The 121,925-nt window shown below is 46.5% G+C and overlaps 4 protein-coding genes across 9 annotated transcripts; 3 read left to right on the forward strand and 1 right to left on the reverse strand.

Annotated features, from left to right (window-relative positions):
* The first annotated feature begins 9,385 nt into the window (after positions 1–9,385).
* On the forward strand, positions 9,386–61,665 carry STEAP3 (STEAP3 metalloreductase). Of its 5 annotated transcripts, XM_075001009.1 has the most exons (8): positions 9,386–9,728; positions 9,968–10,155; positions 35,586–36,077; positions 37,151–37,678; positions 40,489–40,653; positions 48,839–49,059; positions 54,923–55,715; positions 61,418–61,665. In XM_075001009.1, the coding sequence occupies exons 3-7, from the start codon at positions 35,595–35,597 to the stop codon at positions 55,296–55,298; spliced, it is 1,773 nt and encodes a 590-aa protein (XP_074857110.1). In that variant the 5' UTR covers positions 9,386–9,728; positions 9,968–10,155; positions 35,586–35,594; the 3' UTR covers positions 55,299–55,715; positions 61,418–61,665. The 5 variants fall into 5 exon arrangements, with proteins under 5 accessions (XP_074857110.1, XP_074857109.1, XP_074857108.1 ...); XM_075001008.1 differs by lacking the exons at positions 9,386–9,728; positions 9,968–10,155 and adding an exon at positions 17,238–17,434 and having other exon boundaries at positions 61,397–61,665; XM_075001007.1 differs by lacking the exons at positions 9,386–9,728; positions 9,968–10,155 and adding an exon at positions 17,238–17,434.
* On the reverse strand, positions 56,340–78,790 carry C8H2orf76 (chromosome 8 C2orf76 homolog). Of its 2 annotated transcripts, none has more exons than XM_075001012.1 (6): positions 78,561–78,790; positions 68,047–68,199; positions 66,955–67,005; positions 63,571–63,608; positions 63,353–63,434; positions 56,340–56,529 (listed from the first exon to the last, which is right to left on the reverse strand). In XM_075001012.1, exons 1-6 carry the CDS (start codon positions 78,706–78,708, stop codon positions 56,453–56,455), a joined length of 549 nt encoding a protein of 182 aa, XP_074857113.1. In that variant the 5' UTR covers positions 78,709–78,790; the 3' UTR covers positions 56,340–56,452. The 2 variants fall into 2 exon arrangements, with proteins under 2 accessions (XP_074857113.1, XP_074857114.1); XM_075001013.1 differs by lacking the exon at positions 78,561–78,790 and adding an exon at positions 78,450–78,470.
* A 54-nt stretch (positions 78,791–78,844) lies between these two features.
* On the forward strand, positions 78,845–86,503 carry DBI (diazepam binding inhibitor, acyl-CoA binding protein). The gene is made up of 4 exons (XM_075000911.1): positions 78,845–78,987; positions 80,332–80,449; positions 83,275–83,337; positions 86,315–86,503. Exons 1-4 carry the CDS (start codon positions 78,979–78,981, stop codon positions 86,386–86,388), a joined length of 264 nt encoding a protein of 87 aa, XP_074857012.1. The 5' UTR covers positions 78,845–78,978; the 3' UTR covers positions 86,389–86,503.
* Positions 86,504–107,748: 21,245 nt separating this feature from the next.
* Positions 107,749–117,684, forward strand: TMEM37 (transmembrane protein 37). The gene is made up of 2 exons (XM_075001778.1): positions 107,749–108,072; positions 113,480–117,684. The coding sequence occupies exons 1-2, from the start codon at positions 108,052–108,054 to the stop codon at positions 114,050–114,052; spliced, it is 594 nt and encodes a 197-aa protein (XP_074857879.1). The 5' UTR covers positions 107,749–108,051; the 3' UTR covers positions 114,053–117,684.
* The last annotated feature ends 4,241 nt before the right edge of the window (positions 117,685–121,925 follow it).

Here is a 121,925-nt window from a genome sequence, read left to right on the forward strand (position 1 = left end):
AAATTTCAAGTGATCAGCATAAACTGATTGGATGTTCCAATTTTATTGGGACTTTACCAGTGATTAGAGGTTTTGTCCTATATAGAACCTATTACCCCAGCCCATTATTGACCTCCCATCCAGTGTTCCCTGTAATCTCTGCACTTGTGCAGCCACTCAGGAGAAAATCTAATGCCACCCAGTGGATTAGCAGAGCACCTACGTTTTTTGTTTCTACTGGTGGTGCACATTTGCACATGCCTCAGGACACATAAAATTATTCTGCACATAGAAGGAAAAGATTAGAGGGAACATTGCCTCTAGCTTGAGTTTTCATGCTTGCTATCCAATCACCATAGCTCAGTGTTTCAAGTACCATGTAAGGAAAGCCCTCATATTCCTAAAACTAAACTGAATCCTTATGAAGAGAACTGTTTACAGAGATGCTGTGGCTGCAGCTAGCATTCCAGCCATGTGCACAGGGAGCAACTTTCTAGTGCCACCTCCGAACTCTTCCCTCCTGCACCCTGTGCTCCTCCCTCTAAGTTCCCTTAATTTTGTTGCCCTACCTTTTACAATTCTAATATATCTTTTTTGAGATGGAGTAACCAGAACTTCATGCAGTATTCAAGGTGTGGACAGATCACAAATTTATATAGTGGCATTATGATATTTTCTGTCTTATTGTCTGTCACTTTCTTAAGGGTCCCCAACCATCTGTTAGGGTGGTTGGTTTGTTTGCTTTACTGTGGCTATACATCTGACTCAGGAGGACCCAGAGCTCTTCTGCATTTATACAAATGTAGATGAACTGAAAAGAGGAGCGAGCCAGAGAAGCACCTAGTTCCGAGATGTGCATGTCTCACCTGCATCTCTGTGGTTAGGCACACGGCCCCTCCACACACATATTGTAAGATTCTGTAGCTAAAGGGTGTCAGCATATAACTGGGTAGTAGACACTGTCTGCCGTATGCTGCCCTTGAGACCCCATGGATTTTTGACAGGAAATACAGTAGTCCCTCGAGTTATGCAAGGGTTGAGTTCCCACACACCATCACGTAACTCACATTTCGCGTAAGTCGAGGGACGGGTTTTTTTCACCAACGGAACGCACGTTCTGCAGCCGGGGAAGCAGCACTTGGAGCTCCTTTGGAAAGGTAAGTCCTGGGGCGGGGGGGGCAGTTGGGGAGGGTTAAGCCTGGTGGTGGATTGGGGCCATGGCAGTGGGGCAGAAAGGTTAAGCCTGGGTGGGTTAGGGCTGCAGGGAGGGCAGGGGGTGGAGTTGAGCCAGAGCTGTGTGGCTCTGCGGTGGGCTTGAGGGTGTGCGGGGGTAAGCTGGAGCGGGGTGGTGAGCCAGAGCCGTACGGGAGGGTGTGTGAGCCAGGCCGCCAGGGGTTGAACCAGGGCAAGGAGTGTTCAACCAGGGCTATGCGGAGCAGGAGAGGGTTAAACCGGGGCCATGCGGGACCAGGGCTTTGAACCAGGGCCGGGGGAGCAGGATTTTTAATCGCACTTAACTCACATTAATGCGAGTTAAGTGCAACTCAAAATCACGCATTTTGAGGGGTTACTGCACGTGCAGAATGTGAAGCTGCTTCAGTGGCATTGTCCCTAATTTTCAAAGATGTAAGCGAGTTCAGAGCCTGGATCCCTGTCTACCAGACAGGTTATTGCTCATTTATAAATTCCTCCAAAAAGAGGTTCATAGTGGAAACTCTGCTAGCTGCTTAGTTACAGTGGCACTTGCGGGAGCTATTATGATGAGGAGCTTTGGCTGCGCTGAAAATCAAAGTGATTCCCATTCCCTTCTTTAATTAATACAGGCTTTTTTTAAATCTGTGAAAGTGGAGATGAATTAATATTATGCTCTGGGCAAAGTGCCACCACTCCAAAGCAATCCCTGGCACAGTCAGCCTTTCTGTTTCCAAGGCACTTGAGAAATTCCCTGTAACTACAAACACAAGTTGGCAGTTTTTGGTGCCTTCTGCCTCTGAGCATTTGCAAAAAAACAACCGAGAATAGTATTTATCAAAGAGCAACAAGCCTCAAATAAAACCACCAGTTTAACATCTGAGTATTCTGTACTGAGCATCATAAGGGACTGTGGAAACATAGAAGATGTGGCAAGAAGAACTAAACCTGTAATTATTTAAGAGGGAAGAATGTGTGTTAAGTACGCAAGTAAAGTAAGGAGGTGATGCAGGACTACCGCAGGAGGTCTATAAGATTTCAGCGTAGCCATACCAGGCCTCGGGCTTATGGAGACATGACATAAGTAGGTGACTGAAGAAATATCCTGTGCTAGCAAAGTCACAAGATTACTTCAAAGAATGTGTCAGTAGGTGATGTTCAGGAAAATATAGCACAGTGTACCTGGCTAGACCACAGCGCCCCTGACTGTAACACCATGGCAAGTTTCACTCTCACTGCAGGTTACTATGGGAACATGTTTACATAGGGGCTAATGAGAATCATCTTGGCAGTCACTCGATTACGAGGACATCTTCATGTCACCCTCCTATTTGTGAGTCCATTGATGGCTGATCAACCCAATTCTGAAGCCATAGGTCTTATCAAATAAATTCTCATTTATCAAACGAGAATAAGGGGAACTACTCTTATTTAATAAATATTAATTTTAATTTTATTAATATTAATGTGAGTACGGGGAATTAAGATGGCAACCTGAGAAAATCCAAATGTATGGGGTGTAGAAGTATAGGTAAGGGAGAGAGAGTTGGAACCCCCATCCATGTCCATAAGGTAGTCGTAACACAGGATAATAGGGTTCCCTGGTAGGGAATGGGTGAGAAGGCCCCAAGGGAGGACCCCAGCAAGGATCATGCCTCTATCAATGGCTACTTGTTGAGAGAGTCACCAGATGCTATGGAAACTCTGGGTACGTGCATAGGAATGTAAGGGTGACCATCCATCCTGTTTTCACTAGAACAGTCCCATATTTTAGGCAGGCATCCAGCCTTTTGTCAACTCACAAGGCCAAGGCCAGACAGGGTGACATTTGCTTCGACACAGAGCTGATTAGGGATAATAGTACTTTTATTAAGCTTATCTACTCCAAGTTACTGCAAATCATTCACAAGGCACACTGATAAATGAAGTACAACACGAATGTGTATATGCCTGGAGAACAGGCTATTTGGAATACTTACGTCTCTTCTGCCATGGGGAGCTCTGGTCCCAAAGTGCCTCATGTAAGGGCTGTGGCGGACATTGCTCCAGCTGGGGGAAGAGGTCCAGTGCGCTCCTGCGGCTGAGAGTCCCTGATTGAAACTCAGCTAGGGGCAGGATCGTACAGTGATTTTACCCTTAGCTGTTTACTGGGTGCATGCATGCTGGCTCATCGCCACTTCTAGTGCTCCCATGGGGCTGAGGACCAGGTTGCCCTGGTTACTGGTCTCTCCTCAGGTTCCCACTTTTAAATGCATGTTATGGCAAGCTCGTGTTTATGTTTGCAGGGTTCAAGGCTGTAACAGGCTGCAACACAGGGGTGGGAACTTGGTTGTGCCACAGGAATGGAAGTTCCCACTCTTGCTCTCTGAGGCCTGGAGGCCGCTCTTTAAGTCCTGTAGACCTGCAGACAGGTCTGTTGGTGTGTTACGTGACACCTTTTTTTAACGAAAAAGCTAATTGTCCCATATATTCCTTCCCCTGCTGAGCTGCCCTGTCCCCAAGTCAGCACAGCTGCAGCTGCAGGTAAAATCAGTCAGCAGCTGGCCGAACAGCACGTGCAGCACCCCTCCCCCCACAGGGCAGCTGCCTCTGCAGCCAGGGAGCTCTCCCATGGGGCAGCAGCACCATTGCCGGCACCCCAAGGCATGGGGCAGCCACGGAGCTCTCCTGTGGGCAGCAGCCCCATTGCTGGTGCCCAGAGGCATGGAGCAGCCAGGGAGGTCCCTGTGAGGCCACAGCCCCAATCCAGGTGCCCGGAAGGGTGAGGTAGGTGGGAGCTGCAGCTGCTTCCCCACAGCTAGGGAGCACACAAACACCCCTGCAAGGTGGCAGCCCCCACAGGACAGTCACCACTGGAACCAGGGAGCATCCCTGCAGCATTCCTGGAGCCTGGCGGCATGGGGCAGCCAGCAACCCCCCAGCTTCCACAGGGCAGCTGCCCCTGCATCCAGTGAGCTCACCCATGGGGCAGCAGCCCCATTCTGGCACCCCCTGGCTCGGGAATGTAAAATCCAGGTAAAATTTCACTGCTTTTAAAGTGAAATCCTCACTCGGTGCTCCTCATTTCAAACGCTGTAGCTGATTTTCCTTCTTTTCAGTAGGTTTAATACGAGGTTAGGAAGATGGCTGACCACGTGTTTGCCACGATACGAAGCCAGCAGAGGTTGCTATAGACAAAATCCCAAACCATTCTGGACAGTGACTGGGTCATAACCTCTTTAATGCAGCAGTGATTAGCTGTGGGGAAAAGTTACAGGTTCCCCAGTCTCGGGAGCAAGGACTAGAACCGTGGACATTCAGTTTAAAAGAAGAAGCCTAGAGCTGAAGGCAAGCGAACAGAGGCCAAACCCATCACCACCCTTCTCTCTCATGTACACTTTTACTTATGTAGACCTAGGATGATACAATTAGCTGATGAGGGCTTCATGGTCTAATCCAACACAGACAACACATACAGGCCTGGTTGGAAAGTACTTACTTTCACAGTTTGCTTACCCTGAGCAGCAAGAGAAGCCGAGCCTGACTACTGCTAATCACGTGATCAGTGTCAATGGATTGACAGTTGAGATGCCGGAGACATATAAATTTTTGCAAGAGAGAAACCGAATCCAGATGTGACCCCCCTCTAAGTTGCTTGCAACCCCCCGGGGGGTTGGGATCCAGAGTTTGAGAAATGAGGCCATAAACTAAAAGTGGTTTTCTGGTTGCTGGGTCATGTCCTGACATAAGGTTTTTGTGGGTTCAGAATTTTTTGGCTTGGAAGCTGTTGTACTGGAGCAATCCGCACTCTTACATATTAGAGTGGCTTTGCTTTCAGGTAGGCCATCTTTGGGTCACCAGCATTATGCTTCTGTGGAGAGATTCAAATGCCACCCAGTTGATTAGCAGAGTGCCTACAGCTAGGTTTTTGTTTCTACTGGTGGTGCACATTCACACAGGCCTTGATGAACATAAAAATTTATTCTGCACATGGATGGAAAAGATTAGAGGGAGCACTGGTCACCTGCAGAGTGAAACATACTTAGTTGCTTAAGTGCTTCTAAAAGAAAACTAACAGAGAGGTAGCTGTGTCAGTCTGTACTCCAACAAAACAAAGCAGCAGAAATATAGCACTTTAAAGACTAACAAAATGATTTACATGGTGATGAGCTTTCGTGGGACAGACCCACTTCATCAGGGTCCGTCCCACGAAAGCTCATCACCAAATACATCATTTTGTTAGTATTTGAAGCGCACATTTCTGCTGCTTTAAAAGAAAACTGTTATTTCCCCTTTAGCCACTAGGTGGCACTCAGCATAACAGCACCGAGTCCTACAGCACTACACAATGCTCCCACCACAGTACAAAATGTCATAGGATCATAGCAAGGTAGGGCTGGAAGGGATATCTCATCTGTTCCAGCCTCCTGCACTGAAGCAGAAGCTGGTGAGCCCAGAATCCCTGACAGGTGTTTGTCTGACCTGCTCTTAAAAATTCCGAGCAATGCAGATATTGCATTTCCCTTGGAATCGTGTCCCAGCGTTTTGCAAGACTTGTAGTCAGAAAGTTTTGCCCATAACTTCTTGTTCTACCTTCACTAGATGCAGAAAACAACTGATCCCAGACCCTTTTTCTTTCTTTATGCTGGACTCTCTCTGGCTTGTTCACATCTTTTCTAAAGGAGTGGTGGCCCAGAACAGACACAGTACTCCAGATGAGGAACTCTCGTCTTGTTCTAGTCAAAACACCCAGAAATTATATTAGCCACTTTTTTCCCTCAACTTCATCAAATCATTGACTCATATTTAGATTCCTTGAAGAGGAGCTCAGAGCAATCAGGGCTAGCAAAGAAGTAGCTGTAGGAAGAAGCCAGTTATTCTAAGAGGTCCAATAACTGATAAGCTGACAATGTACCCATTTTAGAGTCAGCTTCCTGGAAGACATTGTCAGAGATTGTCTCAGACACTGCGACCTGAGCAGCGACACACAGCTTGCCTACTCTCTGCTCCATTGCTCGACCTCAGAGCACTTTGCCCATTTCACAGCCTGGTGCAGCAGGGAAGAAGTATAACCCCCACCATACAGAAAACAAGCTTCTGTCCACAGACGGGAACTCGATGGCAAAGGAAGGAATGCATAAACCCGATCGGTGCTTCAGTCACTAGGCCACGCTGCCTCCCTTAAAGCAGGGAACTGTATTCAGGAATTCTAGCTGTGCAGCCTGATCTACCACCATAGGATGGTTCAGGGACCGGCACATTGGGTGGGGCTCTGGCAGCTGTCCCAACAGTCCTATGGACAGGACAGTCTCCCACATTGACGGGCACCTGCAGGGCCCAGGGCAGCCTTGGGGATTTCCTGGAGGGGGGCAACAGCAAGGATCACCCTCGTCCTCTCGTCCCCACACTCCCCATGGTGGTGGCAGCCCTGGAAGCAAAGCAGCACACACAGCAGCCTGCGCTGTTCCCATCCTCTCCTAGCCGGGAGAGTGAGTGGCCCCACACTCAGTACCATCCCCTGTGTGATGCAGGGCTCAGGGAAGCAAAGCACAGCAGGCTGGGGCACTCCACACACACACACAGAGCCACTGCCACGAAATGGAGCAACCCAGCTAGGAGAGGGTGCCAGAACAGTGCAGGCTGCTGTGTCACTCCACTTCCTGAGCTCCTGCTGCTGTGGAGAGCACCAGGGGACCCAGCCCCTGCTGCTGCCCTGTGCCAGGCCCCTAGTAATCTCCCAGATCACATAGCTCCTGGGATGGGTCTTTGGGGATGGGGTACAATGGGGGGTACGAGGGGGAAGATCAGGGGCAGGGCATAAGGCAACGGGGGTGTTGCCCCATCCCTCCACACCCCAGGACAACCCTGTCTACCACTGCTTGCTGTGACATTATACCTCAGTTTTCATGTCACTGACAGAGATAGGGTAATCCTGGCTTTGCAGCAGGGTTCATGTTTAGAGCCCACTCAGAGATGACAGGTGTTACTTTTTGTTTTCCTTCCATTGCATTGTTTCATGACACTCTCTACCTACTCTGGACACAAAGGGAAACTTGTTTATAACCCACCGCTGAATAATACTACAGACTGACCTTTGCGGAGCGGTGTTTACCCAAAGATCTCACTCTTCTCACCTTCACATCTCCCACCCTCAAATGCAGCTTTGTCTGGGGCAGAAAGCAGCAGCCATTTAACAAAGCAACAAACCCACGGCCTCAGAGTACCCGGACCACCAGAGAAGACAGAGCGCGCTGCAGAGGATCACAATGCAGCTACACAGGTGGAATTTGGCCAGATGCTGCAACTGACACTCGGCTCTTGTGAAAATTGCTATGAGATCTGGAAGGTGCAAGTGATCACCTTTGCATCCACTTTATTGTTCAGCTGAGCGTCCCTAACACCAGGTTCCACCATTGGACAAAAGCACCAAGAAGGAGGAATGCTGCCCGGCCATTCCCATAGCACCTGTGTTTTCCCTGTGGCCAGACTGCCTGAGTTTGAACTTGCTTCGCTAGCCACATCTGACAAAATAACAGGCCACTCAGTAGCATGGCCGCTGGCTAAGAAGACCCCTGCTGCTGCCGGTGCTGTGGGGGACATGCAGCAGGCAGGAGTGCAGAGACAGAGCAGCAGTTGTTCTCCTTGGGCTGATGTGCTGTCCCTTCCTTCGAGAAGTGGAATCGGAGACTCCAAAGGAGAGATGCAGATGCCTCAGGTGGCAAAATTGGAAGGGAGGGCCCAGGGAGCTGGAGAGGAAAACCTGCTGAGAGCCCAGCCTAGGGAATTACCAAGTAACCATGTAGATTTAACCCTGACACAAACTCCATGCCCCTGGGTAATCCATCGCAGCCGCCTTAAGCCAGTGCCTCCTCCCCATGGAACGGGCTGTGCTGTTCCTAAGGCCTCGCATCACAGGCACTTACCCCCTTCAGCCACCAAAGCACTATCCTTGAATCCACATCAGCAGTTCTGTTGGGCTGAGTTCCCGACATGCCATCTCCGGATTGGAAAGTTGTGCTAGGACTACATCCAAAGTGACAGGTTGAAAGCGAAGTCCACTGAGTTCAGTGGTGGTTGGAGCAGACCCTAAAATGCTCCTTAAAATGAAAAGGACCTGAGACATCTCCCCTTCTCTCCTCTCCACCCACTGACAATCAATTAAGAAGATTGAAAAGCCACCCCTCTCCAGCACTGAGCCTGTTCACTCAGGAGCCAGACTGCAAGGGGGAGTTTTGTACTGCCCCCTAAAGGATGCCACAGTGGGGAGGTTGAGGTGAACAGGACAATGTAGGGAAGGGGAGGAAGTGAGTGGGGGAGCAGAGGGATTGTTAGGGGAGGGGAGGCATTGAGGGGGGACCCAGGACAGTGGGGAGACAATGCAGAGTGTGTTATGGGTGCAGGGGAGGCAGGGAATGGGGGATGGATGGGGCAGGAGGGTTGCTCGTTGGGTCATCATACATTTGAGTTTTCCCACCCATGATCTCCTCTGTAGCCCTCAGGTCTCTGTTCAGGTGGATTCTGGAAATGAAACATGTCCATGAGTTTTCCTTGCCTTCAGAGCCAGGTGGCTGGAGTGGCAGCTACTCTCAGCAGCCCAGCCTGGCAAGCATTGCCACTGCCAGCAGCAGCTCAGAAGGAAGGGGGCAATACCATAGCTTGCTACACTTCCTTCTGCACTGCTGCTGCTGGCACTGACTTCAAAGTGGGCTCCCACTCTCTGGCTGCCCACCTTGGAAGGCAGAGATGCCACCAGCAGCACACAGAAGGAAGAGTGGCAATACCATGCCACTCCACCCTGCCTTTCTGCACTGCTGCTGGAAGCAGTGCTGCCATCCGAGCTGGGCTTCTCACCAGAGGCCATAGCCCTGCAGCCGTGCCACCACCAGCCGCAGTGCAGAAGGACAGGTGGCAATAACGTACCATGCCAGTCCTTTCTCATACTTTACACGGCCTGCTTTACGTGCACCATCACAATTATACATCTGACAAATATGGGGCTACAAGATGCTTCCTTGGGGTGTAAAGTCTCATGCTAGCTCAGCGTTTGCTGGTTCTGCCCATGCTTTCTCTTTCCCAGCTGGAGTCAGACTTAAGTCCCAGCTCTCCTCTCTGGCAATAATTAACTCACACTTTACAGATCCTACGCTTTGCCTGAATCACAGTCACATGCTTCTAGCTTCTCTTCCTCGTTCTAGGCTATTATTACTGAATCTGTGCACAGTTCTGAGAGTTAACACCAGTGTCACCAGCAAACAGTAAATTCTCTTTGAACTCAACCACATCTCTGATTCCCTTGTGGGAGAGCAAAAGGAGTGAGAAAGTTCCCTGCAGGCGATGTGAAGCCTGGAGCAGGGCCTACAAAATGAACTAGCCAGAAACCTGGAGTGGGGAAGGAACTTCAAGCAACTGGTTCTTTAGAAGAGAGCTGAAGCAGCTATGTGAAGTGGCTGACTCTGGATGAGGTGGAGGGGAGTCAGTTCTGAACAGGACTGTTGTAATATGAACCCCAGGGTAGGTCACCCAGCCCCTAGGAGCTCCTTTATGGGAAGGAGTCTGACAGAACACTTCCACTCACTCAGGTAAGAATCCTGCCTCAGGGCAGACAGGGAGACTTCTGAATTATTTGTTTGAATAAATCCAGGACCCCTCCACTAAGGGAGGTGATGGGATGAGTGAGTGTGTGGAGTATCTTTTAAAAAAGGCCTGGAAGAGGGAAAACAAAGGGCAGGGCAGAGGCACCCAGGCCACAAGAGGGGGCTGCAGGAAGGCACAGCCAATTCATTTACAATTGCAAACCAAATATGAATTCATCCCTTAGGGTGTATCTACACTACATCCAGAATCAAAGCCACTGGAAGTCAATTTGTCGCATCATTAAAGACGCAATCAGTCTATCTTGGAGCTCATTCCTATCAATGCAGGCACTCCAGCAAAACGTGAAGAGCAGCCATTGTAGACGGTGGAACAGCTCCCATCCACCTTGCTATGTGGAAGACACCACAGTAGGTATGTTGATGTCCACACGATTTGCATAGCTGGAGTAGACTGATGCTAAAGGTAAGTGCAGACAAGGCCTTGGAAATGTGGCCAGATTCTGCAAAATGCTTGTGGGAAATGGTATTGTGGGTATTGCCTGACCAATCTGATTAGCTTCAATCATGAGGTAACTGGCTTTGTGGACATGGGAAAGTTAATGGATGTGATCTGCCTTGACTTTGGCACAGCTTTTGATACAGTTTCACACAATATTCTTGCCCATAAGTTAAGGAAGTATGGATTGGATACATGGACTGTAAGGTGGATAGAAAGCTGGTTAGATGGTCAGGCCTAATGAGTAGTGATCAATGGCTCAATGTCTGGTTCGCGGTCAGTTTCAAGTGGAGTGCCTCAGGGGTCAGTTCTGGGGCCAGTACTGTTCAATATCTTTGTTAATGACCTGAATGAGGGGATGGATTGCACCTTCAGCAAATTTGTGGATGACACTAAGATAGGGGGAGAGGTAGATACATTGGAGGGTAGGGATAGGGTCCAGAGTAACCTCGATAAACTGGAGGATTAGGCCAAAAGAAATCTGATAAGTTCAACCAAAACAAGTGCAGAGTCCAGCACTTGGGACAGAGGAATCCCAAGCATTGTTAAAGGCTGGGGACTGACTGATTAAGTAGCAGTACAGCAGAAAAGGATCTGGGGATTACAGTGGATGAGAGGCTGGATATGAGTCAACAATGCGTCCGCGTAGCCAAGAAGGCTAATGGCATGTTGGCGTGCATTAGGAGAATCATTTCCAACAGCTCTAGAGAAGTTATTATTCCTCTCTATTTGGCATTGGTGAGGCCACATCTGGAGTATTGCGTCCAGTTCTGGGCCTCCATTATAGAAAGGATGTGGATGCATTGTAGCGGGTCCAACAGAGGGCAATATAAATTATTAGGGGGGCTGGAGCACATGACTTATGAAGAGAGGCTGAGGGATCTAGGCTTATTTAGTTTGCAGAAGAGGAGAGTGAGGGGTGGTTTGATAGCACCCTTCAACTTCCTGAAGGGGAGCTCTAAAGGGGATGGAAAGAGGCTATTTTCAGTGGTGACACGTGGCGGAACAACGAGCAATGGTCTGAAGTTACAGAGGGAGAGGTGTAGGTTGGATATTAGGAAAAACTATTTCACCAGGAGAGTAGTGAAGTGCTGGAATGTGCTATCTAGAGAGGTGGTGGAATCTCTATCCCAAGAGGTTTTTAAGTCCCGGTTCGACAAAGTCCTGGCCGGGATGATTTAGTTAGGGTTGATCCTGCTTTAGGCAGGGGCCTGGACTCAATGACCTCCTGAGATCCCTTCCAGCCCTAGGATTCTATGATTCTATGATTCCATGTATATTGTGTCCCAATGTTTTCTATAGCCAGTTACCCACAGAGAGACATTTACCACCTATGAACCTGTAAACTCAACCTGAGATATGAAAGTCAAGCTGTGTTCCACAGCGATGGAAGATCTCACAAGTCAAATGGTGCCCTCAGGGACACCCGTACAATCCCATTGCTATCCAAGCATCTGTACCAGTTTAACAGATAGGCCCTTTCTCGGGAATTTAGCTAACCATTCTGTTGCAGCTGCACAGGAAGGAAAGAACCAAACCTATTCTCTTGGACCCCTGGTAGGCAAACAGGTGAGTCACAAAAGTCAGCAGACCACATAAAGAGCTATTCAGAAAGAGGGGGACATTTTTCTCACAGTGACTCTCCAGAGCAGAATTGCATTGTGATGTTACTTTGGAAGTTGCAGTGGAAGGAGGAATAATAAAGAGACATAGATCAGGGTGGAGTGTGTTACAATGACCTTGTTGCTCCTACTAGTAAGCGTGGTTAGGTCACTTCTAAAACGGTGAGCACAGCAGGAATGTTCTTCCAAGAGACTTTAAAATGTTCAGATAGTTTAGTAACACAAATCCCTTTAAACCATCTTGCAAGTCAGCTCCCTGAGAACACAGCTACTCCTGTTGCAACCAACGAGTTCTTTGGTCATATGCATGTGTGTGTTTTAGGGCAGTGGTGTGCAAATGTGGGGGACAGGACCCCTTGGGGGTGTGAAATTTCATGAAGGGAATGTAGTGCAATCGGCTGCTGGGTCTCAGGCTCATCCCTCTCATTAAAAAGGTTGAAATATGTTATTGTTTATATAATACAAACATATAATTCTCGGGCTGGAAGGGACCTTAGAGGGTCATCTAGTCCAGCCCCCTGCCTAAAGCAGGATCAATCCCAACTAAATCATCCCAGCCAGAACTGTGTCAAGCCTAGATTTAAAAACCTTACACCACCTGTTTTCACAGTTACATACCAATGAATAAAGCTTTTACGTTCTGCAGGCTTATTTTCTTACACAAGCCAAAAGGGTTCTTTTTTTCATATGAACATAACCAAAATTTCCATCAGTTTGGATTACATTAGACAGATTGGGAGGGTGTGGGGCTCTTAAATGCAGGGTTGAAAAGAGGGGGCAATGTAAAATGTTTGCTCACTCCTTTTTTAGGGTATGACAGAAAAAAGGACCCATGTCAGCAAGTGCCGGAGCCCGGGTCAGATGACTCAGGCTTGTCCTGCAGGGCTAAAAACAGCCATGCAGACATTGGGACGTGGACTGAATCCTGATTTCTGAAACCATGTCCAAGGGAAACATCTCAAATCCCACACACCAGCCCAAGGCTAAGCATCTACACAGCTATCTTTAGCCTGCAAGCCTGAGTCAGGTGATTCTGAGACTTACTGGTGCAGGGTTTTTTGCTGTGTAGATGTGCCCATAATATATTTTGTGGCCTTTTCTCTGGGCAAGCTTTGTTCATCCCTGTGCTACCACAGACAGCACTCTTATTTGGCTACCTTTGATGTTTGCATGAAAACAATGACGGAAAGCAAGCAGATTGCATGACGCTGGACATTTTCACTCCCTTGTAAGTGCCTCGGGTGACGTGCTTCTGAGAAGCCCAGCTGCACCGCACTTCATCTGAACCTACGGCTTTGACGCTACTGGAGGAGAGACGCCTGCCCAGATCTGCTGGGGGAGCAGCAGAGTCAGCCATGGAGACAGAGAGGAACAAAAATTGGAGAAAGGCCTCTTCTCCCTTTCCTATTCTATGTATCACACACCGCACATTTTCCAACAGGCGTTGTCTCTGTTGGTGCTGCTTGGCTCCTGCTTGCTGCCTGATGACAGACTCATTTCTCAGGAGACTATTTGCAGTCGCTGAGGGTGAGACGCTGAGTTTCTCTCTGAACTATGCAGGTTCTCTTCAGCACCAGCTTTTTGGATAATGGAACGGAGCTGGGAGTTGTTAGCAACATGTGGTTGTTTTAATACGCTCATTCTCTCCCCATCCTGGGGTAGAGCCTATTATCTTCACCCACAGCCACTCTCAGGGCTTTTAAAAGCCAGCAAGTGCATGACCACAGATAATGTGGAGAGAGGCTCACTAAACCGCACCCTCCCACTAAAACAAAACACTTGGCACTGTAAAATGCACTTGCTAAGAGAAAGCCAAGCTCTGTTCAGCCCCAATACAGGATCTGCCCTCCCCAGTACGCTAACAGGATGGCAATCTGGCTGTCTTTATTTAACATCAGCGGGGCATGTCAAACTAGACTCTGTATTGTGTAATCTGTTCCTTGGAAACAATCTCCCTTTCCCCCAAATGACTGAACAGCTAGGACCATAACTCAGCAAAATCAGAATGAACGCCATGTTAAGGCCCACGTTGTGCCCCCCAAGCTGAGCCCGTGGTCAGATGCAGGGATGAAGGGCACACCACTCTCGCACGTGCATGCTGCCTCCAGACAAAGACAGAAGACATGGCCTTGGTGCACCTGTTGAAAGACTGTGGCATGCTCTGCTCCCCTGTAGGGCAGGGGTGGGGTGGGTAGGCTGCTGGGAGTGGCTTCAGATTGGTACACTTCTGCTGTTCCCTGATTGCCAGGCTTATGATCATGCCCATGCAAAAGCACAGTGAGGCAAGGCCCTCTGTCCTCTCTTCCCATCCTCCCCCTTGCAGAGCTATGAAGGGCCAGACACCAGCGGGAAACATGGCTTTCCTCTATCCAACTGGCCTACATAGTCCCCGCTCCCGGCTCTGCAGAGTAGCAAGCAAACCAGGACTGACTGGTGAAATGAGATGGGTGACCTACCTACGCACACACCGTGCACGCCCCTCCACTCCAGCTCAGTGCTGTCGGCCCCCGAGTTTCCCATAGAGACTAGAATTCTGGCACACTCCAGGATTCCAATCTCCTCCCCCGGAGAGCACTTTGAGAATGTTTTGCCAGAGTGCAGACGGCATTTCCTTCTCACCCTCTGAGTTTCCAGTGAGAAGCTAGCACCCAGCCTAGTATTTGGTGCTTTCGTGCATCAGTCATATTACAAGAAAAAAGGGTAATAGTCCCCCCATTAGTTCACTCCAGCATCCTTCTCAGTAAATAATTTCATTGAAAGAGTGAGAAAGCACAAACCGCTTGCCAAACCCAAGTCCATCTCCTCTCGATTTTTCATCCAGAGCAATACTGTCACTCTCACCTCACATCTACTTAGCTTCTTCAGTAGCCTCTTCTGCAGGTCCTTCTCTAATGTCTTTTGGAAATCTTCATAAATGATGTCAACCAGTTCTCCTTTATCCACTACTCCACTGACACATTCAAAGAATTCTGTCGGTTAGTTAGATGGTTTTGCAGAATCCAGACTGGTTATATCCTATCACATCATAGACATCCAGATGTTTTGTTCGGTTTTTAATTATCTTTCCAATCCATTTGCCAGGTACAGCTGTAGGCTGCTGGTCTGTAATTCCCCTAATCACCCCTTGAACCAATTTTAAATATAGAGACATCATTGGCTGCTCTCCAATCTTCTAAAAGAATGGCTGCTTTTAATGACAGACTGAATATTTTTATCTGAAGCTCAGCTACTTCATGCTTAAGCACCTAAAGACTCCTGAATAGCTCATGTGAGACTGGTGATTTAATGCTTTAACTTCTCAGTTTGCTCCATTATCTCTTTTCTTGGCTCCTCAGTATCTGACAGCAGTTCATCTTTACTCCCAGAAGAGAGCAAGTCCTCCATAGGAATGGTCCCATTGGCCTCAGCAGGGGAAGCTAATGCAAAGAAATCATTAGCTTCTCAGCAATGTCCCTTATTTGCCTTAATTAGTCCATCAAAACCCAAGGGATCAATGCCCATGAATTCCTTCACAGGCTTCCTGCTTCTCATACATTTAAACACTCTTGTTACTTGTTTTTGTACCTGCAGGTATTTATTCTTTGAAATTTATTTTGTGGCACTTTTGAATTTTTACTTATTGCCTCCTGTAAAATAGAAAAAAAAAAGAGACAGATGTGCACCCACGGTCTGGCAGGGGCTTTTTACTTATGTGTTTATACAGCTGTTCTGGACTTGAGAACATCCCCAGTGAGTAGAAATCAAGGCAACATGGTAAAGTCTGGCCTAGTTCAGGGAAAAATCATTTATCATCATGAATTGTTAATAGAGAAACTTTAGTAATGAATGCAGGACTTCGATCCCTTTTTGTTTTTTAAATATCATTCCCCCTATTCCATGTGCATTATACTGTGTGTCACTATCTGCTATCAGAAAGGCCTCAAACAGATCGTGTCACATAGGTCTCAGGCTGCTAACAGCTTATGCTTTCAGGATAGGAAGTTTCAGTGCCCATCCCTGCCACTCACATTAAGTTCCAATGGGTGAAATTCTGCATGGCCATGCATGTGCTACAAGGGGGTTAGGCTTTAGATCATAATACGCAGCAGAGCATAGCTGAGCACTGCTAATCAGAAGGAAAGCTCTCCGAGGCACTGAAGCCCTTAATTAGATAAGGCCTGAGATCAACAGGGCTGTGACCAACTTTGAACAGTTTGTTCCCCAAACTTAGACTTCAGGCAAAACACGCAGGCCGGTCCCTGCTGCGAAACCTGCAGGCTAGGGACTGAAGTGGAAGCTCACGCAGGCCCCAAAGTTACACAAATCGGATTCCTTTCTGATATGGGGAAGATGGAGAGTTTGGACAGAGCAGGCAGTTCTAAAAAGTTTTGAACTCCAAACACCCAACCTTGGATCTCAGGAAAGAAGCTCTAGGTTTAAAATCTGGATGGAGTCATAGACACTCTGGTTAGTGTCCATTGCTTGTGAACACCACCTTTGTTATCATGCAAAGACTGTAATGCAATGGGGAAGTGCAGTAACTGGGAAAAGCATAACCTTCTCTTTCCTGGCCTCTGTAAAGCACATTCTGAACTGTGCGCGCACCCCACACAAAATCCCAGCACTGGCCAAGAGAAAGTGTATATGGAAGCTTTTTTGGGTTTCATATCGCAACAAGCAGAGCTGTCCCGTCTGTAAGATGGGTCTGGGCGGCCACACCTGGTCCCACACTAGTTCCCTGAATGGCTCCATGGAAAAGTACCAGGGCAGCCAAAGGGTTTACCTGTAGAGAAGCCTGGTGGGGGGCAGCAGCAAAGTCACCCCCATCTCACCCCCTGCACAGGCAGGAGCCCAAAAGGCTCCACTCTACCCCACCAGCTACCGGTGTTCGACTCCAGCACAGCAGCAGGAAGCAGAGCGCCCTGGGCACGGAGAAGGGGAGCACAGCAGCAGGGAGAGAGAGTGGCAGGGCGGGGGGGAGCAGAGGAGGCTGCTGAACCCCTTCGACTCCCACGGCCACAGTAAGTGCAGGAGGGGGGCTGACCCCTTCTGCCAGCCCACGCTGGGGCCTCAGAATACCCCACCTCGTGCTGCCCGAGTGGGGGCACTTTGCTAAGGGGCAGAGGGGGAGCGTGGGTGGGGGCTACTCTGGGCCCCGGAGAGGGGACGCCTGGTAGTGCCAGGAAGTTGCGGATGGCCGCGGACCTGCCGACTGGGGGCCACGCCTCTGGGCTTGGCCCGTACAGCGCCTGGCACAGCGGGAGCCGGGCCCCTGCCCGAAGGAGGAAGCGCCGGCGGCGGCGGCGGCGGCTGGCCCCGCAGCCGCGCCCAGGTGGAGCCAGAGTAGCAGCACGTGGGGCTGCCCCAGCCAAGCCTCCGGGAAGCGGCTCTGCCCCCACCGCGCCGCGCCGGGGGGCACCTGCTGCTCCAGGCCCCGCCAGCGCCGCCCGCCCGCAGCGAGGGCAGGCGCAGGGGGAGGGAGCGGCCGGCCTGGGAGGAGGAGGAGCTCCGCGCCGCCCTGTGTTGTACGGCCGGGAGGCGGCTCTGCCCCACGCCCCGGCCCCAAGTACGCGGCCCGGCCCGGCCCGGCGTAGGTGAGTGATCGCCCGGCGCCGGCGCCAGCGCCGTGCCTGGCTCCGCTCGGCCTGTCCCTTCCCTGCTGGCGGCGGGAAGCGGGGGAGGGGCGCGGGGCTGGGGATCGATCCCCGGCTCCCTGCGCGGCGGACGCGGGGGCCGGGGCCGCGGCCGCGCTCTGCTCCGACCGGCGGGGTGAGGGCTTCGCAGCCCGGGGCCGCTCGCTGGCAGAGCCCCTGCCGCAGTCCTGCCCGGCTGGCGGGCCAGGCGCCCATCGGGGCCAGCGCCGCCCTGCACACTGCGACCCGCTGGCACGTGGCCGGGCTCTCCCTTTCCAGGCGCCCTGCACAGCCGTGGGCCCCTGGGCGTCTCCCGGCCTGTTGTTAACCCCCCCGCCAGAAGCAGGTTCGCCGCCCCACTCCCGCCTGCTGTTAAAACTCTGCCGCACACCTGTGCCACAACTCCTGCTGCGCACCTAAGCCAGGGCCAGCGCTAGGGGTTGGGGACAGGGCACTTGTCTCCGACTCCATTGCAACGCTGCAAACTAAGCTGCTCGGGCTTCAGCCCCAGGGGGTGGGGCTCATGGCCCCGGGCTTCTGTCCCTTGAGCTTTCTGCCCTGGATCCTAGTGAGTCTAAGGCCAGTCACGCTTGCTAGACCCCTGGAAACTTGCTTCTGTCCTCCCCACCCCCTCAGCTACTGCACTCAGGGAATAAGGAGTTTATGATTTCTCTCTCTCTCAGCCTATTCTGCATACACGAGTAACTTGTATGAAAACGGAGAGACCATATTGAACTTTGCTTGCCTATTTGCACTTTAATCCGTGGATGTCTGGGGTATCATCAAGCGTCTGTGCTTTTCATGATGCATGTTACTTGTTTTTTATTTAGGATCACACAAGGGTCTGAATTTTTAAAAGGGAAACAACAACAGTCTCTCAAAATGGATCTGATTTAGAAAACAGTTAGAAGTACCTCCAGGAATTATCCGCTCTTGACTCCTAGTTTTTGTGATTTTATGGCTACATTTAGTTATACTGTCCCCCCTCCCTTAACAAAAAGATTACTGTTGCTGTGAGAATCACACACACAGAAATGGGGGTGGAAGGGAAACTAAAGTCCACACACAGGAAAAAGTTACACTGACTCTACATTAAGTGCTGTCAAATGGACTCAAAGGGAAACTGACAAACCACATAAAATATCTTTTTTGCAGCCTAACTATAGCAATCTTTGATGTGTTTAAAACATATGGTTTAAAAATAGTAGACAGATGGGTAAGTTGTAAATTGGCAGTGTCCCTTTAACCATACTTTACACTTGTCCTGTATTGTGTATACTTTTCATCCTGGAATTGCAAAGTGCTTTGCAAAGTTTACAACCTGTGTGCTGTTGATGGGGAAACACAGGACAAAAGTAAAATGACTAGACCAGGGTCACAAGTCAGTGGCAGAGCTAGGAATATAAATTCCATTTGCAGATAGAGATAATGGCAGTAATTGTATTACCACCACAGCTGGCCTGTAAAAGGAAGTATGCTTGAAGGCCACAGGGGAGGTTAGTTTTTGTTCTGTCTCAGAAATTAAGAACAGTATGTCAAGGTACATTAGAAAATTGGTGTGGGATATGTAGTCTGATTCTGGAGTGACCTGTGTAGGCTGCCTGTTCTACCTGCCACGATTACCACTTTGTTTGGAGCGCGCTGAAAGGGAAGCAAGGGAGAAATGGGTGGAGGACTAGGGTCGGTGGTTCTTAACCTGTGGTCCAGTCAGCACAGAGCTGCGGCCCTTGTAAAACAGCCATACAGGTACTACAAAATGCAGCCTGCTATGGTAAATATGTTGAAAACCACTGCTCAGGATGCTCAAGGAGAGCAGTCTTTGATTGGGGATTAGATCGGCTGAGGTTAAAATATTACGAGAAAAGGAAGGGAGAGAGAGGGCATTATTACACGTGTAAGTACAACATGTACTTACGTGGAACTCTGCTCAGGCTGATCTAGTTGCAGGCTCAGGTACATAAGCGTGAAGATTTTTCCTATTTATATCTGTGTGTATTTTCATAGGTGTATTGTTTACACAGGGCTGTCCTTGAGTAGTAATAGCCGAGCAGTAACTTGTGTAGGCACAGGAACCACAAAACCAACTGTGATTCAGAAAGCCAAAGAGGCAGGACAAGTGTGTACTTCCCATTACTTTAATGCAGCGGTTCCCAACATTTTCCAGATGGGGACCCATTTGACAATTCAGGAAGACTTGGTGAGCCAAGGCAATTCAAAACCAGGGGCGGGGGGAAGGGGCAGTGCTATAACTAGCTAATTTTGCACCTGAGGCAAGAATATAAAATTACACCCCCCCATATTTATATATTCATAGGAGTTATTTCATAGAAAAAGGGAAAATACATAAACTAATAAAATAGTAACACTACATTTATTAGTTTATTATTATAGCTGATTTGTGTTGTGGTGGGGAAAGACCCTCAACCCCAAATCACTCCCCCCCTACTCCCCCAACTTAAACCCCACACTCAGAAGCTGAAGGGGCTGGGGGGAGTCACGATTGGGCTGGGGAGGCAAGGGGGTCACACTCAGAGGCTGGGGGAGATACAAACAAAAAAATGAAAACTGACAAATCAGCTACATAGAACAAAAGGCCGGAAGGGAGGCAGGGCAAAAATTACTGATTGCAAGAGTCTATTAAGTGCTTGCCTGGGGTAGGTACGAATATCAAAGGTGTTTGTAATGCGTAATTGCTTTTCTATTACTAGAGATAGCTGCTGGATGCGGCAACATTAAGGAACTCCATATGCCTTCTTTAAGATCACTTGCAGCTCCAAGTATCAGAGGGGTAGCCATGTTAGTCTGGATCTGTAACAGCAATGAAGGGTCCTGTGGCACCTTATAGACTAACAGATAAGTTTTGAGCATGAGCTTTCGTGAGCACAGACTCACTTCATCAGATGCTGGTGTTGGAAATCAGCTCCAAGCTGCTGGCAACCCTTAACAAATCTAACAGTGACCTGTGTTTGGGTCCCGACCCATAGATTGGGAATCCCTGCTTTAATGGAACCACTCAGAGACCTGACCTCTCTGTGTAGAGTGTGGCACATAGATAAGTATCGAGGGGTAGCCGCATTAGTCTGTATCTTCAAAAACAACAAGAAGTCCTGTGGCACCTTATCGACTAACAGATACTTTGGATCATAAGCTTTTGTGGGCAAAGACCCACTTTGTCAGATGCATGAGTGGGGGTGGAGGGCATGTTTCAGAGGAAGATTTAAAGAGGGAGTCTCAGTCAAGGGGAGGGCCAGAGAACCCCCCCCCCCACACACACACACTTGCATCTGACGAAGTGGGTCTTTGCCAACGAAACCTTATGATCCAAAGTATCTGTTAGTCTATAAGGTGCCACAGGATTTCTTGTTGTTTTTCGCATAGATAAGGGATTACAGGATTGGTGCTTGTGTGTGGTGAGTTGTTGGATAAAGAGCAGGAAGTCCATGAAAGCATTTGTTATTTATAATGCAGTATTACCTAGAGGGCTGCTCCTGTCAGCTTGGTGTGGCACAAGCACATAACACTGTCCCAACAAAAGGAGCATTTAAATCTGTGTTTTTCAAATAAGAGGTGAGCGTTGCAAAGTGTCATCCTGTGGAGAGAAATAAAGCCTAAATGGGCTCCAGGGAGGAAGAAAGTAGTTTATGGTATCAAAATTCCCATCGATTTAGAGGTTTTAAAAGAATATGTAACTACTGCCCCAAGCCTTAGTTTCTTCATTTAACAAACCACATATGACAAAACCCAGGTACAGTAAAGCCAGGTCTGATATTTAATACACATGCTTGATTTCCTGTGTAACTGTAAAGGAAAACGTTGCAAATGATGACTCAAAGATACTTAGGCAGGAAGACACAGGCACCCAAAAGGAATTGGACCTTGCAATATTATAAAAAGAAGGCACCCAGAAATATCCTCAAATTCTAGTAGTAGAAGAAAAGAGATTTTTCTTCTCTCAAGCCCAGTAGGCCGATGTTACTAATGAAACCAACTTGCTGGAGATATGGAAAAGATGCTGGTTGCTATGGTGATGAAATATGACCTTCCAAGAATAAATAAGCACCAGCTTTTTACGAATCTGTTTGTCATCCTTCGTTATGACACTCACCAAACTAAACTTATAATGAAGGCAGATGCTAACAGATTTTCAGACTTACACACTACTGTGTTTCAGGGCGTGGTTACTCCTCTATCTTTACACTAGAGCTCTTGGCTTGCTGAATGGGCGTTAGTGTATCAAGTATAGACCTCAGAGCAATATTTTCAAAAGCATTGATTCACCTGGGAACTTCTGAATGTTTTAACCAAGGCCTGAGAAAATTGTGCATAAGGCACAATTCACTTTTATTATCCAGCTTCTCTTAACAGGTTTGAGAAATCTCTACCTTAAGCCTTGATCCTGCAAACCTTTCATACATGGTCACTTTTATGCATGTGAGTATTTCAGTTGAAATCACTGTACAAATAGCGGGGCACAAGACATTTCCAATATGTCCATGGCTTAAGTATCTGGACGCCAATTATTTAGTCTTGTCACCTAATAAATTATTTTTGTAGTCTTAAAAGTGCGACATTACTGCTGTTTTGTTTTGTTAGAATACAGACGAACACAGCTACCTCTCTATTACTATTGGATAGAGCTAGACATGGAAGGGAGCACTCCAATAGAGTTAACTTAAAAATAAAATTGTATTAAGGACTCAAGAAAATACCATAATAGCAGACAAATGGAACCTAAAAGCAGTAAAACACCAATTAATATGTCTTGCCAAGGGCCCTCTGAAATACAAAATACAGATTTTAAAGAGGTCTGTGACTGTCTTTTTGCCTAACAAAAAAGGATCACAGACCCTACACTAGTATGGTCCATACTCTGTCAGTCTCTGCTAACTACATGCCCCAGCAGTGCCCTGCCCTCTGACCTAAAGGAACAATATGATATAGAAGGGGCCAAATGATCAGTAAAATATTTGGACGCACTCCAGCAAAGGCTTTAAAGTTAAAATCCCACAGATCTCCCTGTCTTGGTAATTGGTCTGCCCTCTCCCTGCTGTAGCAAACGGAGATGGTAGTGAAAGCAGGAGTCTTGCAGGTCAGTCACCCACTGCTGATTAAAAAGATGAGTAGACTGCAATGCAAGTGCCCCGTTGTAGAGGCGCAGAAGCTGACTTATACGCTGAAAAATCCATTATCCATTTAATGACAGGGCAGCAATCTATCCAGTAGTTCCATACATTGGCAGTCAGATAGGTAGCAACTTTAGAGCTCATTTATCTTGGGTTCACCCGTGCCCCAAAGAACATGCAACCTCTACATTATTTTCTGCTTTTAAACCAAGTTTTCCTCCTTCCCCTAACTCAACAACGTTAGATTGAGTTTTAACTTTGTTTTCCAACAGATCTCCCTTTGAACTGTTCATTCCTTCCACGTGCCTCTGCATGGTCCAATCCTCACTTTGTAAACCAGGAGACTGGCTGCTGCGTCTGATACCCCTTATCTCTCTTCCCTAGGTTCATGCTGTTCATCCCTCCTACTCTACACACCCTTTCTTTCCTTGTTTCTGCTTGTGTGATGTCTCTCTTGCTTACTTTAGTCTCTCTCTCCCTTGACTGTAACTTCTGGAAAGCTTTAGGTCATCTGTTTGGGCAGTACAAAGAAGGTCACTAAAAAGAGAGAGTGCCTCTGATAAACTGTTGTTACGGTCATGCTGCTGTTACGGTAGCTTAGTAGTCAAAGCTTCCAATTTGAAACACCTGAACTCCCTTGCAACAGAGTCCACATCCCAGCCAAGCTGACTCAGTTTTCCCCCTTCTGGGTTTGCTGTGCTAAAGTGCTTGGAATGAGACCATAAAATCAAGGCCCTGGGTCTTCTGTGTAGGCATTAAACATCCTCAACGCACAGGGGTTTGCTATGTAAGTTCCTTGGCCAAAATGTCCACTTCCTGCACTATTGTATTGCTTTGCTGTAGCTGGTAACTGCTCTCTGCCTCAGAGTTGCCTGCATATGAGTAAGGAAAGGGTTTGGCATCTCCTTTGGCTCAGTCAAAAGGCAATACTTCTATCATTAGTCAGCTAGATGGATGCCACCTCAGCAGTAGAAAGCGAGGAAATTCTCTCTCGTGTGTGTGTGTGTGTGTGTGTGTGTGTGTCGCACGCACATGCACAAAGTGTACCAAGCCTTCCTCTTTGTGTCCATCTAGTGGCTTGGGCTCTGTGGTTTGAACCTGAGTCCCACGGTTGAAAAGACTCAGTGTCCAGAGCCTGCAATGGAAAACATGTAGTGAAATTGTTGGGTCGTGACCACATCTTGAGTGCACTACAGGGTAATGTCGCTAGGAGAGGACACCCTGTTGCACTATGTTGTCCAACTGCTAGCAGCACACAGCAACCTCATGACTAGAAAGCCGGTAAAAGTAGTGGCTTTCTGAGCGGGATTGTACCCCACAGAGAATCAGCGGCTCTGTAAGAGCAAGAGCTGCAGATCAGGTGGGAAGGAACTGGCTGCTGGTTAGCGGGCAGCCTGAAAGCTAGGACAAAAAAGTGAACAGCCGCCTGCTGCAGGCAGGGGCCCAGCAGTAACAGGAGGTTACAAAACAGCACAGCATCCTGCAAGCGGTACTTGGGTAAATGCACACGTGTGTAGCAGGAGATCCGCAGCACAGCCAGAAGTCAGTTCTTTTGAGCTCTGTAGGTAGGGATTGATTGCTTCCTAGGCAAGTGGTGGACTGGAAGGAGTATCCTTAGCACCAGGTCTGGGGAATGCCATGTGCTGTAGGAATTCCAATCTTGCAGTACACTGACCGTGCTACCAGACATGCAGGAGGCATTGATTAGCCCAGCTTTTGCACCAACGCCCCATGAAGGCAACAGCTACATTCATCATGTATTTATATATAGCACAGCCTTGCAAAACTCACCAACAATGGGATGTTTTTAACAGATGACAGGGATGGTGGGAGGAGGAGGGGGCGTTGTTCAGTTGGCGTTGGAAGGGGAGAACAATGAGGTGGTGTGTCTGGGCTGGCAAATGTACACAGCAGTATGGCAAGGCAGGTGTGGCACTGAAAGCCTGCGGGGTGTTTTTTGGACACTCGTGGAAAGAAAACACTTGCACAGACGAGAATACAATCTGTACCGAGAAAAGCCTGGGGAATGGATGTGGTACACACACAGGCAGAGTGAGTGGGACCTTAAGGGCTGTGATTCGAGAAAACTCTTTCCTTTACTCTGTTTTATTGTCAGTCCCATCCTCCACTTTCCATTGCTTCACTCCAGTTAGCTCCCATGGTTCCCTGTGTCAGTAACCCTCTTCTCCTCCTCCCTTCCATGTCACCGCATGCACTTAAGCCAGAGAGGGACAGAGATAAAGAAACAGGCAGTCCTGTAGCTGTAAGTGTCCCGATAGGATCCCAGCTCCTGAGCGAGGGCCAGGTGGTTGGCAGTCTGGTGCAAGTGTCTCAGCAAACGTTCTGCTGTAACTAACCCAAGAAGCCACATTTCTGGATGCATTTGGCATAAGGGAAGAGGTCTGGATCTCTCAACTACTGTTCTTCTGCTAGTCTAATTGTGGAGACCTCTCTGAGTAGGTGGCTCCTTCAGCCAGGGTCTGAGTTTGTGTGTGAAGAGTTCCTCTCATATTTTGGTGTTTTTGCTATAGATTGGCCAAGAAGTAATCCTGCCTTCGTTCCTGTTCATGGCCCACATCCTCCACAAGCTCGAGAAGGGGAATAATAAAATAATTCTCAGAGCTCCAAGGTGGCCCAGAAAGCACTGGTTTGCCATCCCAACTCAACCTGCAGGACCTGATTGTTGTGTCAGAGCAGAAGAGATCACTGCTTCTCACAGACGAAGGGACCTGGTTGTACCCTTTTGGAGCCCCATAAAGGAACCTGAAAACAGGGCCAAACCTGTATGAGGAAGTGTCATCAGGTCTACCATAAGGAAAAGAGGAGGAAATAATCCTTCCTTCTCAAGGTTCCTTGTACCAGTTAGTCAAGCTAGGCAGTTCGGAATAACTAGTCACTCAGAACTTGGTTCAGGCCCTCCTGTATGGAGTCTGCCATGTAGCTGTTCCAAATCAATGAAAAGGGACATCACATGCACCTGTTCTGTCTTTTTCCCACCCCCAAGTGGAATTTAATTTTGTTATGTGCATGAAGATGGAGGTGATGTGTGACAGATTACCTTCAGCTCGGTGCAGGTAACAAAATTCATGTGGCAGGTGGATAAGGGGTTTGTGGTGTGGGAGGGGGCTCTGCTGTGGGGCATGGAGTTGGGGTGTAAGGGCTCTGGCTGGGGGTAGAAGCTACAGGGTGGAGGTGGCTTCAGGAAGAGTTTGGGGTGAAGGAGAGAGGGCTCCTCCAGCTCTCTGTCCTCACAGCAGCACCTGGGCTGGGGCGGTGGATAGAACATCTCTGCACTGTGGCAGCTCTGGGGCCAGGCTGCCCCAGCTGCAGCTAGGCTGGAAGGGGCTGCCCCAGCCACAGCTGGATCAGGGCCGAGCTGTCTGGGTGAGGCAGGCTTAGCGCTGGGGATTGGGTCTCCCTGACTGCAACAGGGCTGGAGCTGCTGTCGCTGTGGCAGGATCAGCCTGGCAGAGTTTGGGTCAGACCGCACTGCCTTGGCCGCAGCAAGCTGGAGAGCAGCCTGGGTGGCAGGTGGGGTGGGTCAGCCCTCCACCAGCTGCCACAGTTTCCCGTCCTGCGTGGCCTCCCTGGGTGCCTGCACAGGGCTAAATAGGTCGTTCTGTGCCCGTGCAGCCGCACAGCTTACAGGGAACTTAGATCGCCTGCCTGTAGGTTTCAGGGGAGAAACAGCACCTCAGCTGGCATCCTCCCCTGGGGGAGAAGGCCAAGCTTATTTCCACCTCCATCACAGCCCGTCTTATTTCTCAGGGTCAGTACCTCAGCTCAAAACAACCTTCCGCAGCTAGCCTGCTCCCTGAGATCCTGGCGGGGGGCCAGCTGGGGACTGCACTGAGCCAGCAAGAGTAGGGGAGGAGGGAGGAGGTCTGATCCTGCTCCTAGAACAACTATCTGGCCCCTAAAAGCTGAGGCACAGGGACAGTTTTCTTCCCTCCATCCCTCAACTGTCTCTACCCAGACTACTTCCTTTCTTCCCATGGCACCCGCCCCCCAGGTAAGTTTGAGACCAAACCTGAAATGTAAGGATGTGCTGTTCAAGGGGCGTTTCCTCACAAGCCTCAAAGGGCTGGCCTGCCCGGTTATGGAAACCCCCAACCTAAGAGACGGCTAGCAAATACCCAGGCGCACATACTGAGTGCAGTTTTTCTGCATCTCTACTAGAAACTGCTGCCGCCGCCCCCGTTAAGCGTTCCAGGTCTGCTGTTGACGCGAGTGACTGCTGAAAACAGCCTTGCAGTCTCTGACCTCTCTAATGCTAATAATAACAGGATTCCAGTGTGTAACATGACTCTGCACACTATCAGCATGCAGGAAAGTGGAAAAGATTTTCTCATTTGCCTGAGGAAGGAGTCCGTCCTTGCATCACACCCATTAGCTGCAACAGACTGCAGGGTATTTTTTGATCCTTCTGAGAGTATTGTTCCATTCAGGCAGTCAGCCTCGTACACCAGGCCTCCACTTAGCTGCCATTCCAGCTCCTTGACAGAGGAAAAGCGCAGAAAAGGGTGAATCACCATTAAATGATAATTAGCGCATGGGAGTGGCAAAGAACCCAGAACCAGAAAAGAAAATTGTAGCAGCCACACGGGACTTGAGTACGGGACTCAAGGCTCTGGAAAATATCCACGTGGCCTCTTAGGAACAGAGAGAGAAGAATAGTCATGAAAATAGCCTTTTTATCTGCCGTTACATCTGCCATCCTGGGCATTAACATTAGAGCCCCTTGCTTCAGTTTATAGACTCTGCTACCTCACAGTCATCATTGTACCTCCTTACCAAAGCTCTTTCTGCTGCATTAACTAGAAGGTGACACTCCAGACACATGGGTCCCAAATCCTCAGATTCCACCTTTATGACACTTTTATTACAAAAGAGATGCTGGTGAGGCGTTTCATTACTACAGCAGCATGCGTGCTGCCCACAGCCAATCCACACGCCTGTAGCTTGCATTGCAGTGGAGCAGCAAAGGAAACTAAACATCTCCTCTCCTTGGTCATAAAGGAAGAGAAGTGAGACCTTTGTACATCCCGTGCCTGTACAGACTACCAGGGAATCAGTCACCTGAGCAGAACATGGGAGAGCAGTGATTCAGCCACACTCCCTTTTTAAAGAAAGCACTTTCTCAAATGATAAACTCCTGCCTATTGTTTGCCAGCTTCAGGTTTGGCTTAGTCACCAGCCTTTTTTATAGGCGGAACAAGCCAGGGTGCCTGATAATTCCCATTATAAGGCCTTGTTTTCAGGTACATAAAAAACATTGCCAGGCTTTATCTATTGGGGCTCAAATTTCCTGTGTCAGGTGTCCACTTAAGGATGAAGAAATTTGGAAAAATGTAGCCAGAAGAGTTCAGCCATATCGAAGAGCAAACACGTTCTGCCCCTACTAAAAAATGTTGTCAGCCTTTCACTAAGAAGCTCTGCAGCTCCAGTGCTTTGGAGCAGGGCCTTGAAATGTGGCAGGAGCATGGTACGGGCCAGTGCTCCCTGTGAGCTGAGCAGTGGGCAGCCACCCAGGAGAGATTCAGGTGCTGCCCAGCTGATTAGCAGAGTGCCCACAGCCGTCCATAGTGGGCAGTGTATTTTTCTGTAGGTGGTTCCCATCCACACATGCCTGGGTGCACATAAATTTATTCCACCCATGGATGGGAAAAATTAGAGGGAACAGGGGCCCCCCGTCCACACTGCTTCCTGGAGCTCCCATTGGCTGGGAGCGGTGAACTGTGGCCAATAGGAGCTGCGAACAGTCGTACCTGCAGATGCTCAGGTAAATATAGCATCTGCTGCCCCCTTCTCTGGGGCTAATTCCAGAGAATCACGCCTGGACCATGGTCCACTTATTGCCCATTACTAGACCATCACAGTATAATTCCCCAGTGAGTCCATGCATGCTGAGCATACTCCAGTCCAGGGCTGAGCAGAACTTTCCTGCAGTTCTTGGCATCTGCCGGCCAGCCCAGGTCCAAGCACAAAGAACTGAGAGCAGCTCCTTGCTTTCAGGAGGGGGAAGCCACAAGGGAAGAACAGCTGGGCTTGTGGGGCGGGGGGATTAGTTTAGAACAAGGAACCTGGTGGTAGGGATAGAGGAGACCAGGACTGCAGGCTGACCACAGGGAAGGAGAAGGAGAGACAGACGGGGAACTGGGCGAGTGGGGACTGGCACTGTCTGAGCAAGGGGGCTGGGTCTGAAAGCTAGGTGGGAAAATGGGAGATGAGGGTTGAGAGCCCATGGGTAGAGAAAAAAAAGCCTGCCCTGTGGAGTGAGTGAGGCAGGGGTCCTCTGAAAAAAAAAAAGGCGTATGATGATCTAATCAAAGCATGTATCAGAATCAGTGTTACCTCTAATTTTTTCCATCCCTGTGCAGAATAAATTTTATGTGCACCAAAGCATGTGCACCATCAGTAGACACACATGCTGCCAGCTGTGGGCATTCTTCTAATCAGCCGGGCAGCATTTGACTCTCTCCTGAGTGGCCACTCCAGTGCTCAGCTTAGAGGGAACACTGATCATCATGCATACACACATGGGGTGCAGAGAAAGTTGCATGGACAGTTTTTGGCACTGATTGGTAGTGGATGTTTTGTGCTGAGGAAAAGGGGATGTGTTATTTCTTCCCATTCCACGTATTGCTTCCCCGCTGTGGGTTGCCTTTTCACATTTTGAACTTCTTGCAGACTAGTAGAGTTCAGGATCAAGCCACTTTGTATAAAAGGCCCTTTTCTTAGCTAAATCTGTCCCAGCTCCAACAAATACATGACACCTACTGTGTTCGTGAGGGAGACTCTTTCAGGTTTGGGAACGAAACTATATGACTTCTTTTTACTTGTAACAAAACAACTGTAGGTGAGGAGGGAATGGTTTCATCTGATATTGAAAACAGTGAAAGCTAATTTCATGAGTATAAATTTTACAATCCAAATGCCTCTTTCCAAATCTGATTATCTGTTAACTCATTAGAAAATACAAAGGAAGCTAACACTAGATGTTGGTGTTTTGCAATCTGAATTAGTAGGGAAATAAAAGATCCCAATTCTGTCATTGGATCCAAGAGGCTGCAGGCAGGGATCTGCCCACACATATCTGATTGCAGGATCCGGGCAGTAGATTGGAACAGAGATCACATCTTCCAGCATTTAGCTGGCCTAATGGGCCTGACCTGGGCTTCTAGGAATTGATGTAGTGCAAATAATCTGATCGCTTAGAGGGACCATATCATGCAGCAACTATGAGATCCTTTGCACTTTGATAATGATTTGATCCAGGATCTTTTATAGTGGTTGCTCAAAGCAGAACTAAAAGAAGTAAAAGGCAAGGAACTTGTTATTGGATCTGCGTAATGAAACATTGTATCTTCTAAAACAACCCCAGGCAGCAGAGTCTGGCTCGGACTGGTGAGGCTCTGTAGCTATCTATGTGCATGTTTGATTTGGCCCAGGGGTAGATGAGACACCTGTGGCTGGAGCTCTGATGTACTTTCAAACAGCCCATTGAAAATGCCTTGCCCTTACTTCCTGTAATAGACTGGGAGGGACAAACAAATGCAGCCATTTTAGCTTAGACATTGCAGCTTGCCCTTGAAAGAAGAGGCTGAATTGAAGAGAAGTAGATGTAAGAACAGGGATCAGCAATTCTGAGAGCTGTGGGGGCCTGTGCCTGCGGAGGCTCAGAGTAAACAAACTGTCTTGCAGCCCACCAGTGGATTACCCTGATGTGTGAGAGCAATAACAAAAATCAGGCCTTAAAAGGCAAAGTGGATTTCCTTAGACCATATTGGGCATCGTTGCGTTGAAGCAAAACTTACTGAGACCACTGTGGAGTTCTTCAGAACCAGTGGTACAATTTGGCTCATCATAGAAAATGAGAAACTTACCATAAAAGCAAAATATTTTAAAACAAAGCTTTTTCACGTGAATTTTATAAAGAAGCGTGGGTTGGTTTCTTCCCACCCCCTCCAACAAATGGAACCTGTTCATAGCCAACATACCTGCAAATGCTGCAGGCGATTGTAATCTAAACATTGCCTCACACTGCTGGTGCATAGGCACTTCTATTACTAACTAATATCTACAAGCAGAAGTGAAAGCGACAGCCTATTTTTGTTGTCCAAGAAGAGGATGAAAATGTGGTTCAGGAGCTGGATTTGGACTTGAGAAACTTGGATTCCTTTCCTGGTGCTACCACAGACTCCCTGCTTCACCTTGGTTGAGTCATTTTGTCTGTGTCCTTTTGCCTATAAAATGGGGATAACATATTTAGTTTCTCTCACTCTTTGCTGTCAGACCCATTTGGACTGCAAGCGCTTTGCATCAGGGAGCCTCACCTACTACGTGTTTGTGCAGGGCTTAGCCCTGCGGGGGGCCCCAGTCTTAGTTAGGGCATGTAGGAGCTACTGTTGCAAATAATAAATGTAGAAATGCAATAGGTGCACAGCAGTCAGGGGCAGACAAATTAGATTTTCAACGGTTATTCACATCTAATGGTCTAAGTAATTATTAATAGCATAGCCAGAGGAGTTGAGTTGGCTTCTGGTAACACAGCGCCGGTCGCTGCTTCACACGTGGTTTCCACGACAAGTTTAATTTTTAATTTCTCTCCCCTCGCCTCCGGACCTTCCTCAGTAAGACACTGAGGAGGCCTTTGGGGGATCCAGAGGGCTGAGAGGAACATGGATGTTGCTGGCTCATAGGAGAGAGAACGTGGGGTAGGTTGGACACAGGAGCAGTGGACCAGCAGGGGAGTAAAAGAGGCTGCAGAAGACAAGAGCAGACATGGCTAGTTGTGTAGCAGGGACTTAGGCTAGGGGGTGTCATCGAGGACAGATAGAGTGTAGGAGTAGAGCTCTGCGGGGATACTCATCCGCGGCTGCAAAAATGAGCCGCAGTATCGGTGTCCATATCGTCAGCTGAGGACACCGGTGGCTCTAACGTGGATATCCGCAGGCTTGCAGGGTGCTACATATGAGGGTTCAGTGGGCAGCGGAAGAGATGGTATAGAAGGAGGCACAGGAGACAGGCAGAGCTGTCCCATCCGTCAGATGGTTTGGGGTAGCTGCCACAGGCGCCACTGCAGCCGCTCTGAACCATCATGTGGATGGGACGGTTTCCCATAGTGGTGTTTGGCCAGGGTGGTTTGGGGGGATTACTTGGAGGGCCTGGTGCAGGACGGCAGCAGGGGTCAGCCGCTCCCCCCTGGCAGCCAGCTTCGCTCTTCTGCCATCTCCCAGCTGGGTCCATCTCTTTCACAATGGCAGCTGGGCCTGGAGTGACATGGTGGGCAGAGCGCAGCGGGCTGGGATGTGGTCACTCCATCTCCTACCGCCACGGTGAAGTGAAGCGAGCCGGTGGGGATATGGCAACGGAGCTGAGCCAGCTGCTGGATCACATCATGTCCCACAGGTCCTATCGATGCAGAGTGGGGCCAGGGCTGCCACCCCACACTAGGTCCCCCTGGGTCATATTGCTCAGGGGAGGGGGCTTCAGAGAAGGGGTGCAGTGGGGGCAGGAGGGGATGGAGCAGGAGCAGGAAGAGGCAGGGTAGGGATGGAGCTGGGGTAGAACTTAGGGGAAAGACAGGAGTGGGGGCAGATCAGTGGCAGGAAAATGTGGGGGAGGGACCTGGAGTGCACAGGGGGGTTGCCCCAGGCCCCACACCTCATTACGGACGGCCCTGATGCAGGGAAGCACAGGAGTCCTGAAAAGGCCCTGGAGAACCTGCAGAGGGGGTGCTGGACAGAGAGCCTGGGTGAAGGTATACAGGGAGCGATGGGTGCATGTGTTGCAGGGAGCTACGGGTGCGACAGAAATCCCAGCTGCTGTTCAAGGCATCCAGTCCCAGTCCCGTCATTTCTCTGAGACGTGCCACTTGTCAGGGCAACCTGCCCACCGTAAGCACTACAAGAATTTCCTGCGAACGCGGGCGGCTGTAAGATGGGCTGCTGAGCTTGGCTAGGATCCAGAAAGAGACTTTGATTTTAGGGTACCTAGCAAATAAAAGGGACAACGTTGCAACCCACAAAGCCAAGCTAGGTGCCGAGACGCCTATACAGTGGATGTGGGCAGAGAGGCGCCTTAGGATATGACCTGCAAAAGCCAGTATGTTCGGTGCCTCAACTAGCCAATGGAAGACACCAACCATTCCTGGTAAGCGCTCTAGACCCTGGATTAGGAGTTTACAGTGGGCTCCTCCTTCCCCGGCTCCCATGTTGAATGGGACGTGATTGGGCCCTGCATGTGACTTAGGTGGCCCAGCATCTGTCTTCTCATGGCTCATGAACTGCTCTAGACAAGCTTAGGGGAGAGATGGCAGTCTGCTCGCCTAGCCAGATGCAGCAACGTGCATGTGCAGAGGCAGAAATCTAGACACATAGGGGATATTTACTGTGCAAAAACTTAAACGTCAAGTGAGCTTAGGGTCCCACAGGGATTGTTGAGAGTTTTGTGGATCACAGTGGAGCCAAAACTGGGACCTGGGCAGCTAAACCTGAAACCTAACAGTCCTAATTATGGACACAGACCTGGAACCGCTGGGCTAGGTGCTGTATGGACACAGGATACAAAGATGACCCCAGCCCCAAAGAGCTTCCCGTCATAGGCTGAAATAGCAGTGCCCAACTCCATGCTTAATTTTAGAAAACAACCTTTGTTTATTTTTAAAATATTCTCCTCTGTCTTATTTTCAAATGCTGTTTAATTAAGTGATGCTTTCATTTTTTCTTCCTTTTGAAACCAAGTCATGGGAGGCTGAGATGCTGTTTGTTATTCCGGAGCATTGCAAATGTCCTTGTTTGTTTTGAATGGCAGTTACAGGACAGAAATGTCATGCTACAAAAAGACTGTCATCCAGCACAGTTCACGATCCTTTTGGGAGTGCTATGAATGCTTTTGAGGTGCTTTAGGCTTATGATGAAACGAGTCCCTAAGGTAACCTCCGTTCCATCACCTGGAATGCTAATTTCTATTCATTTGCCTAAGAGCTAGAGAAACGTGTCTTTGTAGAGTCCCATTTTGTACATACATTTTATTATTTATAAGGGGATGGTCGTGGAATGAAGGCAGCAGAATTGGCACAGGCTTGGGTTTTACTCCTTGCTCTGCTGTTGACTCATTGAGTGCTCTTCAGCAAGTCATTTAGCCTCTGTGGGCTCAGTCTCCCCACTGGTGATAAAATTCTAGTGACTGCTGTGAGGCTGCCATCATTAGTGTTTGTACAGCTTTGCAAGTTGCTTGAGTCACAGGACTGGAAGAGACCTCAGGAGGTCATCAAGTCCAACCTTCTGCTCACAGCGGGACCGATCCCAGCTGAGGCTGGGTCTGCACTGGCTGCAGAAGATGGAACACTTAGGTTCAATCTTCCGGGGTGCCATTGGGCGCATGTCCGTAATGGTGCATTCTGGGGTCAGTGTCGACCCCGGAACTCCTTGCGGGCCACAAGGATTAAGGAGCGTCAGCGGGAGGAGCATGCCCGTCAACATTCTGCAGTGAAGACAGGGACCAATGTCGGCAGCGGCAAGATCATTTTTAGGTATGCAACTGGCATACCTGAAATTGCGTAACAGCCGTCGACATTCCCAGTAAGTGAAGACGTAGCCTAAATCAGGGCAGTGTAGTTACGCCAAACACTGAAACCTAGGTGAGACCTAAGCCCTTCCTCTGACGGGATTTTTTAATGTGGGGGTTGGGGGTGGAGCATATTTTTTATTGCTTATTCAAGGTCTGGTGCTAAAGCACTTGACTAAATTGGAACAGGCAAGTGCTGTGTAAGCTGCCTCACGCGCCTCTGCCCAGATACATTCATTGTGACTCTAGATGCCAGCTCTGAATCTGAATAACTAGGCCAAGTTGTTTGCTGCTCTTACAAAGTACCCAAACGTGGACTAGGAGGACACCCCCAACCTCAGGTCCACCTGTATTTAATGGCAGTGGGCTTGGTCTGCTTGCAAGCATAGTGCTGCATTTCCTGCTGCTGGTAAGGGAAATGTCGTGGCCCCTCTCCTCTGGGGGGCGGGTTTTGCCACGGTCTCCTCCCAGGGCACAGCACCTCAGGGCACAAAACAGCCTTGCAGGGGCCCATCCCCAGTACTGTCCTTGCGCCTCAGTTCTGTGACTGCAGCCCAGGATGTGAAGTCACGTTCCCATTGCTGGGGTTAAATTTATTCCATCTTTAGGAACTGCAGCCTGTTTCAGTTTCAGCCTCACTCCTGGCTCCCCCTCCAGGGACCGCTGAGCCAGGCAGCTCTGCCAGTCTTCTGACTGCCTCTTGGAAGGCTTTTTCTCCTCCTGCCTAGATTCGCAGTCACCCTTAAATGCAGGATCTTAAAGGCACCTTGCTATGGACAAGGTCTGGCTGGTTCCAGCTGCCTTTCTGGGCTGGAACAGGTCCAGAGCACCCTGTTAGGGTGCAAAGGGCCTCCACCCCGCCAGTCACAAGGCTGCTGCAGTTTTATAGCACCGAGAGTAAGTTTGGGGTGAGAGAGGCAGGCAGAGGACAGAGTTGGGAAGTGATCAGTGGATCTTTGACTGCACATGCTCAGAGGCCACAGCAATGAAGTCTCACAGCTACTTTGCTCCTTTAATTCATACCCACATGGTCTGGAGCTCTCTCCTCTAATAGCAGTGGCTGGTCTACAGATAGATGGTTTCATGAGCCTGCTACAGCCTTGCCTAGGAGAAATGGTTCTCTGAGCTCAAGCAGTAGCAATTTCTGCTTTTTGGATCCAAAGGATCTGAGTTCGAGCCTTGCTGCCAGTGAGCCCTGCAGAGGACACAGCTCCATGCACCTAGTTTGCAGGTTCAGGGGAATCCTTCCTGCTCGAGTATCATGGGTTCCCACACACACCCCATTTTGTTCTGGCTGCATATGTGTAGGTAGCATTTGCCACATTACCATGGGTTGTGTCTATCATATGTAGGCTGAGACTGGGAGATAAAAGGTTTGGCAAATGCTCTTTGCAGTGAACTTGTCCTTTGTGCTTTAGCTTAAAGGGATGTCACACGGAGACATGGCAAAACCGCTCCTTGCTTGCCAGAATGTGGACAGCAACCCAGACCTGGCCCCGCCTGCTGGCCGAACCATCGGGATCCTGGGAAGCGGCGACTTTGCACGCTCGTTGGCTACACGTCTGCTGTGCTCAGGTTTCAAGGTGGTGGTGGGCAGCCGCAACCCGAAGCGCTGCGGGGGCCTCTTTCCTTCTGCTGCTGAAGTAACCCTCCAGGAGGAGGCTGTCAAGAAGACGGATATTATTTTTGTGGCAGTTTTCCGGGAACATTACTCCGCGCTCTGTGACCTGACGGATGTGCTGGCTGGCAAAATACTCGTGGATGTCAGCAACAATACTGAAATTAACCACCACAAAGAATCAAATGCTGAGTACTTGGCTTCACTTTTCCCAGCTTGCACTGTCGTCAAAGGATTTAATGTGATATCTGCATGGACCTTACAGTCAGGTCCCAGAGATGGGAATAAGCAGGTATGGTTCTCTGGTACTAGCAGCCAAATCCCACAGTCCTTATTCAGGGAAAAATTTCCTGGACTTCAGAGTTTGGGATCTGTCAATGTTAGTTTAGTGCTTTACTAACTGAGAGAGATGAGCGCTAAGGGACAGAGCAGAGGATGGGGAAAAGACCAGAAATTGCCAAGATTTGATCCTAGCACTGACCGGGAAACCATTTGTGGCCTGAGACAAAGGCTATGTCTACACTAGGCAAAGTAAGTCAATCACAGATATGCAATTCTAACTACAGCTGTTGCTTAGCTAGAATTGACCTGTCTGTACTCGGCTTACTTGGGTGTCCATACTGAGCAAGGTTGACGAGAGAGTTTCCCCCGTCGACCTCCCTTACTCCTTGCATCTCATGAGGAGTACAGGGGTCTGTTGCATCCCCTGAGAGGTCAATTTCATACGTCCCCACTAGATGCATGAAATCGAACCCCAGAAGATCGACCCTGAGTGGGTCAATCTTCCAGGGTAGTCTAGATGTAGCCAAGTTCATTTTATTTCTCCTCACAGAGGTGAGCTGGGAGGAGCTGTTCATTTGTAAGGTACTGCGCCCCTGCTAAAAGCACCACAGGCAGAGTAGCTTTGTTCTTTTAAGGTGGGATGTAAGTATTTTTTAATCGAGGCCAAAACTGTACTGCCAGCCGATTTTAGTAAGTGGGAAGATGACCAAAAGTACTCAGGAGTTTCCTGACTTCCGTATCTCCTCTGTGTCATCTATCAGAGGAGGAAAAAATGGGTATTTGGCTCACAGCAACAAAATGAGGTATAACTGGCTTTGTAAAGGGCTTGTGATCTTAGGGTAGAACGGTCCATGTAGGTGCAGCATATTTTGTGTGTGTGTATTTACTGGGACTTACACACATCTAAATGAATGCCTCCTCCTGGGCTGCGTGCACTCTTGGCATCTGTTAACAACAGCGTATGAAATGGCCATGTTGCTCTTACGAATCTAGGCCCTGTTAATCCAGATTCCTTCCCAACTGTCTGCAGAATTTGCTTTACTTCTCTATTTGCCCATTAATGTCTCCTTTGGGTCCCTGCAGGTCTTGCTTTGCTGTGATAATCAAGAAGCCCGGCGTACAGTCGCTGAAATTGCTCAGGTGATGGGGTTCACCCCCGTGGACATGGGCTCCTTATCTTCGGCTTCTGAGATCGAGAATGTTCCCCTACGCCTCCTCCCCGCTTGGAAAATCCCTGTCTGTCTGGCCCTGGGTCTCTTTCTCTGTTTCTACACCTACAACTTCATCAGACACGTCTTGCACCCATACATCCGGGAACAGAAAAACAAGTTCTACAAGATGCCAGTGGAAGTGGTCAATAACTCGCTGCCCTGCGTAGCCTACGTCATGCTGTCCCTCGTTTACCTACCCGGCGTCCTGGCAGCCTCTTTCCAGCTGTACTATGGCACCAAGTATAGACGCTTTCCCGACTGGCTAGACCAGTGGCTGCAGCACAGAAAGCAGATTGGCCTCCTGAGTTTCTTTTGTGCGGCCTTGCACGCTGTGTACAGCCTCTGCTTGCCCATGCGCCGATCTCATCGGTACCAGTTAATTAACGCAGCCGTCAAGCAGGTAATACCTTCAACACCCATGGCATGGCATGACATGGCATAGTCTTTCACATCTGCCCAAACCCTGGGGAGCAGATCTAGGAGTAGTGCCATAGGTTTCGCTTTCCTGTTACCCTAATTTCCATGAGAGACCACCCCAGGGTTACACTGATGAGTATTTTATTAAATGCCGCTATTGGATTAAAGGAAAAAGGGGACCTAGCTTTCAAGCACATACCCTCCTGCGCTCATTCACTTACACAGGCAAACTCACACAGGTGAAGAGTTGCATAGGGACAGCAGAGGAGGCCGAGGCATAGCAGATCCAGTGTGTCTGCCTGCAGTCATGAATCCAGATCAGTGAGCTGATCATATGAGCCCCTTGTCAGTTTGCTTTCTTGTCAGCATAGTCTTCAGGAGCAGTCAGCACCTTCCATCCTGGGGAGAGGGGTCCAGAGCCTCCTGCCTGACCAGCCAGCCGAGACTAACTCCTGGAGAGTGGTGATGGCAAGAAGAACTCCTATAGCTACGCACCCATCATCTTATATGTTTTGGTCCATAGCTTTTTTCCTGACCCACTGCCACAGGACTCCATATGACCGTGAGTCATCAGCTAACAGCAGATGGGACCTCTTTCTCTGGTGGGTTTTTTGCAGGGCTCAGCTCCCATTATTCTCTGGCCATCAAGGTACTGCTGGCAATTGGTTGTCCAGACAGGCTGGCTTCAGGGGCTGATTCCATTTGACAGCCACATTGACACATTCCTCACTTACACAAAGGAAAGCTCACTCTAGACAAAGCAATTTCTTTTATAAAGGAAGAGCCAGGATTTCTTACAGATTTATGGTATCTATGAACAATTTCTTTTAATACTAACTTAATATAGACCTAGCAGCTGCTACAAAACAAAGCTTTCAGAAGGTTAAAGGACATACATGTGCATTATACTGGACTGAGTGGCGGTTTTGTACAGTGTCGCCAACCTTTGTATCCCACCAAATGAGACCCGTCTTGTGTGAGTTATTAGCTGTCCATATGCCCCATTCCCAGAGGTGATAGTGGGCCACTGCAGAATAACAGGTCAGCTTACAACTTATACTTACAGCTCCGATAAGCCATGGTAAGTGCCATTTCCAGCAAGAAGTTCCCAGGCTCTTGTGTCCATTTAGAGAGTCAAGCTCCCACTGCCATTGCTCCCAAGAATAACGTCAGCAGGCTCCATCTCGTGTCTTCGTGGAGTGCTGTACCCCAGGGAAGTTTGGAAGTATTGGAGGCAGAGTGGGGGTGGAAATCCTAATCCAGTGTTGGGGGTGGGCTCCCCAGGTTGTGAATATTGCTCCATCTCCCACGGCATGTTACAGGTTGAACCTCTCAAGTCCAACACCCTTGGGACATGACCAGTGCCACAGCAGAGAATTTGCTGAACCATGGGAAGTCAATATTGTATAGCAGCATTTCCAGCACTTCCACTGCTTACTGGGCTCTTAGCAGACATTTAGGGATAAGTGACAGCTAGATAACAGCACAGAACACTGAGAGCCAGGACCAGTGGCTGGAAACAAACTTTACGGGACCACAGGAAATTTGGCCACTCCCATGATAAGTGGACAGCCAGCTAAGTAGAATCATGCCAGATTACGGGTGTTGCTGGACTAGAGAGTGCTGAACTAGGAGAGGTTTAACCTGTACTTGCAGGATTGCAAGCCTGGACACACTGCTTGGGCCCATCTATGTAAGTCTGAGTTCACAGATCCTTTGTGGGGTTCCCCAGTGTTGTCCCTTTTTACCAGGCTGTCTGGGAAAGGGTAGGAGGATGGGTGGGAAATGCCAACGCACCTAGCCCACTGCTGGCATTGCTGGAATTCTCCTTTGAGAGGTCGTTGCGCTAATCCCAGTGGGCGGACCCACATGAGAGTAAACTAACTCTGCTCATGGGAAACTGCTCTTTTGGGGCGGTGTCTCTTGCTGTGCCATGCTCTTTGCTTTTTTGCGGGGGAGGTGCTCTCACTCTCACCTGTGCTTTCCATCCGTGCCATTCACAAACCAGTGCCAGACAGGATTTCTGTGCTGATTTCTCTGACACCTCCTGTTTTCCAGCCACATCCCTGCTTAGTGAATTAAGACTATTTAATGAGATAAATGGATTGTTCTAAATGTTGACCTCTGCCCTACAGTATAAATCTCATCTTGGCTTCAATTAGCTTGAGCAGTTTTCCTTGTAAGTGCACTTTAAATGAATACAATTAGGAGGCCACTTTGTATTCAAAGATCTGTACTTTTGCTCTTGCCTTTTAAACTGACTTGGCATGTTAAGTGCAGTTCTAAATGCAACTTCAGGGCTTGCTCCTGCGGGTGCAGAGTGGCTGAAAGTCCTGTGGAGGGTAATAGGAGCTGTGGAGACTCAACACCTCTTAACATCAGGCTGTGAACTGGATATAGTGGCTCATATAGGCTAGTCTGTCCTGTTCCTTCCAAATAAATTTCCTCCGGAAAAAGCATGTTGGTGGGACAGAGTGAGGGAGTTTCCACTGCTGGTGCTGTACCTGTTCTGTGGCTCAGTGACCACAGGGTTAGAACTCCACAGCTACGGCTAAACAAAGCTGAGGGAGATTTTCTGCGTGTGGTAGAGAGGCTATGACACACTCTATTAAACTGTTCTGATTCCATCCACAAGAAGACAGTGGTTCATGTACGCTAGTCAGTTTATTAAATGTATTATTCAAATTAAAGCAGAACAGAACACCCCAGGAGGCCACTTTCAGTCAATCAGATTCTTTCTGGCACTAACCGCTTCGTGTAGAAAAAGCTGCTTAATCTTCCTTGTTGTGCCAGGTCATGGAGAAGAAGATGGATGCCTGGGTAGAGGAGGAGGTCTGGAGAATGGAGATTTACATCTCTTTCGGAATAATGGCTCTGGGCCTGCTGTCATTGCTTGCCATCACTTCGCTTCCTTCCATCGCAAACTCTCTCAACTGGAGGGAATTCAGTTTCATTCAGGTACAGTCAACATTTGCCTATTCTACTTTTAAAGACACGATGAGAGCCAGATCCTCCACCACAGCATGCCACCTGCTTCCTTGTGGCAGGAGCTGAGCATGGGGCCCTGGGACGGACTCTTCCTGGCAGCCAGCAGGGCCAGCCGAGAACTGCTGCAGCTGGCAGTGGGGAGACCTAGGGGGCATGGTCCGCTGCTCCACCCAGCACGTGGGCTTTGGGTCGGTGGATACTTCACCCTCCTCTCCCCACACTGCCCAGCAAGCGCTAGAGAGCAGGGTTCCAGGGCGCGCAGTGAGGAGATGGAGTCTTGTCCTGTGACCACACTTCTGCTCAGCCTGCGGAAACAGGTCCACTCTGCAGTGCTAGGGGACTTGCCCTCTCACATAGAGGGCCGGGCGACCTAGCCTTTACTCTGCAGGCTGTCGGGTTTCTTCTTGCCCCTGTGCGGTCCTGTGGCACCTGTTACCAAGCTGGCAGGCTTTGTGCCTGTGAGTGACTCTGCGACTCTGCCACCCTTCAGTGCCTTGTCTGAAACTTCCTCTCTTTGGTTTTTCCCTTGCCACGTTTGAAGGGGTTAACTCTAATTTCTGGCAAACATTTCAGCAAAGGCTTTGCCTGCCTACAAATCCTCCTGCAGGATCTGCTGGATTGCTCCAGCCCAAACCTTGGCGCTGGTAAACCACTCTCACATTAGTCAGAAATGCAAAATACCTTTTAGCTTATTGTAGTCCACCTCCTGGCCAGGGCAGAAATGTTCCCTCCTGGGGGCTCGCCCCCCCACAGAGAGAGCTGTCAAGCGTAATGTGATGACAGCGTGGTGTGGAGCGTGCAGAGAGCATTGGGACATGCCAGGAGGAAAGTGCCATGGTAGTACAAGCGTTTGTGATTGCTGCAAGCAGAGCACCTCAATCATTCGGGCTCTAAGAGAGTGGTCCTTATGGCATTCAGCAGAGGAAGGGCATTGGGTAGACAGGCTGGCTAGGCTGCAATTGTCACCAAAGTCTTAACTCTGGGATTTATGCCTCAGATTGTCCACCCTAAGGACAATAGCGACAAAGGTATATAAGGCTTTCGGAGAGTGATGGGGTTTAGATCAAAGTCAGGATTCCCCCGTTAAGGGCTCCTGCTGAATCCCTGGTTGACAGGAAGCCCATGAGACCTGCAGCCCTGAGGAGTTAACTGCAATGTTAGAATCTTAAAAATAGAGGGAGAAGTGGAGATTTGACTCCAGCACCTGGAGACTTGTTGATGGGTCACTGCAATCTGGTTCGTGGCGCCTGGCGCCTGTGGAGCTGACTATGCTGGGAGCGCACAAAGGAACAGTGCAGCATTTCCATGACTAATGCTTGACCCTGCTATGGTGCTTTAATGAACACTAGCTCATGGAGCCTCACAGCAGCACTGTCATGATGCAGGTGTAACCCCAGAGCCACTGCGACCACTGACAAGCTGAGGGCCAGCTGGCTTAGCTCACTCTGTAGAGCACATGGCTTTAGTCCCTAAGGTTGCAGGTTCATTCCATCCTACTGACCACCTGGGTCCACTGGTCTTACCCAAGCATGTATTGCCCTGAGGGTACTGGTGGGTTAAAACAAGCAGCATGGCTGTGATTTATCCTGGGCTTTCCCACGAGCCAGCCAGGCTTTAAGGGGAATTCCTCTGACAGGGCTGTGTTCATAGGCCACCCTGCCTCTCATTGCAACAGGTCAGTTCCCTCCTTTGATCTGCATTTTCAGGGTTTGGATTGTCATAAGGGAGTCCTTCCATTGCAAACCCCACTTGCATTGGGACTCCTTTTTAAACACCCAGAGAAGTATGGCTTTTCTGGCCTTGGGATAAAGCACTTAGATACCCAGTGATGGGCTCAGTGCAAGAGCTAAAATCAAACAGAATAAGCATAAGTAAAATATCCTGACTATTTCTACAGGCCGGGGCTGCTCTGCTCTAATAGAAAGGCGACACTGGCACGTTTCAGGGTAAATGTTCCAAAGTATTCAAGCCCCATTTTCAAACAGGACTAAGGGCTGTAAGGATAACATTTTCTACAGTGCTTAGGAGCCATGGTCTAAAAAGACTCAGAACCTCAGTCCCGCTGACGTTCACTGAGACTGAGAGTCTCCTAAGTGCCTTAGATACATCTGAAAATGGGACTTGGGCACCCAAGTTCACTTTTGAAAATATCGCCTGTGGTCAAACCTTCCTCCTTCCAGAGTTGTGGACCAGGCTGCATGCAAGCTGCCTGCTCCCCTTCACCACGGCAGAGCATCTTGGGACATCTACACTTCAGTAAAAGACCTGCAGCACCATCTGCGGCTTATCTGGGTCAGCCCCCTGGGGCCCAGACTACAAAGCTGTAAAATTATGGGGACTCAGAGGCCAGGCACCAGCCTGAGCAACAAGGTCTACACTGCCCCAGCTGCTGAAGCCCTTGTCAGCTGACCCAGGCTCAGACTTGATGCATCATGTTTGTTATTGCAGTGTAGATGATGGGCACGCACATGGATTTGGAAGCCAGAAAAGCTGTCTCTTACTAGTGCATTTAATAAGTATGTGCCCTTTGGCAGCCATTCTCATTTCATTCTAACAATGTGTTAGCGTTGGTATCAAACAAATAAATAACTCCCTGTTCCAAAATAGCTCCCCAGCACTGTGATTGGCTGGCTTGGTGTATGGAAATCCTTGCTCACTACCATCTATTTCAGTAAGTGCAGGATAACAATATGACTTTGCAACAGAAGCCACTCAGCTAGCTGAAATGCAGAAAAGACAGAGGTGTTGAGATTTACTGTGGAAATAAATTATCGGAGAAACTATCTCAATCTTTTTTGAAATGCTAATTTCTCGATTTTCCAACAATCAGTTTTTGAATTATTAATTTAAGCGAATTGCCAATGCATTTCTTGATTGTTGAAGAAATAAACACAATAATAATAGATGCATTTACTATCCTTGAACACTAGGTGTAAAATTACATGTACCAATGGCATGTGTCTACCCTGCAGTATTTATTTTTTCCTGCTGAACTAATGCATGGTGGGATATAATATATTCTTGTTCATTGAGTCTACATGTAGTCACCATACAATGCAGAATGCAATCTAAGTACTTAGGGGTTATAACAAACTTGAGACTTGCATAGTTCTACACATTCAAAAAAATATACAAAATGTTTGAAAAGAGTGAGAGGTTTGAAAAGGTGCAAGTTGCGTATGTCAGTATCAAACCTGCGTTCCCATCTTGGCCTCAGCAGTGAGGTGTTTAAAATGAAATTCCAAATTAAGTACTCTTGACTTGCTCGTTTTGAGGCAAATCGAATTGGCAGAGGATCTTATGGGAGTTCTGTCTATCAGCAAAATTTTTTTTAAATTAATCTGTTCATTATTTTGTTTCAGTTCTCAGCTAGATGGTTTCAGGCCTCATTTAGTAATGTCAGCACCATATATTTCTTGTGTCTAATTTTGCCACTTTATTAAAATATATTTTTGGTGCTTAACTTAGCCATAAACTTGCTTGCACGTGCAACCTTAAAGAAAGAACACCCTGCTTGTGCTGTTGAACAATCCCAGAGGATCTGCTATTTTAAAATAAATTTTACAGTAAACTTTGCATATCTCTGCATTTCAGATTAATGGGAAGGGTATATGATATAGACATGGCATTTTTGTCTTCATAATGGTACATGTGCATAACTTAAATGGAGAAATTTTTGGTTTTCTTTTGTATTTCATTTTCCTCAGGGTGCTTCCGTTTTAAAATTGTGACTCAAATGGCACACAAGGCTTCCGTGTTCATCATTTTGGAATGGCTTTCAGATTGAAAAATGGGGGCGTGTGGGTGTCTTTGCTTCTTAACTTCCAGCCCTGCAGACGCCTCCTGGAATCTGAATGTCAGTCACAGCTGGCTTCTTTGTGGCTCAACAAGCATCAGAAATCAAGATGGGAAATTATGGGAGAGCCAGAATGGAGCCCAGCTCAATCCCCTGTTGCTCTAGCACTGCAGAGTCAATAATGGGAGTAAAAGGGAGCAAACGTATCTTGGTCAGAAAGCAAAAGAACATGGACTACAGCAGCACACAGACAAGTCTAAATGAGTTGTGTGAGACAGCTGTTAGCCATGGTCACTGCTGCCTCCTGCCTGGAAGGCTCCCAGATAATATTATGAGAGTGGTAAAAGGACCTATATACTGTAGAAGACGTGGGAAACGCACTGAGGCTGTGGCCACACTAGCCCCTCCTTTTGGAGGGGGCATGGTAATGTGGCACTTCGGCAGATGCTAATGAGGCACTTCCATGAATAGGCAGCATCTCATTAGCATAATGACGGCCACACGTGCTTCAAAAGTGTCGCTTTCAAAACACACACTGCCCATGTAGCCAGTGGGGTTTTTGAAACGACTCCCTGATTTCGAAAGCTCCTTGTTCCCAAAACCAAATGGGAAGAAGGGGTTTTGAAATCAGGGGGCCGTTTCGAAAGGCCCCTGGCTACACGGGCGGCATGTGTTTCGAAAGTGGCACTTTCGAAGCATGTGCGGCTGTAACTATGCTAATGAGGTGCTGCATATTCATGACAGTACCTCATTAGCATCTGCCAAAGTGCCACATTACCATGCCCCCTCCAAAAGCAGGGGCTAGCGTGGCCACAGCCTGACTGGGTAAGGAGATACTGGTTTTACACAGCAGTGGGTTTCAGATCCCAACATGACCCCCGCAAGCCCAAGGCAACCTGGGCAGGAAGACGGACTCTACAGGTCTCTTGTGGCTGTGTAGATGTATCTGAGGCCAGGTGTACACTAGGAGGAAAAAAAATTGATTTAAGATAACACAACGAAAATCGCGTAATTGGAGTCGGCGTATCTTAAATCAATTTTTGCTGCCGTCCTCGCCGTGGGAGGTTGATGGGAGAAACTCTCCCATTGACTTCCCTTACTCTTCATGACTGCAGGGCATGCTGGGGTTGACAGCAGTGCCCTGAGCCCTTGATATAGCAGTTCTCCCCAGGTGCACCAAATCAAATCCCAGAAGCTCAACCGCCAGCAGTAAGTACAGCCGTGCCTGTAGAGTGACTTGGTGTCTGAGCTTATGTGCATGTTTTAACCACTAGGCAATGCTGATCCCACACATGGACACATTCACGCAGTGGTTCCCAACAGGAGTTCCAAGACTGCCATGCTTGTGGTACTCGTCATCCAATATTCGCCACATTCGCCTCCCCCTCTAAATAAATGCCCTCCGCCTCCCCCAGATTCAGGCACTCCCAGCCCCTGCCAAATAAATGCCCTCCTCCTCTCCCAGAGCCAGGCACTCCCAGCTACTTCCCCTGCTCTAACTGAATGCCCTCCCTCAGAGCCCCTCAGCCTCCGTGTTCTGATTCAATGCCGGCGACTAACCAGAGCCATTGGAGCTGCTACCAGGATTGGGGCAGCCGCCAAGGCCGGCACGCACGTCTCCCCCCAAGTGCTGGGGTGCATGCGCGGAGCGAGCAGACAGCACTCGCCACCTGCAGCTCTCAGGAGGAGCCATATTTAAAGGCTCCAAGAGCTGCATGCGGCTTGAGAGCTGCAGATTGGCCACCCCCATATTCAGCACAACGCAGTGTCCTAGTCTCCACGTGGTGAGTAGCGAACGTATTGGACACCACAGCTGTAGCCAGTAGAGGGCAGTAGCACACAACACACGCATTGTCGGAGGACAAAGGGCCCATTAGGATGTGTCTACGCAGAAAAGTTATTTTAGACTAACAGCGATTATTATGAAAAAACCTTGCGAGTGTCTATACAATGCAAGTGCTATTTCAAAATAGCAGGTGGCTTATTTCAAATTTGGCAAACCTCATTCTATGAGGAGTAGTAGCTATTCCAGAATAGATATTTCAGACTAGGGGCTGTGTAGACAGGGAATAGGGGCTATTTCAAAATAAGCTATAGTGTGTCCTAAGGCGCTAATCCGAAATAGGCTCTGTTGGGTCAGGACGCTCTATTTCAAATAGCAGAGCGCTATTTCAATGCGTGGTTTGTGTGTAGATGCACTATTTTGAAATAAGTGATTCCAGGAAATCTCTTCCAGAATAGCCTATTTTGAAATAACACTGCTGTGTCGACCTAGAGCCTTACAGTCCAAGACTCCCACTCCCACTGATGGCAGGGAGAGCTGCATCAGGTTCAAATAGCACTATTGTATTATAGATGCTCCTTTGACCAGCGTTGCACTCTGAGGAATTTCTACTACAATTCTGGACTGAGTTCTGCCTTACCTAGGAATTCCTTGCCTATTAGCATTTTATTTCACATCACAAGGTTAATGCCATTTGAAGGCAGGCTGTTTTTCATTTAATACGAATTGTGCTCCTTTGTCTGCTCTTCCTCTAACTTTTGCTGCTGCTTTACTTCTACCAATAGCTGTTCAAAAAGAAACTGAAGGTGGGAAAAATAATTACCTTTGGCCTCAAGTGCCATATTCTATTGGCAAACCCTTTAGGTTTAACTCTCTGACTACTCTGCCTCATGCAAAATGCTATTGCTTCACTTTGTCCATTTATTCCTCACCATTTTAAATCTTTCCTCTGAAAGATTAGTCACAAGCTGGTAGTTCCTGCCACTTTTCCCCCAGGGATGTTGGCTGCCAGGGAGCGCTAACAGCAGATAAATGATGTATGAGCCCTGATGACTCAGTTGCTGCTCTTAGGCGCACTGTGTCTTTCAGCTGCAATCACAGCACATTCCGGCTAGTTATTCTTAATTCTCCCAATAAGATGAATCTCTCCTCATCTAGTTGGGTTGGGGCAGAGGCTTGTTATTGCTTAGACTAGGAATTTGATAAGACCGAAAGTAGGAAGGAAGGCTGGTGTATGGGATAAGGTGCTAACGGTGGCATTCCCAATACATGTTCAAGTCCTTTCTCTTCCACAGACTTCCCATAGGGCCGAGGAGAAGGTCGCAGTCTGTCAAAATCAGAAGAGTGTTGTAAGGCTGAGGTTCATGAATGCCTATAAAATGCTCAGAATGATGCGAGTCATTTAAGCACCTAGCTACGTACCGCTTACAAGGAAGTACGCTCCACAGAGCTGCTTTCTTCTCCACTTCCCAGTCACTTATAATGCCCCATTAATGACACCACAGGAGAGGTCCCTTTGGTCTGTTTTGTTGTTATGAACAAAGTCACTTTTGAGGAATCTGGTAAAACTGGTCCCTAACACTCTCAAACTAAGAGGAAACATTTTTAGAAGGAGCAATTTCCCAGCCAATTATTTGCCAAATAAGAGGATTTGATCTTTACTCTGCCCCATTATTCCTGCTGTCCCCCACCATCACCTGACATAGCTTCAGAAAGGCATTGTTTCTTGGTGTGACTAACAAGAGGTCTTGATCAAGATGGGCAGCAGGGACTAAAGATAACTCCAAAGTTCATATTTAGACTCCTCATGGGCCCTGTGACTGCAGGCTGTCCAGGCATCTTGGACAGGAGCTATTTAATATTTGCTTTGACTATAGCACATTGGGGGCGGGGGGGGTGAGATTTGCCTGTATAGCAGCAATCAGTGGGACCTACACAAACTCAGCATGCAGCCTGGGAAACCACTCCAAGCTATCATTTACTCCAGCTTGTTTGTTTCAGTTGTTCACTCAACCTCTGTACACCAGTTTCCCAATCACTCACTCTATGACGGTACCCTATTATGAGGTAGGGACAGCGCATTAATGGTTATGCTGCACTTCAAAGATGCTTGTCTCATCTAGTGCCCAGTCCTGCTCACAACACTACCAGTGGCAGAACCCCCAATGGCTTCCCTGGGAGCAGATTTCAAAGCCTTAGCTGTTATGCCCTTCAGGCAGGAAGTGTCTGACTCTAGCAAAGTGCCATATAAGTACATAATGCTTTATTTACACTTAGCGTATGTATCTACTCTACCTATCAGGGTCAATCTTCTGGAGTTCAATTTAGTGCGCCTACTGGGGACACACTAAATCGAACTATCAGGGCTCAACAGTTAAACCTGGTACTCCTTATTCTCACAAGGCATAAGGGGACAGCCTGATAAATTGATCTTAGATACATCAATTCCAGCTATGCAATTTTCATAACTGGAATGGCATATCTAAGATCGACTTTCAGGTCTAGTGTTGACCTGCTGTGCGTGTTACTACTGTGAGTGTGGCCCTTCAGTGACTGGTGTGTCTCTTCTTTTTTAGTCCACCCTTGGATTTATTGCCCTGGTAATCAGCACCATCCACACCCTCACCTTTGGATGGACCAGGGCCTTTGATGAAAACCAATACAAATTCTATCTGCCACCAAGTTACACGCTCACGCTACTTGTGCCATGTACCGTGATCTTAGCGAAAGTATTCTTCCACTTGCCCTGTATCCACCAAAGACTGCGGCGCATCAGGAACGGCTGGGAAAAGGGAAGGTATGTGAAATTCACACTGCCCAGCGCAACAGGTGAATATTCAAGTGGAGAAAGTTCCAGTAATGTGTAGCAAAGCCTTCCTTACAATGGAGCATTTCAAAGCACTATGAAGATTTCTGGAGGTTTTCCCTAATTTGTGTAGGTTTCTCAGTGACCTTAGAAAAATCAGTTGCCGTGAAACTAGTTATATGCAGTAGTATTTACAATATGTTGCTGATTTGCTAGGGTAATTATTGCCTTAAAAATTGTCATGACATTTGAAAGAGAACTGTAAATATAGGTAGAAAACAAATGGAATTCTGTAGGTTGTATTGGCCAGTTGAGACAGCATCTGGTGATACTTTGTACTGACACTTCTCTGTTGGGGGCCCATCACTGTCTTTTTTTTTTAAATAGTGCGGGGGGCTGTTTGCATCCAATATAATTATGAAGAAATCCTTCTGCCTGTGACCTAATGGACCATCTGACTCAGATGCTAAACCAAAAGAATGGCACTGGGGAGGGTGAGCAGTCCAGGGGGATCAGAGTTCTTGACTCTGAAGCTGAATGAAGACAGTTTAACTCTCAACAAGAACTATCTTCTGCCACCGTCACACAAGCATCCTGTTGCTTGGAGAAGCATGGGATGAGTTTCCCAACCTGACCCCTGGACACATCAGAGTATTTGCTACTTTCTCAAATGTGGATGGTTTATAGTTTTGGTCATGTAGATATGGACGATGCAGGTGCATATTTGTACAGTTGGAAGAGATTATCTATTTCCAAAGGTTATAATAGATTTTGAAGACAGCACCGTGCCTAAAGTGCATTTACACCATAGTGTAATCCGCAGTGGTCTCTCCTACCACACATTCTCAGTGATACAAAACCAAAGTTTAATGAATCACCTAATGGAAGGAGTGTAAAGATACATCTCCAAAAGGACACACAGCTTCATGATTTTGACTCTGGGCATGGGGGAAACAGCAGTTGAATGAGCAGTGAATAATGGGTGAAGCTGTTCGAAACTATTTCAGATCAACATGTCCAACTACAGCTATCAGGTTTATTTGTTTCACTGCCAGCAAAGACATCGGCCTTCTCCGTGATGGACCCATTACATCAAAAAATGAGACTTCACAGCTGTGAACATTATCACAGGCTAAAATTAGCTGTTTGTTACCATGTCAGTCATAGACGGGACACCAACACAGCTACATATTACAGGCCTGATTCTCCAGGGCCTTGCAACTTCACTAGTCATTTACTCAGCAACAAAGTGAATATCTCACACTAGTGTCATTTGGTAGAACTTCTCACTTCATTTGCACAGAGGTAAATAACCACATTCTGTACTAAGCAGTGGAGAATCAGACCCTATATTTGTTTTTCTTTATCACAATGATATTTGGATTGTTGACAGTCTGAACAAATACACTATTCTGGATTGAAAAAAAATAACCAATGTTGTAGGTGCTTTACAACACAAAAATCCACAATCCTCACCCCATAGAGATAACAATTTGTCTGTCTAAGACCACTACAAAAGATCCTTTCAAGGAGACTCAGGAGGAAATAGACAAGTCTCAGCAAAGTAGGGTGTTAGGATCTGGTGGTGGTAACCTGATTTCCTCCAACAAAGTGCGCAAGATGCTGTTGGATGGTGCCTTGGAGAGATGACAGGTATCAAGACCTGAATCAGCAGAGAATTTTTAAAAGTTGCTGCTGATCAGAACTTGCTTTTCAGCCTTAAACTGTTGGGTAGAGTCAGACTTACAAGCCGCTACTTAATAGTCCAGTGATGATATTCAGGTATTTCTGGTGTGTCAGAGTCACCCTGGAATCTCAGAACATCATGTCTTCCTGCTAAATAAAAGGAAATCAAGCTGAGAGAGATTATGCAGAATTTCACAATCACACAATAATTCCTTTGATAAGGCAGTTATTGTGTGTCCCTGTTGTGCCTTTCGGGGCAGGGAGAATTTTCTAGAAGCCCTCCACGTCCAGATCATTATCTGCTAACGTCACTCACAAAGCAAATTTGTGCAATTGAATGGCAAATTACAGTGTCGGCAAGAAGTCTGAGCCAAAAATCACCTCTGGTGTAATTCCATCCACTTCAGTTTAACTTGGAAGAGAATTTGAATTCAGTCCACTTCCTCATTCCAGCCTCCTGCTGTATTTCATCATGGGGCAAAGCCAAGATAAAAGCACCAGTTTTCACATTTTTCTGGCTAAGGGAAAGCATCTAGATTCTGATACTTCCCCTCACTTCTCTGCAGCAGGCAACCTGGTATATGGCTGCCCTGGCCATAAAAGAAAAGAAGAGAGACAGGAAGTCACATGAGCCTTTGTCTTCAGTGTGTGTATAAAAAAAAGTGTTGGGGTTTTTTTTTAAATATCAAAATAACATTTGTACTGAGACAGAGGGTTTGACATCAGACAGATCATTTAATGAGCAAGAAGTGAACCTGTAGCCAATCAGTGGGCCCTGGGCCAGTCCTGGACCATCCATCACTTTGCATTGAACCCCCAAAATCTTTGTATGTAGTTATCATTATTATTGTTTTTTATTATATTCTCTGGAGTCTGGACCTTGACTGTACTTTGACCAAGAAATTTGGGCCTTGACAAAAAAGCATAATTGACTATTGAGTTCCCAAGGACCAAATTTTACCCTACAGAACTTTAGCCTAATTTGTGCAATTTTTAGAACTGCTCTGCCCTTTGCTAGCTAAAATTCTTGACAGTAATATTTTGATTAATTTATTCTGACTTTAAAAAAATTATTTTTAAAAAGTGTTAAGAAAACTTTGGAAATGCTCTGGGTCTTTTAACTTTTCCCACTGCATTACGTGCTGGAGGGTTGAGGAATGTTAGCATGAACATTTCCTTGTTACTCTTGTTATTTTTGTACTTGGAGTTTGTATATTTGTTGCAAGATTTATAGCTGAAATGGTGAACTTTATATTTTTATTTTCTCTTTTGCTTACTTTGTGCCTTTGGGATATAAGAATCTATGAAAAGCTGTGAGAATAGGGCCAGTTTTAGTTCTTTGTCATTGCCCTCTTAGTCTTACAATTAGAGCTGTATAAAGATAATATGAATGTGTCTACATAATGCATCAGTATTAATGTGTGCCGTCATCTTTTCTATAAAGAATACGATGTTAAGCTGGAGTCTTTATTAAATAAAACTATCAATAAAACAACAATTTAGATGTCAGAAACAAAACCCACTACTGTAAGCAGTTGCTTTTTGCTATTGTGATGGAGAAGATACTGAACTAGAAGGACCAATCAAGTTTGCCAGTTCTAGGTCATGTGAGTAAAAGGTAACATGCCACATATCCAGTTACAACTGAAATACATATATAATTATCGAGCCCTTTGTGGGTGCTGGCCATGAATATTATTCAAACTGTTGTAGCTGAGGAATAGCAGCACTTAATTCAGTAAGCAAAAAGTTTTCTTACAGAGCTAAAGGGGAAGTGCTTTGAGGGTGGAAAGCTGCAATCTTTAACACTCTTCGGCCTGGGTTCCTTTGGTCACTACCTCAAAGAAGTGGGAAAACAGATCCACAACTACTAGATCTGCAGTGCAGCATTTTAATGAGCTAATTTGTAAGTTGATTTTAATGAGTTGATTTAAATTCATGTGCAAAAGTTTAGCCTCTGCAGGTTCGGCACTCTGACTCCATCCTTACAATACAGGGGTTCAAGCAATGAGTTTGGCCTCCCCTCTTCAGGGATTTACTTACAAAGTGATCTGTCAAACTGTGGTGAAATCTTAAGTGGGATGCCATTTTTTGAAAACAGGTCAAAAGGTACCTAGCCAAGTCCCCAAGAAGGCTAGCACAAGTACAGCAGGAGTTACATCTGAAAGTTTGGTCCCTGCTTGCATAACCTGTCTCAAAATGTCATGCATCAAGTCAGAGCAATCTGCAAGTTGTGTAACAAATCCATCGTTTCAAAGTGAAGGCACTAGGGAGGTTTGGTTCTGTTTATTGTTTAGCAAGTAGTTTTGCAGAACTCCTGTACAGAGTAATAGTTTTCCACTACCAAGAACTTATGGGGAAGTCAGAGCCAGATAATTCAAACATGTAATGGACAGTACTAGAAGATGCACCCAGTGTTGCTCAGGTCCTTAACTCAATTTTTGTTATTCTTCATTTACATCAATGCTGGGGGTGGGGGGCTGGGCCTGAGGATGAGCAGTTCAGTAAGCAGGCTCCCCTAGGGAGAGAAGACTATCCCAGCAGCTTGGGGCCAGGTAAGACGTGTTTCTACATGGCCATTGCAGCACCAGCAAGCACAGTCAGGAAAGGGGTGCGTGTCCCTGGCCCGTCCCTTTCACCTGCGTGCTGATTCTGTTTTTCTGTATGGTTTTAGGAGAAGCAGTCCCGTTCCAGGCACAATCAGACTCTTACCTTACTGCCCTGCTTTCCATACCATCTACTCTGCTGCCCTTGTGCAATCATTATATAACAGAGCCCTCCCTTTCCATTTCATGAGATACAATCCCATTCCTAGCAGAGCCGCTTGCGCTGGCACAGCCAAATCTTAACTTTGCTTTAAGTTATGCTAAGAGGAAGCTGTACTCAGTTGAGTGGTTCTAACTCTTATTGTTTGGGAGGAATTCTTGAACAGGCATGTTCTCTACAATATATGGTAGATGGCCCAGAAAAGGTTACCCACCCCTGGCCTAGGGGAAGCCCTGAACCTTCATGCCCTCCCCATTAATATCTCCCCATAAGGCTCTGTGTGGCCCCCAGCTGATCTTTCCTTTGGGTCAGTGACCCATGATAAAAAGATTCCGCAGCCCTGGAGTACACTCATCTTGTTGCCACTGATTTCAAAGAGAACCGAGTACTTTTTTACTGGCGTGACCAAGCACGGATGAGTACAGTGCCTCCTCCCATCACACACCCACTCTACAGGCTGTTAGAATCCCTCTTCCTCGAGGCCTGGAGTCAGTTTCCCTACTACTCAGCAAGGAGGACAGGAATCCACAGCTGTCCTAGAGCAGTGACAAGGGCTACGTGCTAAAGGTTATGTGCAGATGTTATTTTCAGATTAACTGATTGTAAGGTCGTGTGCTGAATGCTGTGCAGGAGTATTCGTCCCTCTGCACGGGTCATTCAATACTTGCAGATCATGTCTAGAACAAAGTAACTTTCAGAAGGTAAAGCAGCTCTCCTAATTAATGCTGACACGCTACAACATACCTCTCAGACCCGTGCTCGAAGACTGGTGAAGGTCTAAGCCAATGACAGTTGGGAGCATTTAGCATACCCTTAATACATATCCACGCCAGCAGTTTTTCTAGCAAATAGGAAATGTCAGGAGGTAACAGAAGTATGTCTGGAAAATTCAGATGCCTGCACAAGCAAGGTCTGCAAAAGGTCTCTCGAGTTATCAAAGGGACAGTTTTAAATGTGTAAAAATTACTTGACGAGTGGTTTTGTATCCAGCTGAGCTAATATTCAGCCAGGTGCTACCGTTCATACTGCTGATTCTTTCCCATTCAAACATCCTCTTTGTTCCCACTGCAGCCATCTGCCCACATCTAAGGCTTGGTCTACACTGCACTGTATCTGCATCTGACTGTAAGGTCTGTCCTCACTGAGGGAGGTTGGTGGGAGCATTTTTCCCGTAGGCCTCCCTTACACCTTACAAGAGCAGGAGTCGACTGCAGACCCCAGAGCAGTGGTTCCCAAACTTTTCGGTATCATGCCCCCACTTTTGATTTTTGAGAAACCCTCATGCCCCCCCCACCTCTTCTTTACCATCATCCAACCCGCCTTAACAAAAATTCAATTTGCAATTAAAAACAAACACAAAACCTAAAAATAAGTACAAAGAGTTTTTCTTGGCCCCTTGCAGGTGCCTGGTGCAGCCCCAGCTGGCCAACTGCTCAACCTCCTGCAAGCCACCAGAGCTGCCCGCTCCAGCCACCACCTGCCTGAGGCCTGTGCTGCCAGAGCCACCCACCTGCCTGCTATCTGCCCCACCCACCTGCTGGAGCCAGCTGCCTGCCTGCCTGCCAGCCGCTGGGGCCCCGCATGCCAGTGCCAGCCAGCTACCCACCCGCCTGAGCCGCCCACGCCCCACACTGCCAGGGCCAGTCGCCCAAGCTACACACTGCTGGGCCAGCCGCCCACCTGCCAGCCACCCACCCGAGTCACATGCTGCCAGGGCTAGCTGCCCACCTGCCAGCTCAAGTCACCCGAGCCCTGTGATGCTGGGGCCAGCCATCTGAGCCCTACGAGCCCCATAAGCCAGCCACCCAAGCCCCCCTGCCTGAGCCACTCCCCCAAGCCAGGCACCACCAGCCTCTGACTCTTACCCCATCCTCCTCCCCCAACCCACACACATGCACCTTTGCAGGAGACAGCTAGCTACATGTGGGTCTTTGCTAGGTACCTGCTTTTATAGCAACTGTGCCAGGTTGTCTACATAAAATGGCAGGGGCTGAGAGTTGAAAGCAAAAGCTGGCTCTTTCTTTGGGTGGGACAAATGATGGGGGGGCTGGGTTGCCTCACACCCCCCCTGGAATTTCTTCATGCCCCCCCGCAGTTTGGGAAACTATGCTCTAGAGAGATCTATTTCACATGTCTTTACCAGATGCATGAAATCAAACTCCAGAAGATCAACCCTCAAGACATCAATCTCCCCGGTAAGTATAGATATATCATGTCTAACTAAACCTCTATTCCCTTGTGCCATTTTGCCCTCCATGACTGTTTTTAGCCGTACAATCAATCAGTCTGATCCTTGAACTCAAAAACCTCCAACAGTCATTTAACAAAGGGTTGGGGTGGTTGGAATACAGAGTATAATGGCAACCATTCACAGGTGACTAACGTGAAACCTTGATCAGCCTGCACCATTCAAACAAGCCAGACCAAACACAAGATGAGTGAAATGAAGCCATTGCATGCAACGTAGGGATTTGGTCATTAAGCTCTTTAAAATATCTGAGTTGGTCATAAAAAAAAGCTCCCCCCCCCCAATAAAACAAGGATACTGTTATAATGGTATTTTACATCTGCTTTCTACAATTTCCATAAATTGCTAACATCTTTTATACTTAACCCACTGCTGTAGAATCATCCCATCAGAATGTGTGTGATACATCAGAATTCACTGGCACAGCTTACATTGTAAGATGTAAGCGGGTTGGGGAGAGGAATGTATGAAAAGAAAGCAAATGTGTGTCATTGATTTTTTCCCCCTGAGTTTTAGCATCTTGAGATAAATGAGTTTCTGTAATAAAGAAATTGCAGCATTTGTGAGGCAATCTTCTAAGATTTATTGATTTCTTAAAAAAGATTCATTAAACAAAACAAAACAAAACAAAAAATTGTCCACAACATGTCAAAGGAAACAAAAAACCCAAATCTCGTGGGATCATCACCAGGCCACAACAGGATTAGCTTTGTAGTTCCTGTAATCCTCTGCACAGAAGAATGCTAATTCAGTTTCATTTGCTGAAAGAAACACAAAATAAATATTCAGCACATCCAATAAATTTATTATTATTATTGTATTAACCATACAGCAGCCTATTAGCGTTAATTAGAACCTCAGACTGCATTCAGTGCCTTTTTTGGTTAAAGGCAATCACTAGTCACCACCTTGTTTGTTTTTACAGTAGACCCAAATATTATGTTTTGACCTGGTTAAAAAACTAGAATATTGCTATATAAATGCAAACAAACATCTCCAAAATCTTCAAGACTAATTTCACCAAAAGCTACAAAACCTTTGGATGGAACTCAGCAACCTATACAATTGCATGTTTATTCTAAGAATCAGAGAAAACAATGAAGCTTGGGGGAAGTGAAGTTCAGTCCATTATTCAGTTACGGAGGAAAAAAAATCTGAAATTAGCCTGTAGGTATAATAATTTAATACATAGAGGATTAGTAGAATATTTTACAGATCACTTTACATTTTCCCTCGTGGCCCACCAAAATATGTGTCTGAAGAAGTTAATTTTTTGCCCTGCTAATGATTAATTCATGAGGCTTCAACAATATGCAAAGTGAATGACACAAATTGGCTTCTCCGGCAGTACCTTCAAATACCTCTAATTATTCACAAGGGATATGGCACAGCTAAAGGACCCACAAAGGTTCAGAGCAGTCACAGTTCTTTCAACCCAGCAGGTCAAGGACTTCCTCTTCTAAAACAATAAGTCAGCAACATTACTAATTCAGCGTGGAGAATAAAGCTGTTGGAAAACCTTCACAATTATTAAACATGGAATTCTTTAAGGTGCTGAGCCAATAAGTTCCCCATTTGCTTTTTAAATTAATCCTGATTTTAATGAAGTCTGCCTGTCTTATAAAAAGGAGCAGAACAGGTTTTAGAATCTTGACTAAGAAACTGACAAGACTGTTTGCAATGAATGCTGAACACTTTATTAACATACATTCTTTCTCTAGAAATAGACATCCATTAACTTTGCTGACGAGATAATAGCTGTAATAATCATCACCACCATAAGGATTTCCTATAGATGCTTGTCTAATACCCTCGTAATTTAGCTCTCTACAGCCCAATTTTGCTAAGTGCTGAAATCAATGATTTGGAGTTGATGAGGATATACAGCACCTTGCAGGACTGGGCTCCTGGCATTTTACAAAAGGGAAATTATAGTGTTTGCTTCTAGTAAATGTTGTTCAGCCTAATTATTTAAAATCTAAACTACAGTAGTTGATTAATTACCATTAACTCACATGAGTAACAAATTAATCACAATTTAAAAAATGTTGATTAAATCACACTGTTAAGCAATAGAATACCAATTGAAACATTCATATTTTGGATGGTTTTCTACATTTAAATATATATATTTCTGTTGCAACACAATACAGGGTATAAAGTGCCCACTTTATGTTATTACAAGTATTTGCACTCACTCAAATAGTATTTTGCACAACAGTATTTGCATGAGCTGAACTGATATCTATCATGAAAGTAACTTACAAATACAAGTTTTTTCTTGTTATATAACTATATTCATAAGCAAAACAATGTAAAAAATTTCAAAGCTGATGAGTTCACTCAATCCTACTTCGCGTTTGCTCAAATCGCTAAGATAAACACGTTTGCAGACAATAATGCTGCCTGCTTGTTCAAAATGTCATCCAAGAGTAAGTAGTATTTGCATGGCACTGTTTTAGCAGATGATGCTCAGTAAAAAAAAATAACGCGTTAATTAAATTTGTGACTGAACCACTCCCAGAGGGGATGGGAGAACTGTTTGTCCCATTCTGTTTTACCTGCATTCTGCCATGCATTTTGTATTACGCTCATCCCTTGCTACATGAGCACAATTGGTTCCCAACTTTCTGCTCCAAGGGGAAAACTCATAAGAGGGACACTAAGTTCTCGTTAAAATACATGTAGAAGTCTCTGATTGGTTCCTAGTGCTCCTGACTCAGGGAAGGAGAGGAAGCAGGTAGTGCTGCTTTTGTAAGGTAAGTGAACCTTGGGTTTGAAGGTTGGGGAGGGTTAAAGGCTGGAGTTAGTTTGGGGCCATGAGTGGGAGGGAGGGTTAAAACCCGGTAGTGGGTTGGATCCATGGGGCCGGTGAGAGGTTCAGGCTGCTGCAGGTTGGGTATGTGGGCTGGCGGGGGGTGGGGGGGCAGGATCAGGCTGCAGCAAGTTAGATCTACCGGGCCGGCGGGGTGGAGGGGAGTCAGGCTGCTGCAGATTGGGGCCATGGGGCCAGCAGGGGTCAGGGTGCCGCGGGGCCTGTCTGCAGGGCTGGCAGGGGGTTTAAAGCTGCTGTGGGTTGGAGCTGCAGGGCCAGCAGGGGGTGGGGCTCAGAATGCCACGGGCTGATCTGCGGGGCCAGCCTGCTGCAGGTTGGAGCCGCGACAAGTGGAGTAAGGCTCATATTAGAGGGAGGAGTTCACTCATCTAGTGAGCTAAGGTAAGTATAGATGTCCCTCATTTCAGCAAGTACTCAAAAGTGAAAGTACTCGTTTAATGAGGGAGGAGTGTATAGCAGTTCTGGATAATGAACCAGCACATGTTCACTTTAAAAAAAAAAAAAAAACACTTTCACAGCAGCTTTGACAAAACACAAAAAAAGTGCCAGTGTAAGATTTCTAAAAATAGTTACAGCAGTCAACCTAAAGTTTAAGAATCTGGAGTGCTATCCAAAATCTGGGAGGGACAAGGTGTGAAGCGTGTTTTCAAAACTCAAAAGATCAACACTCCAGTAAAGATGCTACAGAGCCCTACCCAATGAAAGAGGAAAAAAAAATACAGTAAACCCCACAAGAGATATAATTTCAACTTGCTGCTGCAGCTGTCTGCCCACCCACCTTCTCCCAGCTGGGGGAAGCCAGGGAGAAGCTGCACCTAGCTCCCTGCTGCCACCTGATTCTGACTCCCTTAGGCTTGTAGGAGCCCAGAAACTGACCAGTGCACCAGCGCAGGTCAGTTTCCTGGCTCCCGCCAGCAAAGGGAAGCAGGGATCCATGCTGCCCCCTGGTTCCCAGCTCCCTGCCACCCTGGGAACCAGGAAACTGACCAGCGCTCATGCACTGGTGAGTTTCCCAGCTCCACCTGTCTCATGCGAAATTTGAGATATACAAGGGTGTGCAGGAGCGCAACCCTCGCATAACTCGGGTCTACAGTAATCGAGCTCCTGTTGGTGGCCTCTGATTCAGATAATGAACATGAACATCCACTGGTCTGCTCTCCTTTGGATCACTATCAAGCAGAACCCATCAACAGCATGGACCCATATCTTTTGGAATGGTGGTTCAAACATGAAAAGATGTACAGATGTATATGGCACATAACTGGCTATGCTACACTCTTGTTACTATTTTGGGATACAAATGTATCCCGAAATAGCAACTCTGGAGCTAAACAATGAGCTCAAAATAGCAGCACTATTTGAGCGTGGTATTCCATTTCCACCACCCTTTGCCGTCAGAGGAGTAGCGGAAACCTCAAAATAGCCCCCTATTTTGAAATGACACCAAGTTCAAAATAAGGTAACTTGAAATAACTTATGCAATTTGCACTGCATAAATTGCATAAATTATTCTGAGTTACATCTACAGTCTGCACGTAGCTCTTTTGTGCATCTGATGAAGTGAGTCTGTGCTCACGAAAGCTCATGCTCAAAACTTTTCTGTTAGTCTATAAGGTGCCACAGGACCCTTCGTTGCTGTTACAGATCCAGACTAACACAGCTACCCCTCTGATACATAGCCGTTGTGATTCTGGCTACAACAAAGCCATGTGAACACCTCTTCTCACTTTGAGGTGAGATTGCGAACAAGAAATGGGCAGCATTACCTCCTGCAAACTGTAACCAAACTGGTTTGTCTCCACAACTGGCTGAATAAGCAATAGGACTGAGAGGATTTCTAGGTTCTAAAGTTTTACTTTTTCTTAAATGCAGTTATTTTTGTACATAGTTCTACGTTTGTAAGTTCAACTTTCATGATAAAGAAATTGCACTACAGTATTTGCATAAGGTGAATTAAAAATACTCCATTCTTTTGTTTTTGATAATACAAATATTTGTAATCATAATACACATGAAGTGAGCACTGTGCACTTTGTAGTCTGTGTTGTAATAGAAATCAATGTATTTGAAAACATACAAAATATCCAATATAATTGAACAAATGATATTCTAGTATTGTTTAAGAGCACAATTAATCACACAATGAATTGTGGATTATTTTTTTAATTGCTTGACAGTCCTAATCTACACAGATCAATAGGAGATTTACAATTGATTTCAATTGAGACAAGTTCAGGACCAGAACTAATGTCACATAATTTGCATCACTTGTTTTCTTTATATTACCATGCTGCCTAGGAGTCACAGTCATAGGTTCCATTGTGCTATACCCTGTACAAATGCAGAACAGTCCTACCCCAAAGAGCTTTTGCTACATTTTTATTACTTAGCAGAAATGCAAATCTGCTCTCTTACTACACTATTCTGCTTCTGAAAGTCAGTGGAAGAGAGCTTTTCACACTGAGGAAAAACTTTAATCTATCAGAACACAAAAAAAGCAGCTCTTTTAAAAACCTCAAAACTTTTCAAGCGTGAGAGAATATTTCACATTACGCGGCAAGAATTTCATTTTACCTCATGCAGCAGTCAGACAGACACTAAGTCAGCGTAAGTCGTGAGTAAGTAATTTAACCTGAGTAAGGAGGTAGTGTTTTTCTAAGCCTTTCCCTTCTCCGCAAGTACAGAGAAATAAAGAGTCTAGTTCATCACACTTTATTTTCAGAACATGATTACTCTGGTGTGCTGGAAACATACTGAGATTGCATCAAGTTATACTACTCTCTTGTTCACAGTGTCACCTGTTTTAAATGTAGGAATGTACAAGAATTCATCCATGTTGTCTTGGGAGAGGAGGACCTCGCTGGAGGAGGGCAACTCTAAGCAAACTGCTGCTGCTGCTTCCCAATGCCTTGCCTAGACCTAGGTCATGCTATGTCAAATCTTAAGTAAGACTCACGCTGATGATAAACATATATACTAACTGAATTACAGGACTCTCAAATCTTCAGAATGTTAATAAACCAAAAACTCAGTTTTCTTCTCCATTAAAAGGAATGGTTTAGCAGGGGAAGTGAAAGAATGTCTTATTGTTAATATTGCAATAATGGCCAATCCTCTCTAAAGCTTTGTATGCAGGACCACTGTGCTAGGCACAGAACACACATAATTCAGGACTATCGTCACCTCAGAGAGGTTACAGTACAGGTCAAGTGGTAGGATGGCACGCAAAGAGGAAAGGGGGAAGAAACTAATAGTATTAGGTGCAAATACCGAACAGAAAGGGGAATTGATGAGTGTGGCTTAGTGGCATTCACCAGGAGTAAAGGAAAGACATTAAAATCAGTATTTTCTGAAGTTCCTGTTATTTTTCACCAGTAGTAAGATTTATAATAGTCTGGTAAGGGGAGTGGAGGCAGCACCAGTGACTGGAGCACTTTCAACTGGATCAGATAAAGAGCTAAACCACAGGTGACCAACCAGTTAGAGACAAAGAGCCAAGATAGCAGTGCACAGAGTGCAAAGAGCCACATATATCTGTTTATATATATATAAATAACAATACCTATAGACTGATATATAAAAATATATAATGTGTGGTCCAATGCCTCCTCCCCAGAACCAAGCACCCCCAGCCTTCCAGCTCTAACTGAATGCCCTCTCCCTCCCACAGAGCCAAGCGCTCCCAGTCTCCCACCCCCACTCTATCTTAATACCCTCCTCCACCCCCAGGTCCCCTCCCTCCCACTCTAATTCCATGCCAGTGACTCACTGGAGCTGCCACCCACCTCTCCCACTAAGTGGCGGGGCACATGCGCAGAGCAGGCAAGTGGTACTCCCAGTGTGCAGCCCTGAGGAGGAGCCACATTTGAAGTCTTAAAGAGTCACACATTGGCCGCCCCATTGCTAAATAGCACTATGTAGGGGAAAATCCTACACTGGCTGGGGGAGGGGCCAGGAGACCTAAAGCTGGATGGGTTCTTCATTCCTAACTTCTTTTGTGATGTTTCACTCACAAAGTAAGACTGTTGAGCACCGGTTTTAAATAAGCAATACCCTAAACTAATTGGAGCCATCTCAAAGCCTGTGAATCGGCGTCAAAGTCTCAACTGCTCTGCTACCACATTATCATCATCCAGACAGATCCGCACAGAACCAAAATGACATCCAGTGACAAAATTTCTCTTATGTAGGCATCTCTAACTCTCACAAGACAAGACGTGCATTCCTCTGTCAGCGGGCCATCAGGTTGATTTTGACTACCATCATGTTCACCACACCTTCTAAGCGATATTATTTTTTGTTCCCTGTTCACTTTGAACATTGCATTGCACAGTAAGCACACCTAATCTCATTTCATTATTCCACACTAGTTCCACCACTTACACTTCTAACCAAAACATCAGTTTAAATGTTACTGATAAGATTAAGCAGACATAGTACTAATAACCCATCTGTCAATCATTTTAAATTACCCTCAGTAGAATTCAAAGCACGCCTACTAGAAATCACAATCTGCATTCTGAACATTTGGAGTGCACTTAGCTACTGCCCTCTGCCCAGTGATGTGAACGTACATCCTCCCTACCCACCACCCCCCAACATCTTCCCTGGATAATTATTAGGTAGTGTAAAGAGCATCAGGAACAGCATTTACTTTTCAGCCAGCTATCCAAACATAATCAGCCGGTTATCATTACAATGACAAGCACAATAATCAGTCCTGTCAGTCAACATAAAGGTACTCCTACCTACTCCAGCTGCCTTCAAAGTGCTGTCTCCTTTTAAAATGAGTTTGTCATCATCCTCCAAACTCACTACAAGTTCATTGGTCTAGAAATAAGTAAACAGAGATAGGACAATAAATGCAGGTTTTACCAGCTCTACTATTATGTTTTCTAGAAGTGCATAAGTCCTGTTGTATCCACACACAAAAAAGGGGGGAAAAAGAAACAGATAGTGAATGTACCTTGGAGCCATGTGCTTGGTGAATAATCTTCATCGTATCTGGAAGAAAATACAAAAACTTCCTTTAAGATGTGGTTTGCAGCACTGGGCAATGGCCCTGCGGGTTCTACATTTGTCATCTCTTGGATTTTCTAAGTATTCTCTGTTCAAAAACAAGAAAAAGCTCCCCACACTGGCAGTTAGCCCTGCAATACACACCTGAAATAAGAGACTCAGGCTAGGTTCTTTTCTTCTTATGTATCATCACCTGGGTTAGAAGTTCAGACAAGTGAAGGTCTCATGAACGTTCCCACCATCCCGCTGTCCGGCCGCCAACAAGAGGAGTTGGAAGAAGGGAGAAGATGGACGGACGACAGCATATTTCAAAGGGGCCCAGAGGTCCCAGGCACTGCTGCTGCTATTGCGGCAGCTGGATCCCCAGGCCCCTTTGAAACACTAAGGAACCACCATTCCATGCAACTCTGAAGGGAGAGTCCAATGCTGTACACTGGGTGGCACTAAGGGCTGACTGCCCTCAGCCTTGCCCCTTCTGCCAGAGGCTCAGCCACTTCCAAAGGCACAGAGCAGGGCCCCTCTACATCTTGCCCCTGGTGTCTGTCAGCCCCACTGCCCCTTATCTTCATCCTCTGCCCTCCAGGATACCCATGCAACTGTCTTCAATGAGACTGCACAGGTGCACTGTAGATTACTGGAATTAAAGAAGAACCCAACATGTTCTCCCATAGCAGTGTTGGCTCTGCAGTACTAGCAGGAGGAAAAACAATAGTGACAACTTCATTTTGTCACTTCAAAATAAGCACAGCTGGCAGAACACACACACTGGGATTCCGTGAGCAAAGTTCAGGAAAGACCTGCTATAGTTAAATACACAAGCACTTTAATATAAATAACAGAAGCCCAAAACATCTCTGTTTTGACAAACTCAAAAAGAGGACAGGAATGCTTTTCCAGCAAAGCAGCTAGAAACCTGATGCTATTTACTTACTTGTAAATCTAGAGGGAAAATAGGTGTATTAGAGTAACTTTCAAATTGGTGTGACTGAACAGTCAGAGCTCTGGGACTGTCTCACTTAAAGGTCCCCCCACCAGGCTTTAACCTATGAGTGCACATACCACTTTGGCCCATTTTCTAGATTTTATTCATAGCACTTGAGGAGAGTTGAATTGCCTTGCTCTCCCTCTGCAAAGATCAGTAAAGAGGCAGATTTAGCAGACCTACACTACACTATATATCTAAACTATATATACACTACAACCTATATATCTTAGAAGCCAGCCATACATGAAACAACACGTACTGGAATCTTACTATGTCACAGAGGTACTGCAAGACAACCAAATGATTGCATTAAAAGCATACTAAGTTTTCATCTCTGGGAAGTGAGTAAGAGAAGCATCCAAGATTTTTACTAACCTAAGCCAGTTCTATACCCCAGTGAATGCAGCCCTAGATCTGCTTACAGGTGTTCAGATTCTAGTACAACTTCTCTTCCCCAATCTCTGAGGCTAAGGCTAAAATGTTGTTTCTATTTTAGGATACATTTGGCTTGGTTCCCCACTCCACCCTTCTGGGAGCCAGAAAACTGACCAGCCCTGGTGGGCTGATCAGTTTTCCAGCTCCTGCAAGCCCAGGGCAGCCAGGAACAAGGCTGCCGCCTGGTTCCAGTGTCCACTGCCTTGCGCGTAACTTGAGGATCTACTGTAGTAAGCCCCACAGAAAGCTAAGGCTAAGCTAATGTAACAGGAATCAATCTGCTGCCCTGGTGCAGTTCTGCTCCTTTGTTCAGTCTGTTGAATAGCAATTAGTCATATGTCCCCAAGCACAAACACAAAGTAAATCTCTCCTGAAGTCATGTGTGGGACTAGAACAAAGCTGTGCATGGACTGACAGCAGGGACCTGCAGGTATATCACAGCATGAAGAATATGACAGCACAGATTGCCTTTATTTACCACAAAGGGGTGGCATTTCAGAGACAGATGTTGCAGATCTCTAGAATGTTAAGTCCTTAAACAATACAATATTCACACCTATACTCAAAATTCAGAGAAACACACTAAAGGCATAGCTATTAGAAAACTGAATTCTAATCCCTCATTCACTCCTGTTTTACACCTCCTGATTCCCTATCAGTGTGGGTAGAGAATCTGCCCCTATGCCAGATTAGTCTCTTGATACACGCGTGCATGTCCCAGCACCACTCGTAGGAATTATGTTTTGTGCCCCAGTTGGAGGGCAATAGATGTAGTTTGCCAACTCTGTCGAGGACAGAGAGAAGTGGGAAGAGCGCTGATGGCAGAGAAGCACCTGTAAGGAAACCCCTGGAACTGTTCATCTTAGGAAAGGTTTATGACTCGGGGAAGGTGTTCTATTGTAATCTTGAGATATTCTTAACGCTCTGTACTGCATGTCCCTGCTATCATCCATTGCATCTCTTTTGCTCCACTCAAGCAGCATCCTTAGAGCCAAATTCCAGAAAAGGGATAAATCTGGACTACACAGAGCATGTTCTGTTCAGAATATGGTGCTCTGCACCTGTTTACACCAAGGAAGCCTGCATATGAGCAGCATTACTTGCAACAAGCACACAATTAGATTTAAATTTTACCCCAGGCTATTTCATTCCGAGCTTACATTTAGGAGTTTTACTATTTATTCAGCCACGTTTTCCTCCTCCTCTTCTTGTTTAATATTATGTAAATTCTTTAAGTACATAAATCTAAACATTTTCCACTTACTGCCCTCCACTCCATTGTGACCTCACAATTAGTAACTAGATATTGAAATGCATAAGCACGAAGAGAACTGTGATTTCAAGGTACTGTGGGTCACAAGCTGCTCTGCAGAATGGGAACAGAGTTTAAAAGGCACTTATAAAAGTGAAAAAATTAATTCCCCAAAATGCCTTTGCCAATTAGCAGTAGAATTTGTTATGTGCTACCTAATTCTGAAGTGAATAAAGAAGTTCATAATTGCTGGGTTTTGTAGACATGATGTAAAGCTAATGGTATATATATATACAACATTTGCAGCAGGGCTCTGCCAAATTAACCATTAGCTTGACTAGTCATTTCCTCAAATGACAAATGTCGCATCTGATGAAGCGAGTCTTTGCCCACAAAACCTTATGCTCCAAATGATCTGTTAGTCTACAAGGTGCCACAGGACTTCTTGTTGGTTTTTGAAGATACAGACTAACTTGGCTACCTCTCTGATACCTGAAAACAATGCATGTGTTTTTCTTCTGCAGCTCCTTTGAAGAAACAACTAGTCCTGATTTACTATATTTAGATGGAAATGACAATGCAGTTAAATCACATGACAATTGACATAACATACAGTACCCACTTTTTTTTATTAACAGAATGAGAAAAAAGTCACATACCATATTTGTATTTTTTAAAGGGAGGTGGCAGTCCTGTCCTTAAAGACACATCTATTAAAAATAAAGAGAGCACATGAAAAGGATTGTAAGTTTTCTTTTTATATTTTAAAATGATTACTTCACAAAGCTTGCATCCTGAACTTGAACTTTAAAATAAATCTCAAATCAGGAAACTTGTCTTAGTTGAAGAACAACCAATACAACTTTGAGACCAGATCCTGCAAATTTTATGGTATATACTTAACTTTACTTGTGAGAATTAACCCCACTGACTTCAGTGGAACTACTCACATGTATGTTAAGAAACAGTCTGCAGGATCAGACTCTTGGAGTCTTAGCCTCCAAAGCTTTTCTGTCATGTATTTCCTATTAACATTTTCAAAAGGGCAGAAGTCCTGCTTCCTTAGCTGCACGCTGCTTGTGAACAAATGACATATAAGTTAATTGGATTTGGTCAAACAAAGTCTGCTAACCATTTCTCCAAATGAAACCACACTGCTGAAAATAAACCCTTTTAGGGGCTAAATCTTGCCTGGTGTTGTGCAACACCAGGAAATGCTGAGCACCTACGTGCATTTCTGGCTGACAAAACCCAGCCTGGAAGAAAATAAGTCCTGGAGAAAACACATAAGGGGCTTCCACCATTGAGAACAACTATGCAGAAAACTTCCTCCCTATTCACATGAGACCACCTTTGCTTTGCCTCTCTGCCAAATACCAGTGAAGCCCCTAGTCATGTGGGAAGCGAGGAGAGATTCTCTAGATGGCCTATGTACTTAATACATTTTGAGAAGCTGCCCTACAATGCATCCCATGTGGTGACTCTTGCCAAACATAATCATGGGGGTTTCCAGCGTAGTGCAGAGGGGACGAAGTAATGCCTACGTGCAGTTGGACATCCTCTGTGGAAGCCAAAGTCTCCATGAACCCCAGCTCCCCAGCACCTGCCCCCTCGGTCCTTGGCAGTCCAAAGTGGAACAGGTGCAGCTGCAGCTTGAATGAGTTTTTCCATTAATTTCCTCCTCTACACCAGCTTATGCACAGACAGAAAAAGTACAGGGATCAAATAAGTGCACAAGAACAGTGTCTTACCATTCTTCACAAATGTGATGAATTGCTTTACTGTTTGGTCCAAGTTAACTCCATGATACACCACAAGTCTGAAATTACGGTGCTCAAAGGAACGAACCAGACGAACAGTAATGGTTGAGTTTTCTGATGACATATGAATTAACTGCAAACACCCTAGAAGACATTAAAGAAAGTAATTATCAAGTTACTTTGTAGAAATATAAACAGCTAAAAGAAGTAGGCCGAGATACATTAGTCTGACACTTCCATGTGCAAAATTACCTAGTGACCCTTAAGTGAATGGCCATGCTCCGGCATGTTAGGGTGAATTGCACGGGCACTTGAACAATGCGGTGAGGTACGTGGGGTGGAGGCAGGGTCCAGAGACCCTTTTAAACTGTTATAGGGAAATATGCCTCAGCACAAACATGCTAAACCACTAACCCCACACCAAGAACTGAGGAACCAAGTAAATTGGGCAAGTCTAAATCAGTCAGCAATGGAATTTACTGAATTGCTTGCAGACTGCACTATCTGTAGCCTTCCCCCCCCGCCACCCCGCCCCCCATCTAAAAGTGACAAACATGAAAAACCTATACAGGAAAGAGCCATGGCCTTTGACCTAGCAGCCCAGAGGGCCAGCTGCACACCTTAAAAGGAAAAAATAAGCATGACATGTATGGTTGCGTAAAATGGGGAGGGGGGCTGAGAGGGGCTGCAGGCAAAGAGAAGCAGAAGCAACCAGGATGTGATGTGTCAGGCCTCGGGTGGAGTCAGCAAACGGCAGGACCATAAAGGGGGGCAACAACATAAGGAGGGGGAGGAACTCCCGAATCCTGGGGAGACCGGACGCTGTCTGCAACAAGGACTGATCACCCTTCGCCGTTCCTCCCGCCTGCTCGCGAGTTAAAAAAAGTAGTGCCTGAATATCTCTTGGTACCACGAAGAAATTTGTAACAGTATAACTTAGACAGTCAGATGCAGTGTTTTGTTCCTGTACCTGCTCAGCTGCGTAAGTAGAAGTTAGCATTTGCATTTTTATTTCTGGTTTTCCTTTGAGTACCCTGCCATAGCTATGTGTATTACTGTGTGTATGTCTTCAGTTTCACGAGCCTGTAAGGGTCACGTGTAAGGCTGAGGCAAAGACACCCCAGAACCCCTGAAAGGCCTTTGACCCAATGACCGGGAAGTTCTGAAAGCAAGCTGCCTCACCTGGGAAGCATGATCCACTGAACCTCGTGTTCTACAGGACAGTTTGGCTGTTTGTACCTGTACATCACACTCTCCTATTAACCCTTAAGTCCTAACCCCTGAAACTCTAAACTCTCACTTCCTGGGGATAGATAACAGCTCTTAGAAATCAGGATAAACAACAGCCAATGAATTCCACCAACCCGTGGGCTGTTTTAAATAACTACTGGGAGTTAGAAAAACCTCAGGGGGCGTTTCTCTTTCTTTTGGGTGTAATCCTATTCCTCCTGTTGTTAGTGTGGTGTAAGCCATGGCTATAACTACACCAGTTTCGTAATAGCAGAATTAATCTCAGTGGTGCGGGTCATCACCAAGAAGCAGCCCTCCTTTTTTCCCCACTTCACCCACCTCTCACCTCCACCCTTATTTAGGGCTTCGAGCACAACATATTTGCTCCTCATTCCAAAGAGTTAAAAATGTACTAGATTTTTAAACATACTCTGTCCTCCCTTTAGATCCAATTCTGCATCACTTTTGCCATAACTACCATGGATGCAGGGCACGGTCATAGCCTCTTCACTAACACAGGATTGTCCAGGATGGTAAGAGTAGAGTTTGACACTACTCCTATGTTTACAAAGTCGACCTAGGCTACACAACTCCAGCAACATGAATAACTTAAATGGAGCCAATGTACTTTAGACAGAGTTATTGTGGGTTCTGCACTGCAGGGGAGTGGGCAGTCAACAGAAGAATTTCTCCCATTGACTTCCCTTACTCTTCTTGTTTGGGGTAAAGTAAGGGGGTCAGCTGGAGTGACCTGCAGTTGATTTGGCAGGTCTTAACTAGACCCACTAAACTGACTGCCAGTAGATTGATCCCAGAACATCGATCCTACCCCCCTTTAGTGTAGATGTAGCCGAAATGTCAGATGCCCAAGTTCTGAAGTTCTATGAACATAACTTCCACAGAGTATAGCACCAGCATAATTAAGCCTCAAGGTCAGGCCCTATATGAAGAAGAAGCGGATGGGCAGGGGAAGATATGCAGTACATGTTTTGCTTTTAATTTATTTGTCAGTCCAAGTCACTGAAGAGTCTGCCTGTCCTCTATGATCTAACAGATAGAATATGACACCATTAACAATAATACAAGGTTATTTATAATGCATCAGTATTTCAGACACAGAATATAGTAAAACGCCTGTACTACTACCTGAAGCTCATCTTCATGTCGAATAACAAATTAAAATTAAATCGGACAACATAAGGGCAATGAAGACAATGTTATGTCATTTGTGTAGGACTTAGGAGGCAAAATTCTCCTCTCATTTACACTAGCATAAACCCCAAAGCAATCCACTGGGTTTACACCTTTGTAACTAAAGGCAGAATACAGACTGGTAGGTGGATTTTTTTGGCTTGTTTGTTTGTTTTTCCCCCCCTCTTCCTCTTTCCCCTTTAAGCAAAATGAGAGATTTTAGTTCAGCACCTTCAGACTCAATTTCCAGTCTAACCAGCAGAGCTATTTACTACCACTGACAACATCCCTAGTTCTCAGTGATGGATGCTCCTCCACTTCCCAGTCTTCCATGAGTTCATTAGCTTTCAGGTGTTCTGCAACAATGACAACAGGCCACAGCTTCAGTGCTAGGGAGTTTGTCTTTAGCACAGAACTACATTTCAGCTGCCTTTGCCCAATGACAGCTACTTCCATTACCTGCAACTATCTGCGCAGTTTTGGGTCTCTCTTCCTCATTCTATTTGTCTCTGACATATTGGTTCTTTTTGTATTTGTCGCACTACAATAACTAAAAGTCTCATGAATCTGAAATATTTAAATGGTTTATTTAGTTTTTATCAATCAAATTTTGGATACTTATATGATTCCTATTACTGGAGTATCTGAACACCTCACAATCTTTAATCCATTTATGTTCAGGACACTGCTGTGAGGTAGAAAAATACTATTAACCAATGGGAAACAGAGGCAAAAATCTCCCAAATCTAAGGTAGTGCGCTAAACCCCAAGCAATCCTTCTCCTAAATAATACACAGGGCTTCACTTCCATTTTTGTCTGGGGGGGACCCTTCTATACCCACCAGACTCCCCCACCCCCCGACACTTTCTGAACACACTTCCTGGGATCAGAAGATTTTAAGGCACAAAGAGAAGCTGCTGAGTTTAACATTCAGCACCTAGATGAGGAAATGCTGATAACTTAGATTGATCTGACACTGAGATTAGCCAGATTCCGAGCTGCACTTCTCAGGAGGCACATCACAGAAGGTCCAGCCCAGAAAAATCAGTGAGCTGCCCAAGGCAGACATATTGATAGTTTGTGTCTTACAGAACTCAGTTGATGCTGGGCTCTTTCTTCCATGTCCAAGACACACATAAGATTACCAAAGCTGACTAAAGAGCTGTGTGCAAGCCCTGCTCCTGCAGTATGGAGGAAACCAAAGGTCAGGCAATCCCTTTTCCTTTTTCTCCTCTGAAGCTCATGAATGGATGAGAGATCTAAGTGACAGTGCACTGAAAATTCCCTCAAACTGCTTACCCCTGACTCACGCCTAGATGTCCAGCCCCCTCCCTCTTACCTCCCAAAACCTACTACGGGCAGCCCCCCTGCCCCTCACAACCCTCCACTGCTCTTCCTCCCCCTCCACGCCTGTTCCTGGCAGCCTCCAATCCACTACAAGCCGTCTCCCATCCCTCACCCCCTTCCCCCCACTACACACACATACACGTGCTTTGTCATGACCTCATACATAGTATCCTGCAGGGCCTCTACTAGTAGGTCAGTCTTCTATACCAGATTTAGACTGGCTACACTACAGAACTTCCCTCATGGAAATGCAAGCAAACTATGCATTCTCTTAAAAATATTTTAATGCAGTGTTTTGCAAACTCAAATTGACTTGCTGCCTTCCTAAATTGCGTCAGGGAGATCTTCGGGATCAGCACCAGTGCACAGGCCAGTCCTGGAGAAAGGAATTTTACACATAGTGCCATCTAGTGACTGAACGGTATAATACAGTTTAATAGTCCATTACATTCCCGTTTCAAGTTTTACATTCCTACCATTTACATAAAACTTACACTACTGCTAAATCCAGCCTCCCTGAGTCATACTGGTTTTCTAATTACACAACACTACCATATAACGCAGTCATCTGACTGTGCCAACAATGCCCTGACACTATGTACTTTGGACAGACTGGGCAAAACCTTTGCCAAAGAATAAATGGGCCCAGAGCAAACATCAAGAAATGCAATACACATACGCCGGTCCGTGAACACTTCAATGGAGTGGGCCATTCTGTTGAAGACTAGAGAATGTGTGTCCTGGAACATGGAGAATTTAACAACAGATTAGAATGAGAGATTTGTGAGTTAGGGTACATATTCAAATTCAACACATTAACACGTAGTATGAACAGAGACATCAATTACCTCACATAGTACAAGGACTGTTTCCCTTCCTTTGATGCTCGTAATTATCTCAGACAGGACAATTAACTTCCTCCCCACCTCCCACCTCCCTTCAATCCTATTCAATTTGTCAGTTTTTATTGCAATTTTTTTTTTTTTGGTCCTCTGTACTTATGTCAGTCTGTTCAGGAAATGAAATTGATCTGATGAAGTGGGTCTGTCCCATGAAACCTCATCACCGAATAAATCATTTTGCTAGTCTTTAAAGTGCTACATTTCTACTGCTTTGTTTTGTTGGAGTACAGACTAATACAGCTACCTCTCTGGGACTGTTCATTAGTTGCAATAACTGTATCGTGTCAGTTTAGAATTTTTGATGACCTTGTTCTTTGTGAACTTTCTGTAGAATTTGCTCTACTGTTTCTTCTTTTGGAGGAACAAATTGAAACATTGACGACATTTTCAGCTGAACTCTACTTTGTCTGTCCAATCACACTGGGCTGGGGCAAATGAATACTTTTTCTTTACAACAGCTGAAGTTGCACATCCTTTTTTCCATTCAGTCTGATACAGTCACTACATTCCAGATCAGACAGCTCTCTAAAAGCATTCATAAATTCCTTTCGTGTTTTTATCCTGTGTGGCTATTGTCCTCACATCCAGTCACTTTTGGAAACAGAGTAGACTCTCAGAGTTACGAGCACCAAAGAAGTGGAGGTTGCTAATAACGGACAGTTTTAACTGAACAAAATGTTACGGTTGTTCTTTCAAAAGTTTACAACTGAGCATTGACTCAATAAAGCTTTGAAGCTTTATTATACAGAAGAAAAATGCTGCTTTCCCTTTAATTTACATTTAACACAGTACTGTACTTGTTTTTGTTTGCCTCTGCTGCCGCCTGATTATGTGTTTTCACTTTCAAATAAGGTGTGTGGTTAACTAGTCAGTACAAAACTCATGTTCTAGGCTGTCCTCCCATAATCAGTGACTGCTTGGTGAGTTGAGGGGCAGGGTGACAAGGAGGGAGGTGAGGCAGAGGCAGAGACAAAGTGTAGGACTTCAGCAGCAGGGAAGGAGACACAACAGATGTTGGGACGGTGGGAAAGGAGCAGGGAACTCGGTCAACAGGCAACCAGCTACCCTGCTGTTTCCTCCCTCCTGGCAATGCAGAAACAAAGAGAGCATTCCTATCTTTTCCTCACTGCTGGGCATCCAGAGAACCTTTTATTTGTTTTCCCCCTACCAGCCACAGCTGTACAGGAGCATGAAGAGGTTCCTTCAAATGAACCTGTGCCCACTTGGGCAATAAATACACATTCTAAGGGAATTTCAGCTTCTCCCTAAGGCAACGCCAAAGTCCCACAGGAACTGACACAGCAAGGAAATGAGTTCCCAGAAGCAATCATTAAATCCCAGATGCAGAACCTTCTCCCCTAGCCTCTGCAATCCCTTGTGGCCCTAGCCCTCTGCACCCACTTCTTCACACCCTTGGTCTCTTACCTCCAGTGGCCGCACATAGATCACCCATGCAACCTGCCCACCACAACAGTCCTGATTCTAGCGACAGCCTGGATTCCATGTTATTCTGATTCACCAGGGTTCTCATTAACACATTTCATATAAACAGAGGGTGAACCATGTTAGTCTGTATCTGCAAAAACAAGAAGTCCTGTGGCACCTTAGAGACTAACAGATTTTTTGGAGCACAAGCTTTTGTCAGTTTTCATTTACTTTTTTTTGGTACCTCTCTGTTATAACTGTCACGTCAATTCACTTTCAGCACTACCTCCAAATCTGAAAAAGTGGGTCTGCCCCACAAAATTACTTTGTTAGTCTTTGAAGTGCTACACAACTGCTTTTTAGCCTTGACAGGCAATTTCAGCTCTTGGAGGACATGAAGGTGACAGTATATTAATACTAGTATGACTTCCACAGTTGTAGAGCTGAGCAAATTTGCAGATATCCATTTTATATCTATGGGAGTCCACAGATGTGGATGCAGATATTTGCAGTTCATTTTTGCACATACAGATGCAGACACAATATTGTATATATTCAAGGCTCTACACATCTATGCCCAAGTCAATTTTAAAGATAACAGTCCTTGCATGAATAGTAAAGCTACATCTACATTACAAAATAAAACTGAATTTGAGCCACTCAGCTCAATATTATCATGTGTCTTCAACTGTCAATACCATTGGCTCAATTTAGGGAGCACTACTATTGCGATCATATCATTGGAAACTGCTTGGTACAGCATCAAGTTTGAATTTAAGAGTTCAAATAAAGGCTGGTGTGGAAGCATCATGTCTTAAAATTGACTTTATTAGCCTCCAGAGTTATGTCAGATGTAACCGGCAATGCCCCCCAGTTCTCTGCTCTGGCTGCTGCTCTCCAGGTGCACAGGAATTAGGTAACAGGAAGACCGTGAATTTGAAATCGGGACCAGGAAGCCTGTGGCTGTGGGTTCATGTCTGTATGAGAGACCGAGAAACGTTTTTCTTTCTTTGCCATTAGTGCCGTGAGTGCATCTACCCACTACAAATAACCCCTGCAGGGAGTTCATGGTTCTGTCTCTATACTTGGTACTTTCTTCTGTGCTGCCTGGTGCCAGCCGCTGTCCTGCCACACCATGGGGCAGCAAGGCTGTGGTGGGGGACATGCTTGCATAAGAGGACAAAAAACTTCTTCTCAGCAGTTTACATTTGTGTGCTCCGACCCCTCGCCCCACAGGCACCATGCAGTCAGGGTTTTTCCCGTGCTCAGCCACATCATGTGGGTAGCCCCCAACCCAATAAAAGGACATGCCTGCCATTCAGTATTGACCATGCTGCCAGGCAGCAGCATCTCCTAGCTTGTGCACATTTAGGCTCCAAGGGCAACCTGATAGCTTTTTTTGACACGATAACAAGACTCGTAGATAAGGGAGAAGCAGTGGATGTGGTATACCTAGACTTTAGTAAAGCATTTGATACTGTCTCGCATAATATTCTTATCGACAAACTAGGCAAGTCCAACTTAAATCACGCTGCAATAAGGTGGGTGCATAACTGGCTGGCTAATCGCACCCAGAGAGTAGTTGTTAATGGTGCTCAATCCAGCTGGAAAAGCATAACAAGTGGGGTTCCGCAGGGGTCTGTTTTGGGACCAGTTCTGTTCAATATCTTCATTAATGATTTGGATATTGGCATAGAAAGTACGCTTATTAAGTTTGCAGATGATACCAAGCTGGGAGGGGTTGCAACTACCTTGGAGGATAGGGTCATAATTCAGAATGATCTAGATAAATTAGAGAAATGGTCTGAAGTAAACAGGATGAAGTTTAATAAAGATAAATGTAAGGTGCTGCACTTAGGAAGGAATAATCTGTTTCACACATACAGAATGGGAAAAGACTGTCTAGGAAGGAGTAGAGCAGAAAGGGACCTAGGGGTTCTAATAGATCACAAGTTAAATATGAGTCAACAGTGTGATGCTGTTGCAAAAAAAGCAAACATGATTCTGGGATGCATTAGCAGGTGTGTTGTGAACAAGACACGAGAAATCATTCTACCGCTCTACTCTGCGCTGGTTAGACCTCAGCTGGAATATTGTGTCCAGTTCTGGGCACCCCAATTCAAGAAAGATGTGGAGAAATTAGAGAAGGTCCAGAGAAGAGCAACTAGAATGATAAAAGGTCTGGAGAACATGACATATGAAGAAAGGCTGAAAGAATTGGGCTTGTTTAGCTTGGAAAAAAGAAGATTGAGGGGGGACATGATAGCGGTTTTCAGATATCTTAAAGGGTGTCATAAGGAGAAGGGAGAAAACTTGTTCTTCTTGGCCTCTGAGGAGAGAACAAGAGGCAATGGACTTAAACTGCAGCAAGGGAAGTTTAGGTTGGACATTAGGAAAAAGTTCCTAACTGTCAGGGTGGTCAAGTACTGGAATAAGTTGCCAAGGGAGGTTGTGGAATCTCCCTCGCTGGAGATATTTAAGAACAGATTAGATAGATGTCTATCAGGGATGATGTAGATAGTGGTCGGTCCTGCCGTTGGGGCAGGGGACTGGACTCGATGGCCTCTCGAGGCCCCTTCCGGTCCTAGTGTTCTATGATTCTATGATATTCCAGGACTCGCAGCTGCCAGGAGGAAGTCTCCCCCAGAGGCTAAGATTTTCACAGATTGCTGCCACTGGAGGGAAGTCTCCTCTGGTGGGTAAGATTTTTGGGGTCTTGCAGCCCTCCAGGGAGACTGCTTCAACTGCCCCCTCCCCCCCACCAAAAATATTTTCAGGGCCTTTCTGCCACCAGGGGAAGTCTCCCCAGGCAGCTAAGGTTTTGGGGGCATTGATTGCACTGGGGGCGGGGTCTCAACTGACAACTAAGATTTTCGGGGCATTGCTGCCACCAGGAAGACTACCTCAACTGGCCCCCCACTGAACCCCACCCCCATCTCCTGCTCCAACAAGGAGCCGAGGTGGGGGGGGGTTAGCGGGTGCAAGTTGCAAGGGCTTGCAGCTGCCTGAGGGGACTACCTCATCTGGCCCCCCAGAGACCCCACCTCCACCCCTTGCCCCAACAAGGACCCGGGGAGGCTAGCCGCCAACAGGGGGCAAGTCTCCTCCGTCAGCTATGAATTGCAGGGCCTGGCTGCTGCCCACAGAAACAGTTCAAGTGGCCGTTGAGCCACGGACCCCACACCCAAAAATGATTTTCAGGGGCCATGTCAAATAGCCATCCAACCTCCCAAATAACAAACCACCCCACAATGGCAATGAAATTTGGACAGCCCCATTCCCCCATGTTGTCAATGTCTGTATAGCGAAGAGGGAAGCCAAAAATCTTTTTTGCCCCAGCCTTTTCTATTCCCTTTCTTCTAACTTTGCACCCCTTCACACAGGGAAGGGTGGGTGGACGGCCAGCTGAGAATACAGACTATGCACAGAAGCATCTTCCGAACTACCTCATTAACACGCCCTCACTTTGTCTTAGTGCACACAAAGCCATTACGAATTAGCATTTTTCCATAGTGTGCATTTAATCTGAAAGGTTGCATAGTTAGCTTGTGTATAAAGTCAAGTCTATTATTATGTATAGCCGCTTCATATTCACAGGTATCCGCATTCATGGATACGGATGCAAATACATGCTACTCCTTTTTGTATCTAGAACACTACAAATTCCCAGATGTGGATGCAGACATTCTTGCAGATGCAGGTTTTTGTATCCACACAGGGCTCTGAATAGAAGAAGATGCTTATAGCCGTCCGACCAATAACCAGTCTACCTCCTGATAGTTTCATGTTTTACAACTCCCAAATGAGAGCGTTCTGCCAAGAGCTGCAAAGCGGTTATAAAAGATTCAAGAGACTTCCCTGGCAAAGGTGCCCCCTTTCACACACTGTGCTTCCCTGGGGCACAAAAAGAGGTATCCAGCAATGACAGAACTGCTTCCCAGTACTCTCTGGAGCTGTTGTGAGTAAGTGCAATAGATTTAAAGTTTGCCCAGAGCAGGGAGTAAAGCCCAAGTCAGGCCGTCAGGAGGCTCCGGGCAGTTTAGCAGGAATGTGACATCTTGCAGTCTCGCCGCCCTGACACTGCTGAACGTTCCAGGCCCTAAGCAGTACCACGGCCTCGGGCCTACACCTCGTATCCCCTCCGCTGCTGCGCTCAAGCCCGACACCGCGCCTGTACTACCCCCCGCAGCAGGCCTCCCGCAAGCCGCTCAGCCTCCACGCCTGCCGGACCCCCCTGGGGAGAGACGCGTCCGCGCCGCCCCCATCACGTCACACACGCCACGAGCTGGAAATTATACCTCAGGCGCCATCAGGCCCCCACTCCGCCAACTACAACCCCCCACCCCAAGCTCGCGCTCCCTCACCCCAGCCCCGCCCCTCAAACGGACATCCTCCCCCGTTCAGCTTACACCAATAGTCCACCTGAGCCACTTCCGGCTTCACAGCCCTCACGCCGCGCGACAGCGTCACATGACCTTTTACTTCCGCACTCCGCGTTTTCCAACGTGCGGCCGGGGCCGGTCTGAACAAGCGCTGCTCCGCGATTGGCCTCACCATACGCTGTCTCCGCCCTCGCCTTCAGTGATTGGGGGTAGTGCTCAGTGTGGACTCTGGCTCATTCAGGATTGGTGGTGGATGTCGTCGCAACGAGGCGATACGGCGCCCCTGAGCCCCGCCCCTATCCCGCCGGGCTCTGTGATTGGGTGGGGGCGCTCGGGAGATGTAGTGAAATAGCGGGTGTGGCAGGACCCCCTAAGCGAAGCTAGAGCACGTGCAGAGTCGGATTTTGTGAAGCTCTCGTCTAACGCGCTACTCCCGGCCGCCGCTATGTCTCAGGTCTGGGGGGGAGGGGTTCAGGCACTCGTTCTCCACACCCTGCTCTACCTTCCCCGGACTGAGGGGCGGCTCTGGCTCGGGCTTAGCGATTCCTCCCCACCTCCCTTTTTAGCGGAGGCTCCTTTGTGTCTCCCTGTGCCGCACCCTTCTCCTAGCCCGCTGAGAGCGGCTTGGGAGGGCAGCAGTGGACCGGGGCTGAAGCCACCTGCCCTCCCGCCGTCGCTGCTCCCCGTGATAGCCGGAGCGCAGGGGCTGGTGGTGCGCCCTGCTTTGCTGGTGGCTGGAGTAGGGGTGTGCGGGGGCAGGTCCTTGTTCCGGGGAGCCTCTGCTCCGAGCAGAGGGTTACGGCCAGGGCGCGGGGCTGGACGGTGTCGGCTACCGAAGCGGAGCCGGGCTAGCACGCTCCCTCTGCAACCTCTTTGTTTCGCCGCTTCCTAACGCGCGGCCGTTGCAAGGGGTGGGGGCGATTCGCCTCTGCAGTGGGAGGTACGTGAGCGGCTGGGGCCTTAACGGGCTGTTCCGGAGGATAGGGCGGATTGCGCGTCAGTTGCCCATTGAGGTAGCGTGGACCTGGTGCAAAGGTGCCGAAAGGGGCCTGGTCACCCAGACTCACGTTTCTTGATTTCTTTCTTTATCGTGAGTGCCAGTTTCATGTCCCCATGAAATAAGGGATAATCCTTCACTTACACAAGCCTAGTCTAGAAAACACTGGTGTGAATGTCAACTGTGTAACACTTGGGCCAGTAAACCGGCAGAGTTGGAGATTATACAGCAAAGAGGCCCTTTGCTTGGTGGGTAGGGTGAGGTGGGAAATAACTAGTAAAATAGTCTGCTGTGTAACTACTAAATCTGATTCACAAAGTGAACCCGTGTAATGAAGGATGAAGACTTAACACTTGAGGGCTGTTTTCAAGGCCTCCTTTCTACCAAGTGTTTACTGTTGATTTCCTAACTTCTTTTCCGATGCAGTATTTTGGCAAACATCTCTGATCCTGCTGCTTTCACAATAGTAGCCTTTCATTCCTAATCCTACAGGACACAAACTGATGCAACAATGGGGTGAGCTAAAGCTACTGATTAGTCTCATAGTTCAGTTGACTTTTAAATGCAGCTGTTCCATTTCTATGTAGATGGAAAAGCTCATAATTGTAACATTGATCATGAATCTTTTGCCTGTACATTCATGTAAACTCTTGTTCTGTTTCAGCTTCAGTTTTTGTCATTCTTGCTATTGTCTCATCTTCAGACCGTACAGTTGGGCTTTTTCACTCTTGCCCATAGGTATAAGTTCTTGGTTCAAGATTTAGTGGTTTTGATCTTTCCCACACGTTCTATTTCATTTAGGCTGAGTTTGATAAAGCTGCTGAAGAGGTTAAGCAACTGAAATCTAAGCCAACAGATGAAGAAATGCTGTTCATCTACAGTCACTTCAAACAAGCTACTGTTGGTGATGTAAACACAGGTATGTGTTTCAGGGTAGAAAAATAAATGAAATGCTCAGATGTTAACTTTCAGAAAGCAGAGGTGCTCATTTAACATTATAGCCACTAATGGCCATGGATTTAAATCAGTCTTGCTGTAAATCATTCAAGTGGAGAAACTGAGTTGCGCACAATGCAGCACAACCTTAACTGCCAGCTATCAGATAACTGATAGGAAACAATTTGCTGCATTTTGAGGCAAAGCCTCTATGGTATGGGCAAAGAGGGAGGACTTGTCTACATGGTGCTGTAACTGTCTTTCTCCAGGTGTAGAAAAACACACCCTGAGCCCAGCAAGTTATGGCAGTGTAAACAGCACCCCAGTGTTGGGGAGAGCTCTCCCCACACCCCGTGCTCTTGCCATGACCATGCTGCCATGTGGCAGTGCTTGAAACTTGTGTGGGCAAAGCGTGAATATTTGAAAGTTTAGGAGAGCTGTTGATCTGGCATGATCATCTTTGTAGAACTGTAAGAAATGACTTGATCCAAGCTGCTGCTACTTAGCTGAGAGCTGGTAGAACAACATAAAAGTAAAGCTGTGTTCTTAACCTGCATTTCATTCTATTTATCACAGGGCTGTGTTTGCAACTTTGCATTCTTGCCTATATTGGATCAATACTGTACTTGTTCTCTATATAGAGATGTGGGCAATAAATTGTATTGCACTAGATTAAGCAACACTCGAGAGAAATAACTAGGCTGCTGATAGCAATGTAAATGCTGCCTGAGGCAGGCTCTAGTGAACAGTAGGACAGGGTGGGCCTGCATGTATGGTTGCTTGCAGCTCCTGTTGGCTGGGCCTGAAGCAGCCATACCTACATGTATGTAGATAATAAAGCACCAGTGGCCCACCAAGGAATAAGCCAGAGGCAGACCACCAGGAAGGTGGTGAAACACTGGAAGGGGTTATCTAGAGAGGTGGTAGAATCTCTTGCCCTAGAGGTTTGGGTTCTGGCTGGACAACCCCCTTAACTGATTTAGTTGTGGACTTGATGACCTTCTGAAGTCTCTTCCAGCCCTATGATTCTATGATCGTTCACAGCCCCTGCTGTAGGAAAGCTACCCAAGCCAGTAACCTTATTTCTGTTCCTTAAGGCAAGTACTGGTTGTGTATAACTAAAACATTTTCAGTGGTTTGATCTAATTATCCTTTGGTTTTTTTTAAATATGGCCTATACTTGCTTCATACAGGATTCCTAGTATGCTAAGTAACACTAACTTTGTTTTGGGGCAGCTGTGACAAAGGCTGTCCAGTGCAATTCTTCTCATGTAAGCACTGCATCAGTAAAAGTGGCACTCAAGCTAGTGTGACTTATAATGGTAAACTGCAGCACACAACCGGTCTCTCTTTATTTACCTGGTTACACTGCTCTAAATTTTTAGATGGGCCTTAACCAGAATGACCTCTAGAGAGAGCCAAGGCAGCTAAAGCCATAAAAATAAAGCAGGTGTGTACTAAAAGCAGAGAAACTTGAAAGGACAGAGCTGGCTCTGTGATTTGAAGGACAAACCCACCCACAGATGAGGTACAGGGCTAAACCTATTTTACTCCCTTCAGCTGCTTCTCTTACATTGCAGAAGGCTGCAGACTGTAGCCCAGTTAAATGATGCAAATGACCTAAGTACTGCTGTATGACATTAAAGTGAATGCAATCTAGAAAGACAAAAACACCAGCTGAAGTACTGACCCAGTTAGTAGTGAGGTGGATCAGACATGGCCTGGTTCCAAGTTGTCTGGATTTGTTATGCTGTAGATACATTAAGCACAAACTCTTTTGTATACACACTTGCTGCATTATGGGCCTGATTCTACAAAGGCTCTGAGCTGTCTCTTTTTAAAAAAAAAAAAAAAAAAGCCTACCTTGTCTCTAAGGTTGGAATTCAAAGTAACTTGCTCAGAATCAAGTTAATGATCTTGATGTGATGGTGTTTGCTTCTCAATAACATCACTGCACCAGTTCATAGCTTACTTTTGGAACAGGCTCATGGAGAGCAATACCCTAGTTTCCCTTTTTTACAGGGTGGAGGTGCCAACTGATATAGGTCACTCCACTGCTGTAAGGCTGGCACAAGGCTAATGTTCTGACTCTGTTTATCCAGTGGTCTCACAGCCCTTACCCATGATTGCATGTAGTTCTACTAAACTTATTTGGGATCTCTGAGAACTTTGACTCAGATGACCAAGTTGCAAATTGCTTTTAATATGAAACTTTCTGTTCTCAACTTTCTATTTTGTATCATGCAATCTTTCTGGCTATGATACTTTTAATATTCCTTAAAGTATTACAGCTGAGCACTGAACCTATATATATGGAAAAAAGATATAGTAGAAAACTAGTACTGTGTGGCTTACTCCTAACAAGCCTTAAGGATTCCCAATGACTGATCAACCTGTGTTGGTGGTGGTGGTGTTGACAGGTGACCAATTTGAAGTGGAACAAATGTTCAAATGGGCTTTTTTCCTACAGCTCCCCTTGGGCCTAGTTGGTTTGACAACTGCTGTCCTCCTACTGGCTTGTTATGTGAACTAACCACATAGAAAAGTAAGTCACAGTGCTGTAAGCTACAATAAACAGGGCCTGACCAACAGAATAAACAGAACTGGCGCCTCTGTTCTAGAAAGCTATAGCTCATCTTCCAGTAGCTCAACAAAATAGTGTAGCCTTGAAAGTGCTAATTCAGGCAGGATGATGCCTCATGAGACCATGCTACCACATCAAGAGCAATCTCAAGAAAGGACTCAATACTAAACAGTTGGTGGCTAAAAGTTGGTTTAACATTTCTTGGCTAATAACTTCTGTCCTAGATCGCCCTGGTATGTTGGACTTCAAAGGCAAAGCCAAGTGGGATGCCTGGAATGCATTAAAAGGTAAATATTTTAATAGAGGACTTAAACTACCAGTTTAGTCACAAATATTAGTGCAACTCCTTAATGAGTAGAAGTCTCCTGTGACTGTTGGACAATTAGGTTTTGCTGCTGGCTGGTTCAGGTACACTTATTGTCATGGTGTGATTTAATGGATAGCTAGCTTTGTTGAACAGCAGAATTAACACTTCTGTGCTGGCACTGTACTATTGAAAGCAATGGCTACCTCCAAAAGCATCCAAGATTATTTGTACGTGTGTTAGATCTCTTGTATAGTATTGGAGCATTTCTGTCTTTAATCTCCACTCACCCATTTCTCTGAGGTAGGGAAGTAGTTAGCCCACTGTGCATATGCAGAACTAGGGCACAGGCTGGCCCAAGACTAAACAAGAAGTCTGTTGTAGAGCATGGAGCTGATCTTGGACTACCAAGTGCTAGGCTAGCACCCAAACTGCTAGACCACTTCCTGTATCCTCTCCAACACACTCACCCCTTAATACGCTTGATGCAGCACTGTTTCATTATGGTCAATTGCTCTTACAATCAAGGAAGCCCTCGCTGACCTCATCACTTCAGATTCTAAACTATCTGGTTCCCTCTGCCCAAAGATAATGTACCTGAAGTGCAAACATCTGCTGAGCCATCCTGACAACCTGAAGAGCCTTTGTATTGCTGCTATTTACACTATCCAAATGTTTTGGAGAATTGGTTATCTCATAAGTCATTGTTCAATAGTCACTGCATGGGCATTTATATTTCTGGTGAGCAAATCCAAACAGACTTAATATTAGACCCAAGAGCCAGGATTGTAAACTTGACTGCATGCTACCTAGTCAGTAAACTGGCTTGTAGTGGATAAAGTTGCCTGTTTTGCCAAAGTACCTTCTAAGGGCAACCTGGAAAGGATTGCAGGCTGTCTTGAAAGAAACACCAAATAACATAATGGTGTTGCTGTCAATAAGTGTTTGTAAACTGTCCAAGACTGGAAATATCTAACTTTCTGCTCTTGGGGAAGGCTTTTAAAAACTGCCTGTCCTGCAGCTGCATTGTTTGATCAGGTTAGCTTTAAACCCCCACATTCCTGAGGAAATCCCAGTCACCTGGTTGGAGTCCCAAGTAGGCCAGTCAGGGAAGAGGCCCGCAATGCAGGGAAGAGGGGTTGCTTGAAGCCAGCTTGTTGGGGAAAGAGTAGCAACTCTACATCTAACACTCAGGGCCCTGTTGAGAGGTGGGTAATGACTGATTCCAGGGAAAATGGCAAGGTACAGCATGGGTGACCTTCAAGTTGTCATAGGCATAGGGAGCAAATCTTTATATAGGGGTTATCCCATCACAGTTGTGCCTATAGCCCTAACTTTATGAATAAGTCTAGCCGGGTGAGTGGCTTTCAGATTACATGTGCAGACCCTTGTGGATCACCTCAGTGGTCTGCAGACCAAGTAGAAAAACATTGCCCTAGATTGACCAACAGTAACATTTAAACTTGGTAAATTTTTATGCTGCTGCTACTAAAAATAACCAAGCATTTATGCATAAGTTAATGTTTAGAGCAGGGTTTCTTAAAGTCTGAGATCATGGAACACCAATTTGTGAAACATTTATCAACTTTCTTAAATTCAGACCCCAAAAAACCTAGCAACATATACAGCAAAAGCAAAATGACTTAAGGCAGCATAGCAATGAAGTAACACTATCTAGTTTTAATAATGGAAAACATATACCCTCAGTTTGATATTTGTGTCAGCAGCTCATGGTGCCACCTGCAAGTTTCTTGCAGAACATAGTTTAAGAAATACTGGTTTAGAGCACAAAGACTGGACAAACAAGTGATTCCTTGCAGGCAGTTAGCTATGTGTAAGGTGGGTGACCCACCCCTATTGAACTGCTATAGCTCACAAAGGATACCTTCCTGAATTGCTGGCTGGGAGTGCCTCCCATAACCTTGTAATGCTATGGAATGCTCCAGGTAATTTTGACTACTTTGTAATCTTAGTTTCAACTGAGTTCTTACCAGTTCATTGTAGTGGTGAGGCTTAATCAACCCGGTAACTTTGGTTGATCCAAAGTGACTGGAACTAAAGGAAACCCTCTAGTTGTGCAGGGGTTGCATTTCTGTAATGCCCACAACTTGAATTTTCAGGTAAGTCAAAGAAGAGAACTATGCCACCACCTGGTTCTCAGCTCCACTTGACTTGCAGGAGCTAGAAGACTGACCAGCTGAGCAAGGCTGGTCAGCTTCTTCTACCCAGTGGCAGGAGCCTGGTTCATGTCTCCCTGCTGCTCCCTGGGAAACTGACCCCAGGCTTTTGCCTAGTTACCAGCTCCCTGCTACTCTGGAGACTGGGAAACTGCTCCTGTCAAGGGCAGCAGCCATGAGTCAGGCTGTCATCCCTGACAGGAGCAGGGACAAGAGTTAGGCTGCTGCTCCTGTCAGGAGTGGCAGTCACGTTAACCTGAAGCACATGCACACCCAAATATCAAGAGCTTACTGTACAGGCCAAACCCCTCTTGTTCAGCACTAGTCATGTTTCAAGGGTGCTGAACTAGAGAACTATGCTGCTAATATCATCTAGCAGCATTACCAGCAGTTCTACTGCTTACTGGGCTTTTAGAAGACATTTGGGGTAAACTCCAGCTAAACACTGAGTCAGGGCTGGTGGCTCTCAAACTTTATGGGACCATGGGAAACATGGCCACACCCCTGATAACTTATCATCCAGTTGCCTCAAATCTTGGCCAGCCACACCTGTAATCCAGCTCATGTGCCAGATTAAATGTTCAACCTGTAAGGAGTTTCTACAAAGCAGCCATGTATCCCAGCTGACTTAAAATAGTTTGCTGAAAGTTTCTAGTGAAATAGACCTTACTAGATACCTTAAGGCAGGTGACTTTTATTGCTTGTGTAACAAGTGATTATTGTAAGTACTGTGAGGTGAATAGGACTAAACATTTTAATCTGATGCATGTCTCCTGATTTCAGGAATGTCCAAAGAGGAAGCAATGAAAGCTTACATAGGAAAAGTGGAAGAATTAAAGGGCAAATATGGCATGTAAGAACTGTGTCCCTCGCTTGCACACCTGAAGGATGCCTTACTACTAGTTACAGGATTTATTTACTGCAGCTTGTTTGTCAATTCTGCAATTCAGATTAAATGATTTAATTGTTTAACTGGCTGATCAGTTGTAAATCATACCTAAAGAACTGGATAACTCAATCATAAAGTACACTTGTTACTACTTGTGATGGTCTCTCTCTTAATACAGGGATTTGGCTACACTGCTTATCTCAATCTGCTAACTGCTAGTGATAAACCTTTGCTGGAAGACTGACTATGCTGCAGTCCAAGTTTCTTGCACTCTGGTGCAGTTCACAGCTTGAGGTTTTTTTACAGCTGTTTACATGGATGTCTTGGCCACTAGAGGGCTCCAATAATCTTCCCGAATGGAGTCACTCGCTTCAAAGTTATGCGGTAATTGTGGTGACTACTGTTTCTGCTGTAGAGGAAATACGATGGATAACTTGCCATTATTAAAGGCTAGACTGTGCTACAACAATTCATAGTCTCTCTAACTTTAAGATTGTAGATGCTAGCAGCATTCTAGCTATAGGCTTCTTTACACTGACTCTATGAGGGCTGATACCCTTAATCCAAGAGCTTGACTCAGTCAGTCTTCCATCCTTCACAGTATAATTATCTACAGAGTGTGCTTGAGAGGATCTCAACTCTCCCAAGAGGAGAAACACGGGGGGAAGAGAATTACTGGAGAATGCTATTTGACTGCAGAATGCTAGACAATATCAGAACTAGTAGGGGGGGGTCCTCAGGTCCAGATTGTTCCTAAATAATGCAATTTATAGGCTGGCTACACTAAAATATAAAATGGCCATTTTGCAGATTACTGAGGTGCTGAAATGCATATTCAGTTCCTCATCAGCATGCTACTGCCCATGGCTCTTCAAAAGTGTTGCATTTTACTCCTGCCTGGCTTATCCAGCTGGTGGCTTCCTTTTGAAAAGGATCCCCAATTTCAAAATCTCCTTTTCTACTAGTAAGTTAGTGCTTATGAATTCCTCTGCTCATAGGAAGGAATAAGGGGATTTTGAAGCTGGTAGGGTCCTGTCAAAAAGGACCTCTGTCTGGATGAGCTGCATGGGAGCAAAATGCAGCATGCTAATGAGTTGCTGAATATGCACTTCAGCCCCACATTAGTAATCTTTAAAAGGGGCTATCTGCATGGCCACATCTACATTAAGACACTGATATAACCACTGTGAAACAATTTAAAGGGGAATTAATATCCCTAAGCTAATATCTTTGATGGTCCCAAAACATGCACATGTCAGCTCCATAAAGCAGTGTACTCTATTTTTTGGGTTATAGATACGGTTCACATATATTAATGCACATCAATCCTAGGCTGCAGCTGCCTTCCCCCTTCTTTCTATGATTAAAATAGAAAATTTGTGGGTTCTCCCCCCACCCCCTTTTTGTCTACTGTCAGGGTACTCTTTATTTTATGGTCTGGCACTTATGACCCCACCCTGCAGCACACCATATAAGTAAAATTGGTAATTGTAAAATAGCTGGTCAGTATCTGCAACTTCCTGGTAATAAGCAGACTTGGAAAGTCTGTAGTACTGATCGTATTTGTTCTCAGTCTGACTAGCTTGGTCTTCTCAATCCTGGCAATCTGTGCGCCTTACTTCCAGCATGAGATGATTCCTGTGTATACCTTTTCTTCAAAACCCAGCTGAAGATATCAGTGGTTATATCCAGCTGAGACTTGATTTTTATGAAATTGTCATGTGGTCCTTTTGCATTGTAATACAAGTGATGCTCTGGCACATGTGGTCTTCTACATCCACCATAGGCAGAAGTTTTCTATCTGCCTTGTATGTATATTAAATTCATATAAAAATCCCTCTGTCCATTAGCTGGTGGGGTGTGCTAATTAGAAACTACATTTCCATTCCATGGGAAATTCTAGTGCTTCAAAAAATTTTTATTTGGAACTAGAAAATGTTTTTACCAGACATGTTTCAAACACTATGCAGTAATAAAATATATACACACAATATATAATTTCCAAATGCAAAAATCAATCCATTCCTTATCAGAATGCTTCATTTCAATGTGTGGGGTATGGTTTTTTTTTTATATAAAAATGGTAAAATCATTTAAGGGGCCTGGGGGAAGCTTTTGCTTTTGACAAAAGGGTCCCTTGGAGAGGGTCTGGGCTAGTGATGCTGTTTTAGCAGAGGATGAGCACCAAGAGGCCAATGAAGAAGTCTGCGGGATTTGGGACCCTGAACCCAGCCCTGGAGAAGGCGAGCCCAACTCCTGTCCCTAGTAACAAACCAATTGTCAGATACTAGTCCAGGCTAGGACTGAAGAGGCAGAGCCAAGGGGGAAGACCTCATGTATCATCACGTGCTGTTATTGCTGTGCAGCTACTGTAAGTGAAGATGAACTTAAGAGTGTGAGGCCCCTGCCACTCTTCCTTGACCTATGTTGTCCATCTCCCTTCTGATAGCCCCCCTTTAGGAGAACCTGCTCCAGGTAGGAGAATTAGCCTCGCATGCTAAAGCCCCAGCTATTGCCCATGATGGGCCCACACCCACCTGCTCCCTCCTACAGCAGATTTGACTGAGGAAAATTTGTGTGAAATTCAAGTGTTGATTGAGGTAGTGCTGACTGGGAAAGACATGTCTTGTTTCTATGAGGTAGACAGTGACAGGAGGTGTGTGTGTGTAGCAGTCTTTGGTTTCACAGGAACCATAAAATGGTTTGGGGGGAGCTGCCTGGGACTTCAGGTGGACCCCATGGCTGCTGCTTCAGTAGCCCAATGGATGGGACTTGTGGTGATCTGGGGATTAACTGGTGGCTTGCTGTGGGGCAGCAGCAGCCATTGGGCTCCCCCCATCTACTGTGGTGGTAGTAGTAGCAGCAGCAGCCATGGGAAGTGGAGAAAGTCCAGCAGCCTGCTCTCCTGCCACCCCTAGCTGGGTTGTTGTGCTGCCTATGGCAGCAGGAAGTGGAGCGGCCTGGTCCCCACAAGCAGTGCAGCTCAGGAGAATGGAGTAGAGCCAGAGGGGGTCATGGCACTCTGCTTCTCGCTCACAGAGTGAAGAGAGGCAGCCTGGCTGGGAGATGGGAGCAGAGCAGGCTGCTGGAGTGAGTGTGGGGACACTGATCCCTGCTAATGCCCCCACCAGGCCCTCCTTGTAAACCCTTGTGTTGTGGGACAGAAAGGGGGCCAGGCCTGGAGCAGAAGGGCTGATTGCGGATCCTATGCACCCCTAGGGACAGAGCTAACTCTGCCAACCCTTCTCTAACCTGAACAGTCTCAGTGTAATTACTCCTTGGCTGTGTCTACACTAGCCCCAAACTTTGAAATGGCCATGCAAATGGCCATTTCAAAGTTTACTAATGAAGCACTGAAATGCATATTCAGCGCTTCATTACCATGCGGGCGGCCGCAGCGCTTCAAAATTGACACGGCTTGCCCTGACAGGGCTCCTTTTCAAAAGGACCCTGCCTACTTCGAAGTCCCTTTATTCCCATCTGCTCATGGGAATAAGGGGACTTCGAAGTAGGCGGGGTCCTTTCGAAAAGGAGCCCTGTCGGGACGAGCTGCGTGGCGGCAAGGTGCATCAATTTCGAAGCGCCGTGGCCGCCTGCATGCTAATGAAGCGCTGAATGTGCATTTCAGCACTTCGTTAGTAAACTTCGAAATGGCCATTTGCGTGGCCATTTCGAAGTTTGGGGCTAGTGTAGACATAGCCCTTGTGGAAACTATTCCACACCCCTCAGGCACAAAAGCATCTAGTCCAGCACCCGTAGTGAAATCGGGATGGCCCCAGCACCTTCACTGCCCCTAAGCAACACTGAATTGCTCACAGTCTGCAGGGCCTACAGCCACTAAAGGCCATGAGGCAAGGTGCAGTGGGGCAGCTCTACCCCACTCACAAAAGGTGGGGTAGCCAGCCCTGAGCCCTGCCCAGACTGCAATGCACCCCTTCCCAGCACTGGGTCATGCAAGCTGTGTCTACACGTGCACGCTACTTCGAAGTAGCGGCACTAACTTCGAAATAGCGCCCGTCGTGGCTACACACGTCGTGCGCTATTTCGAAGTTAACTTCGACGTTAGGCGGCGAGACGTCGAAGTCGCTAACCTCATGAGGGGATCGGAATAGCGCCCTACTTCGACGTTCAACGTCGAAGTAGGGACCGTGTAGACGATCCACGTCCCGCAACGTCGAAATTGCCGGGTCCTCCATGGCAGCCATCAGCTGGGGGGTTGAGAGATGCTCTCTCTCCAGCCCCTGCGGGGCTCTATGGTCACCGTGGGCAGCAGCCCTTAGCCCAGGGCTTCTGGCTGCTGCTGTGGCAGCTGGGGATCCATGCTGCAGGCACAGGGTCTGCAACCAGTTGTCAGCTCTGTGTATCTTGTGTTGTTTAGTGCAACCGTGTCTGGGAGGGGCCCTTTAAGGGAGCGGCTTGTTGTTGAGTCCGCCCTGTGACCCTGTCTGCAGCTGTGCCTGGCACCCTTATTTCGATGTGTGCTACTTTGGCGTGTAGACGTACCCTCGCAGCACCTATTTCGATGTGGTGCCGCGCAACGTCGAAGTTGAACATCGACGTTGCCAGCCCTGGAGGACGTGTAGATGTTATTCATCGAAATAGCCTATTTTGATGTTGCTACATCGAAATAAGCTATTTCGATGTTGGCTTCATGTGTAGACGTAGCCGCAGAGAGCAAGGAGTGGTGCTCTGGCAGTGATTCAAATGGGCTTTGGGGTGCCCTCCTCCCTCAGGGGTGGGCCTGTTCCCACTACATTCCCCCTCCACACCAAGGGTTAACAGCTGTGTGCACAGGTGTACAAGCCCAGGCATAAGACTCAAACTAAGCACCAGGTACCCTAACCACTCCTGCTCTGCCAGTTTCCATTTCCTATGGAAAGTTTTGCAAGCCGCTCAGATCACCAAGTAAGTCTGCACTGTGGCCTCCCACTCATCCTTAAGGCTTCCCTTCTCACACACAAATAGTGTGCAAAGTAAATATGCTGCTACAACCTTCAGCAGGCTTTTTTCTGCTGCTTCCAACCTATTCCACAAACTGCAGCGGCATGGTTTCTTCTGCCTGTCCAAGGCGCATGTGAAAGGCTCCAAGTCCCAGGACAGCCAGAGTAGCATCTGTGCCATTAGTGTTCATGGTGATTGTGGGGACAAGCAGTCCTTTGGGCTGGTCTACACTAGAGGGCAAAGACAAACTACGTTATGCAACTCCAGCAACATGACTAGTGTAGCTGGGATCAATGTAACTTAATTCAATTTACTGTAGCATGTTGATGGCGGAAGCTCTCTTGTTCACTTCCCTTAGTCCTTGCAACCCTGTGGCGCACCAGGGTCAATGGGAGAGCAACCAGTGGTTGACTTAGCATATCGCTACTAGATCTGCTAAATTGACCCTGGAGAGATTGCTCTCCGGAGTGTTGATCTATGGGTATATGTGGACAAGTCCTTACTCTGGCAGAGTTCCAAAGACTGTGGCCTCATGGACCCCTCCAGACTTCAGTGCAGTTATGTCCATAAACCTGCCCTGGTGGTCAGCCAGCCTACAGTGTGTGCTGAAGAAATCCCCCTCTCTGTTTATAAATTCTGATCCCTGTTGGGATGGGGCAAATAAATATATATGGAGATACACATCTCATATAACTAGAAGGGACCTCAGGAGGTCATTGAGTCCAGTTCCCTTCCCTCTGGCCAAGCACCATCCCTGATGGTTTGTTTGTGTTTATTCTCATCTATTTGCTCTAAACCTCTTGGTCTTCTCAAGGATTGAGCTTATGACCCTGGGTTTAACAGGCCAATGCTCAAACCACTGAGCTATAACAAGTACATGGGTCCCATCAGTTGCCCCAGTATGATTTGGAAAGCCCGGGTTTGTAAAGCTAATATCCTGAGCATTACCAAATTCCTGGTGCAACAGTTCTTCTTCCATGATAAAAAAGGTCACCTTCTTCTCCCTGGAAATCTTTGGCACTGTGGGTCATCCCAGATCTGCAGAGTAATTCTTTCCCAACAATCAACTCTGGTTTCTCAAGCTCAGAAACAGCCCTGAATGGGGTGAAATTGCACCACAAATCTGTTCTGTGCTACCAGTTGATGGGGATCCTTTTCTTTCTTATTCTCTCACGTTTGCCTGCTGCTGGGCTGTGTCTACACTACCCCAAAACTGCAAAATGGCCATTTCGAAGTTTACTAATGAAGAGCTGAAATACATATTCAGCGTCTCGTAAGAATGCCAGCAGCCGCGGCACTTTGAAATTGACGTGGCTCGCCACCACGTGGCTCATCCAGACGGGGCTCCTTTTTGAAAGGACCCCAGCAACTTCGAAATCCCCTAGGAATAAGGGGATTTCCTCTAGGAATAAGGGGATTTTGAAGTTGCCGGGTCCTTTTGAAAAGGAGCCCCATCTGGATGAGCCACACAGCAGCAAGTCGCATCAATTTCGAAGTGCCCTGGCTGCTGGCATTCTTATGAGACGCTAAATATGTATTTCAGCACTTCATTAGTGAACTTCAAAATGGCCATTTGCATGGCCATTTCAAAGTTTTGTGCTAGTGTAGACAGCCCTGGAGAAGCTGCTGGTGCTGCCGCCACATCCTCTGCTCATTGGTGTAATGGACAAAGTTCAAAGCTGAATTCATATGCATAGGCTTTTTGTATTTAGTTGCAAGCAAATCAGCACAGAGCATCGCTGGGTCCATGCAGGCTACAGTAATTTTAAAAATGGCCTCTAGTAGCCCCAAAAAGGGAACATGAGGTGGAGAGAGAGGGCACATGGGATTTTTTTCAAAATTTGATCTCTTCTGGCTTCTGCTTTGAACAGCAACAAAAATCATAGAATGGAAAATGCTGAGCAATGAAGTAAAGGACCATGGGATACTTTCTAAGAACATGTGCCCTGAGTATGCAGTAAACTATTGCTGTGTGTACACAATGATGTACGTTAGAGAGGCCACAGCATGCCATGCGCATACTAAGAGTGCAGCTTATCTGTTGTAACTGACACACATCAAAAAACTGCACATTAAGCCCCTTGTGTCCACAAGCCCTGAATGGATGTAATTCACACCTTCTTTCTGCCCACAGAACTTCATCGTGTCAATTACACCAAAATAGAATCTCATTTGAATTAGCCCTTCTGTGTTCAGCTGGTCGACTAAGCAGAAGGAGAGCCCCTGGAGATGAAATTTAGGAGTCCCTACATAGGTAAAGACTGTGCAGTAAGACAATGTAGGAAAGATGGTAAGGATGAAATGGATTATGCAGAAATTAGTTCATTAATATTCGTGCATGGAGGAGACAACCCAAGACAGTAGAAGAAGTGTCAGCTATGATTCTATTAAAATTACTTAAGCACTAATAAATCATTATCAGTACAAACTAGCTAGAAAGATGGTGGTGGTGCATGGACCTTCATGGTTTGCCAAACCCTCTTGTTTTTCAATTATTATGGTACTCGTTAATAGAGTTGCAGAAAACAGAGTTGAAAAAAGGCAGCAAGTGAGGTTCAGAAATTAGACATTGTTTATCAGCAGGATGAGCATTCTGAAGCTTCACAAGCTGTTCTCTCTTGCTGCCAGAGGGCTGCTGCTGCACAAACCCTTCAGGGCCAGAATGTTCCTTCTTGCTTCATATCTGATGTTTTGCTCTTCTTGAAAAGTGAAAGGAGCTGTTGACTCACTAACCAGAGTGATGCATGTCATGTAAAGTCCTAAACAAGAAGATAAAACCATTGACTAATGGAGGAACAGATATTTCTGATTACAGGAGATTACTGAAATGACAGGGATTCCTCCAATAGCTGCTAAGAGAGTTGCTATTGTCTCTTCAGCTGTACCAGTTTCCATCCCAGCTTATGATGTTACATCTTTGAAGGGCAGCAAAGTCCTGATAACTGCAGAGTGTGAAAGAGGGAAAGCTGTGTTCTCAGGCAGACCCAGTATGAAGTTGAATCAGCTGTCCTCAGGTCTTGGTTGCTGATCTTGCAGGAAGTGTAGGATGGAGTTTGGACTTTGTATATGCCAATAATAAATGTTAACTGGAGTCTCTGATAAGACAAACCTTTACTTATCATTCTTATCCTTACCTAAAAGCATTATTTGCATGCTAGCGAGTGCCATAAGACATTGTGCTAAAGTTGACCATTTTATAACTCAGTGAGTGTGTTTTTCTTAATTTGAACTGTTTGGAAAGATTTCATCTATCATTTCCGGGGCCAGAGTAGGTAAAACAGATTATATCTATTACATTTCACATTACCCTTTTCCTAAAGCTTTTGCTCACCAACTTCACATATGTGTCTTACTTTGAATGGCTTTACTGGTTGTTCCTCCCACTGCAATGAGGGCATTATTGGTGATGTTATCCTGATGGTGTTTTTTGAGTGCTAAAAATGTTAGAGTGAATACGCTTATATGTGAATGAAAAATAAGTTTACTGTAGTGGAATACACCTCCTTATCCATACCATATATACACGACTATGATCTTTGTACAAGGTATACATATTAAGGTATCGTTAGAAAAATCATAACTGACTGATCTGTATTGTCCTGATAAAATACGTTGGGCAACTTTGTAATGTTATTAACCCACATTCCATAGTCCAAGCAGATGCTGGCAAACAGGTTTGTCCTAAACAGTGGAATGTGTATTTGCCTTAATTTGAATTTAAGCTATAAACAGAGTGATCAAGCAGGAAGGGAAGACAAAGGAAGCTCAAACAGGTGAGGAAAAAACAGCAGGAAATAAACTGCTTGTATCCTGGTTCTCGACTGGAAATGCTTTTCAAGAGGGGGACTGAAACTATAAAAGGGAAGGACAAACACCCCTAGGTACTCCTCTCTCTCTCTCTCTCTCTCTCTCTCTCTCTCTGTTGGGCATTGCACCTAAGAGGATAAAGGAAAACATCTGTTGGACTCTAGTGCAGGGAAGTGCTCCTGATCTGAGGAGTTTGGCCAGTAAGCTGCTGGAGCATGAAAGTTTGCTTTGCAGCCAGGATAATTTATTAAGTATCTATTAGAAAATGTTTTATCTTTTTCTTGTAACCATTTCTGATCTTTTTATGCCTCATTGTTTGCACTTTCTTAAAATCTATTTCTTGGTTGTTTATAAATTGTTTCACATAATCGAGTGTGTTTAAGCTGGCTTGTCTGGATAACGTTATTTAAGATAATAAACTGGAATATTATTCCCTTAGAGGAATAATGAACTTAAAATATTTATTCCGTCTAGGAGGGGACTAGGGAAGACAACATAGGACATACATTCCAATGAGGGAAATCTGAGGATGGGGGTGTGTTAGGGTCACCCAGCAGCACTACAGTCAAGGCTGGTGAGAGCCAGATTGGCTGCAGGTACCCACAGACACTCAGGGTGTAGCTTGTATGTGAAAGGTCCAGGTGGAAGCAATGCATTGTAAGGCATCCAACTTTGAAGGTCAGAGCTGACACAGCCGCCCACTAGTATGGATTGTAACCTGGTACATCACACTTAAGTGTTTAAAAATCAGCAGCTCTGGTGATTTTATGCGTTCGGTGCACATCCATCTAAAATGCAACATTCATAGTGCAGGTTCTAAAAATATAAATGCGTGGATGTGCCATTTGTGGATGATGCTGGATTGACAAACATGGAAAGTTAGGTCTTCTATTCCTGTAGCAGGTTCATCATAGGCAACAACAGTGCCAGGTTCCCCCTGACAGCATACGTCACTGCGATATGGAGCAACTACATTTAGATTTAATCTTCCTATCTATTTGACCCTGATGAGACTGCTTAAAAGGGTTCCAGTTATGTCTGGAGATGGGAGAGCAGGTTTATAATGTAGGCCCTTGTCCACTGTTAACTGAACTGAGATTTGCAAAGCATTGAGTGATAACAGTGAGACAGTTCCAATGTGAGCTGGGTTTGATCCAGAATCTGAGCTATATTCCTTGCATATCTGTAATGAATGTATTGTTTTCCTAGGTCTTTATGTATAAGTTTGGAAAGATTAAATTTTTATCAGCAAATGCTTATTAGCATCAATTCACCATATGAATACAAATCTATGAAAAAATATTTCTACCAATAATAACTGAAATGGACAGATAGCCAACATAAGAAAAATGCTGCTTCAGAACTTAGAAGAATTTGATTTAAGGCTAAAAGTTTGACATACGATGTTGGTACTTTGTGTTATAACAGTTACAAAGCTTTAATTTTTGAACCAAACTATGTACCATCATTAAGCAATTATGTCGCAACCCCTGATCATTTCCCCCATTTGTGAAAATGTAAATTGATGAAAAAATGCTTAAAAGTAAACAGAATTATACAAAAAATCAAATTCTGCCAAGCTCTGGTACTGAGCCCAGCCCTGGCCTGAGCTGCGGGAATAGATGGTGGGGAGCTGGGCCAAAGGGCCCGGGCCTGGAGTGAGCCAGGGTGGGGGCAGGCCATGCTGCTAGGCTTGGCCCCCACCCGGCCCCCATTTGAGCTCCGAGGGGCTGGGGGGAGCCAGGCCGTGGCTCTTTCCCCACACCCCAGCCAGAGCACTGAGGGGAGGGGTGGGAAGTTGGTTCCAGGGTCACAAACCCAGCTCTTTCCCCCAGCCCCAGCCAGAGCAGTGGTGGAGGGGAGGCAAAGCAGGGGGGAGAGTTAGAGCTGGGGCCCTTGTGCCCAGCCCAGAGAGCAGCAGGGGTGGAGCTGGAGCTGGGCTGCTTTTCCTGGCCCCAGCATGCGCCGGTGGATTGCAAAGGAGCAGCAGGGCTCTCTCTGTGCAGTGGGGGGGGTGGGGGCACTTACCCTCTAGAGGCAGGCAGAGTCCAAAATGCCATTGCCACGTGGCCACTGTTTTCCTGCTGTGGCTGCCCCGAGTGGTGAGTCAGAAGTATGTCGCCCCTCCTGTTGGTGTTGTGGGAAACTGAGGATTCCACACACTGCCCTCTGTCCAGGCACATCCAGACCCTGACCTTGGTTTAAGTTAAGAGAAGAGGAAGCAGCATACCAACTTTTCTAGTCATAGTTAGTATAGTTTAAGAGGAGTTCTTGAAGAAACCTAGCACAGACAGACAGAGCAATGAGAACAAGTTCCTATTTGTACTGACTTTGCTGGTGCTTTTTATGTAGCCAGTTGTAACTCTAGGAAAATACCTGGTTGAGTTGATGTACTCCTTGGACGTCTCTCTGTACCCAGAGGGTACGTATGTGTATCCCTCATTGATAACCACTGCTCTAGACGTTTGATGTACTCTGACACTGAGCAGCAGCAATAATTACACTGACTTGTGAGGGTCCCTTCCGTAGGCACCTAATTTTCCCCACGCAGTGTGTGAGTTCCTAGCTCAGGACTGACAATTCCACAGAGAAGCAAGCAGCTCAGGGGTTAGATGTTACACCACTGCATGGAGCAAAACCTAAACAACTACCTTTGTAGATGTGGTAAGCTCCTGATTTTGCAGACAGTTATCCACATGCTCATCTTTACATGCATGACCATTACCACTGGTTTTAGTAGGACTATCAGCATGAGAGTGGCCCTGATTCAGCAAGGTAGGAAGCATGCACCTAACTTTAAACTCAGAAGCAGTCCCACGGAAGTCTGTGGGCCTACTCATGTGTTTAAAGAAAGATACAATCTCTTAAAAACCTAAGTGCCTAAGTGTTTGCATGCTTGGAACTAAATCATAAAAGGACCAAGGCACAGGCATTTCTTATCAGGAAAATAGTTCAGAGCAGTTTGCATGAGCCTGAGTTTTCTTAGCAAAGGCAGATGCAAGTGGAGTTTTCTCAGTCGCTTCCCCTATTTTTGGCCACAAAATGCAGGCACGTTCTGCACTAAACAGTTACATTAGCTTAGCTGTATTGCTCAGGGGCAGTGTTCACTATTAGCTGAGCACTTGTGCAACTGCTTAGAGATCCAAATATCATTCAGCTGATTAGCAGAGCAGCCACAGCTTGGATTTTGCTTCTACAGGGGGTGCACATTGGCACTTGCCTTGATGCACTTCAAAGATTTATTCTGCATGTTGATGGAAAAGATGACAGGGAGCATTGCTCATTGGTGTGTGAAAAAGCTACACCCTTGAGACATGTAGTTAGGCCAACCTAACCACCGGTACAGATGGCACTAGGTCAAGGAAGGAATTCTTATATCAACATGGGTACGGCTACAGCTGTAGCAACTTAGACATCACATAAGGCCTGGTCTATACTAAAAGATTAGGTAGACCCAGTTTCATCACTCAGCAGTGTAAAATATCCACAACCTTGAAAGGTGTAGTTAATCTGACATAACCACTGGTGTCAACAGCACTAAATCAATGGAAGAATTCTTCCATCAACCTATCTGCCACCTCCTAAGCTGATTGGACAGTGCAAGAAAATCGAATCGTCTCTGGGCATGCGTACACTTGAAATGCTACATTACCTATCCTGACAGGCTGTGTTCCCTCTAATTTTTCACATCCATGGGGAAAACACGTTTTGTTATGTGCACTGAGCCATGTGAAGAAGTGCTCCACCAGTAGAAACATATGTTGCCGGCTGTGACCACCTGGAGGCGCCCTGTTAATCAGCTGGGCGGCACCTGAATCTCTCCTGGGCAGCTGCACAAGCGCTCAGCTTACAGGGACCACTGGTGACAGGAGAACCCTTCCCATCACCATCAGTATGTACACTGGAGCACTACAGAAAGGGAACACAGGAAGTGTAAATTTTTTTTTACATAGATAATGTATTCAGAGGACAACATTATGGCAGGACAACAACAGAATTAAAACCACAAGAAGGAATTTCTTACTGAGCTTGCAAAATTTGCTACAAGGAACAAAAGTCATGTGGAAAATACACAGCTGGTGTGGGGGAAGCATACTCAGAATTCACTATGGTCTTGAAACAAAAGGCAGATAATATACATTACAGGTGATTTAAGTTAAGATTCTGGGACAGCGAGAATGCAAAGTCATAAAATGCAAAGGTCACAAAAAGATGAAAACTAAAGTATAACGGGGAAAATACTAGAAATAGAGTGCTATGACAGAAAACTCTTGGGAAAATGGATTTGTACAGGAAATACATTAAAAAACTGGTAAAATTACTACAAGATTAACAAGAATAAGCAGTAATTATGGACAAATATATTGCTCAGAAATGGAAACAAGAATGAGGAAAGAAGTCTTGATTGCCTCAATGCTACACACTGAGAAGAAGCTCATCAGAGTTAAATATAGGTAAGAAAATAGAAGATAACGGGTCTAAGTTCTAATCTTGGGTACACCCCTGTGAGGTCCCAGTCCTGGGAGTTATGGCTCATGCACAAGAACTTGTGGCATCAGGACCTAATTCTAGAGCATTTCAACTGAAGTCTGTGGAGTCACGCCAGACATTTATTGCTATCGCTGAAATCAGAATTTGGCAGTAAGGCAAGGATGTCTGATGATGCAGCAAAAACACAACTTCCTTTTTTTTTTTTTTTCAAAAATGTACTTTCTGCAGAAGAAAATAAAGCAATCAGTAATTCATTGCAGGATGGGAGAGAATAAGCAAGAAAAGGCAAAGGGAAAAAATTTATGAGTGGAGATATTTTTGCTGACGGCACAGGTAGAGATATATAACAAGCTTGCTGGTAATAGATAAGGATGTTTACAATCTTCGCTCACAATTCAAGGTGAGAGGTTGGGGCAGTGGTAAATACAATCCACAGGGGAGAGAGTGTCTGTCAGAGATGTGCTTTTGGAAATACAAATGCATAACAGTAACTATGGATGGGGAAAGAACACGGAGAAGGGAAATGCCCTTCATTACAACAAGGAGACACCTTAAGGCTCCCAAGAAAGAGGTTTATTTATTTTATGTATAGGCATTTCTGAGACTTCTTGTCCCTGGGGTATATATAATAAGCCAACACAGGAAGTAATTGTAGGTCAGAGTCCTTAAGTTTATGAAAATGTCCAGAGTTTGGTTATAGAAATCAACCTCTTTTGTGAGCCATGTTTTTGAGAAAGTCATGAGCAAATTACAGAGAGCTTGCATAATAAAAAATGAATTTGCAGCACTAACTACAGCATTTATTACATGACGCCCTTATATCTATATTAGGGCTTAAAGTTATATAACATTCTAAACTGGAGTTCAATCCTGTTTCCATTCAAATAAATGGCAAAATTCCCATTTACTTCAGTGAAACAGGATTAAGTCCTGTGTGCTGCTAATTCTGTAGCATTGAGCACTCAGAAAAATAAAGGCAAAACCTAAAAGAAAGTGGAGCCATATTTCTTTAATGCAACAGCAGTGGCAGCTGCTGCAGACAATACTGTCCTTTACAGAAGTTCAGGGAAATTTAACAGCAGGTGATATATATTTACTTCCAAGATAATTTTATTCTTCATAGAGCGCGTGAGAGGTAACTCACTAGCCCAGATTTGGTTCACAGTTCTGCTAGCACAGGGATTCCCAACATATGGGTTGGGACCCAAACATGGGTTGTGATTAGATTTTCCAAGGGTCTCCAGCTGGGCAGCTCCCAGCAGTAGGTGGTTCTTAAAGGAGCCATGTGCAGCTCCCACCACTTACTCCTCTGGCTCCCAGTCCCTGCCCTGCCACACTGAAATGGAAGTCAGTTTAATTGGTTTAACATCCAGCACGCAGGAACCTGCCCTTAAACCAATTAAACTGAATCTCATTTAAGCCTGTGGGGCAAGGAACTGCCCATGCTGCAGGTAGGGGAAGGGAATAGGAGGGCTGAGGGAAGCCAGGCAGATGAGGTAGCCCAATAATGGAGCAGTGGGAGTCAGCAGTGGCAGCATGGAACTCCTGTGTGAGGAGGGGGAGGCAGCAGGACTAAGAGAGGTTTAAGCCTGAGGATGGGGGGGCAGGCAGACTGAGAGTGGGTCAGGCTCCCAGCTGCACTTCTGTGGGGTCCCCCATCCTCCCCCCCTGGAGATCCCGCAGCTGACACTGCCAGCTAAGGAGCTGTGCACCACCCAGCTCCCAGCTGTGGGGGTTCCCCCGCTCCCCCATCTGGGGATCGTGCAGCTGGTGCTGCTGGCCAGAGTGCTGTGCTCCACTCATCTCTGAGCCACGGGACTGTGCGGTCCCCCCGCTCTGGGATCCCATGGCTGGCGCTGCCAGCCAGGTCTCCGTGCTCCAGCCGGCTCTCAGCGTCCGGAGATCCCACATGGCTGAGAGGGGTTTAAGCTGGGTGGGGTGGGTTGAGGCTGAGAGGGGTTTAAGTCTGGGGGTGGGCAAATTTGGGTTAGAACATAAGAATATAAGAACGGCCATACTGGATCAGACCAAAGGTCCATCTAGCCTAGTATCCTGTCTGCCAACAGTAGCCAATGCCAGGTGCCCCAGAGGAGGTGAACCGAAGACAATGATCAAGCGAATTGTCTCCTGCCATCCATCTCCCACCTTTGACAAAAGGCTAGGGGCACCATACCTTACCCCTTGCTAATAGCCATCTATGGACCTAACCTCCAAATGTTTATCGAGCTCTTTTTTAAACTCTGTTAGAGTCCTGGCCTTCACAGCATCCTCTGGAAGGAGTTCCACAGGTTGACTGTGCACTGTGTGAAGAAAAACTTTGTTTTATTGGTTTTGAACCTGCTACCCATTAATCTCATTTGGTGTCCTCTAGTTCTTATATTATGGGAATAAGTAAATAACTTTTCTGTATTCACTTTCTCCACACTATTCATGATTTTATATACCTCTATCATATCGCCCATCAGTCTCCACTTTTCTAGACTGAAAAGCTCCAGTCTCTCCAGCCTCTCCTCATATGGGACCCATTCCAAACTCTTAATCATTTTAGTTGCCCTTTTCAGAACCTTTTCTAATGCCAATATATCTTTTTTGTGGTGAGGAGACCACATTTGCACGCAGTACTCAAGATGTGGGAGTACCATAGTTTTATGTAGGGGAAGTATGATATTCTTCGTCTTCTTTTCTATCCCTTTTTAATTATTCCTAATATCCTATTTGCTTTACTGACTGCTGCTGCACACTGCGTGGATGTTCTCAGAGAACTATCCACTATAATTCCAAGATCCCTTTCCTGATTTGTTGTAGCTAAATTTGCCCCCATCATATTGTATGTATAATTGGGGTTGTTTTTCCCAATGTGCATTACCTTACACTTACCCACATTAAATTTCATTTGCCATTTTGCTGCCCAATCACTCTGTTTGCTGAGATCTTTTTGAAGTTCTTCACAGTCTGCTTTGGTTTTGACTGTCCTGAACAGTTTGGTGTCATCTGCAAACGTTGCCACCTCACTGCTTACCCCTTTCTCTAGATCATTGATGAATAAGTTGAACAAGTTTGGTCCCAGGACTGACCCTTGGGGAACACCACTAGTTACCCTCCTCCATTGTGAAAATTTACCATTTATTCCAACCCTTTGTTTCCTGTCTTTTAACCAGTTCCCAATCCATGAAAGTATCCTTCCTCCTATCCCATGACCACCTAATTTATGTAAGAGCCTTTGGTGGGGGACCATGTCAAAGGCTTTCTGGAAATCTAAGTATACTATGTCTACTGGATCCCCCTGTAACCCCTTCAAAGAACTCTAATAGATTAGTATGACACGACTTCCCTTTACAGAAACCATGTTGACTTTTGCTCAACAAATTGTGTTCTTCTACGTGTCCGACAATTTTATTCTTTACTATTGTTTCTACTAATTTGCCCAGTACTGACGTTAGAGTTACCGTTCTTTCGTTGCTAGGGTCTTCTTTAGAGCCCTTTATAAATATTGGTGTTATATTAGCTGTCTTGCAATCATTGGGTACCGAAGCTGATTTAAAGGGTAGGTTACAAACCACCATTAATAGTTCCGCAGTTTCACATTTGAGTTCTTTCAGAACCCTTGGGTGAATGCCATCTGGTCCTGGAGTCTTTTGACTGTTTAGCTTCTCAATTAGTTCCAAAACCTCCTCTAATGACACTTCAGTCTGGGACAGTTCCTCAGATTTGTCACCTATAGAGGACGGCTCAGATTTGGGAATCTCTCTAACATCCTCAGCTGTGAAGACTGACGCAAAGAAATCATTTAGTTTTTCCGCAATGGCATTATCTTCCTTGATTGCTCCTTTTATGTCTCTATCGTCCAGGGGCCCCACTGCTTTTTTCACAGGCTTCCTACTTCTAATGTACTTAAAAAACATTTTACTATTGTTTTTTGAATTTATGGCTAACTGTTCCTCAAAATCTTTTTTGGCTTTTCTTATTACATTTTTACATTTAATTTGGCAGTATTTATGTTCCTTTCTATTTTCATCACTAGGATTTGACTTCCACTTTTAAAAAATGCCTTTTTATCTCTCACTGCCTCTTTTACATGGTTGTTAAGCCACGGTGGCTCTTTTTTAGGTCTTTTACTGTGTTTTTTAATTTGGGGTATACATTTAAGTTGGGCCTCTAATATGGTGTCTTTGAAAAGTTTCCATGCAGCTTGCAGGGATTTTACTCTAGTTACTCTACCTTTTAATTTCTGTTTAACTAACCTCCTCATTTTTGTGTAATTCCCCTTTTTGAAATTAAATACCAGAGTGTTGGACTGTTGCGGTGTTCTTCCCAACACAGGAATATTAAATGTTGTTATGTTATGGTCACTATTTCCAAGCGGTCCTGTAATAGTTACCTCTTGGACCAGATCCTGTGTTCCACTCAGTACTAAATCAAGAATTGCCTCTCCCCTTGTGGGTTCCTGTACCAGCTGCTCCAAGAAGCAGTCATTTAAGGCATCAAGAAATTTTCTCTCTGAATCCCGTCCTGAGGTGACATGTACCCAGTCAATATGGGGATAATTGAAATCCCCCATTATTAGTGAGTTTTTATTTTGATAGCCTCTCTAATCTCCCTTAGCATTTCAGCATCACTATCACTGTCCTGGTCAGGTGGTCGATAATATATCCCGAGTGCTATATTCCCATCAGAGGAAGGAATTGCTATCCATAGTGATTCTATGGAACATTTTAATTCATTTAGGATTTTTATTTCATTTGATTCTATATTATCCTTCACATACAGTGTCACTCTGCCACCCACTCGACCCGTTCTGTCCTTCCGATATATTTTATATCCCAGTATGATCGTGTCCCACTGATTGTCCTTATTCCACCAGGTTTCCGTGATGCCTATTATGTCAATCTCCTCCTTTGATATGAGGTACTCTAATTCACCCATCTTATTAGACAGACTTCTAGCATTTGTGTAAAAGCACTTTAAAAAAACTACCACTATTCATATGCCTGCCCTTCCCTGACGTATTGGATTCTTTTATATGTGATCGTTTCTCATCTGATCTGGCCCATACTTTATCATCTCCCATCTTCTCTTTCTGACTGAATTCTACAGAATCTCTATCAATGGAGTCTCGCCTAAGAGAAGTCTCTGTCCGATCCACATGCTTCTCCGCACCAATCAGCTTTCCCCCATCTCTTAGTTTAAACACTGCTCTACGACCTTTTTAATGTTTCATGCCAGCAGTCTGGATCCACCTTGGTTTAGGTTGAGCCCATTCTTCCTGTATAGGCTCCCCCTACTCCAAAAGTGTCCCCAGTTCCTAATAAATCTAAACCCTTCTTCCCTACACCATCGTCTCATCCACGCATTGGGGTTGCGAGTGCTTTAAGCCGAGGTTTGGGGTGGTGCATTTTTCCCAGGGGAGAGCCCCCCCGACACCTCTCCCCCAGCTTTTGAATTACCTTGGGTCACAAAATCTTACTGAATTGTAAAATTGGTCCCCCTCTCGAAAAGGTTGGGAACCCTGGTTCTAGCCTAAATCCGGAGCAGGTCAGCATAAAATAAGATCAAAATCAGGCCCTCTCTCTGTGTGCATCCACCATACGTGTGGAGAGGAGGGTTTAGCAAGCAGCAAGGATGTGTTTAACCAGAGAAGCTCTAACTATTAACCCCAGCCAGAAACGTTCCAAGTGCTAGTTTTGAGCCAGGGTGGAAAAGCTGGTGCTGACTGCATTGTATTTTTAGGAGTTTAGAAGATTGCGTGCTGTCTCCCCCACTCATAGGACTGACCACATGGGGGCAAGCTGAAGGAAACAGTCACCCTACTTCTTTTCCAAAAGAGACAGAGGGGTCAACACTGAGGATTTGTGCCAGTAGTGGCCATCAGTGAGCAGCTACAAAAACAATCCCTAGCATAAACCGGCTAAGCCACTCTAACCAGTAAAGGTGCAGGTCACCTTTGCATGAAACAGAGTAAACCATACCATTGTGAACTGCACTATGAGCTTGGGTTGTTTACACTACCATTTTGCACTCATTGAGCCAGAACATCAGCTTGCATCCTTGGTGCTGACTGGGGTGAAAGTAGCAAATTTCTTACAAGTGCTGTCATACCCACATCCCTCTGCCCCGGGGGCCCATAGGGCAGGAGGTTGGGAAGAGTGATGTGACTGCCAGAAAGAAATTTAAGAGTGGGATGGAATGCAAAGGTCTCAAGGCAGGCAATTGGAGAGTGTCAGGGTGTGTGCAGTACTCAGGGCAGAAGCTTGGGGTGGGGAGTCAGGATTCAGAGCAGCAGGCTGGAGGTGTGGGGGGCTCAAGAAAGGGGGTTGGTTTGTAGGAGGTGCAGGAGTCAGAGTTGAGTGTGAGGAGGGCCCAGGAGGAGGGCTGGGGATGTGTGGGGTGCAGGAGTAAGAACAGTGTGTGGGGGGGTGCAGAAGTCAAGGTTCGGTGTGGGGGGCTCAGAACAGAGGCTGGGGGTGTAGGGGAGGGCAGGGGGGCTGAACCCCCCCCATTCTTCCCAAGGCTGCTTTGCTCTTCCCCTTTCTGTCCATGTGAGGGACTGAGAGCAAAATGCACAGCTCACCTGCCCTCTCCAGCCCAAGGCAGAGAGCGAGAGAGAGAGGAATGCAGCAAGCTGTGTGCTTTCCTTTGCTCCCTGATGGGAAGGGAAACAACAAGCAACATCCCCATTCAAATCTGGGAGAGGGGGAACTTAAACCACCCTGCCCTCCCTAAAGGGCCTGGTGGGTGGGGGGGAAGTGTCTTGGGGCTGGGTGAATCCCAGACAAAGGGGCATGCTCAGTCAGCCCCTTCCACCTGCATGGCTGCCTGCTGCTTAACACAGCTGCCTGCAGAAAGCCCTAGGAGTGTACCCCACACAGCTGGCTCCTTCCCAGAGCAGGACACCAGCTGACAAAGTCCAAATGGGCTCCAATGCACACTACAAGGCCTGGTAAAAGGGACAAGTTGGAATAATATCAATGTCCTTTGTCTGGCTGAGTGCTTTTATTGGGTTTCAGTCAGCTGGATACTGTTTATTTTTGTACCTGTTCAATGATGGAAGGACAGGATGTTCCCTAAAGAAAAGCAGTTAATCCCCTCCATACTCATGTCTTCATCAGACTTTGAGCTCCGGGAAAGGAGTCATTTAGCTAATCCAGATTTGTGCAGTGCAGGGACACTTTCATTTCTGTGCATTTAATGCTGTAATAAAACCCACCGCACAGGTCACAGCACTTTCCTCCTTTATGAATGTTATCTAATCCGTTCCACGGTGGCTCTCTGAGGTGAGTATTCAGCATCACTGAACCCAACAGTTCAAAAATCGTGAGTCAGGCTTCCAAAAAGCATGACTGGCTCACACAGCATAGGCTCATTAAAAACATAGGCACACGCGGTGCTTTACGCTCCCCTGTTGGGTTGTCAGCCTGCATGCCAATCGTGTTTCAAGCTTTTCCCTGGAACCAAGAGAAGCTGGCAAGTTACTTGTCCTCATCGCACCCCTTCAGCAGCAGCAGCAGCAGCTGGGGCCTGACAAAACCCACCCAACAGGGCAACACTGGTGCTAGAAAACCCAGTTAGGAACAGCGCTGTTTTCCCAGCTCCCAGAAGCGTCGTGTGTTGCTCCCTCTGGTTTTGTGCCCTTTGGTTTGATTTTTTTACCAGTAACAAAGGCCAGGTTCACCCACCGCCAGCAGCCCACCCCGAAGGGCAGACATGCAGGGGCTTGTGCGGGCCTGAGTCCTGCCAAGCCTATGCTGGGGATCAGCCCACCAAAGGGGCCAGAGCTACTTGGGACCCTAAGTCTTAGCTCCAGGAGGGCCTTAGCGCCTCCGTTGCTGTGGACAAGGGAGGAAGAAGCCCAGCTCTGCCCAGGCGCTTGGGGCTGCCCCTGCTTGGAGCAGGGGGTTGGCCTAGGGATGACCTCCTGTGCTCTCCTCCAACGCTAGGCTGTCAGGCCCCTGACACCTGCTCCCTGCAGGGAGCAGGGGAAGGAACCCCGGGGACCGGCCTGCGGCTTCCTTCCAGCTCTCCGCCCCCTCTGCCTCCCCGGCCCCGCTGGGTCCTCTCCCCCGCCCTGCACCGCCGCCGCCGCCCGCGTGGTGCTCCAGCCGGAGCGCTTGGCTAACCTCCGCCTCCCCCGCGCTCCCTCCGCCCGCCGCCTCCCCAGGGCTGCACTGCTGCTGACTCAGCCAAAGGGGGAACTCAAAGGGCAGCAGCCGGCCCTGCCGCGCGGCAGCCCCCGGCTTCCCTGGCCCCGGCGAGATGCGGGCGGGCTGGCGGCTACCCACCGCCGGGAGCCTCCAGCTCTGAGCGGGCCGCGGGCGGCCGGACCTTGTTGTCCGCGCCCGAAGCGAAGCAAAGTTTCTCCCGTGTGTCCTCCCCGCTGCAGGCAGCCGGAGTCAGCATGACAGCCATAGCCGTGCAGGTAACGAGGGGGCGCCGGGCTCCGAGCGCCCGGCGGGGGGGACCGCGCTGCTGCTCGGACTAGCCAGATGCAGTGTTGGTGCAGAGCCACGGGTGTGTTTTCTCCCTTTGTTCTCCCGCTGGAGGCGAAATGTTTATCACCCTGCCAGCCGCCAGCCCGCTCGGCTGAGTTCTCGCTACCTGTTGCTCGTTATAGCCTGCTTGGGGCGCAGAAGCCGGCTGATGTACCTTGGCAGGCCCCTGTTGACATACAAAGGGGAGCTTCTGTACAGGGAGCCGTGTGGGTGGCTTAGTGTCACCCCCAAAATGGAAAGCGACAAGGGGCTGAGAAAGGACCTGTTGCCTTCTAAATCTATTCTGATCTTGCCCCTGCGAGATTTTCATAATTACTGCAAAGTGTAGGCACAAACTGTACTCTTGCCCTTCTGGGTCTTGATTTAAATCCACTCAGTGATCAGTTAAAGCTAAGCCGTCCTTTTACTAGCTGCAGGACAGACTAGTACATGTTTATTAATATAACAGGGCTGTAGCTGGAAAGTGCTGGATCTGGGAGAAGAAATGATTTGCAGCCGAACTATAAAAAGAGTAGAGAGCAAGTGATTTTATAAACAAGTGGGGGTAGTGTGAGACGTGTCTGAGATGTCTCATAATAACACCAGTTAATAAATCAAATGCTCCCATTTCCCCTCCCTTCCCCCACTGCTTTCTGAGTTGTTTACAAAGTTCATCAGTGACATGTTACATGCACTTCAGCAGTATGACTTCCTCTAAGCGTCTTGAGAGGCTTCATGTGAAAGATGATATTAAAAAAAAAAAGTGCATCTGTATGGTGAAGGGAGCTGTTTAAGCTTGGTGACAGAGGGACCTCGCTGACAACACCACCCCTTCAGAGGTGAAATAGTCTCCCTAAGAAAGTGAGTGAAGCCCTTTCATTTGAGAAGAGTAAACTGGCTTGGACCAAATGGTAGAACACTTACTGTCCTGCATTGTCAGGGAGACTAAATGGACAACCTAATCTGTCTACACACCCCTAAATGGAAGCCGGTGCAGGTTATAACATGCAGTTCTGCACAACTCTGAAAGAAGGCTTGCATGAGAACCTATGTATTGATATAAACAACAGTCAATGGTAGCACTAACTTACTTATTCAATCCATTGAAGTAATTAGTCATTTTAGGATTTAATTCTGCTTATTAAGCCCAGCTGCCCATCTGTGTCGCAAACACCAGATGTGTCACCTCTGAGTGATAGCTAATTAAAGCCAGGTTTCCTTTTTTTTTAAATAATTCTGTTTATTTTAAAACATGTATTGATCCAATCACTGTAGCACAAGGTGGGAATAAAACTAGAAAAATATTAGCTGGCAACAAGTTCAAACTCATGCCCACCTTTACCACCATCCCAAAAACTTAAATAATCCCCAGCCTAAATACAGGAAAATGTTTTGCTAGTTAACACATCAGCCTGGAAAACAGGAGACCTGAATTCTATCTCTAGCCTGGACACAGACTTTCTCTGACCTTGGGCAAGTCAATGCAAAGTTACTGAAGAGATTTAAGACCCATGAGTAGAAGAAACAGAGTTCAAGGTTTTATGTGCATGAGTGTATTTTTCTTTAGCTATTATTGAATGCATGTCTGAAAATCTGCCTAGGAGGACACTGGGGAGGTGCTGGTGGAGAAGAGTAACAGAATGCAGGAGGCACAGGACAGCCTGTGTAGCTGGCTTTGGAGGCACCTGTGCTCACTGAGTCACAGGCAGTAGATTGGCAGGTGTAGTGTTATAAAATCTTCCCTTTCCTGTTACAGGCAACACTAGTTAGAATTTGCTCCTTTGCTGTTATACACAACCCTAGTCTACTGCCACATGTAGCCACACTTGCCTCAAGCACCCAAATGCTGTTTTCACAGGGGGTTGGAGTAAGTTAATGCTAGGGAAACCATCCGTCCCGTTTGTCCCATGACAGTCCCTTATTTAGGCTGTCTCACAGGTGTCCTGATTTTTTTAAGAAGATGAGCAAATTGTCCCGTATTTTGTGGGGCTCTGTTCCCCAGCACCCAAAGTCTCAGGGTGGCAGCCTCCGCTGCCAGGGAGCCCCATTGCAGGGCAGCTACCCAGTTCCCTGGTGTCCTGAGTCTTGGGGCAGCACTGCCAGGGAGCTCCTCTGTGGGGAGGCTGCTTTGTTAATTGGTGCCCTGTGCTTTGAGCCAGAAGCTCCTGCTGCAGGGCAGCTCCTCCATGGGGCAGCTGCCCCATTCCCTGGCACCCCATGGTGTCAGCCTCTGCTGCCAGCAAGCTCTGCCATAGGCCAGCTGCCTCATTCCCTGGTGCCACACGCCTAGAGGTGGCAGCTCACTCTGCCAGGAGCCCCTCCACAGGGTGGCTGTCTATTCCCTGGCACCCTGTGCCTCAGTGAGGCATCTCCTCCTATGAGGAGGCTCCTCTGTGGGGCGGATGCTGTGCTCCCTGGCCCACCCTACTGGGAGGCTGTGAAGCGCCTATTCCTAGCACACCCCATGGGGTTGCTGAGTCTCTATCCTCCACTCCCTCTCACTGGGAGGCTGTGGAGCCCCCATCCCCAGTGCCTCACCATGGGGCAGCAGCCTCCATTGCCGAAGAACCCTGACATGGGAGAGCACCCCACCCACCTCCGATCACCGGAGGCCTGTGTCCCGTATTTGCCGTAGAGCAATGTGGTCACCCAAGTTAATGCTGAACTACTTAGTAATGATGTACCTGCTATTTAGTGATATATCTAATACGATATTTTCACCAGGGACTGACGGCAGAAGCTGCTGAACACTTTTCAAAATCCACTTCCAGTTGTGGATATTGAACACCTGAAAATTGGACTTTAAGGCCGTGTCTACATGTGCCCCAAACTTCGAAATGGCCATGCAAATGGCCATTTCGAAGTTTACTAATGAAGCGCTGAAATACATATTCAGCGCTTCATTAGCATGCGGGCGGCAGCGGCGCTTCGAAATTGACGCGTCCATGAGCTCATGGGAATAAGGGGACTTCGAAGTAGGTGGCGTCCTTTCGAAAAGGAGCCCCGTCTGGATGCGCCGCACAGCGGCAAGGCGCGTCAATTTCGAAGCGCCGCTGCCGCCCGCATGCTAATGAAGCGCTGAATATGCATTTCAGCGCTTCATTAGTAAACTTCGAAATGGCCATTTGCATGGCCATTTCGAAGTTTGGGGCACGTGTAGACGTAGCCTAAGACTGTAAATTTTGGGGCTGAGATTGCCTGTTTCTCAGATGTGTGTATTGTCCCTAGTACAACTGGGCTATGATCTGACAAATAAGTGTCACTTCGGTCTCTATATTGCAGGATAATACAGGATTAATAACCTGGGACTGACACAGCTGTAGCTGTATTGCATAGACTCAGTACCCTGGGGATACCTTTGTACAGTACAGTATTTTGAATAAAATCAGAGATTGTTTCCTCGTGAATAGAATGTACTGTGAACGCATAGGCTCCAAAAACTGACTACACTGAGCACTCACATAAGATTTTATAAACAATTCAAAGGATTAAAGATTTCAGAGTCTCATGAGTAACATTTTCATGTTCATATATTGCTATTTTAAAAACTATTGTTGATAAAACCCTCTTGGCCAGTTCAGTATAACACTTCTATCCCTGCCATTTCCATTAGGCAAACAATTTTTCCCACTTTTATTTTGGCTCATATGCCAAACACTCCTCTGCATCATGTGTTTCCTGTTTGTGTCAGTGGTGTTAGCCTCACTCTAGGGATAAAGGTTGCTAGTGACATTGTGGCCCTTTGGCTGGCTAGTTCTGAGTGGCAGAACACAAAGGACTCTTCACCAGAAACAAATGGGGATGTTTTGACACTTGTTTAATTTTTGAGAGAGCTGGATCTAAATAATATAGGTCAGATTGTGAAATCCTTGATTATACACCTACATTACTAGTAGCCCCATTGACTGCTCCTGGCATAAGGTATTATTTAATGTGAACAAGGCTATCACAATCTAACCCCTACTTCAAGGGTTCAGGCCTCCACTCCTTATTCGGACAAAACTCCTGTTGGTTTTCACAGAGTGCTGGGTTGAGAAGATGATCTAATGCAGAATTTTCTACAGATTCTAGTAGTTGTAAAGAAGATCAGATAGGGTTCCCAGCCTGGAGTGTCCAGGAAATTTAATATTAATTTTTAATTAAAGATAATGTCGTGATGAAATCTCCGGGAATACATCCAACCAAAACTGACAACCCTAAGGTCAAAGCAGGATCTTAGAATTATACAGCAGCTCTCTTTAATCCCTGAGAAAGAATATTACAAATTGTTTCGTAAGGCTAGAAGGCAGGCCTGAGTCTCTTTTCACCAGCTGAGATCAAGAGTAATACCACTGAAATTGATGGCTGCAACACCAGTTTTTCCACCAGCATAAATGAGATAGGAATGAGGCCCCATGAATGTTTGTGTTCATGAAGGCTGGGTTTCTATGGTGACTGAGGGCATTAATGCACCTAACACACACCCCCATCCGCCCATTCCCTCCTCAGTCTCTTTTGGCAATCTCAGCCTACATCTGGAGCAGAGGAGATATTGTTATCTTTAAAGCTGTAGTAGCTTCCACTTCTTCCTGGCTAGTGCCTTTCTGGAAGTTTAATCTTCTGGTCTGAAACTTTCCATGCTTGGTTTTGGTTCCACCAGTGTAAGTGAGATAGGAACCAGGCCCAGTGAGTGTTTATGTTCACGAAGGGTGAACCCTTTCAATATTTTTTTCAATTTGAGCAGAATCTATGTGGTTGTCTTTGAGTGAGAGGAGAATGGGGAATGCACATTTCCCAAAGTAAGTTCTTATTTGCGTTGCTGTAGTGTTGTGAGTCCTCACTGCAGATCAGAGCTTTTCTGCTCTTGGTATGGTACAAATACACAGTAAAGTACAGTCCCTGCCCACATCTGATTTCCTAATCTTGAGAACCCTTATGCCTGTGCTTAACTGTCTGTGAGTGAGTATGTAGTATGTGGGGTAGTGCTCAAGTCAGAAGGGCCATTCACGTGCAAATTTAAGCACACGCATAAGAATTCACACAGTTCACAGAACTGGGATCTCAATGGACAAGACAGACAAAGGGTAGCAAAATAATGCCTTTCACAAACCTGTGTGGGAACTCAACACAGATTTCTCCAGTCCCTATATGTTACTCCAACCACAGTACCATTCTTCTTCGATTTTAGTAGCTATGTACATTACAGGATCTGCTTAGACAGTGACTGTAGGGCATTAATTATTATTATCAAGCGTACGTTCATATTATTTCTAAAGGCCTCTCCATTTTGCTCCTGTGATTTAAATATATGTTGAATAGTGACTGCAACAGATGAGTTTTTTAATTTTTCTTTTCTTTGTAATCTCTCTTTTTAAGGCACAGAGGTTGCTTGCTCACAGAAGATCCAAGAAATCGTTCTTTGAGACATTTATCAGAAGCCTCATTATTTTATGCGTGGCAATAGCAGTGGTCCTGTCATCAATTTCAGTTTGTGATGGCCATTGGCTTTTTGCAAAAGGAAAGTTGTTTGGACTATGGCATTTTTGCTCCTTAGGCAACAGTACCATATTAAAATGTGTCACTGATCTTAATCAGGCCAAGGTGGCTGGGATGAATTTTGGAATGATTCTTGTAAGAAGCATGGTATCTCTTGCTGTTGTGATAGCAATATTTGGCCTGGAACTTCTGATGGTCTCCCAAGTCTGTGAAGACACTAATTCAAGACGAAAATGGTCAATGGGATCAGTCCTTATTCTTCTCTCATTTCTCCTGTCTTCCAGTGGATTTCTGAGTTTTTTAATCCTTCTGAAGGACCACATTTCCTTCATGGGCTTCACACTGACCTTTTGGTGTGAGTTCATCTCTGCCTTCCTTTTCTTCCTTAATGGAATGAGTGGACTTCACATTAACAACATAACATACCCATGGAACAGATCAAGAAAATTCTAGAACTGGTGGGTGTATTCGGCATTTTGTGTAGTCTTTGCAATTGAGATTGGGGAAAATATAAATCAGATGGAATTTGAAAAGAACATCAGGTGTTTAAAGACTTTCACAAAGAAAAAATATTTGAGTGAATCTGAGAATTTCATAGATGTACTCACTGTTTGCTGAAGATGGCTGTGGCATGTTAGTAATGGGGGAAAATTAAGACCTTTGTACTTATTAAGGGAATTTTCTGCAGTACAGGGTGAACCTCTCTAATCTGGCACCCTGGGGACCTAACCAGTGCCAAGCTAGAGCATTCACCAGACCACAGGAGGTCAATATTGTCTAGAATATTATGAACACTTCCACTGCTTCCTGGGCTCTTAGAAGACATTTAGGGGGTAAATTACAGCTAAATAACAGTATCAAATACTGAGAGCCAGGACTAGTGGCTGGAAACAAACTTTCTGAGCCCCTGAGAAAGTTGGCCACACAAAATAAGTGGTCATCCAGCCAACTAAAATCATGCTGGATTATGGTTCAACCTGTAGTGCAAAATAAGAAAAAGGACCTAGTTTGTTTTAAGTTTAAAGAAAACAGCAGGAATATTGTATGGCTAGAACCAAAAAATTGTAATTTACGTCAATTGATTTAAAGTACTGGGGTCAGAAATTGTGTGGTACTTTTGGGTGTTGTCCTCAGTTGCTCTTCTCGACTATGTGAACAGAGCATGAGGAGGCATGCATGCCCAACATGTTCAGTCCTGCCGATGGAGCTTCATTTCAGATAGGACAGAGTATTTATGCCATGTCCCATTTATGAACATAGCATATTGAAAATCTTTATCAGGGTTTCACACCCCATAATTCTTTTCCCGAGACTTGAGTGAATCAGATCTGAACCAATGCTAATTAGTTCTTGTTTTCCAACCATCATTCATGTCCCCTGTAACTAACGCTCCATTCCATATTTATTAGCAGTTTGGGGCATGCAGATCCACTGTGGTTAGATATAGGGCCACAGTTACATTTTGTCTTCAGACCCAGCAGTGCTGAGGGACTGGAATGTGTCTGTGATGGCCCGCGGAGAATTCTGTGAGGAAAAGGAAACTATCCAGAGGCGTGAAGCCGGCAGCAGCTGTTACTGCTCCTGCCATTCTATGCCAGCCTCTGCTGGTATTAACACTCATGGGCTATTGTAGTAAGTGACAGTGCAGACTAGGACTCAGCACAAGGGAGCTGCAGTAGGATCCCTGGAATCCTGACAGGGGAGATTTTGGCCCACAATATTAATTAAAGTTGAGTCTTGCTATTTCTGATAACTGATTTCCCGATTCTCCTTTCACTTTGTTGCCTGGACAAGCAGGGCTGAGAGTGTCAAGCTAGTGATCTGACTTACACCCCCACAGCGACCCATCCTCCCTGCCTTTCACCATACACAGAATTAGTTGCACCATAACAATAATTCCCAATCAGTCAACAGGAATTACTGCAGTCATATAGCTAGAGAAATGAACTCATTCAAATGGCCCTAGAGAGGCTCTTCTGTGACAAGAGAAAAAAATATGTAGATCTCACAATGTAGAATGATTTTCCACTTATAATTTAAATTAAGGAAATATAAAAATAAATAAATAAATGAAATCAACAGCCCCAAAATGAAGTAACCAGCAAGGCTGTGTCTACATTCACTGATCGCTGGTGTAAAATGGGAGGAATTTCATTGAAGACAGTGAAATTGCTGGGGTTTCATGGACAGCAGAATGCCAGACCCAAGTCCTCTAATGAAAAAAGATGCATAAAGATCATTACAGCTTGCAAAATCCTGCAAGTTGTTGATGTAGTAAAATTAGTCAAGCTGTTGGCAGTCTAGTAGAGTTCCTGGCATGAGTGGCAGAAGCAGAATCAGTCATCTGAATTTAATGCTTGGAGCATGGCTCCAAATTCTTTTCAATATCCTTCCAGTCTTAAGCACAGCACTCCATTGACAATGGCTTAAGACATTTAGAAAATGTTTCATGGTGTCTGATAACATCTGTTATGTCTTCTGGAAAGTTTTTTTATTTCTTTAAAGACATATTGAAACGTGCTCCTTCTTTGAAGTTATATTTGCATCAGTAATTATTGAGCAAGGCATTAATCTATAGAACTGCACTAGTTTCTAAAATGTATTCTTTCACCCAATACACACACAGAGTACAGTTTGTCGAACAATTGTAGAGAGAATGCTACTTATGCAAGCTATAAATAATTCTTTTTTGTAAAAATCTGTTCTTTAAGGCAAAGAATCCAAAGTATCACTATACATACTTTGTAATCTTCTAGAATGGTCTTAAACTGACTGCTCATTTTTAACAAGGAAATAGTCTCATACTTTTCTCTTTGCGAGATGTCATAACTGTCACAGAATAAACCCCAAAACCTATTTGTGTTCCTCATCAGGACAGCCAGAGTGAGTTTTAAATCCAGATATAGATATGTCTGTCTTGTCCTGATAAACTTTCATTGTTTCCTTGCACCCTAGTTTGTACAGTATGTCTTCCTGATGTGATAATGCACTAAGCTAAGTTACCTAGAGTAACTACAGATTTCTTATTCCAAAAGGGGGCTTATTCCTGCATGCCTTGTGCACCTAAAACTCCTGTTGCCTTCAGTAGGAATTTAGGATACACAAGGAATACTAACTAGCTCACACCCCTAGATCTGCCTATGAATGCCACACTGTGAACCTAGCTCTTTCTCTTATTTAAATAAGGTGCTTTGGCTTCACTGAATTGCACTGTTTAACAGAACTAGAAGCTGAACCTGCAACCTCTTAACTCATGGGAAGAGTCCCATTGACTTCAGAAGGACTAGTTTAGGAGCAAGAATTCACAGAATCAAGCCTCAGATTGTTGCACATTGGTTATATCCACTGACTGTGTCGGTCTGTGGGGTGAGTGCCTTAAGCCATCGTTAAGTATTGTTTCAGTATGGGGGTATTAACACAGAGTACCTTGGAGCAGGATGAACCTGGTGATAGAGATCCATGGTATGAGATACCTGGCCAGTGTGTCCCAGGGTTTGTGGAAGCACAATGTTTGTTGAAATTGCATTCTTTTTTGGTAACTTCGTAACAGTGGAAATAAAGGATGTATGCACTTCTTGAGGCCAGCTGTAATACTAGCAAGAATTAGACCCAGGGTTCTCCAGTCCTGTTTCTTTGGGAAGGAGGAAGGAAAACTGTACCATGAGTTGTATATCCCCGGTTGTCCCATATAAAGAGTCAAAATCAGCTAATGAGATAGTGAGCCTACATGGACCACATAACAGTTGCTTATGCTTAAGGATGGTCCTGTACATTTTCCTGAGTGAACGAGAAGACCTTTTTGAAAAAGTCCCCTACTGAAATAATTGTGCAATGTTTCCTTCTATAGCTGACCTTGTCTAGCAAATTATTGTGCTTGATATTTACATTGTGATTACAAGTTGTATTTTGTTAGTAAATGCTGCACAACAAGTTAATACTGTTGTAGACTTTTCTTAGGCTATTGCATCTAACAAATGCCTGTACATACAGTAGTTTGTACCTTTTTTAAAGCATAAGACAAGAAAAAGTTTGAAAGTTAATATTCCTGAAGTTAGTGATCAATAAATTACTTTGAAATAAGAGCACTGATCAGTTCAACTATAACTTGTTTGTATGCAACCTCATTAACAGATTTTATCTGATGTTTCATTCCCCCTTGATGCCCCTTAAAATGTGTACATAATCTTAAATGTTATTCATGTATGAAGACACCCACACTAAAGAGACCTGATCAGAAAGGCAGTTGGAAAAATTGTCATTGTATGTTGTTCTAAACTCAAATAAGGCCAGCTGGTCTTCTGTGGACTAAACCCGCTGAATATCTAATATGGAGTCTACCCTTAGCCTGCACAGTCCAGCGATCTCTTTCTGAGGGGAAATGCAGTCTGCATTGTTTCATTTAGATTACAGGCAGCACCGTTGCCCCTACGTACACACCTATCCCTTCTATTGTATTGCTTTGCCACAAAATTCTGTGCTGTCCCTTTCATGTAGTGTCAGTCTCTCCTTCCCCTCCCTAGGCAACAACATTCTGACTGTGGTTACCTCACCACCTATTTTTATATTCATCTTGGAGTTTGGGATACTGACAACTAAGAAACACATATAAGAACAGCCTGATCTCTGAGCCAGAGGCTTCATTTGGAGGTTGTGGTTCTGGGGGTTAGATCCCAGGTTTGTGAGCTGGGACTCCTGGTTGTACCAATAAATTTACATGTGGTTGTTGGTGTCTAGGAAGGCATGGCAGTGTCTGAGGGAGGCCAGGCCCCTTTGCTTCACATCCCTGGAACAATAGGCCTAGCGAGGGGCCAGTTAACAGTTTCTAGGGCTCCAAACCTCCGGCAAGGGCAAGGCACCAGTCTAGCATCCTAGCTTGGCAGACAATAGATTGACATAGGTGTTTACCAGGTGCCAGTTCGGACCCCCTAACAGTGCACTGGGTCAGCCATGACCTGTCATTTGCCAGCAGTATAGCCAGACAGTAGTCAGCTGTACCTGGACTACTTCCTGCCCTCTCCTCAGGGTGTCCCTGGACCCTGGGATCCTCTTCCATCTCCCCAGGGTACACTGCCAGCAGCCCTTTGGCACTGGATGTGCCTGGATGTTTCAGTAGCTTGAGTGGGTCCTTCAGTCAGCAGAAGTCTTCTACAGGCTCCCGTTCCAGCAGCAGTCTGGAAGCATCTGTCTCCCTCAGCAGCTCCAGCTCCACTGAGCAGCAAGACTTACCGCTGTACTTGTTCCAACCTTTAGCTTCTCGCGTGGTGCTGAGGCCATCCTCGTTCGGCCCACCAGGGGCTATCTGGTCCTTCCGCCCCATCAATCACCAAAGGAGGCCACACCTCTTTGCTACAGTGGTTTTAGGCAAGTCAATCAGCATCTATTTTCCTCTTTTATAGGATGGAGATAATATTTTCCTAGCTCACAGGGGTGTAATCAGGCTCACCTCTTTGAGAGCAGATTGAGAATCTTTTCTCCGCCTTGGTGAGCAGTTTTTCGTACCAGCAGTCACATTAACTTCAGTGGGAATAGTTGTGCCAGTGAGGGGTTTACAGTCTAGTGTGCATGTCAATAGAGGGCTGTAAGATGCAAGATGCCGTAGAAGTTCAATGTACAAATAACAAATATCACTGGAGTACAATATATTGAACATGAGGGAGCAATGGTGATCGGAAGAAGGGCTTTCGAAAACTGGGGGGGTCCTTTCAGAAGGTCCCGGCTCCATGGGTGGCGTGCGATTCAGAAAGCCGCACTTTCAAATCACCGTGGCAGCTATTATGCTAATGAGGTGCTGCATATTCATTGCAGTGCCTCATTAACATATTTTGAACCTGCTCATTAACATGCCCCTTTCGAAAGGAAGGGGAACGTGTAGACCCAGCCCTAATGTGTGCAATAAACTGATGGCTTTTATGTGTGTCTTTCAACTCCTGCCATATGTGTCCATCTGTGATGGGGTTCAGGGGTCCCCAAGCTCTGCATCCCATCTGCAGGCAAGAGTGACTCTCACTCAGTGGGAGAATAGCGGGTTTATTAGCCGACAGGGCACAGCGTCTTACAGAAGAGTCAGTGCAGCAATCAGAGACAGCCAGTCCAATCCAGGTTGGAGAGAGGAGGCCCTGAGGGGCCCCCCAGAGCCAGGGCCTTGCCCCCTCCTTTGTCTCCCTTGCTCTCTCTCTCCCAGCCCAGACTAACTGCTTTCCAACTCCCAGTTCCAGTTCAAACCTCTCAGGCTCCACCTTGTCCTTTGTCTGCAGTCCAGAGGTGTCACCTAGGTTACCGTCAGCAGGATCTCCACACCCTCTGTGAGACACACACACATATCCCCCACTACATCACACCATCTGCATCTGGCCTCATATGCTGTGGGCCTGATTTTCAGAAGGCCTGAGCATCCCCCACTTCCACTACAACAGACCTTTCAGGTGATCTGCACCATGGAAACGCAGACCTTGTGCTAATTAGTGCCTTAATAAATGCCCAACGTAGAATACTAAGAACATTGAAAGTGGACAACACTTGCTCAACAGGTCTCAGAGGTCGAGCCAGGTTAGTCTGTAACTTCAAAACGAACAAGCAGTCCTGTGGCACCTTAGAGACTAACAACTTTATTAGGTCATGAGCTTTCACTCACTGTTCCTCACCCTCACTGACTTTGACTGGGCTGGGGGTTGGGAGGCAGGTGGGGGTAAGGGCTCCAGCTGGAGGTGGGGAACCAGCATGAAGAGTTTGGGGGTGCAAGAGGAGGTTTTGGGCTGGGGCAGAGGGTTAGGGTGCGGGGGGGCTGATGATGGGTTTGAGGGTGCAAGAGGAGGTTCAGGGCTGGGGCAGGGGATTGAGGTGCAGGCTCTGTCATGGGGCCAGGGATGAGGGATTTAGGGTGCAGGAAGAGGGCACTGGACTGGGGCCAAGGGGTTTGGTACTCAGAAGGGAGCTTAGGGCAACAGCAGAGGGATAGGGTGCAGGACAGGCTGTGGGCTCTGGGATGGGGCCAGGGATGGGAAGTTTGAGGTGAAGGAGGGGGCTCGGGGCTAGAGGGTGGGGTGCAGGAAGGGAGTCAGGCTTCGGCTGGGAGTGCAGGTGGGACCAGTGATGAGAAGTATGTGTTGAAGTGGAGCTCAGGGCAGGGATTTGGTATGTGGTTCTGGGTGCATCTTAGGGTGCAGGAAGGAGCTGGGTGTGGGAGGAGGCTCTGGGTGCAGGCTCTGACCGGCAGCGCTTACCTCAGGTGGCTCCTGGTTGGCCACACAGAGGGACTAAGGCAGGCTCTGGTGCCTGGACTCCGTCAGACTCCGGGAAACAGCCACCACTTCCCTGTGATTTCTAGGCAGAGTGGCATTACCCACACTTGCAGCCTCTGTCCCCACAGCTCCCATTGGCCACAGTTCCTGGCCAATGGCAGCTGCAGAGATGGTGCCTGGGGAGCAGCAGTCCTCAGAGCCCCCAACTCCTCTGCTTAGGGTCCACAGGGGACATGCTGGCGCTTCTGGGAGCCATACAGGGTCAGGGCAGGCCAGGAACCTGCCTTAGCCCACCTGTGCTGCCAACCAGACTTTTCACAGCCTGGTCCCTTTTTGATCAGATGTTCCAGTGAAAACCAGACACTTGGGGACCGCAGGCTGCGGGGGAGAGGGAGCCAGACGCGCCCATGGTGACGTGTGGGGACATTGCCCACCCCCTGAGGCAAGTAGGGGCATGCAGGGGCGTGTGCTGCTGCCCCCACCCCCTTCTGCCAACGTGGAATTACCCAGACTGCAGGAGGGTGCCTCTTGGACTCTGCTTCTGGGTCCCAGTGCTAGTTGGGGTTGGGATACTGGGGAAGAGGGAGTGGGGAGAGAAGGTGGTGGGATAGGGCCTGGGAAGGGGATGTGGGAGTGAAGAAAGGCAGGCTAGGGGAAGGGCTCTCTGAGGAGAGGAAGGCGAAGGAGATGGAGCAGTGGGCAAGGGTGCTGGGCTGAGGAAGGGAAGATGACGGGGAAACGAGGGAGGGGAAGTATGGCATGTGGCATCCCTTCTGCAGCAGCAGCAGGTAGGGCCCCCCATCAGGAGGCCCATCGAACTCCCACCCCAGCCAGCCTCACCCCCTGACACCTGGACCACCCCGAAGAGCTCCCCACACTCAGCCCCTCACAACACTGAGCCCCATTCCCTCAGCGCCCCAATACTCTCCCATCCCCACTGAATTCCCCACAGCCAGACACTCCCGGCTAAGCCTCATCCCCCAGCTCCCTCCTGCTTAGCCCGAACCAGCTTCACTGGGGCGCCCCCCGGACCTGAAATCCCCTCAGCAAGCCCCTGTGCATCCAGATCCCCCACACAAAGCACCAGA

The sequence above is a fragment of the Carettochelys insculpta genome, chromosome 8 (genome assembly GCF_033958435.1).
Source record: "Carettochelys insculpta isolate YL-2023 chromosome 8, ASM3395843v1, whole genome shotgun sequence".
NCBI lineage: Eukaryota > Metazoa > Chordata > Testudines > Carettochelyidae > Carettochelys > Carettochelys insculpta.

Excerpts from the sequence above, each read along its gene's own strand:
- STEAP3 (XM_075001009.1), top strand. The coding sequence starts at position 35,595 with ATGTCACACGGAGACATGGCAAAACCGCTCCTTGCTTGCCAGAATGTG. Across the intron at positions 36,078-37,150 it reads CCAGAGATGGGAATAAGCAG|GTCTTGCTTTGCTGTGATAA; the intron begins GTATGGTTCTCT and ends GGGTCCCTGCAG. Across the intron at positions 37,679-40,488 it reads TTAACGCAGCCGTCAAGCAG|GTCATGGAGAAGAAGATGGA; the intron begins GTAATACCTTCA and ends TTGTTGTGCCAG.
- C8H2orf76 (XM_075001012.1), bottom strand. The coding sequence starts at position 78,708 with ATGGTGAGGCCAATCGCGGAGCAGCGCTTGTTCAGACCGGCCCCGGCC. Across the intron at positions 68,200-78,560 it reads GGCTCAGGTGGACTATTGGT|GGTGTTTGCAGTTAATTCAT; the intron begins GTAAGCTGAACG and ends AATGTCTTCTAG. Across the intron at positions 63,609-66,954 it reads CTTTAAAAAATACAAATATG|ATACGATGAAGATTATTCAC; the intron begins GTATGTGACTTT and ends ATTTTCTTCCAG.
- DBI (XM_075000911.1), top strand. Across the intron at positions 80,450-83,274 it reads TGTTGGTGATGTAAACACAG|ATCGCCCTGGTATGTTGGAC; the intron begins GTATGTGTTTCA and ends CTTCTGTCCTAG. Across the intron at positions 83,338-86,314 it reads TGCCTGGAATGCATTAAAAG|GAATGTCCAAAGAGGAAGCA; the intron begins GTAAATATTTTA and ends TCCTGATTTCAG.
- TMEM37 (XM_075001778.1), top strand. The coding sequence starts at position 108,052 with ATGACAGCCATAGCCGTGCAG. Across the intron at positions 108,073-113,479 it reads TGACAGCCATAGCCGTGCAG|GCACAGAGGTTGCTTGCTCA; the intron begins GTAACGAGGGGG and ends TCTCTTTTTAAG.